The sequence below is a fragment of the Saccopteryx leptura genome, chromosome 2, assembly GCF_036850995.1.
Source record: "Saccopteryx leptura isolate mSacLep1 chromosome 2, mSacLep1_pri_phased_curated, whole genome shotgun sequence".
Lineage (NCBI taxonomy): Eukaryota > Metazoa > Chordata > Mammalia > Chiroptera > Emballonuridae > Saccopteryx > Saccopteryx leptura.
In genome coordinates this window covers 237,029,169-237,145,630 of record NC_089504.1, presented here as the reverse complement: position 1 = coordinate 237,145,630, position 116,462 = coordinate 237,029,169, and the positions used below count along the sequence as shown (strand labels likewise).

The window sequence follows — 116,462 nt, the reverse complement described above, 5'->3', positions numbered from 1 at the left end:
GGGGTTACTCGGTCTGCTGAAGGCCCGCGGTCAAGGCACATATGGGAGGGCAATCAATGAACAACTAAGGTGTTGCAATGCACAATGAAAAACTAATGATTGATGCTTCTCATCTCTCTCCGTTCCTGTCTGTCTGTCCCTATCTATCCCTCTCTCTGACTCACTCTCTGTCCCTGTAAATAAAATCAAATAAAAAAAAAAAGAGAGAGAAACTGGGGGAGATTTCACATAAAAGTCTCGATTTCTAGCTTCTTTTGAAAAATGAGACTACCTGGCAGGACCTGAGGGGTGACTGCCGCCTTGGCTGGACGGGATAGGTGGGTGGATGTATTCTCCACTTTGCCTCTGTCCCCACCAATCCCTGTTGCACCCCAACCCTGTGGTCCTTTATTTGTACTTTATTATGGGCTGATGCTTTTTCTTGATACTAGGGTTAAATGTAGGGGGAATATTCAAATGTCGGTGGAGGTGGGGGGGGGGGACAGCAGAGAAGGGGCAGGATTCATTTCAAAGCAAAGACAAAGACCTGGTGGCTTGACCTAGAGCAGACTGTGTGTGTGATGTGCGACCAAAGGATTTTAACTTGATCTTGATAATTATGGAACACCTCCAAGGGACTTATGTACTATCCAGTCAAATACCCAGTTTGGAAGGCTTCCTCTGTTATGACCAAGGGATGGACATTTGAACTGTTTTTACTGTCTCGGATGTAATTATATTTTCTAATATTGCCAGTGGTAGGAATACTGATCTTTCTAAACTCCAACTGCTCTTTAGGGTTTTTGCCCCTTTGGATTTCCTAGATATATAAAATTCTGCCAACAAATTAAAAGAATTCTGCAGCTTCCTTTTAAAAAACTTTTCTTCATGTCTCTAACATTAATGAGACAGAGAAGGCAATTTCTTTGCAGAAGATCGGGATTTTCCTACGACAGCCTCCCTCACTTCTGGTACCTGCCAGGCCCCTGGGAGCACTTTGGGTCCCCAGAGACAAAGCCAGCAGACATCTCTACCTTCCTATTTTATCCTTGTCAAAGTGGGACTGAGTTCTGCCTAGGGCAGAGAGGACACATTGAGCGCCCGACGGATCCCAGGCCCTGCACAAGCACTTAACACACCCCATTTCAGATGAGGAAACTGAACAGCTCGGGTGGAATGAGAGGACCTGGCCAGGGTGACCCAGCCAGGACTGTGGGCCTCAGGGTTTCACATCTGACTCCATACCTCCCCTCAGCCTGTCCACTTCTGTTCCGGAGGCCAGTGAGCCCGCCTTCCGCCACACCTTCCTGTCGGGACAGCCTCACTGACCCAGGTTTGTCTGATGGTGCATGGAAATCTAATGAGCCCCAAAACTTGGCAAGAATTGACTCATTTGTTGACTTGTTGATTCATTCCATTAAAATTCACTGAGAAATAGTTCCAAAACCTTACAATCATCTCTTACAGACAAGGGACTGAAACTCACTTCCCTGTAAAAAAAGCTCAGTTTCCTTTGTTATTACATGGGGGTCTTGCTAATACCCACCTCACAGGTTGTGAGGCTTAAGTGTTACTGTTGGTAAAGCAATTAGAAATGACTGAAGCACACAGTATATTACCTTTGTGTTAACTAAAACTGCAGGATATATTTATGTGATGTGGCGTGTATGGTGATGTGGTCGAGTCGTGGAGTCCTGGCTCTGCTATTTAGTAGCTGAGTGGTCTTAGACAACTCTCTTCACCTCGGACCCTGTTTCCTCATCTGTGCAAAGGGGATCCTAATCATTCCTAGCTCACTGTGAGTCGGTGAAACTGCCCGGGCAGATGCTGGGCTGCATAATCATTCAGTTTTGACCTAATAATCATCATTTTCAGGGGTTGGGGCATAGGAGCATGGAGGGGAAACGTATCCTTGGGTTTGTGGGTTGGTTGATGAGTTCCCCTGGTTCACTCCGCCCCACACTGGGCTTGCGCACCCCCACTCCCCGGGCGCCTTCACGAGAGCATCTGCAGATTCTGCGGGGTCCGGTAGATGGCGCTGTTAGCACTGCGCCGCAGCCTCTGCTGGTCTGCCCTTCCCAGCACCCGCAGCCTCCTGCCGACGTCCGACATGTGTGTGTTTTAGGGGGGGCATTACCCCCCCCCAACGTGTTCACGGTGGTTTTTCCAGGGTTAAATGAGGAGCACCTTTTGAGCCCTGTTAGGAAATTTTGAAGCATCTCAAACCGGTGCTCTGGAGTTCTGACTTCAGGACAACCTGTGTGAAGATCAAATGTGTGTTTTACTATTAATTTCTATTACTACCCCTAGCACTGCCGCCATCACCACCACCACCTGTTTTTAGGTTCAAGTGAGGTTCTGTAACTTTGTAGCTGTGTGATCTAGGGTAGGTCAATTCACCACTCTGAGCCTAGTTTCCACACCTGTAAAATGGGACAGGGGCCACCTCTACTCTGCAGGATTACATAAAATAATGTGTGTAAAATGTCTGGCACATAGAAGCTGTTCAATTTATAGCTTTTAGTAATATTTTTATTCATTATGATGCTATGGCCTGCCAGGGGCAATCCAGCCCCTAATGTGATTAAGCCGTAACATGCTCGCTCCTGTTCTTCAATATAAGGCAGGGCCCATGTCAACATATTAACAGGATCATTCCAGGGAAGGCCTTACAATCTGCCTGCTATTCCTCCCTCTGCCCTGATCTGCTGTGTGATTCTGCGTGAGTCTCTTCTCCCCCCCTGAGTCTCAGTTTGCTCATCTATAAAATCAGGGGATCAGACAGTTTAAAGCTCCCTCCCATAACATTATACTGAGTGAAATAAGTAAATCAGAAAAAACTAAGAATGATATGATTCCATACATAGATGGGACATAAAAATGAGACTCAGAGACATGGACAAGAATGTGATGGTAACCGGGAAGGGGTGGGGAAGGGAGGGGGTGGGGAAGGGGGTCACAAAGAAAACCGGATAGAAGGTGATGGAAGACAATTTGACTCTGGGTGAAGGGTATGCAACATAATCAAATGTCAAAATAATCTGGAGATGTTTTCTCTGAACATATGTACCCTGATTTATCCATGTCACCCCATTAAAATTAATAAAAATAAATAAATTATTTTTTAAAAAAGCTCCCTCCCAGCTCTGACAATCTACAACAGACACCACTTGTCCTGTAATCATCCCCTGGTTTGTATTCATAATTCCACTGAAATCAACTCTCCATCCACAAGCAGGGATACTGGTCTCCCTTTGAGACATCTAATAGGGCTACCTGTGCAAAGTGCTTAGTGCAGGGCCTTGCACCTAGACAGTGCTTGATAAAGGGCAGCTATGAAGATGATTAACCCTACCCTGGCCAGATAGCTCAGTTGGTGGGAGCATTGTCTTGATACTCCAAGGTTGAGGGTTCAATCCCTGGTCAGGGCACATATAAGAATCAACTAGCCTGACCAGGTGGTGGCACAGTGGATAGAGCATCGAACTGGGATGCAGAGGACCCGGGTTCGAGATCCCAGCTTGAGTGCGGGCTCATCTGGTTTGAGGAAAAGCCCACCAGCTTGAACCTAAGGACGCTGGCTCCAGCAAGGGGTTACTCAGTCTGCTGAAGGCCCGCGGTCAAGGCACATATGAGAAAGCAATCAATGAACAACTAAGGTGTTGCAACGCGCAATGAAAAACTAATGATTGGTGCTTCTCATCTCTCTCCGTTCCTGTCTGTCCCTGTAAATCCCTCTCTCTGACTCACTCTCTGTCTCTGTAATAAATAAATAAAAAAAGAATCAACTAATGAATGCATAAATAAGTAGAACAACAAAATCCATGTTTCTCTCTCTAAAAATCAATAAATTAAAAATAAAAAACGGCCCTGGCCGGTTGGCTCAGTGGTAGAGTATCGGCCTGGCGTGCAGAAGTCCCAGGTTCGATTCCCGGCCAGGGCACACAGGAGAAGCGCCCATCTGCTTCTCCAACCCTCCCCCTCTCCTTCCTCTCTGTCTTTCTCTTCCCCTCCCGCAGCCGAGGCTCCACTGGAGCAAAGATGGCCCAGGCGCTGGGGATGGCTCCTCGGCCTCTGCCCCAGGCGCTAGAGTGGCTCTGGTCGCAACAGAGCGATGCCCCGGAGGGGCAGAGCATCTCCCCCTGGTGGGCAGAGCGTCGCCCCCTGGTGGGCGTGCCGGGTGGATCCCAGTCGGGCGCATGTGGGAGTCTGTCTGACTGTCTTTCCCCGTTTCTGGCTTCAGAAAAATACAGAAAAATAAAAAATAAAAAAAATGATGATTAACCCCAATCACCTCTTGATCTAGCCCAGAGAAGACTGTTTGGAAGATGAATCACTCTGCTGTTTGCTGAGCACCTACTACTATGTGTGAGGCCCTGGACTAGGCCCAGGGTTCCTGCAGGGCCAAGATAGGTAAGGCCCACCTTCCAAGGGGCTCATGATCCAATGGGGGATATTTGGATGGGAGCGGCAGGCCAGAGGGCCTCTCTGAGGAGGTGACTTTGGAGCTGAGACCTGAAGGGAGAGAAAGAGACTGACTGATGATAGTTAGTGCAAAGGCCCCGAGGCAGGAGAGAAAGCAGCATGTTCTAAAGACAGAGAGAGGCAGAAGTGTGTGGAGCCGGGAGGTGGCGGTGGGGGAACACTGAGGGATGAAACCTGGAGGAGCTGAGGCCAGTGTGTGTTTGGTTTTTGTTCTAAGAACAGGGGAAGTCATTAGCCTCTATGAGTAGAGGGAGACAGAGCCAATTCACAGTTCAAAAGCTGCAGTTAGCAAGGATCCTGGACTCGGAAAAGGTGCTGTCTCCATCCTTCTTCCTGCCTGGGAAAAATCAGGCCTTCATTACACATGTCCTAGGGCAGGGGAGCACCAAGCCTCTGAAAGTCCTGGGCCTCCCTCCAGACAGTGCTCGCTCACTCCTCTTACAATTTCACTCACCATTCTAGGGGCCTCCGTGGAATCCCGGTAGCCCACCCAGGAAGCTAACTTACTGGGACCCCGCTGGCACCAGCCTAGATGCCCCCCTCCTTCCCTACATCACAACCTCAGAGGAAGGCTATCTTTGAAATGCCCACGGCCAGCTGTGGCCTGGCCACACCCATGGGCCACCAGGCCTGCTGCCCAGAAGACTGGAATCACAGCATGTGCCTGAGCCTTGGAGAGTGGCTGTGTCCATGGCAACAGTCATCTGAGGGGAAGGGCTTTCTCTCCACCTGGCCTCAGGTTTCTGCCCCAGGGAGAATTCCAGAAGAGCCTCATTGAAGGGCCTTGGCAGGGCGGGGCCTCCAGTCTCTAGGCCAAGGTCAGCTATTTGCAGGGCCAGGTATACGGAGCAGCTGACTGTCCCCAGGCAGTGGGTCCTGTCTCCACAGCTTCTCGGTAGATGCGGGAGATGTGACTTCAGGAGGGCTGCTGTGCATGTGGCGGGACCCCAGAGGGGGAGCATCAGACCCCCACCCTCCTGGCCTCAGGCAGGTTACTCACCCCTCCTGGTGTGCTTCTTCTCCTGGAGCTGGGAAGACTTGAGGGCAGTGCCCTACAGGGCTCCGTGAGGCACACAGCACGTGCTGCATAAATGTGCACACGCCAGCCCCTGGCTTCTCCTCCTCATGACTCGAGCCTACCTGTGGCACACCCTGGAGAAAGAGCAGAAAAGCTAACCAGAATTCTTCCCCCCACCCCCCATACTCCCCCCCCCAGCTCATCCAAGTGGGTGCCAGCAGGGCTTCCCACGTCAGAGGTGAGGGGACTAAGGCACGTGGGGTGGTGCCAGGTGGCTGCTAGAGGGGCTCAAGGGTGCCATTTAACTCAGTCCTGGGTTCAAATCCTGACTACTGACAGCAGGTACCTCGGGCAAAGGGCTTTCACTGTGCAAAACCTCAGTTTGTCCATCTGTACAAAGGGCTGGGGAAGACCCACCCCTCTGAGGGCTGAGGGGAGGAGGGGCGGAGGGGATGAGATGCTGTTATGTGAGGGGCCGAGAGGCCCAGGATCCAGTCCCACACGATGGTTTTTCTCTGCATCCATAACTCAGAGACCCACTTCAGGCCCCCAGGGACCTGGACACCAATTCTCGGCCTAAGCTGAGCTCTGGAGCAGTGAGGCCACTAGCCAGGCTAAGAAGGTTCCCATGGAAGAAAAAGGGAAGAAGGCAGAGGCAGAACAATACAGGGTGTTCTCGGGGTACGACACAGTTCTATTCCTACAAGTGACATAACCTGAATTTTGGAGTAAGTCAAAACACACCCTAGCCTAAGTCACTTACCTATCCTAACACAGCTATAAAATCATAATCTAGGGGAAACTTCCTCAGTTTAATAAAGAGCATCTATAAAAAAAAATCATAATCTAGACCGTAAAAACACAACTAAGCCACAGAAAAATAATACTGTGTATTCTTCTGCCATGTGCAAACTGGTTTGCCCACATAGTCCGTAAGCTGGACGCTAACAGCATAAGCTGAAACACTCATGTGTCAATTTTTTAAAGTTTTTATGGGAGCGAGCGTCGTCAACTCGAAATGTCATATGTCGAGACTGTTGAAACCTGAGGACCCCTATACCTGGAAGTGGGGGGGAGAGCCATGCCAGGATGCCTGCCATCTTCTGGACTCATAGTTCCCATTTTTAAAATGGAGACAATGAATTGGGGACACTAATGCCAACCTCACAAGATGACCAGACAAAAAGATTTATGTGGTGTAAGGGAGAGCAGGGGGTAAACTGAGAGCACTCCAGGTGGGATGTTAGCTAGTCTTGGTTGGGAAAGTGTGGTGACTGCATGGGACAACTGACTGAACAGTGACTATGTGCTCATGAGCACTATTGTATTTAATCCTCCTGACCTAGTGAGGGAGGGGCAGTTACTAGCCCCACTTTCTGGCTAAAGAAGTGAGTCTCAGAGAAGCAGAGTCACCTACCCAAGGTCACACAGCTTAGATATGTGATAGAGACACACCCACATCCAGAGAGAGAACATGTCATTTTAAGAAAATATATTTTGGAGTAGCTTTATTGAAATATAATTCACATACCATACAATTCACCCATTTAATTCAATGGGTTTTCGTATACTCACGGTTACGTGCAGCCATCACCACAGTTAATTTTAGAAACATTTTCATCAGCCTAAAAAAAAACTCCAAACCCTTTAACTATCACCCTCTATCTTCCTATTTCCTAGCCCCTGGCAACCGCTAATCTACTTTCTGTCTCTATAGGGTTGCTTTTTTCTTGACATTTCATATAAATGGAACCATACGATATACAGCCTTTGATGTCTGGCTTCTTTCACTGAGCACATTGTTTTCAAGGTTCACGCATGTTGTAGCATGAATCAGCACTTCATTCTTTTTACGGCTGAGTACTAGTCCATTGTATGGATAGACCACATGTTGTTTATCCACTCACCATTGGAGTTGTTTCTATTTCTGGCTGTTATGAATAATGCTGCTATGAACATTTATGCACAAGTTTTTGTGTGGTCCTATGTTTTCATTTCTCTTGGCTGTGTCCCTGGGAGTGGAGTTGCTGGGTCACATGGTAACTATACTTAACATTTGGAGGAATTGCCACATTGTTTTCCAAAGCAGTGAGAGAGGGCTCTGGTTTCTTCACATCCTTGCTCACACTTGTTACTGCCTGTCTTTTGGAGACCGTATTCATACTATGTTACACTACCGAGTCCACTGGGCTTGGGTTCAAATCCTACCAGCTGTGGGACCTCAGGCAAGTGGCCTCTCTGTGTCCTTTTTTTTAGAAACCAGCATACGCCTGACCTGTGGTGGCACAGTGGATAAAGCGTCAACCCGGAAATGCTGAGGTTGCCGGTTCGAAACCCTGGGCTTGCCTGGTCAAGGCACATATGGGAGTTGATGCTTCCAGCTCCTCCCCTCGTCTCTCTCTGTCTCTCCTCCCTCTCCCCCCCCCCTCTCTCTGTCTCTCCCTTTCCTCTCTAAAATGAATAAATAAAAAATTTTTTAAAAAAAATAGAAACCAGCATAACAGCCCTTCCCTTCCAGGCTTTCAGGAGATGAAATAGGTCGGTGGCGGTATCAGGGCTATGCCAAGTGCAAAGCAAGATACATAAGTCTTGTTTATATAACTGGGTGACAGGTGAGGGGGTGCACAGGTGCACCAGGTGTCAAGTCTGTGACTGGCTGACCCATCTGGCTCACCATCTCTCCCCAGTGCATGACATTGAGTCTGGCATACAGTAGGTGCTGGCTAAGTGCGGGCTATAGGTGCTGCCCAGGAACCGCTTTTCATGGAAATAGCTGGGCCCCTGGGGCCCCCTGGGACCTGCATGAGCCCACAGGACTCAGCCTGTGCTAAAATTTTTTTCCTTCCCTAAGAGGAAAAGTTTTTTGTCAAGAGTCCCTTGTCCTTCCAGGACAAGGACTAGAGAGTTTCACCAGCAACAAAAACAGTAAAATAATGGCAGTCATATTCTAGTAGTGACCTTGTTCACATTAAGTGAAAATAACAAGTGTTTGCTGGATGGTCTGAGAATCTTACTTTCTCTCCAATTCACCCCTTCCATATTTTCAATCAACTAGTATTTTCCCCCCATTTTTTTATTGTGGTAAAATACACATATCAAAATTTGCCATCTTAAACTATTTTTAACTGTACAGTTCAGTGGCATTAAGTACATTCCCACTGTTGTGCAAACAATACCACCATCCACCCCCCCCCAAACTCTTTTCAATTTGCAAAACTGAAACTTTGTACCATTAAACAATACCTTCTTATTCCCGTCTCTCTTCAGCTCAGTCAACCAGTTTTGTTTTGTTTTTCAGAGACAGAGAGAGAGTCAGAGAGAGGGATAGATAGAGACAGACAGGAACAGAGAGAGATGAGAAGCATCAATCATCAGTTTTTCATTGCGACACCTTAGTTGTTCATTGATTGCTTTCTCATATGTGTCTTCAGCAGACCGAATAACCCCTTGCTCGAGCCAGCGACCTTGTGTCCAAGCTGGTGAGCTTTGCTCAAACCAGATGAGCCCGCGCTCAAGCTGGCAAGCTCAGGGTCTCGAACCTGGGTCCTCCGCATACCAGTCTGATGCTCTATCCACTGCGCCACCTCCTGATCAGGCATCAATCAGTATTATTAAAACACCTACTCAGTGTCAGCAGCTGCAAACAAGACAGTTGTGGTCCTTGCTTCTTGGGAATGGATATCCATTTTTCAGATGAGGAGACTGAGGTGCTGAGAGGGGTGTGCTCCCACCTAACCAGAGGCAAGGCAGAGTTTGAACCCAGGCATCTGGAACAGAGGCCAAGATCCAGCCACCTGGCCCAAGGTGAGTCACTTCCTCACCTGGGGTGCTTGGTTGCCCAGTCTGTGAAATGGGGATCAGAAAGGAGTTGGGATAATTAAATTAACTACGGTGATGCTGAGGGTCGCATCTCATCTCCATGACCTTGGAGAAGAGTAAAGCACCACCCCAGCCCCAGTCCTTCCAGTCCCTTTCATTAGCCTCCTGTTGGCCTGGTTCATCCTTGTCTTTTTCTTTCTTTTTTTTTTTTGAGATGGGCCTTTCTGCAGAAATGGGCCCTAGACTAGTTCTACCCATTACTCCTCTGCTTCTCAACCTGGCCCAACCCCAGCCCCAGGCTGGGAGGCCTCCTCAGATAGGCTTTCCATCGGAGGCAGAGGCGTTAGGGACCCTGTGTTTACATTCCTCAGCACAGCCAGTTAGCTGCCTGTTTGCTCTATTTAATATCCTGGAATCGCAGAGGGAAAAGTGCCCCCACCCCCGCCCTCATGGAGGGAGCAGCTCTCGGAGAGGCTACATCCTCTCCAAGCCTCAGTTTTCCATCCTTAAAGCGGACACAGCAGTCCCTACCTCACAGCTTGGGTGGGAGGAAGGTTAACTTGACACCGCCCCCCGCCCCAGCCCCCACCTGCCCAAGCTCACTGAGTTCATCCTTAAGGTTTATTTTTTTGGTAAATGTCTCACACTGGTGGTTTGAACATACCGCTTGTGTTCTGGTTCTTTCTTCCTCTCCAACAATTCTAAAATCTCTCAATGGAATAAAAACAATGGTGAGGAAAAAGGCTAAAAATGCTCCCGGGCTCTGCACAGACCTGGTGCTCCCAGGATCTCCACCATGAGGGTGAGGTGGGCGTGGCTACACCTGGAGGGCGTGGCCACACCTGGCTTTACAGTGGGGACACTGAGGCACAGAGGTGAAAGGGCTGACTGCTCAGCAGGGGAGACACAGGACCAGGGTTTGGGCTCAGGGAATCTGGTTCTGGAGCTCAGGCTCACTAGGCTTCCAACCAATCTGACAGAAGTGAGTTGCCTGATACATGAAGGTAATCAAGGGACCGGAGTAGATGTGTGCACAGTGGGCTCACTTTCATCATCTAATAAAAAAACAGGCATTGATCACCTAGTTGGTGCCAGGCTCGCGCTAAGCGCTTGTAAAGAGGTGCAGAAAAGGAGCTTGCGTTCATAGAGCCCCAGAGGGACCCACACAGACCTTTCTCTGAATTGTCCGCTGAATGAATGAATGAACGAATGAATGAGCAGATTCGTGGGTCGGTTAAGAGGAGCAAGCAGTGCCACGATGGCCAAGACAGGAGCCCGAAATCTCAGGATTCCAGCCAGAGCCCTCCTCTCCAAAGAACGTCTGCCCCTCTATCCAGGGATCATGATGCCCATTTTTTAGGTGAGGAAACTGAGGCTCCTGGTCGGCCGGCTCCGGCCAGGGGTGCAGGGGCGCCCCTTCACCCCGGGCGCTGCGTTGGCCCCCGGGGCGGCGGGGTGGGCGGGGTGCAGGCCCCAGGGCGGCGCGCTGCCCGTAACCTGAGCCGGGGGAGGAGAAACGCTGCGGGCGGGCGGGCGCCGGGTGGCCGCGGGGATTCAGGAAGCTCTGTGCTCCCGGCCGCCGGCGCCGCGCGGTTCCCGAGGTGAGTGCCGCCTGAGCCCTCGGGGCAGGGACCTGGGGAGGGACGATCCAGTCAAGGCCCTCTCGCGCTCCTGGGGACGTCGCGGAAGCGCCGAAAGTTCTTCGCGGGGGAGGGAAGCGTGGGATCCCTCTGCGTTCCCCTGGGCCGGGCACCACTTTCCTGGGGTTCAGTTTAACACCTGTGAAATGGGCGCTGAAACGGGCCGTGGGGGCGTTGCAGGTCTGGGAGGAAGCCCATAGCCCACCTTGGCGGTCCCCACTTGGAGGTGCTTGGAGGAGGGAGTTGAGCGGGCCTGAGGTTGGCCCTGGACCTTTAAGCAGGCTGGAGGGAATTGGGAGTCTGGAACTTCAAAGGCCACTTTGGGTTACTGATCCCCAGAGAGATGGCGCTTCCCCTAAGAGGCAGGAAAACCTATCTGTCATCCATTTATCTATCTATCTGTCATCTATCTATCTATCAATCATCTATCTATCTTATTTATACTTTTTCCATTTATTTGAGAAAAAGAAAAGCATCACCCCGTAGTTCTACTCAGTTGTTTCATCTCGACGCTTTATCCACTGTGCCACCCTACCAGGGCCCAGGCAGGAAAATCTTTAACCTTCAGTCCTGCTGTGGAGAGACTCTCAGGAGGTCAGGGAGGACCAGAGAGACCTCTTACACTTCCCACTTGCCTGGCTACCAACCATGGACAGATGGTTGAGCGCCTTATTCCACCCACTTTGTAGATGAGGAAACTGAGGTTCAGATCAGGATGTAGCCAAGTGGAATTTTTTTTAAATTTATTGATTTTTAGAGAGGCAGAGAGAGAGAAACATCAATTTGTTGTTCTATTTATTTGTGCATTCATTGGTTGTTTCCTGTGTATGCCCTGACCCTGGATCAAACCTGCAACTTTGGCATATCAGAATAACATACTAACCAGCTGAGACACTTGGTCAGGGCCATAGCCAAGGAATTTAAAGCCAGGGCTGTCCAGTTCCAAAGCCCTCCTGCGCACACCTAGGGGTGCCCTGGAAGGATTGGGGTGGTGCGGGCCCTGGGCTACTCTGGCCCAGCTTCTAAAACAAGGGCCTTGGGTCGGGGTGGGGGTGGCAGTGTGAACCCCTGAAATCCTGAGCAGATGTCATGAGTGAGCTTTGTTCTGGGATGCTAAGAACTACTCGAGGATTTCAGTTTTGCTGCTTTAGCTCAGGGACAAGGACAGGGATTCAACTCAGTGACTGCTTCCTGAGGAAGGTGAAGAGGTAGCCTCTTCCGAGAGGTCAGGTAGAAGAGGCAGGCCCTGGTTATCTGTGAGGGTCAAAGTGGGGCCTGTGTAGAGACTGTGTGGGCCCAGATCTCCTCTCTGCCCCCCTACTGCCGTGTGACCTTGAGCTAGTCCCTTAGCTGTGTTCTGTAAAATGGGCTGTCGCGAGGACGGGTGACGTGTGAGGGGCCCTGTGCAGTGTCTGGCGCACACGCAGCTCAGAGTTGGCCGCTATTATGTCTGTGCTGGTGGCCGTTGCACAGAAAGGGGTGAGAAAAGGTAACTGACCATTTTCACGTTTCTCTACTTCATTCTGTCTGGATAACAGTGGGAACCAGAAAGGAAAGGGATTCCTCCTTCCCACTTGTACTGGTCAGTCGGGGTGGGGAGAGCTTCCCAAACAGATGGCACCTGGCACTCATGGGCCAGTCAAGTTACATTGGTAAAGCAGACGGGGTCATTTTGAGATGGAGTAAGTAGGTGAGTAAACCTTGGGCTTGTCGAGCCAAGAAATCGTTTCGTTTGTCTGGAGTGTGTGATGGGAACAGGAAGGGGAAGAGATCAGATAGGCAGGGGCTATCTGATCTCTTAGGTCAGACCCAGAAAGAAGCCCTAAAAGTACAGGCTGGGAGGGACGTGCTGGGTGTGTGGTCTGGAAAGGTCCCTCTGGCTGCAGAGCGGACACCAGACAGGGAGGCCGGTCCCCAGGCTGGGGAACTTGTCCAGGTTGAGAGATGGGAGGCCCCAGGTGGAGACTGCAGAGAGGACACTGGAAGGAGCTGTAGGAGTGAGCGAAACGCATAAGTTTGGCTTTACTGTGCCTGGCACATAGTAGGTGCTCAGTAAACCTCTATGGCATGGCTGAGTGACTGAACACATTATTTTGAGAAATGGGAGTCCTCTGAATGCCTTTGTCTGTTCCTGGAGGGGGGAACCCATGTGAAATGGGCATCTCTACCCCTGCAGGCCCCTGACCTGCTGTCTGTCTCAGTTTCCCCCACTTGACTCTAGGAAAGACCCTCCAGGTGTCTCCCCACATCCTAGGGAGCCAGGGAACAGCTCCGTGTCCTGTCACACACAGGATCCAGGGAGCCAAGAGAACGTTTCATGCTAGCCAGTCCTCTGGAATGCTCTGCATCACTAATTTGGAGAGGAATTCACCTGTTAAAGATTAATTCAGATCTCTTGAGATACTTATAATCTTGGGCCCCAGGGTTGTCACTCTGAACTCTGGGTACAAGGTTCTGTCTGGCTTTTACCAAGCCTGGGCTGCGTTAGTGGTCATGACAACACTAGCGAGCATTTATTGAGCACCTACTATGCGCCAGGCACTGAACCAAATACCCCTAGCACATTTGGATACAAAACTGTGATGGTACCCATTTTTGAGAGCGAGGAACTGAGGTCTGAGCGGTGAAGTCGCTTGCTCACTGTCCTTAGCTAGGAAGGGGCAGAGCTGGGATCTGAACTCCATTTGTCTAATTTCAGAATCCATATCGTTTACTTCTAAGGTGGCCTGTCCCTTTTTGTCTGGGTCCATAGTCATTGGGAAGATGCTCTGCAGTGTAGAGATAAGAACACAAACTGCTCAGACAGACTTGGGCTTAACCCCTAAGTCTGTTCCGCCTCACCAGGGGTGCTCAGACAAATCATCTGGTCTCTCTGAGCCTCAGTTTTCTCATCTGTCAAATGGGCTCTCAGTTCCCACTTTGGACAGTCAAGGCACATGGGTGGGGCTTCAAAGCACCATCTTCTTCCTCATCCTGTCCTCCAACCTGTTCCAGGGTGTGTTTTCCTCCAGCCCATTCCTAGGGGCCCCCCTGAGAGCTCCTCCATGCTGGGCAGGTGGGTGGAAGGTAGTAGGGGCAGTTAGACTTGTGTTTGGACAAAAGATGATACCTTTTAGCTATGAAGTATTTATGGGCATTAAGTAAGTGCCAGGAGCTGTCAATGTTTCCTACTTTCCTGACTTACTGCTTAAAAACTAAAGCTGGAGCCTGGCTACCTGGTTCAAATCCCAGCTCCCAGTAGATCTTCTCTCTCTTGGGACCTCGGTTTCCTCATATGTAAAATGGGGATGATGATAGTGCCTGCTTCGTGGAGTGGTTGTGGACTGTCTTCAGCGCAACATTGACTGTTTAATTTATGACCAATGTTAGTGCCCAATACTCACTTCAATGGTGTCATAACCTGCAGGGGCAGGGCAGGAAGGCTGACTCCCATTGTACGGCTGAGACTCCGAGAGACTCCCATTTTACACAGACTCCGAGAGAAGCAGTTTGCCCAGGGCTGCCTTGAAGGCTCATGGCAGAGCTGGACTGGAAGCCAGTTCCGAGTGACTCTGGTTCCCTTGGATCCCTGTAAAGCCCAGTGGCCAGCTTAGCGTCCTTCCTGGAAAGCCACCTTGGACTCACCCCTCTTGGAGTCTGACCTACCTCAGTTCATACCTCACCTCTGCCACTCACTGCTGTGTGACCTCAGGAAGTGGCTTAACCTCTCTGTTTCTGGGGATGCCCAGGGTTTGCTGGAAGTCAGAGCTTTGCCAGCCTGTGGTTGCATTCGGGGTATTCCAGCTGCTGCTCTTGCCCTGGCCTGGGTACACCCAGCCTTGGGTGCTCCTGGGTGCCATGAGCTGGCATCCTGATTGGTAGGAACAAGGAAAGGAAGCCAGGTTCGTATTTTTATTGTGACTCGGACTTCCTTCCTGCCTCTGAGACCCCTCCTGATGACATCAGCTTCTCTTTTCTGCCCCAAGCCCTGGTCACTGCCTTAAAAGTACAGAAAAAAGCCCTAAAAGTACAGGCTGGGAGGGACATGCTGTGTGACTCCAAGGAGGTCACCCCACCTCTCTGAGCTGGTTTCCCTTTCGGTAAGGGTGGGTCACAAAGACCATGCCAGGGGCATAGGAAGTCCTCCCTAAACGCTAACAAGTCTGCTCCACATGAGGTCAGGGGACAGGCAAGGCCACAGGAGGCGGTGGGGCAGCAGAGGGGCATGGCAGGCAGGCCATTGACCAAATGGGAATACTCTTATTTTTCTTCAGTGGTGAGTAACGGCCATCCTGCCTGCCCGCCTGCCCTGCCAGCCCCCCACACAAAGGGCTGCTCAGTCTCACCAAGCGCCTGTTTTTCCTGAGGGTGGAGCGGCCTGGGTTACACCCGCCTGACCAGGAGGGCTGATCACCTTTTGGGACAGCTCTGTGTGTATGTGTGTGTGTGTCTGTGTGTGTATGAAGTGGGTAACTTCCAACATATACCCCAGATGGGCCCCCTGGATTCAGGAGACCCCAGTGGGCAAAGGGCCTACTGACCTCAGGTGGGGACTTGTTGGCCTGGTTCACTCCTGTCTTCCTTTGGCATAGAAGAGAGGCTTTGAAATACATAGAGGGAATGAATGAAGGAAGGAAGGAAGTAATGAGTGATTGAACAGACAGACCAACAAGGCAGGGGTGTCAGAAACCACCTGCTCATAGTCAGGCTGTGGCTCTGAGACTGAATGAGCTTGGAAAGTGTCCTGGCCTTTTTGAGACTCAGTTTCCTCATCTGTAAAAGTGGACCCATGATAGCTGTCACCCTCGCAGGGGGGCGTTAGGTTTCATAGTAGGTACTCAGTAAACTACTCATGAAAGGATGGGAAGGAGGAAGTTAGCTGGTTAGTTGGGTAAAGGTTCAGCTTTGGAGCTGTCTGCCCTGGGGAGAATGACTAAGCTTGTCTTTGATTCCTTTCATATTTATCCATGAGTTCATTTGTTCATTCATTGAATCACTGATTTGGTCATTCAGCAAGTATATCTTTTTTTTTTTTTTTTTTATTCATTTTAGAGAGGAGAGGGAGAGACAGAGAGAGAGAAGGGGGGAGGAGCTGGAAGCATCAACTCCCATATGTGCCTTGACCAGGCAAGCCCAGGGTTTCGAACTGGCGACCTCAGCATTTCCAGGTCGACTCTTTATCCACTGCGCCACCACAGGTCAGGCCAGCAAGTATATCTTGAGCAGCTGTTATGTGCCAGGCTGTGTTCTAGGCACTGGGGACTCCAAGGTGACCAGAACAGAAGAGGGCACTGCCCTCCTGGAGCTTGTGTCCTTTGGGGCTACCATTCACAATGACCAAGCAGCCCAGCAGTGGCTGCCTCCATTCATTCCCTTTTAGAAACAAGGAAACAGGCTCAGAGAGGTGAAGTGATCTGCCTGGGGTCACACAGCTACCATGTGGTAAAGCCAAGATGCCTGTGGCGTCTCAGGTCCTCACTACGGTGCTCGCTGTCCTTGTGAGTTCCGAGGGGTATGGCATTTAGGAGGGTGGTCCCAGAGAGAAGACCACCAAAGGGATCCATAGACCCCAAAGGGATGAACTCAAATGGGTTTACAAGAAGATGGTTGAAATCCTAGCCACATTCTCTTCCTGCTGAGTTGTGACCTCGGTTGAGTCTTGTGGTCTCTCTGTGCCTCAGTTTGTTCATCTGTGAAAACGGGCTAACAATAAATAAAGCCTACCTCCGATGGGAGCTAAACGTGAAAGTGCTCAGAGTGTGCTAGGTGCTCGATAAATGCCAGTCCCCACCTCCATTCTGCCGTGCCTCAGTGAATTCATCTGGGAGTGGAGACAATATCTAACTTCTAGAGTTATTTGGGTTAAAATAGCGTGAACTACACAAACGCAGGCAGGCACTGTTGATGGTGGGATTTCAGGCACTGGCCTCGGCCCTGATTCTAGGCAGTTAACCAGCCTGCTGTTGGCAGAGGCTGGTGGAGAGGCAGGCTGGGGCAGAGGGAGGACCTCTGACTGGTTTTCTGTTGCCTCAGGCTCCCTTCCCCGGCTCCCGCCAACCCATTCATTCCACATGTCTGCTCTCCGCTCTGGGGTTTTGTATGCTTTTGTATGCGTGAATGAGGTGGAGGGGTGTATGGATGGATGGGTGGGCGTCCTGTTTCCTCTGAGCCTCAGACCCCCAGGTGGGAAACGGGCCAGTGCCTGTCCCGATAGCTTGCCAGCAGTGGGGAGAGATGGAAATGAGGAGGTGAGGAAACCCTCTCTCGCAGCAGAGTCACCAGCCGCCCTTGGAGCCGAGAAGTCTGGGTCCCAGCGCCCGCTCTGCCCTGCCTTCTCTGGCCTCACCTCCTCAGCTGTAAATTGAGGGAACATAACGATCAAAAGGCGGCTGCTGTTTGTAGAGAGCTTACTGTGTACTGGGCACTGTCCTAGACTCTTTTATTATTATTTTTTATTTTTTAAACTTATTTATTGATTTTAGGGAAACAGGAAGGGAGAGAGACAGAAACATTGATCTGTTTCTTGTAAGTGCCCTGACGGGATCGAACCTGCAACCTTTGCATATCGGGACGATGCTCCAACCAACTGAGCTATCCGACCAGGGCCTAAACTCTTATCACCTTTATTTTATTTATTTATTTTTTTCTTATCGCCTTTAATCCTCACAACAGCCTTTTGGTGTAAGAGCTGTCTCTTTATTTTTTTTTAAAGATTTTATTTATTCATTATAGAGAGGGGGGAGAGAGAGAGAGAGAGAGAGAGAAGGGGGAGGAGCAGAAAGCATCAACTCCCATATGTGCCTTGACCAGGCAAGCCCAGGGTTTTGAACCGGCGACCTCAGCACTTCCAGGTTGACGCTTTATCCACTGCGCCACCACAGGTCAGGCTGTCTCTTTATTTTTTAATTGAAAGCACAAATGTTCAGTCCAAGAAATAATTACAAAGCAAATAGGGGCTCACCCTTTCTGGGTGGCAGTATTCCCCCATTTTATAGATGAAGAAACTGAGGCCCAGAGAGTGTGACTTGCCGGAGGCCACCCAGCCAGTGAGTGGCAGGTGGAGAGCAGAACAGGGTGTCATGTGGTTCCTGAGGTGACACAGTCCTCTATGGGGGAGGGGTGTCTCTGTGACTGTGACTGTCCTCCAGGAGAGAGGCTGGGCCAAGGAGGAGGGGTTCCTATGGTTCCGAGAGCCCCCTCCTCCTGGGCTGGCTCAGTGGCGTGACGCTCGGAGCGGGACTGAGTCTGAGACACTGGGTGCCTAAGGTTGTGCTCTGACCGCAGGTAACGGCAAGGCGGGGAGCGGGTCCCTCCTGAGGAGGAGACAGCCTGTCCTCAAGCTCCTGCTGTGTGCCAGACCCCGCGTGTCACCGGGAAACTGAGGCTCGGGGTGGGGAAGCCGCTTCTCTGAGATCACTGAGCCTAGAAGGGTTATCGAGGTGTAATTCACATACCATACAATTCATTCCTTCAAAGTGTACAATTCAGTGGTTTTTTAAAGTGTATTCCGAGTTGTACAGACATCACCACTATTTAGTTCCAGAACGTTTCATCACCCCCAAAAGGAACCCCGTACCCATTAGCAGTCACTGCCCCCCACTCCTCCAGCCCCTGGCAATCATGAGCCAGTTTCTGTCTCTAGGATTTGCCTGTGCCGGACATTTCGTGTAAATGGAACCCTACCATATGTGGCCTCTTGTGCTGCATGGTGCGTTCCCGTAAACCATTGAATCTCCCTGCCTCCCAATGGCTCCCACCTTGGGCTGGGGACCTTTGGACATGCATGGGTGCCCACGAAAGCTAGGGGGGGTGTATTTGTGCATACTATGGAATCCCTCCAGCCAAGGGCCTGTGGGATGACTGAGTCTTTGCTGTGGCCACACTGACCTTGCCTTCTGTGAACCCAGTGAGTCACCCCAGCCCTGCCCAACCTGGGTGGCGTGAGCTTGAAGGGGGCACCCTCCAGTGTGTGTGGGGGGGCCTGACAGGACACTGGGGCTCTGTCTACCCTGGACAGGCGGCCACTGTGCAGCAAACAGGAAGTGGGCTGGGTCCTGCTAGGTAAATACGGCAGGCTGGGGAAGGTGCCCAGCGTGGCGTGATGCCCCCCGCCACTCCGCCGGCCAGGGAGCCTGGCAAGCAGCAGGTTTCCTGTGGCCAAGGGGCTGAGGTCCCAGCTGGCTGCTCGCAGCGGCGGCTGCTCTGAGGTGGCTGCCGGGGCCCAGGCGCTGGGCCCAGCCACCCTGCCCTCCCTGCAGTCATACCTTCCTCGGTCCTCAGTTGGTTTGTTCATCCATCCTCTAACAATAAGATAATGACACTGATGATACTAACAGCACCCGTCCCTCACTGAGTGTGTGTGCTCTGCCAGGCACGGGGCTCAGTGTTTTACACACTGTCTCCTTTAACCCTCACACCAGTCCGCAGGGCTGGGCCCTAGGATCATCATCATTAACAAGTGAGGAAACCGAGGCACAGGCAAACCAGGTGACTTGTCCAGGGTCACACAGCTGGTGAGCTGGCAGGCAGTCTACCCCCAGGCTGTGGTCCCCACCACCCATCCTGCACCGCTTCCTCCACCCCCTCTTTCCAGCCTTCCTTTCTCAGGTCCCCTGGTCCTTGTAAAGTATCCATCGAAGGCACAGGTCCTGGGGCCACATGGGTTTTAATCCCGTGTACCCAACTCAGGAGCTGGGCAACACTGGACAGGTGACTGCACCTCTCTGAGCCTCAGTTTCTTTACCTGGACGGTGGGGGTTGGACAGGGCTGGTGTCTCCTCTGCAGCACCAGCAAACCTCAGGGTCCTGTCCTCCCAGTCCCGTCACCATTCCCACCACCCCTCCAAGAACGCCAGGGGCTCACAGTGCTGTTTATTCCAGGGAGTGGGTCCCTGCAGATTGGGCAAGGAGCCCCAGGATGGGGCGGGAGGAAGTGCCCTGGGCCTGGTCTCCTGCCTCCTGCCCTCCCACTCACTCAGCTTTCCTCCCTCCCTGCCTCGCACCCCCTCGCGCCCCAGGCCACACCTTTCCTCAATGCCCTGCTCTTGCTCTCCTCCACACGTTGACCTTACTGTCCCCTTTGTCCTTTAATCCCATTCTCTTTGTCAAGCTCCAATCCAAACGCCCTCCTCTTTGCAACCTCGCCCTGTCCCCATCAAGATGAATGCCTCTTGGCCCTGGGCGGGTAGCTCAGTTAGTTAGAGCATCATCTCAATACGCCAAGGTTGCGGGTTTAATCCCGGTCAGGGCACATACAAGAATCAGCCAATGAATGCATGAGTAAGTGGGACAACAAATGGACGTTTCTCTGTCTGTCTGTCTCTCTCTCTCTTCCTCTCCCTCTCTCCTTCTCCCTCTGTCTCCCTTTCCCTCTCCCGTAAAATCAATAAGTAAAATAATTTTAAAAAGTATGAATGACTCTTCCCCCTGCCTGTACCTTCCTGAGCATCAGGGGCCACTTGTCTTCCAAGAAAGCAAATGTTTACAAATGCTCAATCTGCCTGGGCACGGTGCTACATGCTGAGGGTACAGCAGACACAAAATAATCCCTGCGCTGTGGAACGAAAATGAGAGAAGAAGGTTGAAGGTGATTAAAAGAATAATATATGTGACTGTAAAAGTTTAATCATGGAAAGTGCTCTGAAGGGAGACACAGGTTGCCCTGCAAATGAGCTTTAGACTGGGGGGCCAGGAAGGCTTTTCAGAGGCCGTGCCGGTTAAAATGAGCCCCAAAGGAAGAGAGCCAGCCAGTGCGGGAAGCCTTCCAGGTGGAGGAACAGCCCAGGCACAGGCTCACAGGCTGGGGGCACAGGCTGGGGTCGGGGGAAGCCATATGCCTTCTCTCCTAGATGCTTTTAGGAGGTTCCACCTTTTTATACTCCCCCCGCCCCCTGAGTGCCCTGCAAACAGGTGGCACTCAACAGATGCCCTTGGGAGTGAACTGACCCTGGGGGGGAGGGAACCGGGAAGAAGGAGCTCCCTGGACTTCCTCCCCCTGGAGTGGAGCGGCCCCACACGCCCAGACTTGCCCCCAGATTTAAGCAGCTTTCCTTGACCACGTAATCAGGAGGATGGGATTTGACAAATATTTGCCAGGGTTTCCCACGAGATCAGGCAAAGCCACGGGGTACGGGTGAGGCGAGGATGGGCCCCTTCCACTCTGCTTGTGTAGGTTTGTGGGGGCGGGGAGGGGGCGCAGAAGGCCTCCCCCGCCCTCCCCCGCCTCCCCGCTGAATCCTGGATTCTCCGAGAGATAGGTGGCAATTTGCTGTTTATTGAGGGCTTTCTCTGTGCCAGGGATCTGACCCGACTCCTAATTCTCACAACAACCCAGTTAAAGATCCCGTGGGCAGGTGAGGAAAGGGAGGCTCAGAGAGGCTAAGGAACCCGTGCTGGCCGGCCCAGCTAATAATGAGAAGTGGGCCAGGGAGCCGCGGGGAATCTGTCTGACGTCAGAGCCACGCTCTGTCCATGCCCCGCTGGCTCCCGCCTGGTCAGAAGTGGATTTAGCTGCCCTAGGGAGTCCTCATGGGCCATCAGAGCAGAATGTATGACCTTCCAGATGGCCTTGTGCCTGGAGAGTCTGCAGCCTCTGTCCAGGGCAGAGAGGACAGCTGGGGGACCCCGGCTCAGTCTTGATTGTCCTCACCCTGCTCAGGACCCCTGCACCTCTTAGCTCGGCCATTCCTGAGCTCCTGGTCTGCACAGCGCTTACCACCACCAGACACGACTGCTTTTTACTTTGTCTAGCTGTTTATCTTGTTTCCCCCAGAAGGTCCACCCAGGAGGGCAGAGATTCCTGTCTTGCTCACATCTGTATCCCCAGTACCGGGCCCGCAGTAGGTGCTCAATCAATATTGGCTGGACGAACGAATAGGCAAATGACTTCTAATCCTGTTCCTTGGGCCCTGAGATTTAGATCCCCACGTCCGTCCATCAGTGTGTGGACGACAATCTCTAGTAAATACATTCAAACAAAGGGTTTGGATTTTTAAAGATGTTTAAAATCTGCTGCTGTAAGTGAACGCAGTGGTGACCCTGTGGGGATGTCCACACTCACGTGTAAATGTCCTTGCTTGAGCCCCTGCTGCCTGCCTGCTGCCACGAGTAAGCAAGCTTACAGGACATTCACAGGCACAGCACACGGCGCACTTGAGGACTCTCTGCCTCCCTCCGCCTCCCCCTCTCGCCTGCACCCCTCCCTCCCTCCGGAGTCTGGCAGGGGTTTGGAATGTGTAATTACAACCTACAGGGCAAATTAGAACAGGGAGTGAACTCTTTCCCTGACCACAGAGAACAGGGTACTGTTTGGGGAGGGAACTGCCACAGAGCTGCAGAGCAGGTCCTGTGTATGTGGGTGTGTACACGCACTTGTGTGTGTACGTGTGCGTTGTTGTGTATACACACACCAGTGTGGTGCGGTGTAGAAGGAATCCAGGGTTAACTCCCTGGGTGGCCTCAGAGCCTCAGTATCCGCAGCTCTAAAGTGGGAGCAGTAGCCCCACTTTGCTCACCAGGCTCTGAGTGATTAACCCAAGGCTAGGCTGGAAGGGCCTTGGTGAGTTTTATCGTGGGCTGTGAGTGCCAGTCTGTAGTAGTACCTGTGTGTGCAGGGCTAGGGGTTGAGGGGGACAGGTAAACTGGACTGTATCCTAACGGTCATGATGATGGTCTAAGCATTTTCAAATGCTTACGAAGGTCCCCAAGAAACACCTGCCCTGCTTTTATATCCCAGCAGCCCTATGGGATAGACGCTGTTATTGCAACCCTTATTGTGTGGGTGGGAAACTGAGGCCCAGAGAGCTTAGCCTGAGCTGGTAACAATAACCCTTACCTCCCAGAGTGGTTTTGTGGCCTGAACACAATCCTGTAATGGCTCCGGGCGATGTCTGGCACCCAGACTCTGCAGACAGCCACCCGCCTTTGAATCCTGGCTCTGTTGTTACCCTGCTCTGTTGCCTCAGTCACCTAATCTCTCAGAGCCTCAGTTTCCTCCTCTATAAAATGAGGATTTTGTGCCTTCTTGGAGAGCAGCGTTTTGCAGCCTCAGCGCTGTTGACCTCTTGTCTGGATCATTCCTAGTGGTGGGGACTGTCCTTGCACTGTAGGATGTTTAACACTGTTCTTGGCCTTGACCTCCTACATACTGGTAGCTCTCCCCTTCCTGTGCATTGCGCCAGTGCTCCAGGCATTGTGAAGTGTCCTGGGGAGCAGATCTTTGAGCCTGTGAAGCTTGTAGGCTGGTGCCTGGCACAGTGAGACCAACAGAATTGTGATAATGAGGGAGCTTTATTTCATAATTAGGATTTCATCACAACTAAATTGCTAGCAATGATCACTGTGCCTTGCCCAAGGCTACACGCAATCAGTGAGTGGCTGGGAAGGGATTTGAACCCGGGGCTGGCTGACTTCAGACCTGCAGTTGTGGAGTCCCAGAACCCCTGGATGCTGCCTAGGCTGGGGTTCCTTGGGGGCGGGGTGCAGCATGGTGGGGTTTGGGAGGGGCCCTCCTGGCTGCCTCCTCTGGCCTTGGGCCCCTGAGGTGGGTGTGGGGAAGGGATGCCTTGGGAAGGGGTGTGTAATTAGGAGGGTGCTGACAGCACAGACATGTGCTCAATGCCTCCTCTCTCCCTGACTTACAGTCCCCAGTGAGGCAACAGGGCTGTTTCTGGGGGAGTCTAATGTCCCCCCTTATGCCTGTACCCCCAACAGACACCCCTTCCTGCCTCATATTCCTCCAGAACAAAGCCCAAAGTCATGCGACTGCTGCTAGGGGACAAGGATCCACATTTCCTTTTCCCGCCTGGCTGGTGCACACGAACTACATGTTTCCTGAGGTCCTACTAGGTGCCAGCAGAGTGGGTGTTTCAAATTCCTGAGGTCACTAGCACATCCCAAGATCTCTAGGTGGAGGCGTGGTTGCCGGGTTGTACAGGTGGTGAAAACCGAGGCCTAGAAAGAGGAAGTGATTCATCGAAGATCACAAAGCTGCTAGTTTCCAGGATAGGAACCAGCAATATCTGACATCAAAAACTGTGCTGCTGCCTGACCAGGCGGTGGCGCAGTGGATAGAGCGTCAGACTGGGATGCGGAGGACCCAGGATCGAGACCCCAAGGTCACCAGCTTGAACGTGGGCTCATCTGGTTTGAGCAAGGCTCACCAGCTTGAACCCAAGGTCGCTGGCTTGAGCAAGGGGTCACTGGGTCTGCTGTAGCCTCCCGGTCAAGGCACATATGAGAAAGTAATCAATGAACAACTAAAGAGCCACAAGGAAGAATTGATGCTTCTCATCTCTCTCCCTTCCTGCTGCTTGTCTGTCTCTGTCCCTCTCTCTGACTCTCTCTGTTTCTGTCACAAAAAACAACAAAAAACTGTGCTCCTAACCCTTCCTTCTTCCTTTAATTATAATTATTGACAGCCCCCAGTTTAATCCCAGGGTCAGTACTGGAGATGCCTGATCTCCTATGAAAAAGCTACTACAATTGTACCCAGTTTATAGGCAAGGAAACTGAGGCTCAGGTAGCTAAAGTGATAGGCTAATAGCAGTTCTGAGATTAGAGACCAGGGCTGAATGACCCGAATGTCACGTTGCAGCTCGCCTTCCATACTGGTGCGTGGGGAGGGGCCAGTCCCTGGCCGGAGCTCTGACATCTGTGTGCCCCCCTGCGCCCACCAAGAGAGACCTCTAGCAGTCCCCACGGCTCTGGCCCAAGCCTTCCCTCCTTGCAGCCACAGAACAAACAAGGTGGGAACCAGTCTTTGTTCCTCTGCTAATATGTTGGGCGGGAGAGGAGACAGAAAAGAGGGCTCTTCAGACACCACCCTGCTGCCTGGCTGGGGTGCTGGGGGTTCCTCAGTGCCCAGCCCCACTCACCCGGCGGGGTGCACAGAGGGCGGGCTGCCAGCCAGCAGGGCCTTGCCCTTCCTGCCCTTGCTCCTGGCTCATTGTTGGGCCTGGAGCCAGAGAGACCTGGGTTCAAGTCCAGCTTGTCTCCCTCCAAGCTGTGAGTGCCCCTCTTTTTTTTTTTTTTTTTTTTACAGGGACAGAGAGAGAGAGTCAGAGAGAGGGATAGATGGGGACAGACAGACAGGAACGGAGAGAGATGAGAAGCATCAATCATCAGTTTTTTGTTGCGACACCCGAGTTGTTCATTGATTGCTTTCTCATATGTGCCTTGACCACGGGCCTTCAGCAGACTGAGTAACCCTTGCTCGAGCCAGTGACCTTGGGTCCAAACTAGTGAGCTTTTTTTGCTCAAGCCAGATGAGCCTGTGCTCAAGCTGGCAACCTCAGGGTCTCGAACCTGGGTCCTCGGCATCCCAGTCCGACGCTCTATCCACTGCGCCACTGCCTGGTCAGGCAATCATCAGTTTTTTGTTGCGACACCTTAGCTGTTCATTGATTGCTTTCTCATATGTGCCTCGACCGCAGGCCTTCAGCAAACTGAGTAACCCCTTGCTCGAGCCAGCAACCCTGGGTCCAAGCTGGTGAACCTTTTGCTCAAGCCAGATGAGCCTGCGCTGAAGCTGGCTACCTCGGGGTCTCGAACCCGGGTCCTTCCGCATCCCAGTCTGACGCTCCACCCACTGCACCACCGCCTGATCAGGCGAGTGCCCCTCTTTTATTTATTTATCTTTATTTTTAAATTACAATTGACACACAAAATACTAATTTCAGGTGTACAGCCCAGTGATTAGACATTTATATAACTTGCAAAGTGATCACCTCGATAAAACTAGTACCTATCTGACACCATACATAGGTACTACAATATTCAATAGTTTGTATTGTATTATTCTATTGCCATAATACAGTAGGGAAATTGACTATATTCCCAATGCTATGCTTTACATCCCTGTGACTATTGCATAACTACCAATTTGTACTTCTTTTTTTTTTAAATCTTTTTTTAAAAACTTTATTTATTTTAGAGAGAGAGAGAGAAGGAGGGGAGGAGCAGGAAGCATCAACTGCCATATGTGCCTTGATCAGGCAAGCCCAGGGTTTCGAACCAGCAACCTCAGCGTTCCAGGTCGACGCCTTATCTACTGTGCCACCACAGGTCAGGCCACAATTTGTATTTCTTAATCCCTTCACCTCTGCCACCCATCCCTTCCACTCCCTCCCATCTGACAACTGTCAAAATGGCCTCTATATCAGTAGCTTTGCACCTTTTTACACTTGGGGACTGGTGGCCTAGCCGGCCAGAAACAGAAACACGTAACAAATAAAGTTTTATCTGACCGCGCTTGACAGTGCAACATAGTACAAGCTGGTGCTTGACTTTTGAGCTCCACATGCACGACGCATTGAGTCATAAGTTTGTCCAAATGTTTTTTGTCTATTACACATGACTTGTAGATGACCTGCACTGTGCAAAAGGTTGTTCAAATGAACCTGCGAGGTCCAAAGATACCTGAGACAACCTCAGTAGTATTTTCATTGATGATACAAACTGATAAAGTGGCAATCACCCTGAGCATAAGCAAATTTGCCTAAGATCAATGAGTCTGCAATCTTCATACAATATCACGGTGCTTAACTCTTTCGTGGACCAACACGGAATTTCTGGTGGACCAGCGGTTGAAAATACACTGTCCTAATAGTGTCACTGCCCTTCTTTTCTGTGTGTGTGTGTGACAGAGACAGTGAGATTCAGACAGACAGGAAGGGACAGACATGAGAAGCATCAATTCTTCATTGCAGCACCTTAGTTGTTCATTGACTGCTTTCTCATATGTGCCTTGACCAGGGGGCTACAACAGACTGAATGACCTCTCACTCAAGCCAGTGACCTTGTTCACTCCTGCTCCTGGTGAGCCTTGCTCAAACCAGATGAACCTGTGCTCAAGCTGGTGATCTATCTACTGCACCACCGCCTGGTCAGGCATCACTGCCCTTCTTTTTTTCTTTTTTTTGTATTTTTTCGAAGTTAGAAGCGAGGAGCAGTCAGACAGACTCCCGCATGCGCCCTACTGGGATCCACCCGGCATGCCCACCAGGGGGTGATACTTGGCCCATCTGGGGCATTTTTGTTGCAGCCGGAGCCATTCTAGCACCTGAGGTAAAGGCCATGTAGCTGTCCTCAGCACCCGGGCCAACTCTGCTCCAGTGGAGCCCTAGCTGAGGGAGGGGAAGAGAGAGACAGAGAGGAAGGAGAGGGGGAGGGGTGGAGAAGCAGATGGGCGCTTCTCCTGTGTGCCCTGACCCGGGATGGAACCCGGGACTCCCACATGCTTGTCTGATGCTCTACCACTCAGCCAACAGGCCAGGGTCACTGCCCTTCTTTTTTTTTTTTTTTTTTTTTTTGTGGCAGAGACAGAGTCAGAAAGAGGGACAGCAACGCCTGGTCAGGCGTCACTGCCCTTCTTGAAGCTCCAGTTTCCTCATCTGAGAAATGAGAACAAAAAATACCTTTCTCACAGGTCATTTGTCCATGTGACACTTCCAGATGTTGGGAACTCAGGAGTGAACAAGACAGATGCAGGCTGGGAATTAACTGGTCCTCTAAAACCCACAGTCTTCAACCTTTTTCATCTCATGGCACACATACACTAATTGCTGAAATTGTGCAGCACACCTGAAAGTATATTTTTTGCTGATGTGACCAAAAAAATAGGTATAATTTTGATTCATTTACACCAGACAGCTATTGTTGTGCTGGCTGTTGTCATTTTTTAATTTGACAATCTGAGGGAAAAGAAGTCAGTACCCCTGACTAAATAGTCAGCGATTGCACGTCTTAAAAATTCTTGTGGCACACTGGTTGAAAACCATTGCTGTAAACCAGGGCTCGGGAACCTATGGCTCGCGAGCCAGATGTGGCTCTTTTGATGGCTGCATATGGCTCACAGACAAATCTTTAATAAAAAAATAATAACGTTAAAAATATAAAACATTCTCATGTATTACAATCCATTCATTTCCTACTGCTCATGTTCATGGTTGCGGGTGGCTGGAGCCAATCACAGCTGTCCTCTGGGACAACACCAAATTTTTATTGGATAATGCGTAATGTACATGGGTCGTTGTATGGCTCTCATGGAATTACATTTTATTTATTTATTTATTTATTTATTTTACAGAGACAGAGAGAGAGAGTCAGAGAGAGGGATAGATAGGGACAGACAGACAGGAACAGAGAGAGATGAGAAGCATCAATTATTAGTTTTTTGTTGCAACACCTTAGTTGTTCATTGATTGCTTTCTCATATGTGCCTTGACCAGCAGATCGAGTAACGCCTTGCTGGAGCCAGCGACCTTGGGTCCAAGCTGGTGAGCTTTGCTCAAACCAGATGAGCCTGTGCTCAAGCTGGTGACCTCGGGGTCTCGAACCTGGGTCCTCCGCATCCCAGTCCAACACTCTATCCACTGCGCCACCACCTGGTCAGGCATGAAATTACATTTTAAAATATGTGGCGTTCATGGCTCTCTCAGCCAAAAAGGTTCCCGACCCCTGCTGTAAACAGATGGTCAGGGAGGGCTTCCCAGAGGAAGGGACAATTGAGCTGGGAACGCAGATGGATGGGAGTTAACCAGGTCGGGGTGGGAGTGGGGGGGCATCAGCACTTGGCCCTGGGAGCAGTTTGTGCCGGTGGGGAGTCAGCTACAGTCTTGGGGCCTTGCTTTCCTCTTCTGGAAAATGGGGATCAGAATGACGGTGTTGGTGAGGAAATTGAGGGTACTAGGTTCACTACTGAGGACACAGTGGGTTCACACGGATTTTCTGAGCACTTACTGTGCTCAAAGCATGTAGCTGAGGATTGCTTTGTAGGTGCTGACTGTGTGCCAGGCACTGTGTTTTGATATTCCCATTTTACCAGTGAAACACCCAAGGCTGTGAACTGTTGACTTGCCATCCTCACGCAGTTGCTAGGGGTGGAGCCTGGCTTTGCACCCTGCTCCATGGGGCTCCGAAGCTGGTTGGGTTGGGCAGGGGTAAGCCTCAGCTCCAGGTCTGAGGTTGCAGGGTGTCTTTGAGGCCCTTCCCGCGCCCGCGCATGCCCAGGGTAGCTGGGCCCGAGGCTGACTTGTGTTTCCTGGTCCCTGAAAGAGGCTCCTGTTGCAGCTCCTGCCTGGGGCTGGCGGCCAACCACATCTGGGAGTGGCCACCCAGCACCCCTGTCATTACAACGGTGGCTTTGAAGCAGCTGGCAGCAGGGCTGTTTGCCCATATGGGAGGGGGCTTCCTGGAGCCCCCACCACTGGCCTGGCTCTGCCTGACTCCTCTCCTGTTCCCTTGCAGGCCCAGCAGTGCAGACAGGTCTGGGGTCAGCATGGCAGATCCCAGCGAAGGCGCCCGCACAGGACCTGGGGAGGTGGCCGAGCCCCCTGGGGAGGAGAGTGGCCCCCCTGGTGGGGAGGCCTTCCCCCTCTCTTCACTGGCCAATCTGTTTGAGGGGGAAGATGGATCACCCTCGCCCTCACCGGCGGATGCTGGTCGCCCCGCCAGCGCAGGCGATGGGCGACCAAACCTGCGCATGAAGTTCCAGGGTGCCTTCCGCAAGGGGGTGCCCAACCCCATTGACCTGCTGGAGTCCACCCTCTATGAGTCCTCGGTGGTGCCCGGACCCAAGAAGGCACCCATGGATTCACTCTTTGACTACGGCACCTATCGTCACCACCCCAGTGACAACAAGCGGTGGAGGAGGAAGGTCATGGAGTGAGTATTGCTGGCTGCCTGGCCAGTGGTCTCTTCTCTATTGAATGCATGCACCTCTCCATCAACCCACCCACCTCTCACCCCCCCACCCACCTCTCACCCCCCCACCCACCTCTCACCCCCCCACCCACCTCTCCATCAACCCACCCACCTCTCACCTCCCCACCCACCTCTCCACCCCCTACCCACCTCTCCATCAACCCACCCACCTCTCACCCCCACCCCCCACCCACCTCTCACCCCCCACCCACCTCTCCACCCCCCACCCACCTCTCCATCAACCCACCTACCTCTCACCCCCCCACCCCCCACCCACCTCTCCATCTAACCACCCACTTCTCCATTAACCCACCCACCTCTCACCCCCCCACCTCTCCACCCCCCCACCTCTCACCCCCCCACCTCTCCACCCCCCCACCTCTCACCCCCCCACCTCTCCACCCACCCCCCCACCTCTCACCCCCCACCTCTCCACCCCCCCCCACCTCTCACCCCCCCACCTCTCCACCCCCCCACCTCTCACCCCCCACCCACCTCTCACCCCCCACCCACCTCTCCACCCCCCACCCACCTCTCCATCCACCCCCTCACCTCTCACCCCCACCCCCCACCTCTCCATCTAACCACCCACTTCTCCATTAACCCCCCCACCTCTCACCCCCCACCCACCTCTCCACCCCCCACCCACCTCTCCATCCACCCCCTCACCTCTCACCCCCACCCCCCCACCTCTCCATCTAACCACCCACCTCTCCATTAACCCCCCCACCTCTCACCCCCCCACCTCTCCACCCACCCCCCACCTCTCACCCCCCACCCACCTCTCCACCCACCCACCAACCTGTCCATCTTTTTATATACTTGTCTGTTCATCCATCCACCCACTCATCCATTCATCCTCTACTCATCCATTTATCCAGCTACCTGTCTTTCCACTTGTCCATCCACTTGTTCAGTCCACCTGTCCATCATCATTTAAATATTTATTTACCCATTTATTTTTGTTATCTATTTGTCTATCCCTCCACTCATTTAGTCAACCTTTCATTCATCCACCACTTTTCCACCCATCCATCCATCCATCCATTCATCCATCCATCTACTATCCATCCATTCATCCATCCATCCATCCATCTACCATCCATCCATCCATCCATCCATCCATCCATCCATCCATCCATCCTCTCATCTACACGTTGTTTCTAGTTATCCAACCAATCAGTTATCTATCAAACCATTTATCATTCATTTATTTTTAATGTTCTATTTTCTCTCTCATCCTTCCTCTTCCTCCCTCCTTCCCTCCCTCTATCCTCCCTCCCTCCATTTCTCCTTTCCTCCTTTCCTCCCTCCCTCCCTCCCTCCCTTCCTCCCTCCCTACTTCCCTTCCTCCTTTTTTTCCTTCCTTCCTTCTTTCCTTCCTTCTTTTCACCAGTTCATTCACCTAGATATCTGTCCATCCATTTGTTCCACTCACTCATTCATTTGCTCATCACTGATTCACTCAATTTCCACTAATTTTTCTTATCTGTCCGTCCATCCATCCATCCGTCCATCCACCCACCCACCCATCCACCCATCTACTTTCTTCTGCTGGCACACACCCCAACTGCCACTCCTGAGTCTCTTCCAAGTATCACACCTTCATTCCTGGACTTATGGTGGCTCTCCTGGGGTTTGGGGCGAGTTCAGACCGCCAAAGCATTAACGCTTTCTCTCCCATGAAGGAAGTGGGCTGAGAGAAGAGAGGGAGAGTGGAGAGAAGCCCCTGGGTGGGGTAACAACACACGGCCATCTCAATGATGCATTCTGCGCTAGGCTGAGCTCCAGTTCCCTACAGCCAGTTCCCTGTATCACATTGTCTGGGCCCCATCCACCCGCCATGGGTTCAGCTGAGCTGACTCCTGCAGCCCAGATTCCAGACTCCAAGGCATTTTCCTGACATCTTCCTGTGGTTTGTGTGGCATTCTGCAAACCTGGGCTCTCAAGGTTGTTTCCAGCCTGTCTCTGGTGTCTGTCACCTGCAGATGCCAAGCCTTATGAGATTGAGTCTCCTTCCTGGTCCTTTAGGAAGTCCAGGGAGTTCCCCAGCTTTTGGCAATTTGGGTGGGAGGTGGGGTGGGCTGACAACGACAGTTTTATCGTCACCACCGCCCCCAGCCTCTGCTCCTGCTGGACTAGTGCAGTCTGTGACCCTTTCTAGCTCTGGACCCTGCCGTGCCTCACGTGCCCCGAGTGCCCCGAGTTGGAAACCAGCCCCTTTCCTCGACTCTACTGCATCAACTACTCACCCATTCATCCAGCTACCCATCTTTCTGCCTGCCCATTCACTTGTTCAGTCTGTCCATCCAGCATCACTCATCTGTTCATCCGTTGTCTACTGGTCCAGCCTGCCACCCATGAAAACCCCTAGACACCCCTCTCAGGCGTCTGTGGTATCCGGAGGACAATCTTGAAGTCTGGACTTGTCCTGTTGTTACCCGGTTCTCCTGTCCTCCTCGCTGATCAGACTCAGTTATATCTTTGGATGCAGCCCCTTCACCTTCTCAGCCCTTGCCAGGTGAAGGGCTGTCCCCTTTATTTATTACTGAGTCACTGATTTATTCAGTGGCTGTTTCCCAAGCACCCATCATGTGCCAGGCAGTGGGGTTGCCCCTGGGGCTCCAGGGATGAGCGAGACCAGATATGCCCCTTCTCAGGTGGCACCTTCCAATGGAGGGTTAGACAGGCAATAAATAAGTATGTGAATATACAATTTGAGTTGGAGGAGGGGCTGTGAGGTAGGAGAGGGAAGCTGATACAGGAAAGGTAGTCCAGGAGGGCTTCTTGGAGGAGCTGCCATTTAAGCCCAAAGCTAGGGGATGAGAAAGGGCAGCCACATGGGGGGAAGGTGCTCCAGGTGGAGGAAAGTGCACATATGAGGGCCTGAGGCTGGAGAGGCTTGATGTGTCCAGGAACAAAGCTCCGCAGATGTCCGCACAACCTCTGCTCAGGTGGAAACAGACTCAGGGCAGCAAAATGCCTCAGTGTCCCCATCCCTCCGAAGCTGATGGGCTCCATGTCTGTCCCCTTTCCCCCTCTCAGACCTCCTCCTTGAAGTCTCCTGACAGTCAGGGCTGATGGCTTTGGGGGCGCGGTAAGGGAACTGGGGTGTGTCTGAGTGGCTGAGGTCTTCCAAGACCCCGAATGCTGCCTCAGTGAGGTTTGAAGGTGATGGTGTTCTTTTCATTTCACATCTTAGATCAAAGGTCAGAGTTCAGGAGCAGATAAAATGGGGGCTCTGCAGGTGCCATGAGGGGCTGTAGCAGTCTCTGTGGCCCCATCATCCGGAGAGCACCCGCTTCCCTGGCACACGCCACCGGAGGGCTCTCTGGCGACGGTATTCTCTGCCCCTTGGCCATTGCCCACTGCCTGCCCTGGCCTCGGGCTCTCCTTCCCTTCTTCCTCTATTTTCTCACTGCCTTCGCCTCCTTCAGTCTTTGTCTGGCTCAGTAAGTATTCAATAAATGACAAATGGCAGAATGGATGGATGGATGGGTGGATGGACAGGCTTGTGTATTGCTGTTTGTTCATATTTTACCACTTAAAACACAGTAGGTACTAAGAAGAGTGTGTTGAATTAAACATTTCTTTGTGTCTCCAGCTATCCCTTTCCTCTCGGTCTGGTCTATCCCTAAGGCTCTGCCTGCCCCCCAGGGATGGTGGGGTGGGCACAGGACAAGCCCTCCTATGACCATGCCTTCCCTTCTCCAGGAAGCAGCCGCAGAGCCCCAAAGCTCCCGCCCCCCAGCCGCCCCCCATCCTCAAAGTCTTCAACCGGCCCATCCTCTTTGACATCGTGTCTCGAGGCTCCACCGCTGACCTAGACGGGCTGCTCCCCTTCTTGCTGACCCACAAGAAGCGTCTGACGGACGAGGAGTTCCGGGGTGAGCCACCCAGGCAGGAGAGGGGGCGGGCCAGCCAGAGGTGGGGGAGCCTGGCACAGGTGGGTCCTTTCCCCCCAGCATCTTCCCCTGGGTCAGTGGGCTGCACTGGCCAGAAAGAGCACTGGACAAGGAATCTGGTCCTTTGTGTCTTTCACCATTTTTTTTTTTTGGACAGAGACAGAGAGAGTCAGAGAGAAGGACAGATAGGGACAGGCAGACAGGAAGGGAGAGAGATGAGAAGCATCAATTCTTCATTGCGGCTTAGTTGTTCATTGATTGATTTCTCATATATGCCTTGATCAGGGGGTTTACAGCAGAGCGAGTGACCCCTTGCTCAAGCCAGCGACCTTGGGCTCAAGCCAGCAACCTTGGGCTTCAAGCCAGTGACCTTTTGGCTCAAGCCAGTGACCATGGGGTCATGTCTGTGATCCCATGCTTAAGCCAGCGACCCCATGCTGAAGCTGGTGAGCCTGCACTCAAGCCAGCAACCTCGGGGTTTTGAACCTGTGTTCTCTGGGTCTCAGTTTGATGCTCTATCCACTGTGCCACCACCTGGTCAGGCTCACCATATAATTTAACCTTTCTGGCTTTCGCTATCTTTATTAGTTCATTTGTTCAGGCTTTATTTATGAAAAGATCAGTATAGAAGGCAAACAGAGTCCACCTACCTGGGTTCAAATCCCCCTTCCATCACTTAAGGGATGTGTGGCCCCTCTGAGCCTCAATTTCCTCATGTGTACACTGGGGAATGATAGTTGCATAGCCCTGTCCTCTGAGCAGAGGGGATTCCACTTCCACAGTGCTGAGCAGCTGGGTTTCCGGGGAGCTCCTGCTCCCTCTGAGGGGAGCTCAGGGCGGGGGATCAGGCCCCCCCCTACTTCCCAACTGCCCTGCCTAGCTCTCCGGCCTCCCTCCCTCTGCTGAAGGCTCCGTCACCTCTGCCCTAGGACTCCCCCAGCCCAGAGAGCTCACCCTGCAGCCCCCAAACACCTCAGGGCACCAGCTCCCTCGGCCTTCTCTGTAAATCCAGGAAGTTAGCCTGTGCACCTCTCGACCCAAGTCAGGCACCTGCTACGTGCCTGGTACTAGATGAGCCATAATTAACCGGCCATTCGACCCCATAAATCAATATAAAAACATCAAGAATTGTGTTACCTGTTACAAAGGAGGGTCTGTCTCAGGAAGGCGGGCCATGGTTGACAGCTTGGGGCTGTCAAAGCTTCAAGGAGGCAGGAAGGGCCATTTTTTTTTGAGACTTCAGGTACTTTAAGTAAATTATGTGAGGTAGTCTGACCTGTGGTGGCGCAATGGGATAAAGCGTCGACCTGGAACACTGAGGTTTGCCGGTTTGAAACCTGGGCTTGCCTGGTCAAGGCACATATGGGAGTTGATGCTTCCTGCTCCTCCCCCCTTCTCTCTCTCTCTCTCTCTCTCTCTCTCTCTCTCCCCTCTCTAAAAATAGAATAAATAAAGTCTTAAAAAAATTACATGGGGTGACCGATCTGTGGTATATCATACACAAGCAATACAATGCCGTATCATTGTGTCTGTCAGAAATTTAAAAATTGAAGATTTATAAATGATCACATTTACAAAAAATATTCATTCATGGTGTCAGGCCTGACGATGTCGCCTCGTTTGGGGGACGCGTTTAGCATTGTAGGAGGACAGGAGCTCCCTGCTGCCCTCAGAGGGTCTCGGTGACAGTGCAGATAATCTCACTGAAGATCACTCACATGTGAGTCCCGGTCACATGGCCCCTCCTGGCTTCCCAGGTTCATTAGGCCAAAGTGGAGTTCATTAGGCTAAACTGGGGAGCCTCGGGGCAGAGAGAACCCCTGTGACATGGGGAGCAGAGGCCTGTGCCTTCAGCAGACAGAGCGGCGCCATGGAGGGCTGGCCTGGGCTTCCTTCTGGCTTCTCCTGAGTGTGTGTGTGTGTGTGTGTGTGTGTGTGGCGGGGGAAGCTTAGCCTAGACTGGGAACCCCAAGGCAGTGTAGGGGGGTCCTTGAAATCATAGAGAATAGTGCCTGCAGAGAGGGGGACTTAAACTGTGAGGCCCATAAATTAAGCTTCAGAGCCCCTCACTTGCTCAAGCTTCTCACCTCATTTTGAATTCATAATTGTGTGTTTTCATAAACAAGACCCCCAAGTTGTATAAAGTCTCAGGCTCCACAAAACCTGGACCCTCCCGGCATGTTTTTCTAGCCAGAGACTCATGAGCTCATCTTTCACGTCCCGCTCTTTCCCCACCACCAAATTTTGACAACCTCCTTTAACATGGGGCGGGTGCTCCAGCGGCCCCACCCTCCCCCATGGGCAGAGCCACTTCGCCACCTGGTGGTCAAGTCTGGAACTGCGCGTTTCTCCCATTTCTGGGAAGGCACTGTTCTTGACATCTCATCCCAGGATCCAGACTGGCAGCTCCCCAACCCCACTATAAGTTAGGTCTGAGGGTGTGGAAGCCCAAATCCAGGGTCTAGTTTCATACCCCATACTTTGGGTTACTTTTGATTTGGAATTACCTGTCATGCCCAGCTCACCTCTCGTTGAATGTTTATTGACATATTGGTCACCTGCCGTGTGGTAGGTGCTGCATTCAGCATGGGGTGAACAATGGTGAGCCAAGCAGACATGACCCTGTCTTCAAGTTGGTCACAGTCCTATTCCTGGGTGAGACCAACATTGATCAAGCAATCATAGAAATAAACGCACAGTTATAAATAGTAGTGTGTGTCAACAAGAGTCTGCGTTGGAGGATTTGACCTAGTCAGAAAAACCTGAGAGAGCTTCCTGGAGGAGGTGATGCTTGAGCTGAGTCTGAATGAATTGCAGTTAATCAGGTGACAAAGGAAGGACCAGGGAGAGGGTAAAGGGACAGCATGTGCAAAGGCCCAGTGGTTCACTGTGATCAAAAGTATACTTGACATGACCACTCCAGCTGCTATGTGGAAAGTGGACTGAAGGAAGTCAGAGAAGCTGGTAGAAATCAGGCAGGTGCCTTGGACATGTGAGAGAGACGATGGCTAGGCCAGGGTTGGAGATGGCAGTAGAGATGGAGAATGGTGGAGGAATTGGAGAAATAGGAAGTAAGATCAATTAGGCATGCTTGGGGTGGATGTGGGGAAGAAGGGAGGATAAGGACAAGAGTGATACAAAGGTTTTTGTCTGGCTGGAGATGCCATCCTCTGAGAAGGGGATGTATGAAGGCTGGGAGTGGGTTTGGGGAGGGAAAGGTGATGAGGTCAGCATGGAGAGCTGTGAATTGCCCGACAACTGTGGCCACCTCCAGGTTAGAGCTGAGTGTGGGTGTGTCTGGACAGGATTCCCAGGGGCCTCAGCCAGCATTGGGGAAGCCCCCTCCCCTTTATGCAGATGGGGAACTGGAATCAGTTATTCGTTCAAGAACTAGTTACCTAGTGTTGACTGTGGGCTGGGCGCCAGGGCTGCAGCAGGAAGCAGCCAGGAATGAGGCGTGTCAAAGTAACCTCACTCCTGGGGGCCATTCCAGTGTCCCCAGCATGATTTTGCCACGTGCCTGATTCATAGTTCTCTTTTCATTGACTCATTCTTCTAGGATATAAATCAACTCATAACCATAAAAATTAATACGAGAGAAAGAAAATTGCAAAGGGACATTAACAAGTGTTAGTGGCAGGTGTTAAGGACCCATTAGTACCGGAGATTGACTTCATGAGCGAGGTTTGACAGTGGGATGAAACCTCACTCGTAGAGTTATTGCATCTGTGGAACCCCCAAAGTCCCCTCCCTTCCCTCTTAAGGAAATTCACATCCACTATGGCAAGCAGTCTACACTTTGGAAAACCGGCTACCTCTTCTGCTGCCCTCTAGGGGCACTAGTATAAATGATTCATGGGAAAAGAATCTTATGTTCAAATTGGTGGACAAGGGCCACCTGCTGTGCCTGCCTTGTAAATGTTCACAGCCCCCAGGAGCATATTAAAGGCTCTGAGAAGTCCTGTAGTAAAGAAATAGATTGGCTTTGTTAAACCCAGCATTTCCTCTATCAATTTGAATTTTTATAATTCCCTCCAAATCTGCTTTGGTGAATACCAGCCCTGTACAGGCTGCGGCTTCCCACATTTTAAAGGACTTCAGTCTCTGAATTCATTTGACCCCCTTCAGCTCCATGGGGGGCAGATAGGGAACATTTTCAGAGAGGAGACATGACAAAGTCAGGAACTCTGACCCCCTGCCCGGTGCCCTGTCCCCTGCTGCCCAGCACACCTCATCCTGTACATCTGTCCCCCCCAGAGCCGTCCACGGGGAAGACCTGCCTGCCCAAGGCCCTCCTGAACTTGAGCAACGGCCGTAATGACACCATCCCCTTGCTCTTGGACATCGCTGAGCGCACTGGCAACATGCGGGAGTTCATCAACTCGCCCTTCCGGGACATCTACTACCGAGGTGGGGCCCAGGGTCGGGTGGCAGTGATGTGGGGGCATGGGGCACCATCCTCACTCATCTGACCTCCAAGAGCTTTGGACTGGGCCCCAAATTCTAGCATGTACCTAGAAACTGACTGTTGAATGAATGAATGAATGAATGAACCTTGACATTCTGCATTTCAGAATCAAAGGTGCCAAGATTCTGAGATGCACTGGGCCTAGTGAACATGGAATTCTGGACCTAAGATGCTATGGTTCGGGATGCACTACAGCTCTATGAAAATAGTTCTATGAGCCAACAACACTCAACTCAAGGCAAAGGTGTCACGAGATCCAGCTCCTGGGTCTAAAATTCTGAGATTCTGTGAATCAGACTTGACCATTCAGATTCCCAGATATGAGGATTCAAATCCCATGAATTTTATATCCTGAGTTCAAAATTCTGTGAGACCACAATGCCATTTTTTTTGCTCTAGAATCAAATCCTCTTGTGAGTCTGAAAGTTTCCCACATCTGGGATTCTACAAGTTGGATACCCTTCGCGCCTAAAATTCTGTTTGCAAGATATAGCAGAGCTAGAACTTTGGGCCTCAGACATGCCACATCTGGGGAGTGTCTGTGAGGGTCCATTGCTGCCTTTGGGTGCAGCTCACCAAGGCTCGTGTCTGCAGCCCCCACCCGATTGCCACACTGTGCATCCACCCCCTGCGGGGCAGGTCTGGTCTTCGCTCTGCTGGAGCCTTAGGTGACTGTCCCCCTACTTCCTGTCCAGGTCAGACCGCCCTGCACATCGCTATTGAGCGCCGCTGCAAACACTACGTGGAGCTCCTCGTGGCCCAGGGAGCTGACGTCCACGCTCAGGCCCGGGGACGCTTCTTCCAGCCCAAGGACGAGGGGGGCTACTTCTACTTTGGTGAGGAGGCCAGGTGGGGGGCTGGGAGGTAGCCCCCCACCTAGTGCATGGTAGTCTCCACAGTCCTGACTCTTCCCCAGAGACCCAGGGCTCAGAGGGTGCCCTGTACACAGGCCACGTGTTGGTCTTGGTCATCGAGGTCTTGCCTCTGAGGGATAGAGCATCACCTCACTTCCCTGAGCCTCAGCTTCCCCATCTGTACAATGGGGACCCTGGTGGGTGTCAGCACCTTGTACTTTTTTGGGGGCATCCTTTAGTCCAGTGTTCGCTGGGGATAATGGCCAGATCACAGGGACCCAAACTTTATCACCACCACATCCCAGTTGGGCCAATGCAAGAGTTTGAATATTTTTCCTGCTTAAAGGCATGTGTTACGTGGGGCTCAAGGACTAAGTGCCTCACAACCTCCAAATTGCATGGCCATGCCCCTAAACAGCCACGCCGTCTTCCTCATATCACCCACAGAAATGTGGGGCTGCCACAGGACACAGACTGTTGGTGTTCCATCCAATGTCACGGTGTCTGTCCCCTGAATATCTGCAGGCAGAGTTCCACCCTGGGCCCCCTATCCTGACCCCCTGCCATCCACCCTGATCCACAGGTGAGCTGCCCCTGTCGCTGGCTGCCTGCACCAACCAGCCCCACATCGTCAACTACCTGACGGAAAACCCCCACAAGAAGGCGGACATGCGGCGGCAGGACTCCCGCGGCAACACTGTGCTGCATGCGCTGGTGGCCATTGCCGACAACACCCGTGAGAACACCAAGTTCGTCACCAAGATGTACGACCTCCTGCTGCTCAAGTGTGCCCGCCTCTTCCCTGACAGCAACCTGGAGGCTGTGCTCAACAACGATGGCCTCTCGCCCCTCATGATGGCTGCCAAGACAGGCAAGATTGGGGTGAGTGCAGGGCTGGGTGGCACAAGAAGCCACCCACTCTTGTTCTCACACACACACACACACACACACACACACACACACACACACACACAGGCATGCACTCACACAGGAGTAACTGTTGCTGTCATTCATTATTATTAAAACACATACCTCCTCTCATCATGCCAACCCCAGTGTGTAGATCTCCCAGCTCAAGAACCTGCTATGGCTCCCTATTGTCCAGCCAAGCTACTCAACTTCATCCCAGAGCCTCTCTCCTTATCCCACCCCACTGTATACTCACCACCCCACTCTTACCAGCCAGGACAAGCCACTGAGGGCAACCGGAGCCCCAGGGTTCCAGCCTGGCAGTAGCCCACCGCTGGGTCCTGACTCAGCTCCCAACCTGCTGAGCAGCCAGGCCCTCCTGCTCTGGGCCTCACAGCACAGGGCCAGGAGCAGGACTTCTGAGCCTCGGCAGTGTCAGCTGTGTGCTGAACGGTTCTGGGTGAGGGGCTGTCTGGCGCATTGTAGCATGTTGAGCTACATCCCTGGCCTTAATCTACTAGATGCCAGTAGCACACTCCACCACTGTGACAACCACAGATGTCTCCAGACGTTGCCAACTTGTGCCCCGGGGGACACTATTGCCCTGGCTGAGAACCAAAGCCGCTGAGCTCTGGAGTCTGGAGTATCTGGTCCAGCTAGCTCCGCCACTTTCCCATGTGCGACCTCGAGCATCTCACTACTTCTCTCTGGGCCTCAGTTTCCTCATCTGTGAAATGGGGACAGTAACAGTGCCTTGTGATATAATGTTGTTCTGTCAGCTAGATGAGGCAGTCTATTGCAAGCTCTCAGTATGGAGCCTGGGATGGGTAGTAAGTGCTCAGTCAAAGGTGGGGCTCATTATTACTCTATTTAAGATGTTGCAAAAACTACTGCAGTTGCAATTTATACTAGAGTCTAGGGCAGAAAGGGCCAGGTTTAAAATCTGGTTCTGGCCTGACCAGGCGGTGGCGCAGTGGATAGAGCATTGGACTGGGATGCCGAGGACCCAGGTTCGAGACCCCGAGGTCGCCAGCTTGAGCGCAGGCTCATCTGGCTTGAGCAAAATAAAAAATGCTCACCAGCTAGACCCAAGGTTGCTGGCTCAAGCAAGGGGTTACTCGGTCTGCTGAAGGCCCGCGGTCAAGGCACATATGAGAAAGCAATCAATGAACAACTCGGGTGTCGCAACGAAAAACTGATGATTGATGCTTCTCATCTCTCTCCGTTCCTGTCTGTCTGTCCCTATCTATCCCTCTCTCTGACTCTCTCTCTCTCTCTGTCCCTGTAAATAAAAAATTAAAAAAAATAAAATAAAATCTGGTTCTGTCCTACTAAATTGCGTGGCCCTGGGCAACTCCCACCCCTCTCTGTCCCTTAGTTTGCCTGTGTGGGAGCCAATGAGAGTAGGCATGGCATCAGGAAGGGCCAGTATGATAATTATCATTAGAATCAACGTAGTAACGAGATTGCTAAATCGCTGTTTTAATTACATAAAGGTGATACCATTCAGTTCAGATTCCCAGGGTCAGCCTGGGCTCCGTGTGGCTGTGGCCCAGCTCGTGCGGCCTCAGGGAACGCCCTTCCTTCCTCTGAGCCTTGGTTTGCTCATCTGCGAACCAAGACAGTAAGGGTAAGAATTCAGCAAGACGACAGGAGCAGAGGGTCTGGCACACAGTGCACTCTCAGTAAATGTTTTCCTTCCTCCCTCCCCTGTTCTGTGGGGAGGTGCCCTTTGATGGGCTGCACCCCGCCCTCCCGGGGGCCTCCCTGCAACGCTTCTCCCTGGGACCCCTGACCCTCCCTTCTCCTTGCAGGTCTTCCAGCACATCATCCGTCGGGAGGTGACTGATGAGGATACCAGACACCTGTCCCGCAAGTTCAAGGACTGGGCCTACGGACCCGTGTACTCCTCGCTCTATGACCTCTCCTCCCTGGACACGTGTGGGGAGGAGGCCTCCGTGCTGGAGATCCTGGTATACAACAGCAAGATCGAGGTGGGTGCCGGAGCAGGCAGGGCCCGGGCAGGGAGGGCTGTGGCTGAGAGCAGGGAATGTGACCCTGGGGCCCAAAGCAGTGGGTCTAGGAGCTGAGTGCAAAAGAAGTTGCCAACTAAATGTACAGAATGACGTCTGGCACTGAGGGAGAAAGAGAGGGTTATAAGGGCCGGGCTTTAGGGGCAGGCTGGACTGGGATAGGATTCGGCTCTGGAACTTACATGCTGTGTGACTCAAGACAGGAGACTCAGCCCTCTGAGGCTGAGGATAAGGATGATGCATATCCCGTAGGGCTGTTGGGAGGACAGATGAGTTCATTTTAGAACAGCCTGGCACAGAATCAACATTATGTGTCAGCTATTATCATTAGTAGTTGTTATATGAAGTTTTGAAAGCTCTTTTTTTTTTTTTTTACTTAGCAGTATTTTGTGAACATTGTTCTGCACCATTAAGTATTCTTCCGGAGTATCATTGCTGCATGTAAATGTTCCCCATTTTAATGAACCATTCCTCTATTCTTGGTCGTTTGGGTTTGTTTCTGCCTCTAACTACCAGGAATAATACTGCAGTAGCATCTTTGTGGCTATATAGTTGCACAGATCCATGGTTATAAAGAGACTCAAGTCACTGGAGGAACAGGATGGCTCTGTCCAGCTTTGACAGATGCCTTCTCTTGTCTGAGCTTACTGCCCTCATCTAGAAATTAGTGACCGACTTGATTTCAATGAGGAGTGGCGAGAGGTTTAGCATCCTTGGTGCAAACTCTGATTGATTGGCAGTTTCTGCCGTGGGAACTATATTAGAAAATTATTGTGCAGGACTCGATTATTGATGTCTGCTGTGGGTTCATAATTGGAAAAATGTGGTTAGTCAAATATTTGTCATCCTTGGGCTGAATTTCCCAATCTTGCTTCCTGAATTAGATTTCTGAGGTTGAAGCCCAGGGATTTTTATTTTTGTCAAGCTACATAGGGGATTTTGCTGCCAGTAGCTTGGTACCATCCACTGATTAGAGTTTGGGGACCAGGAGAACAGTTTACCAGCTCTGGGTTTTATGAGTCTAGAATAGGCTGGAAAGGTAAGTTGGGGCAGAACTGCACAGAGCCTTGAACGCTGAGCTCAGGAGTTAGGGGCTGATTCTGAATCTGCCTCCACTCCCCCTGCGAACCCTTGAGTATCGCTGAAGAATGGGTTCGGAGGAGAAACTGCTGACGGGGCAGAGGGTGGGGGAGGGTATACTGTGGTCAGCCTGCCCACCGGGAGGGTGGCCCTACCCACCCTGCCTCCCACAGAACCGCCATGAGATGCTGGCCGTGGAACCCATCAACGAACTGCTGCGTGACAAGTGGCGCAAGTTCGGGGCTGTCTCCTTCTACATCAACGTGGTCTCCTATCTGTGTGCCATGGTCATCTTCACCCTCACTGCCTACTACCAGCCGCTGGAGGGCACTGTGAGTGGCTGCGAGCCCGGCGGGAGCTGGGACATCGCTGGGTCCTTAGGAGTTCCCTGTGGAAGGAACTAGAGAAGGTTTAGGAATGGGATGAGGAGGTGCCTCCCCAGCACCCAGGGGGGAGAGAAGGAGGGAGAGGCTCCCCAGGATCCAGATGTTGGGGGTGTTGAGGGGACATCTGGCAATGGGGCCAGGTGAGGACCTGCGTGTCCCCTGCCCCCTAGCCGCCGTACCCTTACCACACGACGGTAGACTACCTGAGGCTGGCCGGTGAGATCGTCACGCTCTTCACTGGGGTCCTGTTCTTTTTCACCAACGTGAGTGCTTGGCCCCTAAACCCACTCACCCTGCCCACCCTTCTCGTCCCTTTCCTCCTTTTATCTTCCCTCACCTCCTTTCGCCTCCTGCTCCAATGCTGTACTCTCCTTCCCTGCTCTCTCCGCCTTTCCCAACCGAAAGGAGTCCATCGTCTTTTCTCGGTACCACAGTCTGCCTCTTTCTATTCCCTCCCTTCCCCTTTCTCCCCTCGCTTCCCCTCTGCATCCTGCGGGTTCCGCCCCTCTTACCTGCCTTCTCCCCACCTCCAGATTAAAGACTTGTTCATGAAGAAATGTCCTGGAGTGAATTCTCTCTTCATCGATGGCTCCTTCCAGCTACTCTAGTGAGTAGAGGTCCCGGGATGGCAGCTCCTGGGTGAGGAAGGTGGGGTTGGGCTGGGGCGTCATCCAGATGGGAGTGGGGGTATGTGACTCTATTAGGAGTTGAGCTCACCCAGCCTGGACATCTGTAGCCCAAAGTCAGGACAAGGCCAATCAATGTTAAGCAATAGGGTCTTCTGATTAAAGCAAGATTCGAGTTGCTAGAGAGTTACATGTGCACCATAGATAGAAATAATTTAACTTCTTATGCTGGTGATTGGTTGTTAATGTCTTCCTGGAGTGCCATGTTGAGAAGAATCTTGAGGATGTGTCTGTGTTTAGTGGGAAAGAATGCTGTGATTGATTAATGATGTCTGCCTAGGGCACAGGATTAGTTACCTTGTGTGTCCTACATTGTTTTCTTTTCCCTAGAGTTAGGGAACAGTGAAATTCACTTAGCCACAAAATCTCTATCAAACACCACTGAATCTTTCTTTAGCAGTTCCAAAGGGCATCTCTTTGGGATCTTGCAGGTCCTCTATTACTGTGTGACAATTACACACACAGTAATTGTCTATTTATTGAGTGTTCTGGTTAACAGAATGCTGGGGAACCCAAAGAAATCCACTTTATTTATTCTCTGGGTTTCTAGAGGGGATCAGGAAGCCTTGGTATCCTGGAAGGCTTAGGGCATGTCCCCCCTTCAGGACCTCACTGTCCCTTCTTCCCTCTGGCCCCTCTTGTGGTCTCTGCTGCCCACAGCTTCATCTACTCCGTGCTGGTGATTGTCTCGGCGGCCCTCTACCTGGCAGGCATTGAGGCTTACCTGGCTGTCATGGTCTTTGCCTTGGTCCTGGGCTGGATGAACGCCCTTTACTTCACACGTGGGCTGAAACTAACAGGAACTTACAGCATCATGATCCAGAAGGTATGGTGGGGGTACCTGCTGAACTGCGTGCCCTGGAGGGGGCACACACACCATGTACACTTCTTACATGTGCAGACAGTGCCCATGGACCTGAGCTGAGGGGCACTGTGGGGATAGCCAGCAGGGGCTGGGCATGGGGTGGGCAAGGGAGCAGGTGGAGAGAGGGTTTGGGATGGAGGCATTGGGAGAGTGAGAAACCACGTCTCATTATCCCTCTGGGGTCTGTAGATCCTCTTCAAAGACCTGTTCCGCTTCCTGCTGGTCTACTTGCTCTTCATGATCGGCTATGCTTCAGGTGAGCTCTGGGCGCCCCGGGGGCTTGGCGGGGTGGTGTGAAAACAGCCTGCGTTTGTTGAGTCCTCACTGTGTGCCAGGCACTGGGTGAAGTCCTTTCCCCTTCCTGCCTCATTTATTTCTCCCAACATGTCTGTGAGGTAAGTGCCTTTATTATTTCCTTTTATACATAAGGAGACTAAGGCTTAGAAAGGTTAAATAATTTGCCCGAGTTCAAAGGCTAGGAAATGGTAAAACTGGTATATTAGGAATCGTTGCAAAAGAAGCCACCTAAAATTTAGTGGCTTAAAACAACCACTATGTATTTATTGTTTGCAAGTCCACGGGTCAGTTCAGTGGCTGTGTTGACCTGGACAGATTTGGCTTATCTTGACAGGCCCCCGTGTCTGTGTTCATTGGGTGGGCAGTTGCCAGCCGACGGTCCAGCTGGGATGGCCTCCGTGGGGGTGGCTTTGCTCTCTTCCCCACGGTCACTCACCCTCCAGCTGTCTAGCCGGGGCTTGGCTGGGGGGGGGGGCGGTATCTGAGGGGTCTCAGAATGTGAGTGGAAGTATTCAAGGTCACTTCCTGGCGTGGCGTTACTTCTGCCTCACTCTGTTGGCTGAAGTAAGTCTCAAGGCCAGCCTTGGTTCAGAGGGCGGGGAAATCGATTAAGCCTCTTGATAGAAGGAGCCCTGGCTGGTAGCGCAGTTGGTTAGAGTGTCGTCCTGAAACAACAAGGGTTTGAATCAGAGCACTTACGGAAAGCAACATACGAATGTACAACTAAGTAGAGCAACAAATAAATGCTTTCCCCATGTCCCATCTCTCTGAAGAATCAATGAATAATAAACCTCTGGATAGAGGGAGCTACAGAGTCACATTGAAGGGGCTTGGACACAGGGGAGAGTGAGTTTTAATCATCTGTTACCCCAGGTCTTTTTTAAAGCTCCATTCTGGCTCTCTCCACTGTACTTTGTCCAGGATGTAATGATGCCATGGAGCCTCAGTGGCACAGGCTATTGGGAAGGGACTAGGGATGGGGAAACTGACCAAGCCATTGGGCTGGTCCCGTTGGGGTGGGTTGTCTGACCTTCTATGCCTAGCATCCAGTAGGGCAGGGCCGGCTCAGACTTCACCTGGCCACATTCACATCTGAGGAGGTTGGTCTGGGGACCAGCTGAAGCAGGAGTTTGAAGGTGGCAATAGTTTAACCGCTCTGTGTGGGTTATTTTGGCAAATGAGAAGTATAGCCTTAGCTGGGGAGAGAGGGACAGAATACAGCTGCCCTCCTCCCAGTGATAGGACTTGGAATGACTAGACAGGGTGTCATGAGTCCCATAATGGTTTGGGATTCAGGTCTACTCCAGTCCTACTGCAGTGCTAATTATAGAAACTGGGGCAGAAACTTAAGGGTTAAAGTAGCAACTTAGTGGTCAGCTTGGTGCCAGGGCTTCTCCTGCTATGGCACACTAGATCCGTAGTCTGAGACTGACATGACACAAACATGGCACATGCTCATGTTCTCTACTTTTGTACCTGTGGCAGACATTGCTAATGGATCACAGGACTATTTTTCTGATGAGTCCAGACAAGGTCTCAGAATCCTTCTCAGCACATATTTGAGCAGCCACTACACAATCGAACAGCATTAGCATATGAGTTGAAAATTTATTACCATAATCCCAGGTTGCAGCACTCTGACATTCGATGCCTCTCTGACTGAAGGGGCTCAGTCTCCTCATGGACCCTGCCTTGGATTGTGTAGGGGCAGTTATTGCTGCCAACCTGTGTTGAAAGGACTCTGAGGCTTCGTCTGGGCTTAGTGGGAAGGGATGAGCACCATGAGCAGTTTGAGATGTCTGCAGAGGGTAAGGGCCTTAGCAAGCACGGCTCCTGGGACTGATGGGACTGGTACCTGGTTTCGGCTTCCCCCCTTCCTCTGTGAGCTGGTGTGGGCCAGAAAACAGGAACATGAGAGAGAGTCTGCCCCCAGGAATGCTGGCATTTCAGGCTCCCAAACCCTCTAGGGACAATAGGCTAGAGTAGGGCTTCTTAGCCTTGGCACCGTTGACGTTTGGGGCCTGATCATTCTGTTTGGTGGGGCCGTGCTGTGCGTGGTGGGATGTTGAGCAGCGTCCCTGGCCGCTGCTGAGTAGATGCCTCATAGCACTCCTCTCAGGTTGTGACAGCCAATCACGTCTCAAGACATTGCCGGATGTCCTGGGGGAGGGGGGGATTGCCCCAGGTTGAGAGCCCCTTGACTAGATCTTGGAACCTCTTCCCTGTTAGCGAGAGTCTAGGGGAAGAGCAATGGCTTTGGATTCAGGAAGACCCAGGTTCAACCCTTGGCTTGGCTTGCATGCTGGGTAACTTTGGGTCGGTGCTCTCCTGTCCCCCAAGTCTCAGTTTTCCCCTCCATCAAATGGGAACGATTCTCCCCACCTCTCAGCCTGTGTCTCACACTCAGTGACTGCCACTCTCGTCCCTCCCACAGCCCTGGTGTCCCTACTGAATCCGTGCGCCAACATGAAGGTGTGCAACGAGGACCACACCAACTGCACGGTGCCCACGTACCCCTCGTGCCGCGACAGCGACACCTTCAGCACCTTCCTCCTGGACCTCTTCAAGCTGACCATCGGCATGGGCGACCTGGAGATGCTGAGCAGCACCAAGTACCCCGTGGTGTTCATCATCCTGCTGGTCACCTACATCATCCTCACCTTCGTGCTGCTCCTGAACATGCTCATCGCCCTCATGGGGGAGACGGTGGGCCAGGTCTCCAAGGAGAGCAAGCACATCTGGAAACTGCAGGTACCCCTACCCGCCACCTGCCCTCCTCCTTCCTGGATGGGGAGATCCGACCCACCACACCTGCTCGGCCTTCCGCGCGGGCAAGCCACATCACCTGCCTCCACTTCCCTGTCTGTAAGATGGGCATGCAAGGCTGCTGCCTACTTCCCACTGCCTTTCCAGTGGCTTCGTGCCTGACCACTGGCAATGGTTTCAAATCCACCTGGTGGAAGAGTTTGCAGGACATGGTCAGCTTCATCGGCACCGCTGAGTGAGCTCTGTGGGCCCAGGAAATGCTCAGAGATCGCTGGCATTGCAGCAGGGCTCCCCGCTGAGCCCAGAGCGTGCTCAGTCATGTAAAAGACAGTGTGGGTGTGGCCTCACTGACAAGGGGTGGGGGGGTTGGTGTGTGTGTGTGTGTGTGTGTGTGTGTGTGCTGCTTTGCTTCCCAGAGGTTTCTGTGCAATCCTAAGAAGCAGAGGCCCCTGGGGCCCAGCCTGCCTGGGCCACTCAGTTCATGAACCTGGGTTTTCGCAATAAACAGGGACTTTCCAAGGCTCAGACGTGCAGCACTCACACTGACCTTGATTCAGCACATTTCAAGGAAAAGGCTCAGTGAGAAAAGGAAATCCAAAGGTCATCCTCCCACGTCTGGTCTCCCGGACACACCCAGACCTGCTCGGAATCTCTCTCCACACTGCTTACTTCCCCAGGCCTCAGTTTCCCCACTGGGTGTAGCTCATAAGCGACAGCCTGGTACTGTGGATGGGATTTGATCAGCAAATATTTATTTTTCTATGTCACCCTTTAAAAAAAAAATGCAAAAATTTTAAATTAAGAGATTTCACATAAAAATCTAGGCTTCTGGCCTTTCTTGAAAAGTTGGAAGCCTGGCAAGGCGGGCCCCCACTCCTGGCTGGCAGCGCTCAGGTGGACGGGGGCGGCTGCCCCCTGAACACGGGGCTGTGCTCCCTCATTTGCCCAAGTCCCTGCTCCTCCCTAGTGCTACACTGAGTGGCGACTGCGGTGCGTGAGTCCTAGGGCTTGGGCTGCGGCCTGTCTGCACCTGACCCTGCTTTACTCATTTATTCCGCAGGGTCCCTGTGGGTATTCGAATTTATAACCCTGGGTCCAGGGTCTGTGGGAGCTGGAAAGCCCATTTCTCTGCCCACCCGGGCCGGTCACGTCATTTCTGCCCCTTGGGCAGTAGGTGCGGGCCGGGCCGGGAGAGGCTCACCTAAGGCCCCCCCTCCCCGCAGTGGGCCACCACCATCCTGGACATCGAGCGCTCCTTCCCCGTGTTCCTGAGGAAGGCCTTTCGCTCCGGCGAGATGGTGACCGTGGGCAAGAGCTCGGATGGCACCCCAGACCGCAGGTGGTGCTTCAGGTGAGGCGGGGCGGTGGGCCGGAACCATCCGGCAGTAGCGCGCCTCCTTCTGTTTCCTCTTCATGGCAACTTCTTGATCCACTGAGGCTCCAACGGTCCTGACCAAAGTTTGGTCCTGCTGGCTGATCTTGGGCAAGTTGGTTCACTTCTCAGCCTTGGTTTCTTCATCTGTGACATGGTAATACACCCCCTAGGCCAGCAGTGCAGATTGGATGGGTTAGCGCATGAGATGCACACTGGGACACCCACAGCGCAGTGACTGTGACCGCTCCTCTGTCCCTTGATGGGGGAAGCAGAGACTTGGGGACGTTGTTCATCTCAGGGCATCGCTGCAGATAAAACAAGGCAGTGGGCTTGGGTGCATCGGCAGAAAGGGGGAAGGAGAAGAATCATAGCTCCAGGACTTGGAATTGCCAGATGCACAGGGAATGCCCGCTTCCCAGGGGACCCCTGGGCACAATCTTTTCTCTTAAGTGGAATCAGTCTTGTGCAGTGATGGCCAGCATAGGGTGCAGGGTCATGCTTGGAGCCAGGTGAAATTAGTTTCCTCGTCTGTAAAATGGGAACAGCAGGATGTACCTTTGTTCCTGACACATAGTGATTGCTCAAGAAATGGAGGTTGAATAAAAAGAACAAAAATCATTTTAAAAAGGAAAAATTGCATTGAGCTAATTTGGGCTTGTAACCTGACCTTCTGAGAGTATCCTAAAAACGGGAGGTAAGAGAGTTAAGAAGGAGGGCATCCACCTCCAGATGTATGGACAAGCCTAATGTGGTCTATCTCTACAATGGAATATTACTCAGCCATGAAAAGGAATGACATGCCAACACATGCTACAAACATGGATGAACCTCAGAAACATTACGCTAAGTGAAAGCAGCCAGACCCAAAGGGCCATGTAGGATATGATTGCATCTATAGGAAACATATAGAATAGGTAAATTCAGAGAGGCAGGAAATAGTGGTAACCAGGGGCTGGTGGAGGGGAGAGTTGGGTACATAATCAAGTGATAAAAAAGTTTTGGAATAGAGAATGGTGATGATTGCCCAACCTTGGGAATCTATTTCATGCACTGAATTGTATACTTAAAATATGCTTACAAAGGCCCTGGCCGGTTGGCTCAGCGGTAGAGCGTCGGCCTGGCGTGTGGGGGACCCGGGTTCGATTCCCGGCCAGGGCACATAAGGGAAGCGCCCATTTGCTTCTCCACCCCCCCTCCTTCCTCTCTGACCCTCCCTCAGCCGAGGCTCCATTGGAGCAAAGATGGCCCGGGCGCTGGGGATGGCTCCTTGACCTCTGCCCCAGGCGCTAGAGTGGCTCTGGTCGCGGCAGAGCGACGCCCCGCCCCGGAGGGGCAGAGCATCGCCCCCTGGTGGGCAGAGCATCGCCCCTGGTGGGCGTGCCGGGTGGATCCCGGTCGGGCGCATGCGGGAGTCTGTCTGACTGTCTCTCCCTGTTTCCAGCTTCAGAAAAAAAATACAAAAAAAAAAAAATGCTTACAATGGCAAATGTTGTGTTATGTGTATTTCACCAGAATAAAAATGAAGAGGGGGTTGTGCTGTGGAGGCTGGAGCAGGGAGGCTGCCTGGGGGAGGGGAGGGGTGCCGCCTCCTCAGTGGTGCCTCCCCCTGACCTTTCTTGGCTGTGGCCCCACCAGGGTGGATGAGGTGAACTGGTCCCACTGGAACCAAAACTTGGGCATCATTAATGAGGACCCGGGCAAGAACGAGAGCTACCAGTATTACGGCTTCTCGCACACCATGGGCCGCCTCCGGAGGGGTGAGTGAAGGGATGGGGGGGTCAGGGAGGCAGCCTCAAGGCTGTAGAGGGGGGCCCGGGCCAGTCTCACTGCTAATTGGCTTTGAGTGGTCCCCTTTCTGGGACTCAGTGTTCACATCTGCGGAATGGGAGGGTCCGAAGAGCTGACTGCTGAGTTCCCTTTGCTGCTTGTGAACACCAGGGGCACCACACTTCCACTGAGCGCGGTGCATGAGGCACGGTGGGGAGGGCGTGGGTGCTCAGACAGTCTGCCCTGGCTTGAATTCTGATCTATTTACTCTTGCAAGCTCCTAGGCAAGCCCTTGACACCTCTAAGCCCCAGTTTCCATCTCTGTGAAATGGGAATAATAAGACCTCCCCCTTCAGACCACTGTGAACTGTGTGGTACACAGTAGGTGCTTTATGTATGCACGTGCACTATCCACCCACCCTCACTCCGCCATGCTCACTGCAGATCGCTGGTCCTCGGTGGTGCCGCGCGTGGTGGAACTGAACAAAAGCTCGAACCCAGATGAGGTGGTGGTGCCTCTGGACAACATGGGGAACCCCAGCTGCGACGGCCACCAGCAGAGCTATCCCCCTAAATGGAGGACTGATGACGCCCCCCTCTAGGGGCTGCAGGCCAGGGCATGGTCTGCGGCCCACAGCCCAGCCCCGTCCCCTACACCGGCCCATTTCTCGTCCACCTGCATTTCAGCCACATGCTCTCTTGACCCCCAGAGTTGAGGGCCAGGCAGAGATGTCCGGGATGGCCCTAGGACCCTCTGGTCCCCAGGCTGCTGCTCCCAGCTTCACCTCCCTCCCTGGGCACAGGGCTCCTGGCCACCTGTCTCACTCCCATGGAGTCACATAAGCCAAAGCCAGGGCCTTTCCACCCAGAGGGGCTCCCCTATCTCTCCATTATTTATTTGCTGTGCTCTCAGGAAAGCGGCGTGACCCCCACCCCCAGCCGAACCTGGCAGAAGCCTCAGGACCCCGTTCCAGGCACACCCCTGGCCAAGCTCCCAGCCTGCCTGTGCCCTGGACCACGCACGGTACCGCGTGCTCCAGCAGGCGGCCTTGCTGAGGGCCAGGACCTTGGGGCGGGCCGCACCTCCTGTGCATTCTGTAGAGGGTCTGGGGGTTGTTGGTGCTCAATAAATGTTCATTCACTGATAGTGGAGGTGGTGGGGTGATGAGGGGAGGTGGGAACGGGCACGGATGACAGGGAGACAGCCTGTGGCTGGGATGGGGGTGAGGGCAGCTGTGATGACCAAGGTGGTGGTTAGGGTGATGGCCGGGGGCTGGACAGGAGGTAGTGGCGGCGGCCTGAGTGATGGGGAGATCGGAGGTCATGGCAGCTGTGGCAGTGGGCGAGCCACTGCGTGTCAGTGGTGGGGTGATTGAGAGGACGAGGTGGCCTTCACACGGACAGTGGTGGCTACCAGAGTGGTGCGAGTGCTCGGGGTGGCTGGGGCAGGGGGCCCGCTTCTCCCTTCAGGGGCCCACCTACCGCCAGGGCTGTGAATGGAGTGGAGTGAAGGCTGACCCACTTGACTTCCAAGGGCCGCTGTTCCCCTCGGGATCACTCACCACTGCTGATGAAGCCCCCCTCTGGGGCAACTCCAACCTCCTGGCACGAGGAGAGGCTCCCACAGACACCCGGGCCTGCTGCTCCGCCCTGGGGTGAGGACCCTGCAGCTCACTGCAGTTTACTCTGACCTCCCCGGGCCCTGGGCCTGCCTCAGACGGGTCCCTGGTCCTCTCCAAAACCTCATCTCAAAGGACCAGGGGGCTCATGACCTGGCCACGGGCAGCTGCAGTGAGAAAGTCACAGAGTGTGGGCTGTGCCCTCTGTCCGTATCATAGCAACAGGTCACTGTACCTCTCTGGGCCTCCGTGTCCCCGTTTGTCAGAAGAATGAGAACCAAAGGCACGAGGAACACAAGTCTATGCAGCTCTTTGAGAAGAAAGGGGACTAATTGTATTACTGTCAAGGGTGGCTGGGGGAACTCCATCCTTCCCAAGGACCTGTTCTCTCCTCTCCCTCTGTGTTGCCTTCCAGGTGCTGATGGGCTCTTCTCCAGGTCCATGAATGGCTCAAATTTTCACAGGGCTATGTGCTTCCTCATTCCAATCCAACTCACGGAGAGAGGGTCTTCATCCAGCATTCTGAAAGGGGAGGGGGTATCCCGAGAGCCATTCTGATTGGATGGACTTGGCTTACATGTCATGTCTGAGCCAATCTCATGGCTAGAGAATGGGATGCCCTTCCTGGCTGAGCCAAGCCTTCTGGGTAACTGTGGGCAGGCCTGGGTTCTGTGGGAAAGGAGAATGGAGGAACCAGTATTACATAGGCAACCAACAGCATCTGCTACGGTCGCCTGCCCTCCATGCCATCTTTCCAAAAGGGAGTGGACAGTATGGTCACCAAGAATGGCTGTGGTTCATTCTGCGGCTCTGAAGAGGTCACTTCTCTGGGGGGTTATGAAGTGGACCCACCCACACAATCAAAACACCCTCTCAACTCTTACTGAGGTGTATACTTAATTCATTCATTTCTAAAAAAAAAAAAATTGTAAGCTATGAATTTTTCTCTGAGTACATTTTTATCTAAACATGTAATAACTTTTTCAACTGTGATATCCTAAATATTTGATGATTTGGGTATTGATTCTTTATAGCTCAAAAGATGATTAGGGGCAATTTCCTGAAGAAAGCTGGAATGTTGATATCTGTGCCAGAGGCCCCAATTCCCGACTCTTCCCTTTATCCATGACTTTGCAGTATAACTTTGTGGTGTCCTCTCACTGTGGGCAAAGCATAATTTCACACCCCTGGACTTGACCCTGTAACTTGTTTCTAACCAATGGGACGTTAGCAGACATGCCTAGCCCCGCCCCCCAGAGGAGGATGAGAGATATTTGGAGCAGAGATATGTCTTACCCGCAAGCCTAGGTGAGACCAGAGGAACCCCACAGATGCATGAGAAAGGCCTGCTTTTGTATGACACTGAGTTTCTGTGATTTTTTTAAAAGTACAGGCATCAATTTTATGGCAATAATGGATACAGACTCTAGAAGAAATAGTAAACAGAATCTGGGCAGGCCAAAAATGGAATGTCCTCAGCACTCCGTGTTAGAGACAAAGACACTGAGGTTCAGAGAGCGAAAATTCTTACCCAGGACACCTGGCTGGTAAGTGGTGGAGGTGGAATTTGAACCCAGGCATTCTGCCCTCAGACTCCATCCTGGAAAGAAAACACTGACCCCTGAGGGGTGAGAGGTGACAGAAGCTGGGTCATTTATGCAGTAAAGACCCAGGCTGTCCCCTGCCCCTTTTGCTGAGCCCCTGAGACCGTCAACTGCCATTTCTAACCCTCTCTCTTTGAACCTGCCCCTAACTTGATTCTGACAAGGATTTCTTATTATGTGCATGCGTGTGTATTTCATAATGATAAAGCACTTGTATGTCATATTTGACAGGAGGTGCTTTTTTCATCCTAAGTTTAAAGCACTATTGGGAAATAATTAGCGCTACAGGAGTAAAAAACAATAGGGCCCGATCAGAAAAGACAGTCTGAGAAATCTCGGATCTTAATTGAACAATTACCTCATATGCCTATGAATAGTTCGTTATTACATGCCCTGATGTTATTAGCTGTTATTATTTTAGATGAATGCTGGGGATTTTTTAAAAATACCAAAAATCATTTTCCACCACACTGTTCATCTCCCCAAAACGCATGCTTCTGACACTCCCGAATGTCATAGTCGGCAGTGGGCCCCCACCTTGCCCAGAGAGCTGTGTATTCTGATCATTTCAGTTGTTTGTACAGGGCGATTAAATATTCCAGGCCCCTGTTTGTAGTTATTAATCTTTGATTCCCTGGTGAAAACATCTGTATGAGAATCAAGCACTCCCTACCTTTTATTTTTTAGAATTCCAAAGTCTTTGGGGACAATGGGGAGAGCTTTGTTCATAGGAGAGACTGAAAGAAAGATGGTGATGGTGGTGGAACCAGAGGACAGGAGAGAAGGGGCCCTGGGCGGCGGGGACCTAAGCCCCTGGGGTGGAGGACAGGCGGCTGGGTCAGGAGAGACCAGGTTGCAAGTCTTGTGTCCTTGGAAGAATCACAGAAAGGAGGAAGCAAATGAATGTGGATAAGGCACCTACTAAGTGCTGGACATTCATATCTCAGGAACCATGTGCAGAGCTTATGGGCTGGTGCTGATGCTCCCCAGGAATCATGGCCCCTCTTCCTTATTCACAGCACCTCGTTTTGTTTCCAGTTCTCCACTCTGGCTCAGGCAACCACCATGACTCTGTTTTCTTTACTAGGTATTGGTAGAGGAATAACCATGTGAACCAGTTCTGGTCCATGAGACAAAAGGGGACATCTGAAGGAGGAGAAAGTCTGGGAAAATAAGAGAAATGTAGGAAGATATAGGAAGATACTGTCTTCTCCTTTGTTGGGCACTTGGTGTGATACCAGGGGCTGCCGCAGCCATTTTGTGGCCAGGAAGGGGCTCGGTGGAACAGAAAGATGAAGAGGACATGAGTCCTGGATGATACCATCAAGCAGCTGAACTAACCAACCCTGGTCTTATGATTGAGATCATTTTTCTTTCTTATTTAAAGGTCAGGGTTTCCTGTTACTCTGCCAGACTCATGCAGATACAAGAACAAATTTTTATCCTTTCATTACAGATAAAGAAAGTGAGACTCGATGAAGTAAATACACTTGCCTAAAGACACACAGCCTGGACATGGTGGAACCAGGATTTGAACACTCTGTCTTAGGAGAGGAAACTTTCTGGAGGGTGGCAGGAATTGTTTTTTGTTTTAAACTGAGTGTTTTTGGCCCTTCCAAAGCACACACACAGTCCATTTCTACACAGCAACAGGCTGTAATGGCTTCTAACAGGTGAGGACAGGAGAGGTTGGGTGGTGCTGGGACTCGAACCCAGCTTCCCAGATCTCACCTCAGAATCTTCTCGATATCTCAGAGTACTCAGTGACCTCAGAGAGTCCCCCTTGCTCTTAGCCACCTCACCTTTGGGATGCGTGGGTCCATTGGATCCCACATACTTGCCTTTGGCCTGAGCAGGTTGGGGCCGCTGATCCTGGAGATTGGCCACTAGGGGTCACTGTGGTCACACCCAGGACCTCTTCAGAGGGGTCCTGAGGGAAACTTGGAACCAAGGAAACTGGTAGGGAAGAGCCCCTTGCTGAGCTCCCTTTTATGTGTGCCTTGAGGCTGTAAGACTCAGGAAATTCCCCCATCCCCTTCAACAATGAGAGAAGGCAGGCTGGAACTGCCTCTGGAGCATCTAGAACCTATTTGCTGTGTGTCCTTAGGCAAGTTGCCTCCCCTCTCTGAACCTCTCTTTTCCAAAATAGGAGTACTCATCCCCATTTGTCCAATGAGGGCTCCCTTTATCCCTGGGGGTCTTTCCCTTCATCTGGACCTAGTTTTACAGGTGGATAAAGACCCTTTAGGGTGCCGTGGCTCCAGAATGGAGGCCTAGCTCCAGGTCAGGGTTGGATCCTAGTCCTTGCTCTGCTGCAAACTCATTATCATTAGGAGTGTTTGTGTTGCAGCTGGGGAAATGAGTCCAGACAGTTGAAGGGACTTACTGAAGAGGTAGGACTCAGTATTTCCTGAAGTCCTGTTTGTTCTTAGGAAACAAGAATTTAGGTGATCAAAAAGGGAAATTCTGGGCTAAAGTTGGAAGGGAAGCTTGCCTGCAGGACTTTTCAGGTCCTTTAATATGCTAAGGGAAGCGATGCCACTCTGACAGGGAGGGAGGGAGAGAGAGGAAGGGAGGAGGGATCTGAATCTGTTTCTCAAACTCCTTAGACTTGGACACTCACTCCTCCGAGGTAAGCATCAGTTGGATCAAGTGACAAAGATGCAGCCCAAATGCTGCATCTTTTACGGAACAGGCTCTGTGCTGTAGGATCACCCATCTCTGCTCAACCCACATGGTACAGGCTTTGTAGCATTAGCCTCACTTTACAGTGGAGAGTAGGCAGCTCAGGGGGCAGTCACTTGCCAAAGGCCACAAGCCGGTGAGGGACAGTGTGGGGTTGAGGACTGGAACCACCAGATCCGACTGCCCTCAGGGAGGTGGCCTCTTACAGGACTAATGTGCCCTGTCATCCTGATCACACACCACCTGGTGCTATTCCTCTTTTAGGTCCTACCACTCCCTTTGACAAATCAAGAATTGAGGCTCAGTGAGGCCACACAAATCTCCCAGGGTCACATATGGAGGCTATGGGATACTGAGCTAGAGTTTTTGTTTTGTTTTCCTCCTCTCCTCCTGATACTCTCTGGAGAGCTGGTGATGATGGTGATTTAACCAGAAAGCCTTTTGTCCACTGGGTCACCCACCACAGCGGACAGGTTCTACCTCCCAGCAGCCAGGACAGGGGGGCTGGCTGCCGCTTGGGCGCTTTAAGAGAGCCGGGATGCGCAGGCGCAGTGCAGCGCCATGGAACCTGGGCGCACGTGGCACCGTGGCGTGCGTGGGCGTGGGGTCCTGGCTGTAGCTGGGAAGTCTTTGAGGGCAAGTGTGGGGTCGAGCTTATCTCAGCTTCCCGTTCCCAGAACAGGACAGGACAGTGCCCTAAAGGCTGGGATACGTGTCAGGAAAGCAGGGAGCCACCCTGGGAAGGTGAGTGTCCCTATTGGTCCCTCCATATGTTCCCGGAGTATATTTGCCGGAGCCCTCGCGCCGCTCTGGGGCAGCTCTGATGTCTCTGTAGGATGCGGCGGTGTTCTCATAGTTGTTGTGACAGTACTTGGTGATAATAGTTGAGGTAATGTGCCAGCCGCAGGTGGCTACCATATCGGACAGCTCAGCTCTAAGAGGTGTGAGCCCAAGACAGCTAAAATGGAGAGGAGGGGGCTATTCTGGGGTCCCAGGAGAGCTTGAGAGACAGAGGAAGGATGGCAGCTGGCGGGGGCGTGGGGCTGGATAGCTGGCAGGCTGGGGGCGGCTTTGGGCTTGTTCTGTGCATAGCACGGCAGCTAAGAGCCGAGTCTGAACCGGAAGGCCTGTGTTCCTTCCCAGCTTCTGCGCCGTTCTCCATCCTCAGCTGTGTGGCTTTGGGCAGATAATGGCCCTTCTCGGGCCTCTCTGACCTCAGCTGTGACGTGGGAAGGTGCGTCTGCGGCACCTGTATCGTACGCACTTGGAAAGGTGTTCGAACTGAGTGCAGCAGTTACTCATATAAGGTCGTTCTGTTCAACAATATTTCATGTGGGCCCTGGCTGGTTGGCTCAGCGGTAGAGCGTCGGCCTGGCGTGCGGGGGACCCGGGTTCGATTCCCGGCCAGGGCACATAGGAGAAGTGCCCATTTGCTTCTCCACCCCTACCCCCTCCTTCCTCTCTGTCTCTCTCTTCCTCTCCCGCAGCCAAGGCTCCATTGGAGCAAAGAAGGCCCAGGCACTGGGGATGGCTCCTTGGCCTCTGCCCCAGGCGCTGGAGTGGCTCTGGTCGTGGGAGAGCGAGGCCCCGGAGGGGCAGAGCATCGCCCCCTGGTGGGCGTGCCGGGTGGATCCCGGTCAGGCGTATGAGGGAGTCTGTCTGACTGTCTCTCCCCGTTTCCAGCTTCAGAAAAATACAAAAAAAAAAAAAAAAAAAATTTTCATGTGAACATTGATGGGATGCTGTAGGAACTTAACTCTTGTTTCTATCAATTAGCCTGTGGTAAAACTGGTTTAATTCTACATTGTTTTGTATACAGTCACAGCATCTATGGATGTTACGTGAGGACTTTAGCTAAAAGTGGTGACCAGTCTGCCTAGTAACTGGGGTCTGTTGGTAATTGTAGCAGTAAGAGTAACATTCTCATTGTCACCTGTGCTGCTCTTCCAATGTTGTAATCAAAGGGGATTGATTGTGTAAAGGGCAGGGTGGCCTGATGCCAGGGGGCCATTTGAGATCAGCTAGCTCAGCTCCTGGGGAGAAGGAACCCTGCCAAGGCACCTGGGGATGGGCTAGTACCCCCGCTGGGCGCATGTGCCCCCACTGCCCACCTGCCTGGCAGAGGACAGGGAGGTTTCCTAGGATAGGAGGTGGGTCCTCAGACCCCACCTGCAAATGTGAGGGACTGGCTTGGAGGGTGGGTCCAGTCTCACCTCCTTCCCCTCTCTGCCTGCCCCAGTGTGGGTGGGCCTGGCGGTGAGCCCGGAACATGGGAACTTGGGCTACCCTAACACCACGTTGGTCATGAGGCAGCCCCAGTGGTGGTCCCGGGGACCAGCTGAGCCACAGGCCAGCGCCCAGCCCTAAACCTGGCTGTGGACCCTGTTGACCTGCCCCCTCCCAAGTATCCACGCTATGCTTTTGTCTCCTTGGATTCCATCTCTGGTCTGGCTGGGGATAGAATGGCTCAGGGCCACTCTGAGTAGCAACAGCAGGATTTGAGCCACGTCTAACTCACTCCAGAAGCTGGCTGGGCCTGCCCGCCTCCCGGGGCTGCGCCAGTGCTGCATTGCCTCCAGGTGGGCTTCAGCTATGTCTGAGGGTCAAGGCAGCCTGATGTGGGGGGCGGGGGGTTGATGCCGGAGCCTGGCTCCCTCTTCCTATCCTGTGGTCTTTTTTACTTTCTCTGTGTCCTTCCTCATCTGTACAATGGGGATGACTTGATTACGCACCTGGGAGGGGTGTTGTGAGACTAAATTCTGTGAGGTCAGAAAAACACTTTGTCAGTTATTTACACACTGTTTATGGTTACTCCCAGCGGCCCCCCACACAGGGCTGCCTGTCTCAGCTCATCACTCTGCAGGACCCTCCTGCCTGGGGCATGGGGTGACATGCTTGGTTCACTGACTCAGCTCAGAAGGGCTGGGTCCCTTCCTGGACACACCCCTTCCTCCTGGAGCCTCCATGTCCTCCTGTATGTGCTGCCAGGCTCGGGGGTCTGGACTTAGGGAGGTGAATACCCCTTGCAGGGTCACATTCAAGGCATCTCCTCTGTCCCCATCTCTGCCAGGACCTTACCATGGCAGGCATGCAGGCAACACCCAGGGACTCCCCAGTTTCCCCCAGCCGGGCATACATGGGGGGATGTCGGGCTGGCAGGCCGCTGGAGGACGCAGGGCCAAGACGTGAGGAAGAGTCCATGCTGTGGGGTTCAAACCCCAGCTTTCCACAGACTTGCTTTGTGACCTAAGGCAGGTCACTTCTCACCTCTGAGCCTCAGTTCCCTCCTCTAGAATACCCACTGCCTTGCAAGGGGTGATGAGGCCCCAGTGAGACACAGTGCATATGAAGACACCCGGCACAGGAAGTGCCTGGAAAGTGCTGAGCTCCTTGAGGTGGGCGTGGCTGCCTGCAAATCCCAGGCACCAGGGTGTGGGGTGGGTGTGTGCTGGCCAGCCAGGGAGATGGCCGCGGCCCAGGCACTCTGGCCTGTCCCTAGCCACACTTGCCCCCATGGAAGGCTGGAACATGTGAGACACAGAGGAAGAGCTGGGAAGGAATTTAGCAGTCCAGGGGGGACGTCACCCCCAACCACCACCACCTTGTGCCACTCAGAGGGAGGAGCCAAGGGGCCCAGGGGTGGTTCTGTCTCAGCTGCTCTATGGTCGATCTCTGGCCTGACCAAGTGGCGGACACGTGAACAAGGCAAATGACATGACAGCATCCACCTCAAAGGAGCTGGAAGAGTAAATGGAACAACACAGGCAAAGTGGCCCAGCACTGCAGGTGCCGGGGCCCCTGGCCTGCTTCTGGGGGCTCCGAGCCTGGTCTGCAGAGGAGGCGAGCATGTGTTGCTCCCAAGGCGAGGAAGAAAGCACAAACCAAGAGCTACAAAGCAATCCCACAGCTGAGACACCATCTGTGTTTTCCCTTTTTTTTTCTTTCTCTTAGTTTTTAAAACAATATAGTGCAGACTGCACTTCTCACAGTAGAATATAATGGTCAATTTTAGTATAAAAAAAAAACATTCTCAGAGATTTGTAAATGCACTTAGTGCTTGAACAGGCCTTGGAGAGAGATACAGTACCGCTTCCGGAGCGCCAGAGGGGCCAGGACTGGGGGAGTGCGGGCCTTGGGGACTTCCTGGGGGACCCCTGCCTGCCTCCCCTCACCCCTTGGTGGTGTGGGGCAGGCCTTGGAGGGCGGCTGGCAGGAAAGGAGTTGCATTGGGTCTCCCAGTTAAAACCAGTAGGTTACTCCTTAGCTGTTTCCAAGGAAAGAGCCCCTTAGAAGGTGGGTGGGGTTCCTCTGATGGGGGTGAAGGGGGCAGGCCCGTTGCTAACCCCTGTGGTACCTTTGTGCGAATAGGGAAATGGCACCCCTTCTTCAAGATTCAGAAAATTGCCATAATAAATATACAAGTCTGGGGTGCAAGTGGTGTCCCCTTGGCTGAGGTGCCCTTGTGCAGTGCCCGGCAGCCCTGTAAGATGTCCTGGAGAAAGGGGGGGGGGAGGTGGCAGTTCAGGTTTGGAGCACGGAGCAGGGGGTGTGATTTTCCTGTGTTGGGCATGAGTGGGGGAGGGGAAGGAGTCTAGAGGAGAAGGAACAGGGAGCCTGACAGTCCCTGGTGCCTCTAGGGGAGCTGTGTTCCCCTGGGCTGGCCAGTGGGGGACACTGTGGGACCAGCAACTCCCTCTGCTCCTTTTCCAGGCGACTGGGGAGCTTGTGGGGGAGAAGCTGTATGACCCCACCTGATTGTAAACCACCCTATTTTTTCCTGCACCCCACCCTGGCCTGAGCCACCTCCTGGAGAGCCAGGAAGGACTCCCATAGGAGGGGATTCCTCCCTCCCTCTCTCCGTGGGCGGGGACATAGGCAGCTGCTCAGGGGCCCTTGCATGTCCTGGGGCAGCTGATGGGGCGGGGAGGGGAGGGGCCTGGGTGAGCAAGGTCACCCTGCCACACCTCGATGGACATGGCAGCCACCGGCCCCTGTGCGTGACCACCATCCTTCGGCCTCCCGCCCCCTCGGCGCCCTGTCCGTCTGTCCCTGCTGCCATAAGGCAGGCCTTATCTGTAGACGGGAAGGCGGATGTGGGCATGCTGGTGGTCGAGCAGCCGGGGCACGGCCACCGTCTCGTAGCCTTTGCCCAGCATCTGCTCCTTGATGCAGGGCGGCCGCAGGTCGTTGATGAGATACTCCAGAGACTGCAGGCTGCTGCTCAGCACTGCCGTGTTGCACACGCTCTTGCTGGGCAGGCCCGAGAGGCCCTCGGCGGGGGGCCCCGGCAGCTCCCGGGCCACCCCTGGCCCCAGCTCGGTGACCGCCACCGCGGCTGGGTTGTAGCAGTCGCTGGTGGGAGTCACCAGCACGCTGTTCCAGGGGCCAGCAAAGTACTGACCCACAGTGAAGCTGGCGGGCAGCCCCACGCTGCAGTTGAGGGGGGACCCGCTGGCCCGCTCGTACGCCCGCCCCCCACAAGCCTCCGGGGACTTGCTGGCCACTGTGCCACTGCTGTAGGCCCGCAGGGGCTGAGGCGGTGGTGGGGGCGGCTTCTGTGGCCACAGCAGGTAGTCCAGGCTGCCGTCCACGTACCCTGCAGGCTTGGTGGCCCCAGCCAACGTCAAGGCCGCTGTGCTTGCCTGGCCCAGCTCGGTGCCTTTTCGGCAGTCGGGCAGGCCGGCGGCGGCTGAGTAGGCCATGCTGGGGAAGCTGGGCACCGGGCCGTGCTTGGCTGGGCTGGGGTGGGGCACGGCCACGCCCTGGCAGGCGGCGGGCGCAGCGCCGGGGGCCTGGCACTGCTGGTTGAGCTGGTAGAGGATGCTGTGGATGGAGGGCAGGTTGGAAGGCGGCAGGGCCAGGCCGCGGCCGGGCAGGGGGATGACGGAGGCGGTAGTGGCAGCAGCCGCCGGCAGGCCGGGTGGCGGGGCGGGCGCCTCGGGCGGCTTGGGGTAGGCCAAGGGGCCCAGAGTGCTGGGCGCCGGGTAGGGCGCGATGCCCACCTGCACGGCAGCTGGCGACAGCTTGGTCCGCTTGCCCTCGGCGCTCTTGAGCACGCTCTTGGCAGGCCCCGTGGGCGCAGCCACGCTGGAGGAGACGGCGGCCTTGACAACGGCCAGCAGGCCCTGGTAGCCGGCGGCGTGCTGCGGGTAGGGGCTGTAGCGCTGGCCGCAGGTGTCATAGCCGTTGACGGTGCGGCTCAGGTGCTTGTGCTGGGGCACACGGATGGTGGTGGGGAAGATCTTGATGGACAGCGGGCTGTTGGCCACCTTCTCGGCGTAGGCGTCCAGCTCGGCCGGGCTCGGGTAGCGGGAGGAATGCATAGGGCTGGCCACCGTCTCGCCTGTGGGGATGTGGGGGGAGGAAAGCACAGGTGAGCACTGACCGGGTGACACGGGGAGGCCTGGAGCCACCACCCTGCTCCCAAGGAGGATTCCCAGAGCTGCTGGGCCACCTTCTCTCACTCCCTCGTTCCTTCTGAGTTGTTAAGCTTGGGATCACAGTGTAAAGGAATCGGCACACATCGTAAGCTGGCTGAACTTTCACAAACAGGACACACTCATATAACAATGCCGGGCTCAAGGGACAGGACACAGCCAGTCTGCAGAGGGCCCCTGCCCCCTCCCTTCACTAACCCGGCACAGGCTAGCAGCTCTCCTGTCTGTGCCTGGCGTTGGTCCGTGCTGAGACGGACTGTGTGATGCACTCGCATCTGTGTCGGCCTCTATCACCTAAGGCTGTGTTTGTGAGGCCCATCCAGGTGGCCTGTGTGGTGGTTTATTTGTCCCATGGGAATGTGGTGTCCTGTGTGACTACATCACGATGTACTCATCCTTCCTGTTGATGGCGTTTGGGCCGTTTCCAGTGTGGGGCTGGTACAGATGGCCCTCTGGTCCCGGGGCCCGTACTCAGCGAGCTGGGCCAGGAGCACACTCATGAGCGGGCCCGCCGGGACATGGGGGAGGCGAACGCTCAGCTTTGGGAGGAAATGCCCCAACAGTTTGCCAAAAGGACTGTGCCACTGTGGTCACCGTGGTCATTCCTTCTTCCCCTTTACCTCACGATGTCTCATTTCCCTTCTCTGTTGGGGGGGGGGGGTTCGGCATTGCTGTGAACAGAGCCCGGCACAGGGCCTGGCGGGAGCTGCCGCTGCCACCCCTTCCCGTCTGTCTGTCCCCTGCAGAGCCACTGCCTTTCTCGGGAACTGTACTGTGTCTGTGGGCACAGCTGGCTCCTGCCACAGGGGAGGGGTCACTGGTGGGCTGACCTCCTCCCATCCAAACCCCTCCCTGGTCCCGAGACGTGTTGCAGTGCTGCCCAGGACTCTCTGGGGTCTGGGGGGGAGGGGTGCTGCGTGAGGCAGGTGGGAAGAACCTGCCTGGGCTTTGGAGCCGCCGGCCTGGTTGTGGGCTCTGTGGCCCTGTGTAAATTGCTTGCCTGGCTGAATCTCAGTTTCCCACTGTTAAATGGGGAAATGACCATGCCAGGTCTGCAGGGTGACAAGGGGCCCAGCAGCGGGAGGGGCGCACAGTGGGTGCTAGGAGATTGTGACCTGTCTGGGCCCTCAGGCAAGGAGGAGGTATACTGCCTTCCCCACCCTGTGGGCACTCCTGGGACCCACCAGTGACTCCAGGGGGGACTCAGCAGGGATATGCTTCACTACTCTGAGCCTCAGTTTCCACATCTGTAAAATGGGATGCTGCTGCTAACACGACCTCCCAGGGTGTCTGTGAGGGTGTAACAAGTCGTTTGCAGTGGAGTGCGTTAGCAGAGGCGGGCACTCTCCAAGTGTGAGTTCACACCCTCCCTGTTGCCTTGGGAGAGGGGCAGGGGACTGTGGCCTGGCAGAGTGCAGACACCACCTCTCCTTCCAGAGCCTCGCCCGCAACCCTCACGGGCTCACAGCCAGTCTGGGGAAAATGCATGCCTCAATGGGAAGGGCAGATAGTGTGGGGACATGGGGGCGCCAACCCAGCCGGGCTTCAGAGACGGCTTTCTGGAAGAGCACCCCAGTTAGGGCGATAGTGAAAGGGCTGAGGAGGGAGGAGACACAAATTTCAGGTGGAAGAAACAGCATGGGCCAAGGTCCGGAGGCGAGGAAGGAATCACGTCTGGGTGGGAGCTGGAAGCAGTTCAGAGCGAGAGCGGGAGCCCAGAGCCACATCCAGAGAGGACCCCAAAACGCGGCTGGGGCAGGGTGTGGGGGGCTGGAATGGAACGGGGACGCTCTTCCCTGTGGGGGCGGCAGTTCTCAACAGGGTATTCTGTCCCCAGGGCACACTGGTGATGTCTAGAGATATATTCAGTTGTCACAACTTGAAGAGGGGGTGCTACTGGTATCTAGTGGGCAGAGGCCAGAGAGGCTGCTAAACTTCCCAAGATGCACAGCACAGCCCATCACAAAGAACTATGAGGGCCCGAGCTTCCGCAGCGGTGGGGGAGCCGTGCCCCTGGGGCATTGGCAGCCAGGGAAGGTTTTAAGCTTGGGGGGCGGGTAGGGGGCCGGGATGCTGGTGGGTCATTCTGCTCTGCTCTGAAGTGCAGGGACGTGGTCTGAGCTGGGCAGGGCAGCAGGGAGGGGTCAGGAAGGCGGCACCCGGAGGAGGCTGGAGAAGAGCCATTTGTCCTCTGACCTAACCTGGGCTAGGGAGGTGGACCCGGCCAGGGGCTGCCATCCTGACCCTGCCCGGGGCTGCCCCCACCTAAGTGGCCTAAAATAAACTCAGTGTGGAGAATGGAAATGTCACTTTGGCCAACGGGGGAATCTTTCTCTGAGATTGGATTTAAACTACATTATACAAGCAATTTCATGGGCACTTAGCACCGCTCGGAGAGCCCCGCAAAAAAGGGACCAGCTCTTCATTTACCAGCCATAAATCAGCAGTTGCTATAATGAGCACAAAAATGTCACTTTTATGCAATTTTACAGATGAACAAAACTGGTGAAATTAACTGTGGTAACCTACTATAGTCAGCAAAAGCAGCTGCCGGGGGGAAAAAAATTATATCTGTATGTATTTTTGTTCCCCTTAAACTCTCTTCCCAAGCAAGTTTCTGCCATTGTGGTGTGAAAACTCATTTGTCCTCACCATTATACTTTCATTTGGAGTTTATCTTGAGTATCCAATGAGCCACCAACTGTGAAAATGATTAAATCTACAAAATCTATCTAATGGATGGAATAAATTAGGTGTTTAAAACCTTAAGAAGCAGGGTGGGGGGAAGCAACGCCTGTTACTGGTTCCCACTCATTGAAAGAAGGGGCCCACCTGGCCCCCGGCTGGTCGGCAGGGCTCCCTGAGGGTGGCTGGTTCCTCTGGATTTTGTTGGAGCCCCTGGTGCTGAGTCACACAGGGTCTGCCCTTTGGTGAGTTCTTAGTGCACGTGAGAATCCCAGCCTGCAGCTCTTCTCAGCAGCTCTGGTATGGGGCACCTGACAGCTCTGGGAGGTGGGGCGTGGCCCCCATTGTACAGACGAGGAAGCAGACAAGTTACGGCATGCAGCAGGTAGCCTCCCAGGTCTTCCCAATTCCCCACGTGAGTGATTCTCACCTCCCTGTATTCATGTTCATTGCGGTCCCCTCCCACTCCAAACGGGGCCGACCTGTCCAGTCTGTAAGACAGTGTGCAAGCCAGGCAGTGTGGGTTCTGGGGCGAGGTCATAAAAGGTATTGCCGCTCCTCCTTGCTCACTGCTGCTTGGATCACTTGCTCTGGGGGAGTAGCTGCCATGTGAGGACAGTGGAGCAGCCCGCGGGGAGGCCCACGCGGGGGTGGGCTGAGGCCTCCTGCGCGAGCATGGGTGCCTTCTTGGAAGTGGGTCCTCCAGCCCCGGTCAGGCTTTCAGGTGACTGCAGCCTCACATGACACCAGAGAAGAACTGCCCAGCTGAGCCACCAAACTCCCGATGCCCAGAAACCACAATAGCTACTACGTGATCATCGATGTTTTAAGCCACTAAGTTTTGGAGCAGCTTTTTACACAGCAATAGATAAACTGTACAGGCCCCCGTTTGACCGAGGAGGAAGTAGAAGCTCAGAGCTTCCCAGGTCCAAACAACCGCCGGGGGCAGAGCTGGGATTTGGACCTGGAGTGCTTGCCAGGGACTCATGGTCCCCCTCCTCCTCTTCCATAGAATGAGGAGGAGGGCGATTGTGAGGAGCCAGCCTCGAGGCTCAGAGAGGCAGGAGATGGCCCAGGAGAGGCCACGCGGGCAGGCAGCTCTCTGCCTTGGCTTCCCCTGGCTCCTAGGGATGTCCAGCTGGCGGCCCCGAGCCAGTGTCGCCCGCACACGTGCTAGGTTGGGCCTGCGCAGTGCTCTTTGGGGTTTTGGAGGTGAGACTTCAGGTGGGCCTGCGGGTCACCTGTGTGCCCCGTCTCAGACCAGGCCCGCGGGTCGCCAGTGGGCCCCGTCTCAGACCGGGCCTGGTGCGGTGCTGCTGTGGCCCTTGCTTCGCATCTTGTTCCCAAAGCACTCTGGGCACATCAGGCACGGCCTTCTCATCAGTATCGTGGCCATGGCTTGGGGTCCCCAGGCACTTGGGCCAGCGTGGGTCCCTGACCCCAGCTTGGCTGAGGATCCATACCTTCCCCAGAGGTGGGCCCAGCCACCGTGTTCTGTGCCATTGTACAGCCTTGTCTTGGCAAACAAATGACACAGAAAAAGGCCTCACAGGAAGGAACCAGCTGAGCCAGCTGTCTGTGGTGGGCTTCTGAGCAGTGGTGAGGGTGGGGGGCCAGGGCCCAGCTTGGGTCCTACTCCCTCCAACCTTTCCACCTGTCCTGGCTGGGTGGAGGGACCCTACCGGGAGTCCGTCAGCGCCTGGGCTGCATCGCCACACGCACTGGTTCTCCCCCACCTGGCACGGGCTCCCTGAGCAGTCTCGTTCGCTGCCGTGTTCCCACAGACACATAGCAGGTGCTCAGAGATGTCGGGGTGAATGGATGGTGAGGCTGTGGCCAGCTGAACCCAATCAGCCTGGGAGCCTTGCTCACTGACGGTCATGACAGTTGGGAGAGTTAGTCCTGGGAGGGGCTGGGCCAGGGAGATGGCCCCACAGAGGGCAGCCTGCCAGAGCCCTCTGCCCGCCGGCACCCACAGAGCTCTCCTGTGCCCCTCCTGTGTGCAGCGCTGTCCTGGGCCTTTCGGATGCCGCAGTAACCATCAAAGCAAACCAAAGTCCCTGTCCTCGCGGGGCTGACAGACTAATAGGGGGAGATCACACTGTAACCCCCCCCCCGAGTTCCCAGCTGCCCCCCCTCTCAAACCCTCCAGTGAGCCCGTCTGTGTGAACCCTGAGCTGCTCGGTGCACTCCCGGCCCTGGTCACGGGCTCAGCCCTCCCGCTGCAGCCCCACCCCACCCACCCCTGGGCTGTGTCCCAGTGCCTCTCACGTGCAGACAGCCACCCTCTGCTGAGGGTTGCCTCTGGGCCAGGCACTGTGCCCAGTGTTCAGTGTGCCATCCTTGTGCTATTCTTGGGAGGCGGGCCCCAGGTTTTAGAAGAGGATGTTGGACCTTCGAGGAACAGATCGAGCAGGGATTGCAAGGGCAAATTCCCATGTGTTTTTGCTGACCACTGGAGGACAGATAAGCCGGGAACAAGCCACAAGGCCCACACGGCATAGGGACTGAGATGGGCAGGGAGGCAGTGCCCTGCCCAGAGACGCCAACTTCTGAAATGATGTGCAGACCTAAGCAGGGCAGATGACACACCTGGTAGGCAGGATGGACGCACGAATGAGGTGCAGAGGTCACTGAATTCCCTGTTCAGAGGCCACAGAGCCGCTGCCAGACAGAACGTGGGCTCCGGTGTGCACTGGGCCACCCCTGCCCGGTCTCTGCCCACCGGGGCCCCATCAGAGCCTTGTAGGGAAATTTAAATGGCTGCCTGGAAGCGTGGGCCAGTCACCCCTGCCATTAAGTTAATGTTACGAGCCTTTTACAGGTGCGTTAAGTAGACACGGTTATTAATGAGTGTATTAAGCCAATTAAAAGCAGCCCTTTCGAAGGGAAGTGAGATTTAATGTTGCTACAGGGAGACATGAAAGCAGGATCGGGTGGTGCCAGGTCTGTGGGAAGCTGGGGGGGGGGGTCTCTGCCTTTGAGACCGCAGAGGTGAGAAGTAGGACTCAGGCTAGAGCCAGCATTACCCCTTGCTGTGGGTGACCTGGGGTAGCCACCTGATGTGACCCTCAGTCAACTGTCAGGTGGACGGTTGGGTGCTGAAGTCTGTGCGATACTCTGTGCTGCAAGGCATGTGGTACGTGCTCATCAAGGGGCAGGAGAGGGGGTGTGTGGACGGGGCAGGGGCGCGACACCAGCTCAGACCGCCCTGTCCCACACTCCGGGGTTCTCACTGGGACCCCAGGCACCCACCGTGGGCACGCGCCACCCCTCAGTGCTGGTACAGTGGAAGGCAGGCTTGGGGAGATGCCCTGGACAGTCCCCCAGAGTGGCTGCAAATGGAGCCGACTCCACAGGAGCGGTGGGGGAATGGCGTGTGCCAGCACACAGTAGGTGTCTAGCCAGTGCCTTTTCTTTATCATGCTGTTGGAGGTTTTGCCTGTTGCCTCCTCCTTAAGGCTCAGGAAGTCACAGTGGGTGTCGCCTGTGGTGAGGTGGGGTGAGGGGTGCTTCAGGACAGAAGGGACCCCTGGGCACAGGGCCTGGCCCCAGCCCACAGGGAGGAGCAGCCCACATCTGCATTCCCCTTGGCAGCCGACACTGCCCTTGGAGGTGGCAGCTTCCTGAATGCTCAATTAACGTGACACTAATTAGTTGGTGGCACCGGCAGAATTCCTAATGAGGCTGCCCAGGAGGGCTGTGGTGAGGGGCAGGGTGGGTGCCAACCGCCCTGACCTGTCCCCAGCCCACTGACTCGGGTGTCAGCCTGTGGGTCTTGGATATCAGACTCGGGTGTGAATCCAGGTACCGACCGCAGTTACCAGCCGGGGGACCTTAGGGAAGTGATCGCAGCTCCCTGGCATCCATTTCCCCTGAGGGGACAGAGTGAAGATTAGAGAGGATGCATGTCGGAAGGCTTGACCTCTAGTGGGTGCTTAGAAAAGACTTCTGCCTGCCTTCCAGAATAGGCAGTGCCAGGTAGTGGTTATTACCGGGCACAGCACACAGGGTTGTCTTCCATTGTGTGTGTGTGTGTGTGCACACATGCGTGGAAGCTCACACATACATGTGCTCAGACATTCAGGAACGTCCTGTACATACAAAGACCTGCAGATGTTCACAGGCACACACGTGTGTCCACACACACCTTCCGTACCCCCTCAGTCGCAGCTAGAGCTCTGAGTGGCCAAGGTGTCCCTGTAGGCAGGGCTGGGGGTACTTCAGTCCCTCCCCAGCCAATATTCCTGCCTCCACCTGTGCCTCAGTTTCTCTTCCCTGCTCCCTGACTGGCATCTGGCTTTGGGAGCCTGCACCTCATTCTTTCTCCGTCCCCAGGTCCCGAGTTTGTCTGAGTTCCCAGCTCACCTACCTGCCCGCACTGCTGCGGGTCCCTGTCTTCACGGTGGCCATCTCTGCCCTTTGGAACTGCAGCCTCACCTCTCCCTCCTGTAGACCTACTCCTGTCTGTCTGCATCCACCTCCCTCCCCACGTGGGAGTGGTCCCAGGCTCACTGCATCCTGCCCCCCACTGGCTCTCTGTCCCTCCCACGTCCAGGGCTCTCCATTCTGGATGCTGGTCCTGTGTAAGTGCTGCCAACACCCTCTCACAAATTCACTTTTTATTTTTTTATATTTTTTTATATATTTTTAAAATAATTTCATTTTTTTAATGGGGTGACATCAATAAATCAGGATACATATATTCAAAGATAACATGTCCAGGTTATCTTGTCGTTCAATTATGTTGCATACCCATCACCCAAAGACAGATTGTCCTCTGTCACCTTCTATCTAGTTTTCTTTGTGCCCCTTCCCCTCCCCCTTTCCCTCTCCCCCCTCCCCCCATAACCACCACACTCTTATCAATGTCTCTTAGTCTCACTTTTATGTCCCACCCATGTATGGAATAATGCAGTTCCTGGTTTTTTCTGATTTACTTATTTCACTTCATATAATGTTATCAAGATCCCACCATTTTGCTGTAAATGATCTGATGTCATCATTTCTTATGGTTGAGTAGTATTCCATAGTGTATATGTGCCACATCTTCTTTATCCAGTCATCTATTGATGGGCTTTTTGGTTGTTTCCATGTCCTGGCCACTGCAAATTCACTTTTTTAATGATATATTTTGCTGAGCTGCACATCATGGATCTGATAAGGGACTTGTGTCCAGAATAAAGGACTAACACAACTTAATAACTATGTGTAGCAGTTATACAACTGCCAGTGGAAATGTAACACAGTGCAGCTGCTTTGGAGACCAGTGTGTCAGTTCCTCAAAAAATTAAGCATAGAGGGGGGGACAAATATATGGTGACAGAAAATGAGCTGACTCTAGGTGATGGACACACCACCCAATCAATGGTTCAGATGCCATGGAGATGTTCACCTGAAGCCCATGTATGTACTCATTGATCAATGTCACCCCATTAAATTTAATATTTAAGGGGAAAAAATTTAAGCATAGTTACCACATGACCCAGCAATTCTACTCCAAGGTGTATACGTGAGAGAAGTGAAAACATACGTCCACACAGAAATGTGTACATGAATGTTCATAGCGGCACTAGTCATAGTCACCAAAAACGTGGAAACAGACTAAATATCCATCAGCTGATAAATGGATAGTAAAGCGGGGCACATCCATACAATGGAATATTATTTGGCAATAACAAGGAATGAAGTCCTGTTACATGACTGAACACGCAGTCAGCATGGATGAACCGTGAAGACATGATACTATGGGAAGGAAGCCAGACATAAAAGGTCACATATTGTATGATTCCATTTATATGAAATGTCCAAAATCTATAGAGACAGAAAGTGGTTTAGTGCTTGCCTAGGGCTGTGAGGGGGCTGGGGGGAATGAGGGGTGCCTGCTAATGGGTATGGGGTTGCTTCTGTGAGGAGGAAATGTTCCAGACTTGGACAGTGGTGATGCTTGCTCAACTCTGTGAATTTATACTGAAATGTATTCACTAGTACACTTTGAATGGGTGAATGGTATGGCATGTGAGTTATCATGCATATAAAGCTGTTTCCAAAGTATTGTAATGGTATCTTTTTTTGTAAAATTTATTTTTCAGTGTTTTGTTACAGGTATAGAGTCAGACTCATGTGACTGTGTCCTGCTGCCTGCTTTTTGTAAATAAAGTTTTATTGGAACACAGCTGTGCCTGTTCCTGTGCATCTGGGAGTTTTCACGCTCTAGTGCAGCGGAGGCGAGTTGGTTAAATTGAGACTGTATGCCCTGCAGGGCCAAAACTACTGACTCTATATAGAAAAAGTCTGCCAACTTCTATTGCAGAGGAAGATGATTGCGTTTGTGTATTTGCCGTCTTGCTGAAGTCTTACTCTCTTGGGGTTTCATTGCAGATAGTTTCACTCTGTAATCCTTATAACTTGTTATTTTACTTCTCTCTAATCCTTCCACCTTGTTATTTATGTTCCCTGTCTTACTGAGCGGGCCAGGACCTCTGTGCAGTGTGGGAAGGCAGTGATCTGGATGTCTGTCACCCTCTGATTTTATCGGTCCTTGTGTTGGCTTGTTGTGGATCGTGGTTGGAGACGCTGTCATAGTCGCCTGCCTTCCCAGTTTGCTCAGAGCTTAGTTGTATGTTAGGGAGTAAAAGAGGGCTAACGCCGCCTGGCCCTTGCCCTTTGTATCCCAGCCTCTGTCCTCTCCCGGGCTCAGTGCCCAGCAGGGCGGCACTGCCCCTTCCTTCCAGCCACCAGGCTGCACCTGGCAACAGCTACATAATTGGATCTGCTGTATGGCCAGAGGTTTTTAATTTTATTGGAATTTGAAATTGCTTTGTTTCTTCCGTATTTTATTAGTGTCAGTGGAAGCAGCTGCACCTGCAGAAATGCTCACGGGGCGGGGTGGTGGCTGCAGCCTCTCAGGGTCAGGAATATCTGCGGGGTGGGCTGAGGGGCGGGGCCTGAGAAGGGCGGCTCCTGGTCTTGGGTCAGCAAGCCTATCAGAGCTTCTTGGGGTGGGGGGAAGGAGAAATGGGTGGGAAACCCCTTGTTGCTTTGTGAGCATGGATGTGTGGAGGGGGCTCCCACCACCTGGTAGGGATGGGGCAGATAAAGTGTCTTAAGTCTCTCCCAGCCCCTGCGGGTTCTCTCCTCCTGTTCTTGTCCCCACACTACGGCAGAGCAAACAGGCCTGGAGAGGCCCAGTTCCTCACTTGTCCAACCAAGACCATGCCTGTGACCAGGGCACAGCCAGGATTTGACCCCTCAGACCATCTTGAGTTCAAAGTCTGTGCCCTGGGGACTCATGAGGGAAGAGTGGGTCCACTACCCTCAGCTACAGAGGGGCAGGCTGAGGTACAGAGAGGCTGCATCGCTTACAGAAGGGGTGGCAGAGTGGGGGTAGAAGCTCAAGCCAGCGTCCTGGGGGAGACAGGCCCCTGAGTACCCCCTGCCCCCCCACCCCCACGGTGGCGCTGCTCTGGAGCTCTCTGAGCAGTTTGTGCTTTTAGCAGCCCATGACCCAAAGTTTATGTATCAACACCATGATGAGAAAGTCAAATATTTATTAGCGGCTCTTGAGCAGCTGAGAAAAACAGGCTTCTGTCCCATGGGTGGGCAGGTCCTGTTTGGAACCCGGGGACTCTGGCCAGTTGGCAGTTGTCCAAGATCTTGGGCCTGAGGTAGGAGAGGGGAAGAATGGACTTCCCTCCCCCCACATCATTTCTCCTTTTTTTTCCAGGTCACTTTCTCTAGTTACTCAGAACAGGCTGCGACGGCTAGCCACCCAAATTCCTGGCCACACAGCCACAGGGCCCCCAGCTCCTCACCTGCCTGACCTTGGATCCCTGCAGGTGAGCTGCAGCCATTTCTGGTTTACTGGTCACGTTTAGGGCATAGGTGGTGGCCAGTCCTTGTGCAGCCCAGACAGGGGGCTCTGATCCCATTTTATAGGAAGAGGAGGGGGCTCAGACTGGGCCATGTCTTCCCCTCCCTGGGCTGTTGACATCATCATCACAGACGGTCAGAGCTGTACAGCTTCTTAAGTCCGTCTGATCTGACCCTTGGCTTCACAGAAGGAGGAACACAGGCCCAAAGAGGCTGAGTGACTTGTCTAAGGTCACACTGCACATGGCGCAGTCGAGGCCCCTCTCCCGTGGTAGGAAACACAGCACAGCTCAGGGTTGTGAAACTTGGGGCCAGCCCTGCTTGTCTCAGTTCTGCCTCAGGGCCACCGAGACACAGGGGTGGGCCTAGGGCCTGACTGCCCAGAAGTCATGCCCAGGAGGAAAGGGCAGGAACCTCCTCTTCCAATTGTCTGAGCCTTGACTGATGGCAGGGCGCCCAATTCAATTTGCCTATCTCCCTTCCTGCCTCCCTCTTCCCTGTGCTCTTCAATTACAGGCAGAGTCTGTGTCTTTTCCAATAAGTGCAAGGATATCAAAGGGTCTGAGTGGGCAGGGGCAGCAGGACGACCCTGGTGGCTCTCCACACTCCCCAGTTCTGGTCTTGGATCAGCCCAGGTCATCATGCCCGGTCCCTGCCTCCAGCCAGCTGGCAGCAGAGGGCCAGGCAGGGAAGGAAGCCTGGCAGCTGGACAGGAGCAATCAGAAGGTTAAAATACACAGACCCTCTGGGCTAGCAAGCCCACTCTGGAATTATTTTTGCACAGATATATACGCATGTACAAAGACGTTCATTACAACACTGTTCAGAATAGCAAGAGACTAGAAACAACCTAAATGTCCATCCACAGGAGGACGGTTAAAAATCTCGTTATTCCTCATCTGTGTGATGGAAGCTATGCAGGTGTTAGAATGCGGGCGCTCATCCCATCAGATGGGGAGTAATCTCAGAGACCAGCAAGGAAAAGGCAAGGAACCACGAGGGGCTGGGAACGTCTGTGTAGAAGGTACTCACTGCCCCTCCACATGAACGTACTTTTCTGGAGGGTATTTAAGAACTGCTAACATCAGTTTTCTCTGGGAAGAAGTCTTTTGTATTATGAATTCTTGTGGTTTCTGAATTGGGTGCCCAGGACAATTTCATGGACAGTGAAGGGGTCTCCCTGGAGGTCTCACAGAGGAACAAAGGGGATTATGCATGCAGAACATTTTTTCTGGAAACCGGAGGCCCTCCGAGACTGTCATTGTTCTGTTTTTGATGAGGCAGACAGATATTTCTGTAAACCCTTATCCCTGAAAGAACACCTTCAGGGGGGCCTCCCTCCCTTCTCTTCCTGGAAATACCCTGAAAAGCAAACATGGAATAAAAAAACACCAATTCCATTTTTGGCAAAACTAGGAGCTAGCTAACCCTGAACAAACACTCAGAAAAGAGATGACAGGCTGTCCAAAGCAATGAGAGCCAGTGGGGGATGCCACAGCCGGAGATGTCGGGATGAGCTAGCACTTCCCAAATGCGAGGACCACTCCCCGAGGCCTAAAATCCAAACCCCATCTCTGCAGCCCTGAAGCCAGGGGTGCTTCGGCAGGTGACAGAGCATCCCCACGCGGTTCTGAGGAGTCAAGAAGGCAGGGCTGGGTGAGAGGTCCCACCAGTCGCGCGTGTGTGTAGGAACCTGTGTGTCTCTGAAGCAGCTACAAAGAGACCCTCGCCTCCTCCCGAGACACAGAACACTGAACCAGCTCAGGACTGAAACAAAACACATCAGGAAAGGGAGGCAAGGCAAAGCCTAAGTGATGGCTTGCAAACGACACACTTCCCATCAGAAGAATGTGGTCGCAGAAGAGATGGAGGTTAATACTCAGTATTTCAGTGTGAAGGGAAAACGATGTAGTGACAATTGTTTCTCTGAAGCAAAACCACAAAGCAGATATACTGGAATAGAAGAAAAGTCTCATTGTAAAAGCCAAAGGGGACAGTGGGACGAGCGAGCGCAAGGAGGAAAAAGGCAGAGAACCAGGAGAAGTGAGCGTAACAAAATATCGAGTTATAGAGAGGTGTAATCAGAAGAGGGTACAGAGGGGAGCTGGGCAAAGGACAGCCAGTCTGTGCTTCACCGGGGCCCCCAAAGGGGATGTGAAGCCTTGGATGTGTCTGTCCAAAGGGGAGGGCGCTGTGTCCCGGGAAAGGCAGACTTGAATGGTCAATCCCAAGATGCATGCAAGTAAAGTAATGACATGAAAGATACGGAGAGATCAAAATGAAACACAGGAGGAAAGATCAGGCTTCCGCTTCTCCATGGCAACATCCAATGTGAGAACAGAACAAGGTCAACAAAAATCCTGGAGGAAACAAGGTGACCTAGGGATGTTTTGTTTTGTTTGTTTGTTTAGGACGTGCGGGAACTCCAGGAGGGCTGTTCAAGTTAGGCCTCAAGCCACAGACTAGAGGGCTGCCTTTCGGATGATGGGAAACTAAGGCCGGAGAACTGGTGGTTAGGAGCGACCCTGTTTACCTGGGAGACCGAGACAGAAACAGCTGGGGCTGTGGTGCTCTAACAAGATGCTAACATCACAAGGCCTAGGAATACAGTAACGGTATCCCTAATAACAGAAGGGAGGGGACAGGAGTGTAAGTACACAGATGTCCTCATTTTCAACAGCTGGGATCAAAGGACATCATTTGAAGCTGATGTCCGGTAATAGAGGTTTAAAGGTATGATGTAAACTCTAAGGAAACGTAGAAATAAAAATACAGTTGACCCTGGAACAACACAGGGGGGAGCTGGGCAAAGGACAGCCAGTCTGTGCTTCACCAGGGCCCCCAAAGGGGATGTGAAGCCTTGTACAAAACCCACATGAAACTTCTGACTCCCCCAAAACCTGACCACCAACAGCCTGTTACTGACCAGAGAAGCCTTACCGATAGTATAAACCAGGGGTCCCCAAACTTTTTACACAGGGGGCCAGTTCACTGTCCCTCAGACCGTTGGAGGGCCAGACTATAAAAAAAAATTATGAACAAATCCCTATGCACACTGCACATATTTTAAAGTAAAAAACAAACAAACAAAAAAAAACGGGAACAAATACAATATTTAAAATAAAGAACAAGTAAATTTAAATCAACAAACTGACCAGTATTTGAATGGGAACTATGCTCCTCTCACTGACAACCAATGAAAGAGGCCCCTTCCAGAAGTGTGGCGGGGGCTGGATAAATGGCCTCAGGGGGTCACACCTTGGGGACCTCTGGTATAAACATTTGATTAACAAATATTTTGTGTATTACATGCATTACATACTATAGTCTTACAAGAACGCAAGCTAGAGAAAACATTACTAACAAAATCATAAGGAAGGAAAAATGTATTTATGGTATTGTACCTATTTTAAAAATCCACATAGAATTGGGTCTGCAGAGTTCAAACCTGTGTTGTTTAAGCATCAACTGCACACTAATTTCATCATTTTGTTCATCTTAGGGAAAGTAACAGATACTGTTCCAAAGAAATAGAAAATTAGGGTATTATTTAAAGTTACACCTTCCTCGTGATTAGTAGATGCACTAAGCAGAGAACACAGATCACATGAGGAAAGACTTTTAAAAGCAATTACAGCAAAGCACAAAATGAATTACGATGAGACATCTGTCATATCAGTAAATGTAAATGGGCTAAGCTCGCAGAAATTTCGAAAAAGGCATTCAGATGGAGTCGCAAAGCTCAATCCAACTCTATAGTATATGAGTCACAGCTAAACAAAGTGATTCAGAAAGGTTGAAATGAAAGGATTGGCCAAGGTTTCAAGAAAAAGTATGAATTAAAGGAGCAGAGGTGACTATCTTAACAGAGAAAACGGAACCTGCCCCTGTAGTACATATTAAACACAGTAAAGAAAAATACAGTAAGTTACTCTGGAGATTTAAGGAATTAACATTGTTGTGTTAAATAACCTTGCATCACCATTCATAAGGCCAGAGCTGTAGGTGCTACAAGGAGAAACAGACTGGAACACATTAGCAGCGGACATCGAACTCATTTCCCGTTCCACGAGAGGGAGGTGAGGCTATCGAACACCTAACTAACGTGAGTGATGGCATAGACACACAGGGTATACAGCAGTCTCTGAATCCTGAAAACAGAGCCAGACCTTCTTTTCAAGTCCTCACAAAAAGTCTCAAAACTCACCAAAAATGACCATGGAGGATAGCGCAAAGAAAACTTCAAATAAAATAAATTTTAAAAAAAGAGTAGAAATCATAGACAGCATTTTGATCGTAACGCAATAAAACTACATAGAAAAAACAAAACACAAAAGCACCTGCTCCCTGGGTGGGGAGTTAGAACTCAAATGAACCTTAGGTCAAAGAGGAAATCAAAGCCAAAATGATAAAATAGCTAGGGAAAATGGTAATAAAAATACTCCACATTAGAACCTACAGGATATATAGTAAAGCAGTTTTCAGAAAATTCATGGCCTTAATTTTCCCTTTCTTATTTATCATTATAGAGATTTAAGCCTTTAACTCAAGAAATTAAAAAACCAAGGAAAGTAGGAAGATTTTAATAAAGATAAAGGCATAAATTAATGAATTAGAAAACAGAAAGGGGTAATTACTAATAAATCCTAAATATGGAACTTTGGGACAAGGGGATGGATAACCTCATTAGCCAACTAACCTAATCAGGAGAAATGAAACAACACAAAATATACAATATAAAAAGAGGAACTTTCCAGAACTCGGGAAGAGGCTGAGGAGCGGTGGCCTTCTGAGCTGTGTGTAGCAATGTGCTCCCCCCACCTGCCTCGGCCCGCACACCGGCTGTCAAAAATGGTGAAAGAAACCACTTACTATGATGTTTCGGGGTCAAACCCAATGCCACCCGGGGAGAAATGAAAAAGGTCACAGGAAGCTGGCCTTGAAATCCCACCTGATAAGAATCCAAATGAAGGAGAGATGTTTAAACAGCTTTCTCAAGCTTACCAAGTCCTCGCTGACGCAAAGAAAAGGGAGTTATCTGACAGGAGAACAGGCAGTTAAGAAGGTGGAGCAGGTGGTGGTCTGGGCTCCACTACTTGTCTGTGACCAGTGTTTTGGAGGAGGGAGGATGCAGAGAGAAAGGAGAGAAGAAAATGTTATGTGTCAGCTCTCAGGAACCTTAGTAGATTTATATACTGCTCACAAGAATTAGGAGATATTTAAAAATTAATATGAAGTGATAAAATATCCCCTAATTTTTGTGAGCAGTATATAACGATGCAACAAGAAAATTAACTCTGCAAAAGGACGTGATTTGTGACAAATGTGAAGGCCAAGGTGGAAAGGAGCAGTTGAGTGCTGTCTCAATCACCGAGGTCTTGGGACGCAAATAATTCATCTGGCAGGACCTGGGATGGTTCAGGTTCAAATTCCGTCTGTGTGCATGGGGCCCCCGCGCCACGGGGAGCGGATCAGTTCTGACAGATGCAAAAGCTGCAATGGGAGGAAGATACACTGCTCACAAAAATTAGGGGATATTTCAAAGTGAATATGAAGTGATAAAAAAAGAAGCATTTGATTTTTTTTTTTTAATTAAACAAGACTATCAGAAAAGCAAACGGGCCTGCCCTGTGGTGGCGCAGTGGATCAAATGCCTAGAATGCTGAGATCGCTGGTTCAAAACCCTGGGCTTGCTCGGTCAAGGCACATATGGGAGTTGATGCTTCCTGCTCCTCCCCCCTTCTCTCTCTCTCTCTCTCTCTCTCTCTCCTCTAAAATGAATAAATAAAAATAATTTTTAAAAAAAGCAAACGACAGCCTGACCTGTGGTGGCGCAGTGGATAAAGCGTCGACCTGGAAATGCTGAGGTCGCCGGTTCGAAACCCTGGGCTTGCCTGGTCAAGGCACATATAGGAGTTGATGCTTCCAGCTCCTCCCCCCTTCTCTCTGTCTCTGTCTCTCCTCTCTCTCTCTCTCTCTGTCTCTCCCTCTCCTCTCTAAAATAAATAAATAATAAAAAAATGTTAAAAAAAAAGCAAACGACAAATCAAAGAAAGTTCAATTATGCACATGAGATGCAAACCCAACTTTCATTACATGCGTGAAAATGCGCTATACAAAAGGCTGAAAGTATTGGAGTATCTGCATGTTCCCTGATCCCCTAATGTCTGTGAGCAGTACAGTTCAAGAGAAGAAAATTCTAGAAGTTCATATTGACAATGGCATGAAAGATGGCCAGAAGAGAACATTCCGTGGTGAAGGAGACCAAGAGCCAGGACTGGAGCCAGGAGATATTAGCATTGTTTTCTCATGCGACAAGGAGAAGACCTTGCTATGTGTGTGCACACACAGCTGGTTGAAGCACTGTGTGACTTTCAAGAGCCAACAGCTCTACTCTTAACAACCAAACCGTAGTCCTCAGCTCTCACCCAGCTCAGACTGTCACGTGTGGAGATACCACGGGTGTGCTGAGTGAAGGCGCGCCATGTTTTCGTAGATCGCGTGGAAAGGGTTGCAAACACTCATTTCAGGGGTATGAGCCAACACTATTGAACAGGACAAAGAAGATATAAAACTTCCAAAGTAGGAAGTAAAATTATCATTTGCAAATGATAATGATAGTAGAACTAAAAAACCTAAGAGACTAAATTTAAAAAAAATCATTACAAACAAAAGATTTCAGTAAGGTGGCACCCTTTCCATAAATAACCTCCATTAATGAGAGAAAAGACTCACCAAAAAAAGGGTAACTATCCAGAAGTAAACTAAAAAAATGTGTAAGATCTAAACGAAGCAAATATTAAGACATTCCCAAGGGACGCACAAGAAAGCCGGGCCCACAGAAAGGTAGAGCCCGTGTTCTCGGAGGGAAGGCCGTCAGTAACAGTGCCATTCCTTCCTATAGTAATGTATAAACTTAACACAGTCCCTGTAAAAACACAAACAGGGTATTTGTCCTTACCTAAATTGGTTCCAAATAAAGAGAACAGCCAAGGAGGTTCTGCGCTGGGGGGACGATGAATAGACGGAACACAGATCAGCAAATGTTAAAGTAAGTTACACACGTGCTGTGACATGGGTCACCCTTGAAAACACTGTGCTAAGTGAAAGAAGCCAGTCCCAGAAGGCCACCCGTGGCCCGGCTCCCACCTTAGGAAAGCCCAGAATGGGGGACTCTATAGAGAAGGAAGGGGAAGAGGGGGAAGAAGTGACTGCTAGCGGTTAGGGAAGGGCTCCTTCCTGCAGTGATAGAGCACTCTGTAATTGAGTGTGGCAATGGCTGCAGAATTCTGTAAATACACTAAAAACCATCAAAGTGTACACTTCAAATGGATTTTATGGCACATGAATTACATCTCAATAAAACTGTTAAATTTTAAAAAATGTCTTATAATGTTACAATAATTAAAACTGTATTGCACCGATGCTTGATTAACCTTGGAACCATAGCTCGTTCTTTATGCCAGATTAATTACAAAACAATCAGGCAGTCCACATTTAAAAAATCAGACCGTAAAGAAACTTAAAAAAAACCCTGGGGGAGCTGCCTTTTCTTTTTTAACTTTCAGCATGAAGAAAGACACTTTAAGTATAACACAAAATCCAAAGGCCGTAGAAGGAAATAATGATGAATTTCACTTTACAAAGAAAATTCTGGTGAATTCACAGTGGAATCAAGGACAAATGACAAACTGGGAAAACAGCTGCAATTCATATGACATTCAGAGGTCTAATTCCATCATATACAAACAGCTCCTATATATCAACAAGAACAACCTAATTGGAAAAAAATGGACCAAAGAAATGATGAGTCAGTGAGGCCACAGTTACAAGGGCACATACCTGTGACCCAGTATTTCCACTTCTAGAAAGTCATCCCGTAGTTTTACTGCTTTGTGAGACATACACAATTGTTTATTGCTGCATTGCTCTGAAAGGCAATAGGTCAGGTAAGGGGCACCTAAGGGCTGATCATCCTCGCTATGGAAAACTCGGGGGCCAAAGAATGAGGAAGCTCTTCGGAGGCTGACATACAAGATGTATCACTAGGTGAAGAAGTGAAGTGCAGCACAGTGTGCAAAAACATGTGTACACACATGTTTGTTGGGACGTGCATAAAACATCTCTTGGAAGGAGTCACAAGCTGACAACATTGGCCGCCCCTACAAGGAGGCGGGGCCAGGCAGTATGGGAAAGTGAGGTTTTCGCTTGTAGAACCTGATACTGGACCACAAGGAGGCATTACCAAGTCTAAAGTTAAATTTATATTAAAAAAGAAAACAGGCACAGTGATAAATGGCGACTGATCCCGTGCTGTTGGACTGGACAGGGGTGCTAGGGAGGGGTGGGTGGGGACTGTGGTGAACGGGAGATGTGTCTGTCCCTTTAAAGAGGCAACAGTCAGTTCTAACAACAGCTCTAGCACAGGAGCACAAGCCTGTTACCAGATCCTGTGATTTTTTTTTTATTTTTTATTTTTGCATTTTTCTGAAGCTGGAAACGGGGAGAGACAGACAGACTCCCGCATGCGCCTGACCGGGATCCACCCGGCATGCCCACCAGGGGGCGACGCTCTGCCCATCCTGGGCATCGCTATGTTGCGACCAGAACCACTCTAGCGCTTGGGGCAGAGGCCAAGGAGCCATCCCCAGCGCCCAGGCCATCTTTGCTCCAATGGAGCCTTGGCTGCGGGAGGGGAAGAGAGAGAGAGAGAGGAAGGAGAGGGGAAGGGGTGGAGAAGCAGATGGGCGCTTCTCCTGTGTGCCCTGGCCGGGAATCGAACCCGGGACTTCTGCACGCCAGGCCGACGCTCTACCACTGAGCCAACCAGCCAGGTGTGTTTTTTTTTTTTTTTAAAGAGACACTAGCAATCCATATTTTTATTCAAATCTCTCTGTTTTTAAATGTTCCAAATAGTTCAAAATTAAAACCAACCACTCTAGGGTGTCTAAAAATAATCAGAGGGATTGGGATCCCTGTCCTAGGTGGTCAGGAAGGACAGAGGCTTAGCGGAACCAAGTCCAGCCCCCTAATTTGACAACATTGGAAAAGCAAGGCCCAGACAGGGAAAGGACATGCCTGAGGTCACACAGAGAATTGGGTCTTGCGCGCAGACCCCATGCAGGACCATTTGCTTCCATTATCCTACTCTGCTAGTACAGGAACGCGATGGTGAGCGAGACACACATGGCACTTGGGGGGGTCCAAGGAGGGGCTGGGGTAGGGGCCATGGTGCTGGTAGTGTCAGAGAAGGCAGCTAGGATGGGGGTCACACCCAGTAGGAGTTGGCCAGACAAAAGGTGTGGGTGCCATTGTGTGTGGGGGACTCCAAGGAGGCAGCACAGCATGGGCAAAGGCCGAGAGGGACACGGAGAGCTCGAGACAGGGTCCAGGGGGGTGGGCATGCTCAGTGTGGCGGGCACTCCCTCCTGACAACTGCCCTGCAGAGGCCTGAGCTGGGAAAAGCCTGGTGTGTCCAGAAACAGAAAGGAAGCCCTGTGGACTCAGAGTGGGCAGAGAAGGGGAGAGGCGGCGGGGAATGGGAGGCAGGGAGGGCACAACGCCCACGAGGTACCCACTCACATTTGCGCAGCTCCAGGCTCTTGCTCGGGCAAGCCAGGTGTTGGCCCGGGGGGTTCTGGGTTCTCTGCAGACAGGCCAGCATGGCTGAACTGGGGGCCCGTGGCGTGGCACGCTCTGCGTCAGGGTCCCTGTGAGGAGGGAGATGAGGTACTTGTCATGTGGGCTGTTCCACGCCCGCCTCACACCTCCCCCAGCTGGGAGTCACTGCCAGCAGCCCCCCATGACCCCAGAGAACATCAGAGACTTTCAGAGCAGACCCCTTATCCCCCTTATCAGACAGACGAGGAACTGAGGCCCGGGGGCGTCAAGGGGCTCCTCTGCAGCCTCACAGGAAGGAAAAGATCCGGCTGTCTGGAGTGATGGACTTCCACTGTGATGGGGCCAGAGCTGACCACTCAGACACGCGCCAGCCCTGCTCGGAGTGTGGCCACCTCCTCCGAGGGGCTCCCTGGCACCCTCAGGCCTCAGATTCTCACAATCCTCTCCCCTGTGTTCCCTCAGCCGCTCTCCTTCCAGCTCCCATCCACACACACACCCTTCAGCCTGGAGCTCATCACAGGCAAAGACCCCATCTGGTCATCTTTGGAACCTGCAGGGAGGGGTGCCCGGGAACTGCCGGTGGGTACATGGTGCTCCAGTTTACTGAAGTTGGTAGGCCCCTTGTCTGGGTATTCTCCCAGCACCCCTGGAAGGGGGATATCCAGGCTGGCGTCCCTGGGAAAGGAGGGAAGCTCCAACCCTGACCCGTGCTGAGCCTGGCCTTGATCTCAGACTGAACACTAAGCCCGGGCCCCAAAGACCAACATGGCTTCCTGACCGAGCTTCCCCAAATGGGAAGGGCAGGGCAAGGCCAGCCGGAGGTCTCCATAGGTGGCAGCTCCGATATGGCTCCAAACAGGACAATCTGGGCTTGCTCTCCCAGAGTCACATGCCCAGTGTTCACATGGAAACACACATCTTTTCTTCATAAAATCCATTTTCCTGAGAACCCAGAGTCCCTGAGGAGCGGGGTGACCCAGGCAGCGCCTCTCCTGGAAGCTACGGGGAGAAGGTGGGGGGGTTCTCGGCCGGGTCCCTCCCTTCCTCTCTTCCGAGGAGGGAGATGGCAGGCCCAGCTGTGAGCTGGACCCTGGACACCCCTGATGTCCACCCAGCCCCGGTGCCTTGTCCCTACCACCACCAAACCCCACCCCACCCCACCCCACAACCTGAGTCCCAAGCAGCCAAGCCGGGCCAACTCAATCCTCGTGCTGGCTTTAGGAAAGAAAAGAGAAGAAAGAGTGAAGGGGGGGGGGGTGTTTAAGGGGAAGAAAAGGAAGTTATTTAATACTAAACAGGTGTCTGGAGCCCTAAATTCTGCCGCTTTCCTCTAATAATGAAGTATTCATGAGGAAAAGCCTTTTTTTCACTACTTTCTTAAGATACTAATTTCACAACAAGCTCCTTGTTACCGCGCAATTATTCCAATCTTGTATTTCCCCGAGACGGTGCAGCCTCCTGTCTGTCCTGGCCTCTCGCTAAATGAAAGACAATCACGTAACCACCTTTCATTATGGTCTATTTTACTTTCAGCAAAGGTACCCTGAAAGAAATGATTTACACTGAAAGGGACTTTTATTCAGTTTCAAAACCAATTTTCTCCTATTACTGTCTCAAAAAAAAAAAAAAAAAAAAAAGAGAGAGAGAGAGAAAGAAGGGATGGGTGGGGGAGGGTGGGTGGTTCTCATCTTCCTCCCCCTGCCTCCCACCCCCAATCGCCGGTCTTAACGCAGCAACGCAATAAAAGCTGCAGTATCCACTTCCCAGCTTTGATTTCTGGTAATTTTAAAATATGCCATTACAATCAGGCAGAAATTATACAGTTTAAAAAGGGAATAAAGTGGGCTTATTGCAGAGATGAAAGCCCTTGACTTGCAGGAACGAGGCACGGCTCCTTGGGGACTCAGGACGTGAGCGGGAGGTGGGAGTGGGCCACAAGGGGGCCCTTGAGGACACATCTGCACACATGGGCACGCTGGGCCCCGCTCGGACGCCGGGGACATTTGGATGTGCCTTCCGGGGTGCTGGGCGCCCACATGCACCTATACCCACTCGCTGCATACACTGTCCTGCAGATAGGCACACCACTGTCACACGGTTACCCACACCATGGGACATGCCCTTCCCCACCCTGTGGCACCCTCTCTCACACACGCAGGTAGTCCACGGACATGTACAATCAAGGGCACACTGGGAAGGTAAGAGGCTGTGGCTACCCCACCCGCAGCCTGGCCTCTGTCCCCCACTCCAGCCCAGTGTAGTGTCTGCCTCTTGCCATTCTGAGGCAGGTGTTGGGGGACGGAGGGGAATACCTGGAGAAAGCCACCCTGATGTAGGGCCCAAGCCTCTTCCTCCAAGATGGGGAAACCCAAGCCAGGAAGAAGCAGCACCCTGCCCAGAGCCACCCAGCAAGCAGTGGCTGGTGGGTCTGCCCTTACTGCTGGGCTACACTGCTGCCCACAGTCCAGGGCGGCAGTGGGCCAGAGAGGAGGAAGGCCACCGACCTTGTGCACTGAGGAAACCTGGGCTGAAAGTCTGGGACCTCCCCCAGCCAGTGCCCACTGTGTGACCCCAGGGAAGGTACTGTCCCTCTCTATGAACATGGCTCCGTGACATCACCCAGGTCAGTTTCCTCCAGGGCCCTCCCCATGTCCAGCCTCATCTCTGGAGCTCCTCTCCACCTCTGGCCTTTCACTGGGTGCCAGGGGCCCGGAAGCCCAACCCCTTTCCAGCTCCCATCTCAAAAGTCCCAGGAGTCATGCATCCCAGCATGCTTTGCAGCTGAAAGGGGCAGGTACAGTCGTTAGCTGGGTGAGAGGCAGGCTGCCTATTCTAGGGCCTCTCCTGACACCCCCACCGGCCCTCCCAGTGGGGCTCCGGTTTTCAGAGTGCTCTGATAGTGAATGCCCAGGCAGTTCTGGGAGCAGAGAGGTCACCTGCCTTAACTTGGGGCCACAGAGGATCCCTTGGCTTCTCCAGTGCAGCTGCATGGGTCCATCCCTAGCTTCTGGGGGCCCAGCAGGCAGTGCCCTGCAGCCTGAGAGACTGTCTCAACTTGGAGAGGAGGATTTCTCTCTGCACCCCCTAAATCCCCCCCAACTGACTGCACATTTCCCCAAGAACCTGTGCCCTGTGGCTAGTGCAGGTGGGGGTCCAGTGTGGAGGGGGCAGGGGCCGGCCATGTGTGAGGATGACTGGACCACCACCTCCAGTTTCCACATCATCGCCACCATCTGCATCCAAGATGAAGATCCCTCTCCTTGGCCTGAGCACTTCTCTCTGGCTGCAGAATGGAGCCTGACCCTCACTGCCTGGCCCTCAAGGCCCCCATGGCCTGCCTCCCTCATCTCTCCTAGCACCCTCCCAGCCCTCCCTCGGGCCTGGCTGCCCACACCTCCAAACCTTTGCCGCTGCTGGTTCCTCTGCCAACAGCACTGCCGCCTTGATCCATTTTAACTTAGACTCTGGCTCCCCTTCCTTGGGCATCCCCCTCACAGCCCTAATCACACCAAGCTGTAACTGCCAATTTGCACATCTGTCTGTCTCCACTGGGCTCTGAGTTTCTTGGGGGTAAGGACCATGTCTTATTTGTTTCTTTCTCCCCAGTGCCTGGCAAAGAGTAACCATTTAATAAACAGGTGTTGAATGAATGGCTGCATAAATGAATCGATTGTCATCAGATGAAGGACCGAAGCTCAGAGAAGCCAAGTGCCATGCACGAAGTCACACAGCAAGCTGGGGACAAGACTGAGGCATGCAGGTAAAACACTCCTGGTCCTCCCATGACCTCACCCTGCCCCTCTCTGCTTAGCATCTTGCCATCTGCAGAAAGCCAGCCAAGGACCATCCTGGGAGCACCGCTTATTCTGAAACCCTATCTGCAAATCTGGCTGTTTATAAGCCCAAGGTCTTTTGTGACTTTAATAAAGAAAAGGGGGGGGGGTAGAAAATGCCGCAAACCTCAATGATTAGAATGCTTTGGCACTGTCCCTGACATGGGGGCTGATAAGACGCCTTATCTTGGAGGCACCCCTAGGAAAAGGTCCCCGCCACCAGATAACGCCCCCAGTTGTCGATATGCCCTTTCATAGCTAAGGATTTAGATAAAGGAAATGTGACAGGGGAGGGGAAAGAAAGGAAGGAACTTTCCAAGTCCAAGGAGGAATTAAGTCTGTGCTGCTTGCCTTGGCAGAACAATGCATAGGAGGAGGATGTCTAAAGGCTGTCTTTATTTTTATTAAAAGAACAGGGAATCAGGGCCTTTGGCCCTGCCTGCCTTTTGTCATCTCTCCCTGCCTGTCTGGCTGCAAGGAGGGGGAGTTAAAAAATAACAATACCCGCAGGAGTGCTAACAATAGCAGAGCACACTCACTGAATGCGCCCTGGGCCACACCCGTGTGCATCCTGTCTGCCGTACCTGTCGCGACATCCTCCTAGCAGCCTCTGTGGTGGGTTCTGTTTTTAGCCCCATTTTACAGATTTGGAAATGATCAGAAAGAGGGGAAGCCATCTGCACAAGGTCACACGGCTTTTAGGTGGCAGAGACAAGCGTGCGAGTCCCCAGCAGAGCCTGCACCCTCAGTCCCACACTGTAGAGCCCCCAGTCCCAGTCTCCACTGAGGCAGGGGCTTGTCCGCCCCCAGCTCCCGTCAGCTAGGCAGGGAGGAGCAGAGACAGAGGCCTGCTTCTCTCCAAGGCCCAGATCTACCTTGATTCTACTCGAGGAGGGGCTGGAATCACAAAAGGAGGAGGGGAAGGAGGACGAGCGCGCCCAGGAGGCCACTTACCCCATAGACAGAGGGCATTTGCAGAGGGCCATGTGTGGGCCCTGCATTGGCCAGAACAGTACTGAGGTGAAAAAGACAAAGGCCCAACTCTCCTAAGCGGCTGTCATTTATCCACGTGCATTCATTCATCCAGGCAGCAAACACCCCCTGAGCATCTTTTGGAAGCCAGCACACAAAGGGGGCTCTAGGTGCAGTCTGTCCCTGAGGGACTTAGAATCTTGAATGGGAATGAGACAGGAAACTGGGAGAAGGAAAATCAATGAGTGTCTCACCAAAAGGGACCACCCAACCAGAACTGAATTCCCACTCCCACATATGGCCTTTCCCTCCAGCCTCCAGTATGTCCCAGAAGTGGCAGGTGCTGGGCTGGCCCCGGATCAGGGCAGAATGTGAGTGCTTGGGCTCCATAGCAGGGTGAGACTGTGAACCCAGGAAGGCCAAGGACTGTTCCATTTCCAGTCCCCGTCCTTCCCCCACCTCCCTGGTGCTGTGCACTATGGCTTCTGTGGCTCCACTCGAGACCGAAGACTGGCTGTGGCTTGGAGAGGAAGGTCATGCCAGGCCCGTCCCAGCATCCAATGAGACTACAAGTTCAGAGAGGAAGGCTGGCCCCAGAGGCCTCAGGGTGGCACCTGCCAGGCAGTGGCCAACACTGGGGGGGGGGGGGTCCTGAATGGCTGAGTGACCTTGAGGACCTCTTTCTCATGGCTCCTTTCTGAGTCTGTTTCCCTCACTGGTTTTAACAAGGAGTAAGACAACCGATGGTGGAAGGGCCTTCCAGCTTGGATGAGGGGATGTTACAACTTGATTTTCACACCAATCCAGGGTACTAGTTTCCTGCAAGACACAGGGCTAGGTCCTCAGCCCATGGGCACACAAAGGGTCTTCTAGATGCAGTCCACCCTTGAGAGATTTATAATCTTGAGTGGGGACGAGACAGGAAACTGGGAAAACCCAGCACTTCGTGTAAAGCAATGAGTAGACTGTTAGGACTCTGAGTTCCCTAAAAATATGCAGAGGAGCTGCCTGCTGTATCCTTCATGGGAAAGGGGCGGGAGCCCTCCCACTGTTCTCACCTCCAGTTCTCACCTCCAGCCCCCTTACTGGACTGGAAGCCTCCTCCTCCTTTGCCCTGGCCTGGTCCTAGCCTGTGTACACGTGCAGGCAAGAATCTGAAGTGGTGGCAGGAGGCCCAGGGCGGTGAGGAAGCACACTGGGTTGGCAGCCTGGGAGAGCTGGGGTCAGATCCTGGCTCTGTGGCCCTGAGTGGGTCGCTTTTCTGTGTCGGTCCCTGCTACCGTGAGCCGGGCCAGCACGGAGTCTCCAAAAACACCAAGGGTCAGGATCTGCCTGCCCTTAGCCAGAGCAGAAGGGTGGAGGTCATAGGGAATCTGGGTGCACAGTCCCTCCCCCACACCTGGAGGATGCACTGTCTCTCTCTTCCTCTCCTGTCTCAGTTCCTGTCTCTTACTCCATCTGCCTCCCTGTCCTCCTTTCCTGCTTTCTCACTCCCTTCCTGACCCCACACCCTCCTACCCTTCACTCCCCTCCCCCATCTCTGTGCGAGGCAGCCAGAGGAGAAGCCCTCCCCCACCCATGTTCCAAGCCTGAGGCCTTCCAGGGGACCCTGTTAATAATTAAATGTTAATCTAAAAAGCAATTTGAGCTGCAGCTAGGCAGATCTGGTTAGAGATTACATTAGCATGGAGGAGGCGAGGGTAATTTTCTTTAACCCCTCTCCTGATCTCTCAAGCCCAGGAATCTTCAAGTCACACTGGCACTGCTGATTAAACTGGCGCAGGGCTCGGGCGTGGATAAGGGGGCCTAGGAAAAGTGATTATTTCCCACTGCCGTTTGGGCTACAGTACTAGAAGGGGATTTTCACTTTCTTTTCTTAAGGCTGGTGGCAGGGGGGTGGGGGGTGGACGACATTACCCTCTTCAAGTGGAGGCCTCATTCACTGCCAAGATTACTGCAACATCATCCCCGCAGCCAGAGTCTCTAAAATGCAAATCTAGCCACAGAGCATACCTGCCTCCCTCTGGTTCCAGGGCAGAAACACCAGTCTCTAGCCCAGGGGATGGCCCTCCATTCAGTCCTCACCAGCTCCTCACTTGGGCCCAGCTCTGGGTGGGCAACGGGAGCCGCAGATGCTGATAGTTCTGGGCCACATGGGAGACCAAAAAGTGAACCGACAATCATGAATTCTGGATAGCAGGCAGTGGAGTCCGGAGACGAGTATCCCTCAGGACACACCTCTCATCGCCACACTTACTGGCCTATGCCCATGCAATCCTTTCTTGCTTGCAAGCTCTTTCCACGTCTCTACCCCTTGAAATTCTACTCTACTTCCAACTGAAGCCAGGTTCCTCAAAGGCTTCTCAGAGACATACAAGGCACTTGATAAATGTCTGATGAATAATAGAATAAGTGAGATTCCCTGTGGGGCTCTCCCTGGTCCCTTCTCCATGGGTTCACGGTGCTATGACCAGTGCCCGTGCATAGCAGGCCTTCAGGAAACCGTCTTCAGAAGGAAGGACGGAAGAGGCTGGGCGAGGGAGTCAGGACAAGGCGGGGCTCAGGAAGCGTCCCACTGGAACACAGGGCTGCCATCTGGGAGTGGGCAGCTGGTTTGGGCCCTTCAGCACCACGGCCAGCTCCCAGAACAAGTGCCCTGGAGACGGGGGCGGGGCCGAGCCTGGGAACGTAGTGACATCAGTCGCCATGGGAACTAACTCGCTGTATCTGCCCTGGACAGCACTCTAACCTCTGGACAGAACATGACAGATTATGTGCAGGCCCTGTGCTACATGCTGAAGCAAAGACAGACCCTAACGGGAGAGGTCAGGGGCAATTACAAGGCAGGGTAACAAGCCATAATGGGGCCACTCTACCTGTTCTAGGGGTATCAAGATGCAAGCACTGCCTTGCTGCTTGTAAAGTTGTCAGCATTATATCCCGGGCTTTGGAGCCAGATGCCTAAATTTTATCTCTTAACTAAATCCCAGCTTTATCCCTAATTCTGTGGCCTTGGGCAAATACCTCCATCTCTCTGAGCCTCGGTTTCCTCTTCTGTAAAAGAAGTTAATTCCTTACCACGAATTAGTACAAATAAAGTGCCAGGGTCATAGTGTCACAGTAGCAACTCCCTAAGTGTCAGCCATTATTAGTATGGTTTATGATTATTACCTACAGGTAGGCAGGTAAGAAACAGCCAAAAGAAGGCAGGGGGAAGGGTCCCAAGCACAGACAAATGCACAGGCAAGTGTATGGAGACCCTGAAGCAGCTCCAAGCTGCTGGAGAAGACACCTTCTTCGTGGGTAACTGACAGCACCCCATCTGTGCGAGGCCAGGCAGAGTCACCAGGACAGGGGCAAGTGCCCCCAGCCTCAAGGTGAGGTGATCACTTCCTGTGGACAAGTGCTGGTTCAGGACAGGGAGAGGCTAAGAGAAGGTGCTGGTGGGTGGGTGTGTGGGTGGGTGGGAGGGAAAGCTGGATGGGGTGAGGGAGTCTCATATGAAGGCTCAAACCTGCCCCTCCTAGTAAGGAGGTGAGGGGGCATTATTGCCACTGGCAACAGATCTGGCTGGCCCTTGAGAGGCAGCACCTAGGGAGTGAAGGGGGTAGGGAGGAGACTCATTCTCATGCAAATGAGCCTTCAGGCAGTCCTAGCTAGGGAGCGATGTTGCCAAATCTGATTCCCTCCCCAGTTGCCACCTGAAAGGTGGGAAATCTGTGGTGGAGCCAACTGTACAAGTCATTCAAGACCTCCTGCTCCTAGTCAGGCCTTGGTTCTTTATAATCACAAGTGCTATCAAGTCTCCATGGTCACCTTCCAGCAAAGGTGTGTATGTGTATGTAGCTTGGAGTCAATACCAAATGCCATCATTGCTAGATTCTATATATAATAGGGACTGGGGAAGCTCAGCAGAAAATCCTCAACCCAGTATTTTTGGAGGAGGTCACTGAACCTTCCTGGAGAAGCAACATATAAGCAGAGACCAAAAGGACAGTGGGAGTTCCAGGTAACTCCAGACAATAGGGTAAAGGGCAGAGGTAAGCCCATCACAGAGTTGGGAGGGGCACCCCCAGCCATCCTCTTGCCTTATTCTCCCATCCCTCCCTACTCCAGGTTCCTGCACCCTCAGTTCAGGGTTAAGTCAGCAACAGGGGAGAAGAAAATCCAATAATCAGAGCAATAATAGGAGCTAGTTTTTATTTTTAGTGTTCCCCACGGGCTCAGCACTTTACAGACATCATCTGACTTAACCCACCACACACCCAGGAGAAAGAGACAATTACTGTGGTAGCTGTACCGATGAGGAAACATAGGCCCTGGGCGGGGAAGTGGGGGCGGGAAGTGCTGTGCAGGGCCACAAGCCAGCTGTGGGAGGGGCAGGAGAGCCCAGCAGACAAGGTGGGCCTGAGGATTAGACCACAAGGGAAGAGGAGGAAGGGAAGAAGACAGTGCCTGAGCAGGAAGCCCGAGCAGGAATGGAGGAATGGCCAGAAGGTGTGTGTAAGGAGGGGGGATAAAAGTGGCTGGTGAATGCAGGTCTGGACTGTTAGCCTGAAGCCAAGGCTCAACTGATGGGGGTGGGGGTGGGGTCAGTCTGGTGCAGAAACCAGTGGAGTTTTGAGACAGGAGTGGGAAAACAGAACAGGGCACCAAAAACACATGAATCCAAGAGCCAAAACCCACTAATATGTGGGCCAGGTCTCCAGCTTCTGCCCTTCGCTATGAGCTCGAGTGTCAGGGGCTACAGTGTCTCCAACCCCTTTCAGGTGGAAGAGCTCCCTCTGCTCATCTGGTCACAAAGCACCCTAATTTTAGCCCTGGGGTATGGGGACCAGACCACCTGGGTTCCAATCCCAGCTCTGCCACAGCCTGGCTGTGTGACTTTATCTCTGTGGAGTTTGATTTTTCTTCTTTATGCTTCTTTGTACTAATCTCTCTATGGTGAACATGCATCACTTGTTTTTTTTCTAAAAAGGTAACTTTATAAAAGGGATTTAGCCACTGACCACCAGCAGAGGAGGATGCTGGGGCATGTGGTAAGCTCACCGACATGATCAGGAGCAGCTGCTCCAGGGAGGATGGAGCTGGGTGGGGAGAAAGGCCAGAGCAGAGGAAGGCCCAGAGGCTTTGAAATCCAGGAGCTAAGGGAAGCAGGGAGCTTTGCGGGTGGAGGTCAGGGTGCGTGTGTGTGTGGGGAGATCTGGTCTAGCTACCCTCCAACAGGTCCTGTCAGCAATTCTTCTATGACAGACCCCTGTTCCAACCATATGCCCTATCACCTTCAACTCCATGGTCTCTACACACCCTTCCCCACCCGCAGTGGCCAGGCGGAGATTTCTCTGGGGAACTGACTGCCTTCTCCACTAAAATCTCCCCTGCCGACTTCCACGGCATTTCTAACAATATCCTCTGAGGCCCTGCATGAACCTCTAACCCCACTCCCTCCCCACAGTCTCCCTGCTCAGCTGCACGACCTTTTCCTCTGGTCCTTGAACAGGCTAACGGGGTCTTACCTCAAGGCCTTTGCAGTTGCAGTTGTATTTCTACCTAAATAGTCTTACAACAATGCTCTCCAATAAAAAGATAATATTCTCTGAACATATGTACCCTGATTTATCAATGTCATCCAATTAAAAATATATATATATAATAAATTTTCTAGTACCCACAAGAGAAATTATGTTTAATAAATCCAGTATATTCAAAATACTATCACTTCAACATGTGATCAATATTCAAAAAGTACTAATAAAATAGTTTACATTCTTTTTTTTCCATACTAAGTCTTTAAAATGTGGGGTGGATTTTACACTTACAGGACATCTTAGTTCAGACTGGGTACCACTACCATACTCTGTGCCAGCTCTGTCTCCTCATTCATGCCTCAATTCAAACATTGCCTCCTCCAAGAGGCCCTCCTTGATCACCCATCTAGGTTAGCAACTTTCTGCCCTGGCTACTATCTCATCACTATAATTTCTTCATGGTCATGACCACTCTGAAGATATCTTATTGATGAATGATTTAGCATTTATCTCCTCTACAGCACACACTCTGCTGTGTTTAAACTCTGAGGCACACAGTAGGTGCGTAGGGTGGACAGGTGGTAGAGGATGGGGGTTGGGATGGCAGCCTAGGTCCCTTGTCCACCTACCTCATTCCAAATTCTACTCTTGGTGATGAGAGACAGACACCAACGTGTCTGTCTGTATGCACACGTGCGGGGGACATACATACACAGACACACATATACACATAAAGGTCTCCGCCCCTCCCCCCATTTATAAAAAGCGGGCCCAGAAGATGGGCCTCTTTTCAAAATCAGCCCAGCACAGAAAAACGGCTGTGACAGCACAAAGCCGAGATTGAATCAGCGACGGGCCCGATTGCCTGGTGATGGTTACAAATGATCTGATGTGGAAAAGACGGGATCAGATGTGTGCAGAACAACGGCTGCTCGGAGCCCTCACATGCCAGACAATGGGCTGCTGGGCAGGCGGGCAGGCAGGTGGCTCCCAGAAGCTCAGGCCAGAACATGCCGATAGGCGCAGGGCCCGGGACAGGCTTAGCACGGAGCAGGTCTTTTCCCCGGGGCTGGGCTTGGCCATGTCCATGCAGCAACTCGCTCACATGAGCCCTGCCTGACCAAGTCCTTTATAAAGGGCCAAATCAGACACTCCCTGAATGCCTGACACCTGGGAAGAATGTCTCATCATGACACCAAGTGCTCAGCTCTGCGCAGTTGGGTGATGGCTGAATTTTTCTGCATCAGACTTTAACGTTTCCAAATACTACAAGATGAATATTACTTTGGTAATGGGGGAGGAAAAAGAATCTTCTCCCTCCTTCTTGCACCCAACCAGCCCCTAGCTGTTGCTCTCTGAGCCTCAGAAGGTGGGCAGGAGGGAGCCGTGCCCCCAGCCATTCACAGCTGCAGGACAGCCACTGGAACTGGCTCCTACCCTGCCCTCAAGGGGTGGGCAGGGGTTGGAACCTCTGAGTGTGCAATTCCCAGGTCTTCAACTAACTACTACTGAATGGCCTCTTACTGCGACCCTCCCCCCAGCTCAGTTCAAAGAGGTTGAGTCCGGGGAGACAGTATCTTGCCCAGGGTTGCATGGCAGCGAGGTAGCCGAGCTGGGGCCACACAGACCCATCTCTGGTCCCTTTCTACGCCAAGGCCAGGCACGGAGGATATGCTCAGTAAATCTCCGCTGGACAGAGGGTGCACTGGGGCCTCTCTACCAGCTCTCTGCATGGCCAGGGCTCATACGTCTCCTCTCCTCTCCTCTTCTTTCCTCTCCGGTCATCTGCCTTGGGGGTCTCTTCCCCCCTCATGTCAGTGCACAGTTACCACCTCCATCCACTTGGACCCCAGAGAACCGAATGAATGCTTGTCAACACAGTGGTGAGTGGGCAGAGGGGCAGGGCTGGCAGTAAGTAGGCAAGAGCCTCCTCTGAAGCCCACTGTCACATGCCAGTGGGGCATGGCTTGGGAGGCAAGGCAAGCCCCGGCCCTAACTGTGTCCTGGAAGCTCAAGGGCTGGGAAGCTTCTGGAGGAGAGGAAGGGCCTTTAGGATGTCTAAGCAGGGGGCTGCTTCCGCCAGCTGGACACCACATCTCAGCTTTGAGCTCGTCCCGAGAGGTGCAGCCTATCTTCTGCTCCCATTCTGCTCAAAGAGAACAGGGTTTGTCCCAAGCTACGTGGTGGGGTCTGGATGTGGAGCCAAGCCTGTGGCAGGGCTATGCTGAGGGAAGGCTGGGATTGCAAGTAGGCACCCAATGTCCTAAAGGACTGGCCACTGCTGGGGTGGGCATTGGGTCAGTTCCCCCAGGTGCTGGCCTGGTCCTGAGTGGTTGGCGTGACTGGAGGCTGAGGCTGATGCTAAAGGGGACATCCTGAGGCCAATGAAGCTAGCCCTCCACCACCACCACCACCAGGACAGTATCCCACTGCTGGTCCTCAGAGCCTCGAGGCACTGCCTGCCTCAGCCTTTGACCGGCAGCATCCAGAAGGGGCCAAACAGCAGCGCAGCCCAGAACTGCTGTGTTCCAACCCTAGCTCTGCCACTAACAGCAGGACTCTCTTCAGTAAGTCACTGAGTCCCTTGGAGCCTCAGTTTCTCTACCTGAAAAATGGGGCTAGAAACTGTGCCCTCCTCTCCCAGCCATGATGTGGACTGAGCCAGATGATGTGGACACCGAGTACCGCCACTTGCTGAGTGGCAGTGGCTGTTCTTACTATTGCCCAATGAGCTTTTTTTTTTTTTTTCAGAGACAGAGAGAGAGTCAGAGAGAGGGATAGATAGGGACAGATAGACAGGAATAGAGAGAGATGAGAAGCATCAATCATCAGTTTTTCATTGCGACACCTTAGGTCATTGATTGCTTTCTCATATGTGCCTTGACCGCGGGCCTTCAGTAGACCGAGTAACCCCTTGCTCGAGCCAGCGACCTTGGGTCCAAGCTGGTGAGCTTTGCTCAAACCAGATGAGCCCGCGCTCAAGCTGGTGACCTCGGGGTCTCGAACCAAGGTCCTTCCACATCCCAGTCCGACACTCTATCCACTGCGCCATCACCTGGTCAGGCCCAGTGAGCTTCTTAACAACAACTTCTAGCACAGTTTGTCCTTCAACTCCCAGAGACACACCCCAGACATGAGCAGGTGCGCGTGGGGAGAAGGGACGGCTCCATGCGCCAAGCCCTGCCTTAGTGCCCACCGTGTGCCAGGCTGTGGGACCAGAGCCGACTCAGACACAACAGAGGTAATTAGGTACACGCCCAGCAACCCTGGCCCTGGGTCAGCTGGAGCTTCGAGGAAGCCCAGAGAAGCGGAGTCACGCTCAAGAGGAGCAGCTTCCTGGAAGAAGGAGAATCTGAGCCCCTTGGCTCCATGCCTCTGGGTGCAAAGGCAGTGCCTGACACGGCACCCAAAGGCACCCAACAGGGGCCCAGGGAGTCTGATGGGCTGGGTCTCTCAGGGCTGACTGAACAGTGAGCGGAGAGGTGAGGGCTTCCCAGTGGACCTCACCCCATGCACAGCCACAAAGCATAAGTACATTGCAGTGGTTCACCCACTGAATTCTCTTAACCTCTCTGAGGTACACACTATTATTATCCCAATCTCCCAGGAAGAGAAACTGAGGCACAGAGGAGGAACCACTTGTGCTCCAACGAGGGACTGGTATATCAGGTATGTGAACACATACCCATTTGGCTCGGTGATCGTGACCACACCGGCAACCCCACAGCGAAGAGAGCACGCAGGGCGGGGTGGAGGTGTGTGAGAGAAGAAAGGACACCGACTGACGGGAGAGGTGGGGATGGCCAGGGGGCCTTGAAGGCCAGATGGAGGTCTTGGCACATCATCCACAGATAGGAGGGAGCCACAGAGAAGGTGCAGTGTTACAGAATCCCAGAGCTGGCCCATCTGTGTTCAGACCCCACCTCTTCCATTCGCCAGCTGTACAGCCTAGGGCAGGTCAACTAACCTCTCTGTGCTCAGTTTCCCATCTGAAGAAAGGGGTTGAGATCACGAGGTTGAATTTTGGCACATAATGAATTGTATGTGTTTATTAAGTTAAAAAACAAACAAACCTGAAAGCTTATGGACTGACACAAGGCCCAATCAGGTTTAGGGACAATCTAGTTGCTGAGCCTAGTGTACATTTTGGCTCACGACAGTGGGCACAGCCTGGCACGCCCAGCCCAGCCCTGCCAGGTGGGTGCCAGGCCTGGAGAGGGGGCGGCGGTGTCTCGAGCCTCTCCAGGGCACGCGCCAGCATGTGCGTGCACACGGCTGTGTGTGTTGCTGCAGCGGCTTCTATGCAAACATGTTAATTTGTTTTCATTTTGTGTTTTTTTTTCCCTCACAGGATAATTGGGTGAGTCTGAAGTCTTGGCGAGGCTGCTGATTATAGCTATTTGGGTGGTGCCCTCGCGGGGCTTGGGCCCTGCCTCCTGTCTCTGGCAGTGCAGGCGGCATCTGGGGGTGTCGTGAGGGGTATCTGGAGCTGCCCCTGGATTCTGGGGGCTCTTACCAGCTGGGGATGGGGAAGGTGAGGCCTGTCAGGCCCCCCATCATGCCATCCAACCAGCCAGTATCACATCATTGAAGGGTGCAAATCTTGCCCACAGACATCTTTTCTTTGCCCTATTTGCTACAGTAAAAAAAAAAAAAAAAATTATCACATGGTTGGCAATACCAAAAAGAAAAGAAAAACAAAAACAAAGATTCCACCTAAAATTCTCATTGTCTGGTTTCTCTTGAAAATTAACTAAAACTGGTAGCTCTGAAACCACGAAGTCCACATTCCCACAAAGCTAAGTGGCAGCTGCTTTGTTCACTGTGCCACCTGGCTGGCCCTGCGGGCACCTGAGTTTTCTGCTTTAGAGAAAGGTGTAGGCTCTGGGGTCAGACAGGCAGAGCCTCAGAGCAAGACCCTGGCAAGCTCCTGGCAAGGCCTTCAGGAGCTGTGGGGCCTCAGCCAGCATCTGCCTTTCTGAGCCTCTTGTCCCATCTGTAAACCTGCTTTGCCTTGGGAGGATTAAATGGAGACCACTGTGTTTTCAGGGGCATTCAGGAGCGTAGTAGGGGCTCGGAAGGTTCAGTCCTTCTGAGGAGCAGGGAGAGTCAGGTGGGAGCTTCCTGCTCCTTGGTGCCCTGCACTTGACCCTGTTCCTGGACATGCAGCCTTGTCAACGATCAGTTTGTATTTGTTTCTCCCGCTAGGTGGGGATTAGGTCCCTGAAAGGCCAGGGCTGTGTCTCTGTTTCAGACCTCACTGAAGGCCTACTATGCGCCACACTAAAGAGCTGGGAGATGAAAAGGCTTGGGGCTCTGGTGGCGGTGAGCAGGGTACAAAAGACCCAGCAAGGGGACTCCAAGACTCAACTAGACAGGGGGTATTTAGGGAAGAGGCCAGTAGGAGTTGCCCCCGCAGAGGAGGACAGTGGAGGCACTTCTGGTGAAGGCCCCAGCCTCAGCAAAGACCCAGAGGAGGGAACAACCTGGGGAGGGTGAGCTGGTCCCTGGTGGCTGTGAAACACTGTGAGAAGCCAAGTAGCCTTTAGAGACTCCTGTGGGTGGTTCCGGGCCGCCCACATAGATGGGCTCACAAAGGGGCTTGGGCAGTGACTGCAGTGGACAGCTGTCCAATGGGCCAGGTGAGGGTCAGGAAGAGACTAAAGGTGGGGCCTTCGGGGAACTACCTCTCCTTGTTCCTGGCTCCTTGGGACCCCAAGCCTCAGTCTGCTGACCTGTAAAATGGGGCTGCAGCAGGGACCCAATGAGACAACCCCTGCCACGTGCTAATGCTAAGAGTTTCCCCTACATCCCTGTCACCCACCCACTGACTCGACTTGTTCCCTCACCTGTCCCAGGACACAGCAGGGATGCTGGAAACGCAGGCCATGTTTGTGTAGCCGGAGTGTGCGCAGTAGACACTGAGCTCAGTGCTTTACCTGCACCCTGGCACCCCCAACACTGGATTCTATTTCACTCCCAGTTTTAAGCCAAGGAGACTGAGGTTCAGAGAACATGTCATGGGTAGGGTAGCCCTCACCAGGGTCCTATGCTTGGACCCCACTAAAGCTGCAGCTTCTAGTCCAGAGCCTGACCAGGAGAGGAATGGAATGGACACTTGGTGCCCACCCAGGGAGCAGGGACAGCCAGCAGCTTTCTTAAGGCCATCCAGACAACAGGGGGGCACCTCACGTTGCAGCCTCGGCTCCCAGGACCCCCCAAGCAGCAGGGCACAGATCTTGGCCCTGTGACCAGCTGTGACCGTATGGTGAGACACCTGTCCTCTGAGCCTCAGCATATCACATGGCACTACTGCCCTTTACCTGCAGGGTTGGTGCAGTGCTGGCCCCGTGGGGGCACATAGTAGGCCTGCAGCAAGCCCAGTGAGTGGCTACCCATAGCGCCATAGCAGCCAGAGGCCCCCAGGAAATGAGAGGAAGTCAAATAGTGGTGGAAAAAGGCAGCAGGGGAGAAGATGACAGGCTCCTGGCCAGTCCCCTGGGGGTGGCAGCAGACCTCTGTGGAGGGCTCAGACCTCCCCGGTCACACAGGGTGGCAGCTGGCAGCACCCCCTCCCCCACTGAGCACCACACAAAGGGGCCTCTATTCCTAACTCTGAGCATTTATCCCTGGCCAGCTTGGCCGCACCGCCCTCTCCCCACCCCGATGGCTGCCCCGCCTGGCCCCAGCCTACACAAAGGCTGGTGTGTCCCTGCAGAGCCAGCCTGGCCTCAGAAGACCCGTCCGCACAGAGCCAGGGAGCTCAAAGGGTCTTGGGGAGGGTTCGTAGTGTGTGGCAAGGCCACATCCAGGCCACGATGGGGAGGGGGCTGGGAAGGCATGAGAAAGACTTCGCAGTGGATGCACCTCGACATGACTCTGACTCCAGCTTCCCCCCTCCTAGCTGTGTAACCTTAGGTCACTTTGGACCTTGGTTTTCTCATCCATACAATGGAGACAGTTGAGAACAACATGCCCAACCTACTTGGGTGTGGAGGGTCCAGTTAGGTGACATGGGGCCTGGTGTACCGTCAGCACCCAGCACCTCAGAGCCGGAGTAGAGGCACCTGGGGGAGGGGTGGCGGGGAGGGGTGACGGGCAGGAGTGTCTGAGGCTTTGGCCAGGCATGCTCTCAGTGTCTCCCTGCTGAGTCCCACCCTGGTAACCTAGGGGGCCCGGCTCCCTGGGGAGGGAAGGAAAATGGCACCCCTGGGAGACCCCTCCACCCTCCATCCAGCAAGGTCCATGTGTGTTGGTGCCGACCCACAGGCCAGGGCCTGAGCCCCCTACTGCCTGGGCCACTGTGCTGGCAGTGGGATGACGGCAGCTACCACTGATGAAACGCCTACTGTGTGCTGTGACTTCTCATCTCCTTTTCACCCTATGGCTACCCTGCCTGAGAGGGAGGGCACACCAGGGTGGTACAACCACTATAGGCTCCAGAGGCCAGTAACCAGGTCCATATCCACACTCTACATTTCTGGCAGTGGGACTCCAGGCCCCACCCTCCCTGTCGATCCTCAAAGAGGATCGTGCAACAGCCAGAGGAGAGGCCTGCTTGATGTCCTCAGCCCAGAGCCTGGCCCCAGCCAGCTGGAAATACTGACCACTGGGCTATTACTTGCAACTCACAGATGGGGAAACTGAGGCCCAGCTGGTAAGTGGCTCATATCTGGTGTGGAGGCGGGCAGTAAACCCAATGGGTCATTCTAGGAGATGGACTAGGGATCTGAAGCCAGGTCTAATAGACTCTGGTCCCCTTTTCTCCTCGAGGATTTTGCAAACATTTTAGCAGTTCTTTCTTGTTTCACAGTCATCCTCACTTCCGTGGCCAAGTGAGGAAAGAGACCCAGGTCTGGAGCTTGACCCATTTCCCTAGCCGAACCCCAGGAGAACCGTACCCTGCCACACAAAGTCCCCTTTCTCCCTTCCACCCGCTCAGGGCAGCCAAGTGAACAGCGGAACACCAAGTAATTAAGTCGGCGCGCACCATCCGGGCGCCTGGGAACACTGGAGTTTCCCTTTTATGTTTATAGCAATTGTATGAAAATGTGCAACATGAAGCGGCACCAGCTGACAAACGAGACGAAACAGACAGGATTCCAGGCCGGCTTTTTTCCGGGCCTGATTGGCATTAATTGTGAGCGTTTACAAAGCACAGCTCGGCGCCTGACATTTGCTTCAAGCGAACGTTTCCTTCTAATAGTTTTAATGATTACAACGGGCGGGGAATGGGCTGCCTGGTGCCTGGGTTGGGCTCCTGCCAGGGGCCTGGCCAACCTGTGCTTGCCAGGGTCCCAGGGGTCCCACTTTCCCCTGCTACCTGTTGCAGGAGGGCTGCACCAAGTACCGGGCCTTGGGGCCTGGGGCACAGGGACTCCAGCATGGGACCTGGCTGCGGACACACTCTGAGCTGCAGGGTTTATAAAGCTGAGGGGGAAACCCACAGGCACAGAGATCCTAGGCACAGTCTTGGGAAGAGGGAAGAGCAGCTCTGAGGCCAGAGGGTCTGTTTCCTCATCCTATAATGGGGGTCGGTAGGAAGGGCCCCACAAATGCTGACTGCTATTTCTTTGCTGTGTGACCTTGGCCAAATCCCTTCCCCATTCAGGGCCTAACCTTCCTCACCTATAATGTAAAGGGAGGGACTTGGTCAGCTGGAGTCACAGGGATCCGAGTCCCAGTCCCAGCTCCGGCCTCCTTCCTGCTGTACAACTGTGGAAGAGTCCCTAGACCTCTCTGGGCCTCAGTTTTCCTCAGCAGGAGAACAGAGTTCATAATCCCCACAGGTTGCCCAGTGATTTCAAGACTTCAGTAGAAAGGGTGTACAAACTCTGAATTTCTGGCAAGCCAAGAGCCCCTGTCTCATTCCCTCCCTGAAGTTCTTTAAATACCTCATTCATTCATTCATTCATTCATTCATTCATTCATGCATTCAGTAAACATCATGTGTCCCATTAGAATGCTGGAAAAACATCAGTGAACTAAGCAACCCCTCTTTGGGGAAGAGAAATGACAGACCTTCACACACAGTATCCCATCAACTTATCCCCATTTCACAGAGGAAGAAACTGAGACAAGGAGAGGGAGGAATGATAGTCGGGAAGTCTTTGGCATGAGGCGGCATGGCAATCGAACCCTGGCAGGCTGCCTCAGAGGCGAGTCCTTTCAGAACGCTGACGGCCAGCCTACTCGGGCCCCAGGGAGAATCCCTTTCTGAGGGCCTGAGGAGGACTAACCCTTGGGTGGGGCTCATCTTTGGGCCCAGGCACCACAGCAGGAGGGACCACTGGAAATTTGAAGTCTGTGAGCCTGGGCAGCCCCACGGGAATTGACTGAGCCTCCTTATACCTCTTTAAGGCAGGTAGGGAAATCAAGGCATCACTGACTATCTCAAACCCCTCCTGAGGTCCATTTCCTGGGCTAGAAATGGGAGAGGAAGTGCCTGTGTGCCCATCACACTCACTATCACAGTTCCATCGGCACTGCATAATGCTCATACCATGCCAAGTCCTGTCCTAGGGGCTACACAAACAGCATCCGCAAAGGGCTGGGAAAGGACAACAGGTCCTCGGACAGCAACATAGCATGTGCAAAGGCCCGGAGCCGACAGAGAGCCAGTGGGGACAGGAACTGCTGGCAGTTTGCTGAGGCCATCGCTTCCTCTCAGCAGTCAGGTTTCATGGGGCCCTCTCATCCCTGCCCCACCTGGCCTTAGGACTTGGCCAGGCCCACCCTGCAGGAAGCTTCCAGCTCTGTGCTTGGCTACAGTCAGAGAAACCTTGGCAACTGTTTTTTTTTTTAGAGTCAGTTTGGGGGATGGGGCAGGGAAAAAAATTTTTTTAAATGGGGATTTTTTTTTCCCTTTTGCATATGGTGGCACAGATGGGCCCATGATCCATAAAAACTGTTTGCAATTAAACTCCCACTTTGCATGGCTGGATTTGTCAGTTGTCTGAACCATGAGCATGGGGCTCCACACTGACAGGGAGATGGAACTTGGGGCAGGGTGGGGCCAGATGCTACAGGATGGGCAGAGACCCAGGAACCTGCTCTGGGCTTGGGGCCCGGCTGATGGGGTGTCACAACAGCATGCCAGCTACCTCTCTGGGCATCTCCTAGCCCTCGCCAGGAGTCGGAATGTGGCCAGGCAGCTGGGGTGGGGCTTGGCAGGGTTGCCCTGCCCCAGCAGAGACTTGGCCAGTGCCAGTGTCCTGGCTGAGGGGGTAATGAGGGAGGACAGAGTGGAGTTAATCACCACTCAACCCCTGCCAGAGACTGGGTCTGGGACTCAGGACAGGCAGGAGGTGGTCAGGCAATGTGAGTCACAATGGGGGTCCAGCAGGGTCCAGCAGGCAGAGTACAATAACAGGTTCAGGGCTGAGGAACCAGAACCTCCGGCCCAGTTGGCAGAAAGGATCTAGGGTGGTGCCAAGTAGAGCTGCCAAGGGCCAGTACTGGCTCCTTCTTCATCCTCAGGGGAAGTGGCCCTTAGGCCTCCTTGAAGCAGGTAGGAAAATCAACGCAGTTACTGAAAACATTGCAAGGGCCTGGACTTCCCCTTGGCCAAACCAATGGGCCCTCTGCATTTGGGGCCTTTTCAGAGGGCTTCCAAAATAGGGCCAAGGGGCCTGCACCCTTCCACTAGTCCTGGGCTCAAAACGCCCGCCTGCTGCCCCAGGATGCTTGCTTGTTTGGGTTTACAAATGCATCATTTGCCTTTGGGAAATCCTGAGATCACTAATAATTGTTCCCTGATGAAAAGAAATAAGGCCCTGATATTCCCTTCCCCCCGCCCCCTCCAAGCTGGGAAAGAAAAGTCATAAAAATAGCTTGTTATCTCACCTATTGAGGCTCCGACTGGATGTTACTGCTAATTGGGTATAACATCCTTGTCTTGTTCTCTCAGAAGCTAAATCAAGAAAGAGCCACTGCTGCGAACTAATTATATCTCCGGCCTGCAGCCTGCAGCTTGTCTCTCCCTTTATTGAGTTAAAAAATGGTCATGAACCTTCATCTTTTATTCCCCCAAGCGCTGGGTCCAGGCTGCCCGCCAGGCGTGGCAGCGAGGCGAGGACATCCCTTAGAAAGTCTAGGAGGGTCTTAGGGACAGGCAGCAGGGGTAGGAGGGCTGGGAGGGAAGCCCCTGCCCCAGGGACCTGCCTGGCTCCCTCCCCCAGCCCCAGCTCCCAACCTGATGTTCAACTTTCCCTGGAAAGAGAGATTCTGGCCTCTCCTCCATGCAGTTGGACCCACGGGGAGATCAAGAGCATTTCAGTCCAGCAAGCATTCATTTATTCATTCAACAAACATTTCTTGGATGCCTACCTACTGTGCACCAGGCACTGTTCCTGGCTAAAGCTTCCAGTAGACCAGAGGAAGCCCCAAGCATCACCCTGGGTTCATGGAGATGTTAAATAAATACACTTAGACAGGACTGGGTTGTTCATCTACCCAAAGAGCTGCCACAGTTCCCCACTAAGGAAAGGCAAAGTCCAAATGCCAAGATCAGCCTTGGCTCCCCTACGGTTCCCTTTTTCTCCACATTCCAGCCGCATTCATCCACACACTAGACCCTCAACCTAGTCACTCTTGCCTGCCTGCCTGCCTGCCTCTGAGCTGCTGCTCATGCTGTTTCGTCCACCTAAGGTGCCCCGTTCATTTTCCTAGAAGGCCCAGCTCTGCCTGTCAGAAGTCAACCAGCCTTTAATGAAATGACCCCCAGAAAGGTTGCCTTGTCTGTCTGCCTTGCTCAGCCATGCTCCAGGCTCTGGACATCAAGACCTGGGTGTGACTGCCAGCTCAGCCACTTAGCAAGTGCATAACCTTATTTTTAACCACTCTGAGCCTCGGTTTCCTCATCTCTGAAATGGGCTAAGAATTCTTCCGAGAGGGGCTAAGAGGTATGCTGCAGATATTCTGTAGAATGATGAATGAGAGGATGCCCATGAAGAACCCAGCTCTCAGGAAGAGTTCAATAAATGCGGTAATTATCATTCAGACGGAAAGTATTCAGAATCTGCCCAGGGCACTCACACTGAGCATGAGCTAGGCTGCACGGATGGGGACACAGGTCTTTCTGGGTAATGCAACAAGATAACAGACTCTCACACCTCCACAGCTCTTGTGGCTGAAGAACAACCCATATCCTCAGAGAAGATCCCCCAATATCCCTCGCTCTGGTACCCTGGTCCTCTAAACCACATGGAAAAGGGCCAGAGGGACCCCTGGGCTCTTCAAAGCCAGGCAGGCAAATGGGCTTCAGCTCATATATTGGTGCTGCCTGCCCAGAATCCCGGAAAGAACCCTGCTGATTGACTCGTGCTGCCTGCCCAAAGCCCTGGAAATAATCCAAGGTCAGGGGAAGAACTCAGCAGGGGAAGAGGGCAGCAATTGATTGGCAATGTCTGCCAAGGGCACAGCAGTGTAAAGCAAGCCAGGCCTGCCATGGATTTGCCATCCTTGACATTTTACAGAGGACGTAGCTGAGGCCCGGCTGGGGTGGAGGTGGGAGGGGTGACCTGCTCAAGGTCATGTAGCTTATAAAGGTAACAGCTGGCTCAGAAATGGATCCTCTCAGCCACTGCCCAAGGAGTCTCGTGAGACAGCCCCACAGAGCCCAGTGCCCTCACAGGCAGGGGACCAGCAAAAGCTTGCATGGATAAGGAATGGGATTGTGTTGCCTTGCCATATGGCCCTGGACTGCCACGTCATTTCAGTGAGCCTCAGTTTCTTCAGTTTCTTCATTTACACGACAGGGATGAAAATACTCTTCCCAGAACCATATCAGGATTACATGAGAGAACAAAATGCCAAAGGCAGAAGCTCAGTGTGGCACATAGCAGATGCCACCAGTGTCCTGGGGTTCCCATAACAGGCAAAGGTGTTTAGATAGAAGCCTCCAAAGCCAGCACTGAAAATGCCTCTACCTCCAGGGAGCCCTCAGTGGCTACCTCAGTTGGAAGTAATAATTTCCAACTCTGACTTCCTAGCATACACTGAGAGACTGGGGGTTCCAAAGGGCCATATCTGGCTTGTTCACTGCCGTCCCCTGGCTCCTGGCACAGTGCCTGCAGACTGTGAATTCCTGTATTGTGGCTACTAACCCACTGTACTGTGATGATGTGTTGGAGGCCATACTAGCTTTCAAGTCAATTGGGCTTGTTCATCTCTGCGTCCCCAGCACCTGGCAGGGAGCCTGGCATGGAGCACTGAATCTCTCTGAATGATCGGATGAATAAAGAGCAAAAATAGCAGTTCCTGTTTACTGCCCACTTGCTCTCGGTTACTGCCAAGCCTCACAGCTGCCTTCCGAAGTGGATCCCTGGCTCATCTGACAGATGATGAGACTGAGATTACTCAGATGCAAGGGGCAGGGCCAAGCCCCAAATTCAGGCCTGGGGACTGATTTTGGCCGGGAGGCCCTGCCACCTCTGCCTCCCCAAGTGCCAAGCTCAGACCTGAACTCTGTGGGACTGCTGACTCTGCCTTGGCAGTGGATCTGTGGAGCAGACAGCTGGCGGCAGGACACCCCCCACCTCCTACTCCTCCAAGGGAGGCCCCTTCCCCACAGACTCTGGGTCATTAAGTTTTTCATCATTAAGTCCCCATCCCCAGGCGCCTGTTCACAGCCAGCCTCAGCTTTACCCCCTGACCTCTTGGGCCTTTGTCCCCTTTGCCCTCCGCACAATGGCTGGGGCTCCCAGGGCCCCAAACAGCTGCTGGGGCTGGGATGCTGGTCTGCTGTGAGGCCAGGATGGCTGGCTGGGGCCTGGGCCCTGCTCACCCAGCTCCGAAGGGCTTAGTCAAGCTCATTCCACCCACCTGTGGGAAACTGTTATGATTCCCTTGCACAGATGAGGACAGTGAGACTCAGTGAGGTAACCTGACCTGTCTGAAGACACAGAGCCAGTGGGAGGAGGAGCCGGGGTTCCACCCCAATCACACTCGAGCCCTGCACTCTCCTGTCTAGCTCTCTTCCAGCACCACCTGTAAGCTTCCCCTGCTCTTCCTGGTCGTGCCCCTTGGTTCTCAAACTCCCTCTGCCCATGACAGCCCCATTTGCTCTATGCTGGAGCAGATCTACCCAGTCTTCAGGGTCCAGAGCAAAAACCCCCTCTGTCAGGAAGCCCTCCATTACCAGCTGGAGTTTTTCCCTCCTTGATGCCTCTCCTCCAGCCCTGCTCCGGGTCTGTCCAGAATCTGAGCTGGTTGCAGACTCATCTTACTCCTCATGGAAGCTCTGGGCCATCTGATTCCTTAGAGCTTTGCCACCCAGAGAGTGGCCAGCACGGTGCCCTGACCCAGGCTGATGCCGGGGGGTTACCGAATGGAACTATGAGGGGTGGAGAAGGGGGAGAAGGAATCCAACTTCTGGCCACCAACAGAACTCACACTTCTGCCACTCTCTGTGTGACCTTGGGCAGTGACATAATTTCTCTGTGCCCTGTCTCCTCCCTGGTGAAATGAAGTAGCATCTGCATTTCTTAGGGCTATGACATAGCCCAAGGAGGTACCAGACACATGACCTCTACCCAGGAATGATTATCATTATTATTTGTCTACACCCACTCCAGCAGGAATTTGGGGGTGGGAAAGACTCAGCTTGCAGCCACTTATTGGGTGTGTGATTCCAGGCAGGTGGCTCATTCCTCAATGCCTTTATTTCCCCATCTCTGAAATGGTACTAACTCCGCCCACAGGGATGCAACACCCCCATCTCCGCAGTGTCTTTTGTTTGAGGCACGCAGTAGGCACTCACATAATTCTCAACTAACCAATCAATGGTCCAGGTGGAAGAAATTAAACCACCTTCCAGCCTCCTCCCTCTCTCACCCGCTTAGCCTCCAGAATTCCCCCCCCCTCCACACCCTCTGCAGACTAAAATAGTCATTAGGCAGATTTCAAAAGATGTCAGTAGCTTATAATTATGGTCGACATCCTTCTGAGATAAAAGTGATTACCTTAGATGCAAATCACTTAGCAACCAATCAGGGCGGTGGGCGGCGCCCGCGGAGGTGACCGGCCGGCGCATCGCCCTCCTCCTGCAGCCTGCCCAGCACAGGCAGAGAAAGCGCACAATAGCTCTTGACACCCAAATGGGTTAACACAATAAAGGCGGCTCCGGCCGCTGCTGGGGGAGAGCAGCAATTCCCGGCCCGCGGGAGGTAATAAAGCGGCCCTTTTGTGCGCGCCTCCTCGTTCTCACCCCCGCCCCAAGCCCAGAGGAATCGCCGCCTGATTGAATTACGGTTCATGAATATGAGCTGCTCAGCTTGCTTCCTCCGATTTGTGAGGGATTGGAAGGTGGAGGGGGCAGAAGGGAGGTTGGGGAGGGCCCCCGCCAGGCCCCAGCACCCACCCCAGAAGCTCAGATGGGAGCCACATAGGTGTGGTGCTGGAGGTCGGTGGGTGACAGACCAGCAGAGGCAACTGGAAGAGTGGGAGTCCTGACCAGCCCTGGGGTCTTTGATCATTGATTCCAACAGGGACTGGGAAAGCTTTTCAAGGCCCCATTCTGAGGATGAGGCTAATGCTGGCCAGGAGAATGTCCATTTAAGGAGTGCCTGCTGTATGCCACCACCTGTGCTAAACCCTCACTGAATCCTTACCACACCCCGGGAAGTGGGTGCTGTTATCAGCTCCTTCTCACAGGTGAGGAAACTGAGGCTCAGATAGCCAAAGCTACTCACCCAAGGTCACACAGCCAACAAGGGGTGGACCCACTCCACAGCCTGGCTCTTTCATGTTGGGGATTTAAGTAACTCAGCCCAGGTCCAGAGCAACTGTGAGCCTCAGAAAGGAGAGGGGATGGGTGAGCTTACATGGAATTAGGTAAGTGATAAGGATTATTGGAGGTGGAGGGTGGACAGCTCACCTTGAGAAAGAGGACTGCCCAGAGAGCTGAGCAGGCCTTCCCCACCCTGACTGGAAGGGATGTCTGGGGTCATCCCTTCAGAGTCACCCTCTCTGACAAGGGAGCCCTAGCTGGATCCTTTCCTTTGCTTAAGCCTCCTCACCCACCTACACTTCCAGGGCATAGCCACCTCTTCCCCTCATTCAGCATACCCCAGCAATCAGAGGCCCACTACATGGCCACTCCCACTGTCCAGAACACTCTTTCTGCCCTGCTGCAGATCCCTATTTGTCCTTTCTGAGAGTCACATGGCACCCCTCCTATAGGGCCCTTCCCCACCCTCAGGCTGGGTCAGCAAGTCACAGATGCCTGTGCCCTATCTGCATCCTTGCCTTCCCACCAGCTGGGTGCCTCCAAGGGGGTCCCTGGGATGGCTGGGGGCAGCCTGACAGACACCCCTCCCTCGGTAAGCCCATAGGGGCAGATGACAAGGGCCAACTTTCTCATCCCTTCCTGGCAGGCAGGTTGCATGCCATGCCTTCCTTCCTCCAGCACTGAGGAAAGAGGTGCCAGGGCTGAGGGGAGCAGGCTGCCCACTAGACCAGGACAGAAGAGGCTCTTCTGCTCAACCTGTCCTGTAGGTAATGGGGAAGCCGGGTCCCAACCTGGGCTTCAGTGTGGCAAGACATCTCAATGAGGCCAAACTTCCTCTATAGGCAATAGCCCCTGACTCTTGCAGGCACCTTATCCAACAAGTGGGGGTGCCTCCACCTCTGCCCATGCAAGAGGCCGGTAAGACAGGGAACTCTGACACCAGCGCAACTGAGAGCCAAACACCTGCAGTTGCCTGGCTGAGCACCCGTAGCTCATCACTTCCTCTGAGCCTCGGTCTTCTCATCTGTATAATGGCCACAGCGTGAGGGTCACTGCAAGGAGTAACTGAGATTCTATAAAGTGCCTGGCACGTAGGAAGATGCTGGGTAAGCTGGCACCCCCTCCTGCACATTGCCTGATGCTATTGCCAAGCCCAGGGAAGGGAACAGAAGGAATTGCCCAATTTTGACAGCCTTTCCCTCCGCCTTGGCTCTGGAAGTGTAAATACTCCATGGAGGACCTCCAACTGCCTGTGTTTGTGGATCTCTGGCACACTCCGAGTTTGTTTCTAAACTGGGAAGCTTTGAAAGGCAGCGCAAACAGCTCTCTGCCCACCTCTCCCACTTCTACCCCATCTGCTATTGCTCCTCTGTCCTTGGAAGCCTGTGTGTTTAACAGCACCATTTCAGCTGGAAATACCATCTTCATGTAAAGCCCCCAAAAGCAGTTCCACTGATATTTATTGACCTGTTCATCTAGCTAGAGAGCCGGGTAGGAGAACAGAAAAAAATGCTCGCTGCATCGAGACAGCGCCTGGCTTCTCAAAATGACCTCAGAGACACTCCCCCTGCTTTCACCCAACCCCACACCACTGAAGCAATGACACAGTTCTCTAACCTTTTCCTAGAAATGTGATCACAGCAGTTTCACCCACATCCGACACTGGCAGCAATTGCTGGAAGGAACTTAGAAGAGGAATCAAAGAGTCAGCAGCACAATGCTGCTGGGGGGGTTCTCTGGGCATTCACAAGGAACAGGGCCAGTACTGGGGTGTGGTAGGGAGGAGAGGGTTGTTGCCTGACCCCCATCAAAGCTGGCACTGTGGCAGAGACATGCTTCACTCAGACCTTGGCACTGATGGGCCTGACTTGCCCTTCCTTCACTTAATGAGTACCGCATGGAGCTTGTCAAAGTCATCCTAAACACCAAAGGAGTGGGGCAGTCAGGAGTTTAGGCTTGGCCAAAGCCCCTCATCTTGGCAGTCAACGGCAGGGGACCTCCCTGGATGTAAGGGGCAGCAGAAAACAGTTGCTCTGCACCTTCCTTGGCTGGTGGTGAGGCACCCATGTTTTCCTGAGTAGAAGTAGCCCTTTTTAAGGCAGGGGCTCACAGCTCTCTGGAGACTGGGGAACTTCAGGTTGCCAGCTTGGTGTGTGTTGGCGTTCAGGGAGGTGGTCTCTATAGCATCCCTTTTGAAAGCAGAAAGTTGCTCTGTTTGGGATTCCTAAGACCCCAGGCACTGCCAGGCTATATAACCAAAAATGAACACCTGTCCTTGGAGGAAGGAGCATCATAGGGACAGCTGGTGCTGCCTCCCTCCCCCACCTCGTCAGGGCACTGGGGATTTAGGTCAGAGGACTGCAGTTGGGGTGGGGAGTTTGCCTTCCCCCCTCCACTACCCAATGACATCCTCTGGCTTCTGGTCACCACCACTCCCACCCCTTCCGACCTTGGGTCAGGACAAGTCCTGTCTCTACTGACACTGCAACCCCAGTGGCGTCAGATGCCTGGTAGTGACGTCACACCACACTGCATTAGGCACGCACTGCACCTGTGAGTTTTTTGTAGGAATACCAGCTGTGACGGGATCCTGTCTAACCTTAGAGAGCTCAATCCTGAAAAGCAGCCACCTGCATAACCAGGACTCCACATACCCCTCTGAGCTGATGTCCACTGAAGATCTCAGAGGCAACTTGGGAGAACCCCAAGCTGTCCCATCCTGGGTGTCCCCCTCCTCAAACACTCCAAGACAGGGAGTTCCTGGGGAATGTTCGGAAGACAGAGCCACTACCCCTGCTACTTTTGGCTTTAAGGATGGGATGCAGTTACCTCTGGTATATACCTGGCCTAGAGCTCAGCAGAGTCCCCACAACGGGTCCCCAACTTCAACTTTGACCGGCTGGCGAGTCCAGACAAGTGGTGTGTGGGAAGGAAAGGGGAGGTCAAGAGGCACCACTGCTTCAAGATCCCCAACAGTCCAGGGTTCTTTTATTTCCAATCTGGGCTACCCCAACGCCAGGGGGTGCCCCCAGCTCTAACCCGCAACCCCGCCTCGCGGAACTCACCGGATCAACCAGGTCTCAGCGGCGACGACTCTCGGCTCGCAGGGCTGCAGCCATGCAGAGGTGACAGAGGCTGCCCGAGAGAGCCCCCCTTGGGGGCCGATACCTCTCTCTAGATGGAAAGGGATGCTGTCGGTGGGGCCGATACAGGCGCCAGCCCGCGCCGTCTGAAGTCGGGGGTGGAGGGTCTCTCCGCTTAGCGGAGGTCGCGCCCGCCTGTGACCAGGGCCGCGCGGGCGCTCAAGCGGCGCATCCTTGCCGGAGCTTCTGCTCCCCGCGTCCGGCGGGCGGCGCTGCGCCTCCCCTCCGGGTCCTGCTCAGGGCTGCAGCTCAGCCCGCGCCGCTCCCCGGGGTGCCCTCTCCGCCCGCGCCGGGAGCCCGGCGGCCACGGCCCCTCTTGCCGGCCCCAGCTGTAGCCGGTCTTTGTTGCTTCCTCTCGCTCGATCGCCCGCCGGCGGCTAGCAGCCCCCAGACTCGGCCGAAGGTGGGGGAATCTTCTCCTTTGGGATTGCACGCACCTGCAGCGATCCGGGCGCCTCGCGGGGCATGCACTGGCCTCCGCAGGTTGCAAAGAGCGGCGGAGAGAATGTACCGGCCCCTCCTCCTCCGGCTGTGGGGGGAGGGGATGCCGGAGACTAGCGGCAGCCGAGGCGACGGAGGCTCGAATGCAGCCCCGGGGACCTCAGCGCCAAGAAATAACCGGTCACGATGGAGCAGAGAGGACGTGGGGAAGACCCGGAGGACGTTGAACCGGGACTGCGAGCTCGCGAGGTGCAGCAGGGGCGGCACGCACCAGGCTCTCACGCGCCCATGGCCCCGGGTGGCGCGCGGCGGCTCCCGGACCTCAGTCTCGCGCTGCCTGCCGCGCGCCGGCGCCTCGCCTCGCTTCAGGTCCAGGTGCCGCGCGCCTCGCCGCGCAGGTGACGGGCCTGGCTCTTAGCCTCCCCCGGCTGGCGCGCGCAGCCTCTTCGCGGAGCCGCCGGCCCAGCCGCCCTGCCCGCTCCTCCGCTCGGACCCGACTGACAGGCGCGAGCGCCCGCAGCTGCCGTCGCGTCTCGCCCCCTACCCGCCCCCTGACGTCCGGCCCAATCAGCGACGGCCGAGAGGCGGTTACCAGGGTGACGCGGCGCCGCGTCCTGCGGGGGGCGTGGCCGAGGGGCCACCACGCGCGCTTTTCGCGGCAAAATTCAAAGGCCGGCAGGGCGGCTCTCCAACCTCCTCCCCAAAGCTGGAGCGAGGCGGGGCCAGCCTCGAAAGGACTGCAACTCCCAGTATGCAGCACGCAGTCACTGGGCGCAGGGACCCCAACTGAGGGTGCATGGCATGCTGGTACTTATAGTCCCTTTGTCGAGAACGGAGGTGGAAAACCAGGTATCATTATTAAGCACATTTTGGTAGTTAATTGTTAAAAATAAGAAAAACAATAAAAGAAGCTAACACGTGTAATGAAGTACTTTCCCCAATGTTCACACATAATCCTGTAAGTTACAGCAAGTATTATTACCCCCATTATACAGCTGGGAAAACTGTTATGGATAGGCACTATTATTATACTACCAACTTATAGAGGAAATTGAGGTTAAGACATTCTATCTGGACTATTTTTCCCCAAAACATATTTTTGGAAGTGGTTGATTTTTGGTAGCAACGTTGAGATATCTGGGGCACTAACTATATAACCAGGCACCATACTGAGCTCTTTAGAACTCTGCCTCACGGAATCCTCATCACAATCACGGGAGGCAGGCACTGGTATTCTTTGCCACTTAACAGATGCAGAAACTGGGTTCCAAATTTTGAATCCATCAAACTATACTGAACCTTGCTTTTTAGGAAGAACAGTTCCCTCAGTTGCCATGTGTCCTCACACAGCAAGTTGGGGAGCTAGCTTTCCAGGAAAGACCTTAGGAGCCCTATAGAAATGCAAAGTAGCAGCCAGAACTCCTCCCACTACCCTCAGACTATGTTCATGCGACCCTCTAGAGTCCCACAGAACCTGGGTGGGGTTCTGGTCCTGTCCTTGCTAGCTGTTGGCCTTGAACACTTATCTTCATGACTCTGTGCCTCAGTTTCTTGTCTGCATATCATATCCTACCATACAGGGTTGTTGTGAGGGCAAAGTGAGTTGTGTGGGAAGGACTCAGAACACACTGAGTGCTTCGTAAATGCCAGCTGTTGACAATAAGTGCCCCATAAATGCCAGGTGTGGTTTTCAAGACACGGTGGGCTTTGGAGACATTGTTGAATGTACTCTGTGGGATGAGCTGATTATAGTCAGCTCTGGCCTACTTCCAGGAGCCAACCCATCCCTACACAGAATCTGGGAGAGGCGCCGGTGGGGGAGCTCCAGGGCCGGCTCAAGTAGGCCACCTACTGCCTTATCTAGGACAGGAGCTGGCCCTGTTTCAGGCTGCTGAGCAGCAGCCTCACGCATGGTTCCCAGTACGTCCCCACCCCTTTAGTCCCCCCCCCCCCCGCAGCCACACCCAACTCAGCACCCCCGGGAGTTTGGGTGGGGGTGGGGTGGGGATTTACCTGGAAATGTGATCTGGCTGCCAGCTGCTTCCACTCTGGGGCCAGCTGCCTGAACTGGCAGTGACGTCAGGGAACGTTGCCTGGGCAACGCACTGGGTGGACTGGGCCCTGGACAGGTGGGGAGAATGTGTGGGGCACCCCAGCCAGGTGCATGTCGAGGGACCAACAACCAAAACCTTGGGAAGCAAACAGGCAGGAAGGGAAGGAGCAGGCAGCAGGCCACACCACAGCCTTCCCAAAGTTTGGGATTTTTTTTTCCATTGTAGGTTACCATGACTTGACACCAACTATGGGCCATTCAGTGCTCAGTGCTATTTATATCACATATTTCTATCTCCTTTCACCCTCACAGCAACCCTATGAGGTCTATTTGATTATTATCTACATTTTACAGCCGAAGAAGGCCACGTGACTTGCACAAGGCCACACAATGACAAAACCGGGTCCCAAACACCAGTGCCCCTGACCTTGATTTATTGCACGCAGTGCCAGCCTCTGATTGACTGAGTGTGACCTTGTGGGCAAGTTTCTTTCTCTCTGGACCTCAGTTTCTTCTGTGGTAACATGGAAGATGAGACTCATAATCCAAGCTACCAATCAGACTCTGGAGCTGGCAGCCCCTCCCTGCCTCAGCAGTTTGCAAAGGCCTCCACATTATTCCAGTGTGCAGCCAGGGGTTTAGAAGATCTCTAAGACCCCACCATCTCTGAAGTCTGTAAGATCCATGGTGGAATCTCAGACAGCAGCAGGCTCGAAGGTAGCCATGTAGGTGGAGGGGTGTCTTCTAGGTGTCTCTCATACCGCTCCAGACAGGTGAACCCCCCTCCCCCATAGATGCTCAGTCTTGGGCCTTCACTTATGTCTTGCCCTCACACACTCATAGTGTTCAGCACCCTACACCACCCTCCCACATGCCCACCTCCCTGAGGTTGGACCCTCATGCCCACCCCCTTCCCCAACTCCCAGCCTTGATCCAGCCTCCCCTTGCTCTTGGTTGTGTCCAATAACTCTGCACTATGTGAATGGAGACAGTGTCAAGATGGATTTGCCACGGTCCACGGAACCACCAGGCAGGCAGGCAGGCCCCTGACACTGGCTGCAGCGAGCAGTCCAAGAGGCCCTGAGGGGGCTCGGGACAGAGGGCGCCTCATTCTTCACTGCCCCTGTATGCTCCCTACACAGCAGCCTTGCTGATATGCCTGCACTTTCTCCAGTGTGTCTCTTGGACTTCCAGGCCCATGCTGTCCCCCTCCACTTAGAATATCC

At 53.1% G+C, this 116,462-nt stretch overlaps 2 protein-coding genes across 4 annotated transcripts; one reads left to right on the top strand and one right to left on the bottom strand.

Moving 5' to 3' along the window:
- The first annotated feature begins 10,831 nt into the window (after positions 1 to 10,831).
- Positions 10,832 to 52,176, top strand: TRPV4 (transient receptor potential cation channel subfamily V member 4). The gene is made up of 16 exons (XM_066370716.1): positions 10,832 to 10,902; positions 29,167 to 29,583; positions 33,337 to 33,509; positions 37,785 to 37,937; positions 38,691 to 38,831; positions 39,433 to 39,731; positions 41,573 to 41,752; positions 43,045 to 43,203; positions 43,428 to 43,520; positions 43,791 to 43,864; positions 44,604 to 44,769; positions 44,998 to 45,064; positions 47,540 to 47,856; positions 49,095 to 49,222; positions 50,882 to 51,003; positions 51,458 to 52,176. The coding sequence occupies exons 2-16, from the start codon at positions 29,198 to 29,200 to the stop codon at positions 51,613 to 51,615; spliced, it is 2,616 nt and encodes an 871-aa protein (XP_066226813.1). The 5' UTR covers positions 10,832 to 10,902; positions 29,167 to 29,197; the 3' UTR covers positions 51,616 to 52,176.
- Positions 52,177 to 60,841: 8,665 nt separating this feature from the next.
- FAM222A (family with sequence similarity 222 member A) lies at positions 60,842 to 115,324 on the bottom strand. Of its 3 annotated transcripts, none has more exons than XM_066370714.1 (3): positions 115,197 to 115,324; positions 83,498 to 83,625; positions 60,842 to 63,264 (listed from the first exon to the last, which is right to left on the bottom strand). In XM_066370714.1, exons 2-3 carry the CDS (start codon positions 83,577 to 83,579, stop codon positions 61,991 to 61,993), a joined length of 1,356 nt encoding a protein of 451 aa, XP_066226811.1. In that variant the 5' UTR covers positions 83,580 to 83,625; positions 115,197 to 115,324; the 3' UTR covers positions 60,842 to 61,990. The 3 variants fall into 3 exon arrangements, with proteins under 3 accessions (XP_066226811.1, XP_066226810.1, XP_066226812.1); XM_066370713.1 differs by lacking the exon at positions 115,197 to 115,324 and adding an exon at positions 112,665 to 113,672; XM_066370715.1 differs by lacking the exon at positions 115,197 to 115,324 and adding an exon at positions 109,562 to 109,611.
- Between the last annotated feature and the right edge of the window lie 1,138 nt (positions 115,325 to 116,462).

What these genes read in the sequence shown, in the direction of transcription:
- TRPV4 (XM_066370716.1), top strand. Translation starts at nt 29,198, where the DNA reads ATGGCAGATCCCAGCGAAGGCGCCCGCACAGGACCTGGGGAGGTGGCC. An exon ending in ACCAGCCGCTGGAGGGCACT is followed by an intron (nt 43,204 to 43,427) that starts GTGAGTGGCTGC and finishes CCTGCCCCCTAG; the next exon opens with CCGCCGTACCCTTACCACAC. An exon ending in ACAGCATCATGATCCAGAAG is followed by an intron (nt 44,770 to 44,997) that starts GTATGGTGGGGG and finishes TGGGGTCTGTAG; the next exon opens with ATCCTCTTCAAAGACCTGTT.
- FAM222A (XM_066370714.1), bottom strand. Translation starts at nt 83,579, where the DNA reads ATGCTGGCCTGTCTGCAGAGAACCCAGAACCCCCCGGGCCAACACCTG. An exon ending in GAGCCTGGAGCTGCGCAAAT is followed by an intron (nt 63,265 to 83,497) that starts GTGAGTGGGTAC and finishes ACATCCCCACAG; the next exon opens with GCGAGACGGTGGCCAGCCCT.